The sequence below is a fragment of the Crocodylus siamensis genome, chromosome 3 (assembly GCF_052110815.1).
Source record: "Crocodylus siamensis isolate JL-2025a chromosome 3, ASM5211081v1, whole genome shotgun sequence".
Classification (NCBI taxonomy): domain Eukaryota; kingdom Metazoa; phylum Chordata; order Crocodylia; family Crocodylidae; genus Crocodylus; species Crocodylus siamensis.
In genome coordinates, this window is record NC_143397.1 from 235865432 (window position 1) to 236009610 (window position 144179).

Below are 144179 nucleotides of genomic sequence, written 5' to 3' on the forward strand. Positions count from 1 at the left end.
AAGCGGTTACACTAGAGGATAGGATGTGGATCCAAGCGGACCTGGATGAGCTGGAGATTTGGGCAGAGCAGAACCAAACATAGCTCAATAAGGATAAAAAACACTTAATTTGGGAAGAAGTAACCAGCAACATGAATATAGGTTAGGAGATGTCCTGGTCAGCACAATGGCCAAAAGAGACCTCGGGGTTATGGCTGATCACAGGATGACCAAGAGCTGCCAGCTTGATGCTGTAGTCAACAGAGCTAATAGCATACTGGGAGGATGCATTAGCCAATGCGTCGCGAGCAGGGCTAAGGAAGTGATACTTCCTCTTCACTCGGCATTGGGGAGACCCCAGCTGGAGTACTTTGTCCAGTTCTGGGCACCATACTTCAAAAAAGTTATGAAGAATCTTTAAAAGGTCCGGAGAGGGACCACAAGAATAATTAAGGGCCTGGAGAACAAACCTTATGAGAAAAGACTAAGGGATCTGGGACTGCTCAGCCCAGGGAAGAGAAGTCTGAGGGGGGACTTGGTGGCTGTTTACAAGGATTTAAGGGGTGACTATCAGGAGCTGGAAGAGAAACTGCTGACTAGGGCACCTTTGGGGGAGGACACGAAGCAGTGGCCATAAACTGTTAGTGGATGTTTTCAGGTTGGATGTAAGGAAAAACTTTATGCTAAGGGTGACCAGAATCCGGAATGGACTTCCAAAGGAGGTGGTGCCATCCCCAACCTGGAAAGTCTTCAAGAGGAGACTGGACAGATATCTTGCTGGAATAATTTGATCTCAGCACTATTCCTGTCCAGAGCAGGGGGGTTGGACTTGATCTTTCAAGGTCCCTTCCAGCCCTTAATTTCTATGGCTCTTTGTTACCCTTCACATCCCTTGCTAGCTGCAACTCCAAACGCACTTTGGTCTTCCTGACTTCATCTCTGCATGCATGAACACTGCTCTTACATTCCACACTAGTTATTTGTCCAAGTTTCCACTTCTTATAAGCTTTTTTGTGATTTAGTTTACTGAAGAGTTCCCTGATAAGCCAAGCTGGTCTTCTGTCATAGTTGCTAGTCTTCCTGCACATAGGGATGGTTTGTTCCTGTACTCTCAGCAAGGCTTCTTTAGAGTACAGCCGGCTCTCCTGGACTCCTCTCCCCATCAGACTGGCTGCCAAGGGGATCCTGCCCTTGAGTTTCCTGGGCAAGTTGAAGTCTGCTTTTCTGAAGTCCTGGTTCCTTACTGCTCTCCATCCATCCTTTCCTCCAGAACCTGAACTCAATCGTCTTGTGGTCACTGCTGCCCAACTTGCCATCCACTACTACATCCCCACCAATTCATCCTTGTTTGTGAGCGGCAGGTCAAGAAAAGCATGGCCTCTAGTGAAACTCCTTCTCCTTTTCTTCCCTGCCTCTATTTTCTGAACAGTGCATACCCATCCATGACAGTGCTCCAGGCATGGAAGCTCCCACCAAATCTCTGTTATTCCAAACCCATTATAGTTCCTTGACTGTGTGAGGACTTCCAATTCTTCCTGCTTGTTTCCCAGGCTCTGTGCATTCATGTACAGACAAATGAGGTAACTAGTCGATTACCCCTATTCCTCAGGAAGTATGAGAACCCCTCCCCTGTAGACGTTTCCTGCTTGCTCTTCCGCCAGATTTCCTGCTTACCTCAGGGCTTTGGTCTCCATCCCCTGGTGAACCTAGTTTAAAGCCCTCATCACTAGGTTAGCCAACCTGACAGCAAAGATGCCCTTCCCTCTCTTCGTCAGGTGGATCCCATCTCTTCCCAGCAATTTTTCTTCTGAGCAATCACTGAGGAGCATGAGTAGCTGCTTTGGCAAGTCAAATATAATCTTCAAAACCTTACCTGAAATGGTGGTCTCCATTCACAGAATGAATAAGCAATAGAAAAAAGTTATTGCTTTCAGTAAAAATAAGGTACTCTGAGTGCCCCTGACATGCTGAAAGGGCTTAGTTTTCAGATAAGGAAGAAGGGCAGGTGTGGGGCGGGGCGGGGGGGAAGGTAATGCTTATCTAATTGATGAGAACCTGAAAGGACACACTCCATGGATAGGCAATGAGCTACCTTCACTGGCCTTATGAACAGAACTTACAGCAACAAAACTCGGCAACAAAGAATATTGAGTAGATGCTGCCTCAGTAACAAGTGGAGCACAAGTGAAAACAGATTGAAAGTGAAACTCCATGTGAGCTTGATATAGAACACAGCTGTCCAACTTCTAAGTGACCAGGGGCTGTACACATCATGAGCCACACTAACTGATGTGTAAAAGCCACACCAGCACAAGCCACTAGTCCTAAAGGCCTGGTAGTGGTTCCCTCCTACCACTGCACTGCATGCATCAGGGCCCCAGTCTCATCCTCAGCTTTAGCTGCAGGCTCCCCTGCTGTACTGCTGTGTGAGTGCCCCAGACCACCCTCTGTGGTGGGGGTAGAAAGTGGAAGACAAGAGAGGGAAGGGGAGCTTGGAGCCACAAGGATGGGGGAGCAGCAGCTGGATGGAAACCTTGGGGCTGCAAATTAACTTCTCAGGGACTACATGCAGCCCATAGGGCACCAACTGGATACCCTGATACAGCTGGGCAGCCCTGATATAAATTTCTCCTATACTGTTTCTTAGTTTTTTAGCATCCTTTAGATTGATAGATTTAATGAATCATTTGCAACCTCCTTCTGTTAGCCAACTGCTCACAAGACCAAAGAGTTTTTGGAATGAAGCAAATGCAACCCCTTTTTATTTCCCTTCTCAACCAAGGCCTCACTTACTTCCCGTATATGCAACTGACTCTCAGGTCTCTTTTCACAAATCTCAGACCTACCTCAATTTAATACTTGTGCATACCACGTACTATATACTGTCTCTACTGAAACTGGATATCCTTATAACCTCTTATAAATCCTTTTTATCTATACAATATTAGCTAAACTCATTACCTTCAATGTTCATTTCCATTTGCTTAGCATCAGCATGGGTGTCAGTTACACTACCGAGCCACTATGAGTCTAAATCTCCTTTATTTCCAGTCATATAGAACTTGCTTCTTACCACTTCACTTCTCCATCTTATTCCAGTGTTTTACTTCCTTTCTTCACCTATGCTTATTCTGCTTTTAGCCTTTTAGCCCTTAATATATGCAACTATTTAACTCTAGATTTTTGGATATAATTTATATAGGAGACTGTATTCAATCATGTGGTATTGTAACAGGATACTTCATCAGATCTTTGGTTTTAGATAACTATATTGCATGGACAGCTAATACAAAGTGCCCATACTTAGCAAGGCAAAAGCCTGGATTGGCAGTCTGCCAGCTGCTTGAGGGCTCCATACAATTTGCATATATATTTACATAATTATAGCAACTGCTAGAGTTAAGGGTGCACCTCCTCCCTCAAATTTCCATTCCAACCTCCATTTTTCACATGCTCATAACTTCCCAAAACATTTACCTTTGAGGCTGAAACTTTCCATGCTTGGTCTCTACCCAAAAGGTGATTGTTTTTTTTTTTTAAAAAAAGATTGAGCCAAATTCTTTCAGCTATTTTACTTTCCGCTAGCTGATCTGTTGGGACATTCAGAAGCAAAGTGGCATAAGTTCACTGCCATTTAAGATTAAGTAGATGTCTATGTAGGGAAGTTAGAGAGCTGTAATAACAGTTGTGAATTTTCAGCATCCTAGCTGTTCATCAACAACTCCTCTTAGATGATAGTCACTTTACATTTGGCTTGTTGTGTATTAAACCTTTAAGATTAAAGTGACCCTCACTCACTGTAGTTTATAGTTAAGGACTTAATATGTATTAAGCTTCACTACATCCAGGCAGTCTTAATCTGCTCTAAAATGTGTCCAGAGAGAAAGTGAGCACAGCACAGATAATGTGCTATAAAATCATGTTTGCATGTACTCTGTACAAGTTTTCCCCATGGGGCAAGCCCTCCATCTTACAGTACAGCAAAATAAGGCTTGCCTTGTTACTTAATGTGCATTCACGGGGCTTTAGTGCACATACATTTAGTACATACTTTAAATGTCACATATTTTAATTATTTCATCTTAAACTTCAAGTGCCCCCATACGGTGAAACTGGGTCTAATTCCACCTACTTTTCCCCATGTGAAAATATTCAGGCCGCATGCTGTATTCCTACTGGATTATCCTATTAATACTATTTCAAGTTGTACACCGCCTCTATCAATTTCCTACTGATGTGTGCTTGTCACAGAGCTAGTTGTACCTATGTTCTTCTTCTGGTATATGTGCACGTCCTCAGGAATCAGACCTATCCCAGAGTAGAATCCCACAATTCTCTCACTTAACTGAGTCCTGGGTTACAACTGAGACCTGTATCCCCCATTTTTACCAAAAAGGTTTAAGTTATGGTACTTGGGTTACTTCACTACAGAAGCCTGTCATCAGGCACATCCAGTGATAAGACAGTCTACTTAATCAAAATATTGTCTTGTAGCAGGATTGAAGTTTTCAGAGAAAAATGATTAAACCTAGCCTACATGTCTCTTTAAGGATTTTTTCTCTTCCTACAGTAGACTAAAAAGGTAACCTCTTCAGATAGATCGCTCCCTACACCCTGAAAAAGCTCAGAAACATTGTTCTCAAGCTGTATTCTTCTCCTCTTAAGAAAAACCCTTTTTGAATCACTACTGTCCATTACATTCCCATGCTTCAGCACTACTAGGCAAATCTAACTGTGTAGGTTGGCTGGAAGGAGGTAAATGTCTTCAAATGACCATTTAAAGATTGTCCCTTCATACCTTCACATGTTTGCTATGGGGTAATTCACCCAAATCATTCTTTTCTTTCCTACTTTGCCATACAACCCCTTAAGCTAAATCATTATAGTCATGCAGTAAATGTCCCAACAACAAGGTCAACACACAGCATTCATCCACTCATATAGAGGACATGGCATGTTTCTATGCAACTATTTGAATCAATCAGTGTGCTGTATTTAAACCTCAGTTATGTGAACCATTACAAAAAATGTCTATGTTAAGAGTCATGAAGCTTCTGAAATGTCTATGGTAAGAGTTATCCAAGCTAAATATCCCTTGCACCAAGAAATCCAAATAAATTAAATAATAAAGAAATTATACTTGTAAACTTGAGCAACTGAGTCAGGTTGTCTAAAGATGCCCTCTGCAAAGTTAAGTCAGCCATGTTGCGCACATGTAGAAAATGTTATTATTGGTTTCTAGGTTAAATGCAAGCTAAACAATATTATTGCTTGTTTTAACTAAACACAGGAAGACATGCAACATGAATAAACTGATGGTGCGAGGGCTAGAAAGCTTCAGTCTAAAAAATATAGAGACACAAAAAGTGTGTTCAAATTTACTTTTATTTTTCTTTAGAAGAGGGAGACAATTCTACACACGCCTTCATGAGACATTTTTTCCAGTGTGCCAACAATGCTTGAAAAGTTTCTTCAGCCATATAAAAAGTGTGAACCAGAACTCCTTCTGTTGGATATTGTACCAAATAATAGATTTTTCCTCTTTAGCTGTTGTACTCTTGGAGAGCTTGGGCCATGAAGAGTTTGCCCAAGTTCTGCGCAGTGAACTCCTTGATATTCTGGGCATAAGTATTAATTTGACCTGTCAACAGGAAAGTAAAAAAAAACCCATCATCAATTATGTGATCTGATCTGAAGAATGTCCTTTAACATGATTTAAGAATTCCCAAGCACTTACCATTATAAGCATACCACAACATACCACAAAGTAGAAACTTAAACAGCTTGACACTGGAAAGAATTTTTCAATACACAAATAGACTTGGAAAGAATAGTAGATCAAATCAGCACAGCAGATAAGTTGGTATGCATTTCAAAATTAAATATTTTATAATTTTAATTCAGCTGTAATATATGCAACTTCCAAATAAGTTGGCCAAGCAACATAAAAAGTATACACAATTTTTGGTGTAGTGTTGGAGGTTCAATCGCATCAATTACTTGTTCAAAATTAGCAGCCCTAAAAATACTGCAAGGCTCAATTTCAAGTGAATTCTTGTGTATTTACTGCTCTCATTAAAAATATTTATAATAAATACACTCTTGACTTGAAAATTATGTTGCTTTCCCATTTGACACCATTTGCCATTTTTTCCCCTAAATATTTCACGTTATTAGAAATTTCAAAAAACCACTGGGGTATGATGCCTTGTCAGTGCTATACAAATGAAACATCTCCATCAAACCATTTTTATACAAGTGCTGCTACAAATTATTTTTTGGGAATGTGAAACGATAAAGTCAGCTTAATCAAAATTAAGACTGTTTAGTAGACCAATAAACTTCAATTTAATGCTCTACTTAAAAAGTTTTTAAATGCTTCAGAGACAAAGCAGCTAAGTTTTATTCTTTATCCACAAATTTTAAGCCCTCTGAATTAAAGAAATGGATGTCTTCAGTTCTTCCCCTGACTATAACTGAAAGAACAAACGAGGTAAGTATTTTGGCTGAAGGCTGTTTTTTCTTTGATTATAAAGGTTTTCACTTTCCTTTCTTGTAGAAGACAGCACAACCATAATCTACCATCATAAAAAGTACATACGCTCCCTTCCTCTATTGTGCTTCATAAAAGTATTACGGTGCATTTTTAAACAGTTTTGTGCTCCTAGGATTTATTATAAAACACAAGCTGTACTAAGACAGCACTCTCAATTTTAAGCGACTCCAGAAAAGAGAGAGACTTGTTTTAAAACTATAAGGAAAAAATGTACTTGTTGAAACTTATTTATTGTATTGTATTGAAACTTAATTATTTTAAGTGACAAATCTTTTTTTTTTTTTATAGTTTTGTAATCAATTAGTCACCAATTCCTTTCCTTGAATCAGAATATGAACTTTGCAATTACCCCTGTTCATGTTATAAATAGCTCTCAAAATATTTTCTAATGGTGAAATAATTTGCTGTATATTCCCATAACCTTCAGCGTCTTCCAAAGGCTGATCCAGGTATAACCGCTTCCACTGAAAGAAACTCATATAAAATAATCCTAAAATTAAATATTTATTTACTCATCATGCCCCGCCCTGCTCAATATTCTGTGGGGAAACTAAGATCCTAAACCTCTCCTCTGCATCTGCCCCTACACTGCCTCTCTAGTGTCCACTCTGTGCACATTCCCAAGCCCAGGAAATAGCAGAAGAGCTGAATTCAAGGTCACAAGAGGAGGCCATGAAAAGGTGAACGTGTTGGAGAAAACTATGCTCTGAGGTGTTGCTCCTCATCCACAGCTCTATCTGGTCACATTAAATGGAACTATTCTTCCAATTAATCTGAAGATGACCCCAAAGTACACAGTTCCCCAAAATGTGCATCATATTCAAAGTTTTTGCTTTCCACTAGCTTTGTCACCATTTTGGTTCAGTGGTTGGCCATTACGTAAACTACCTTCTTGTTTCTTTTTTTTTTTATTGGCATCTGTAATACTTCTTAGGCATTTCCCTAATATGGCAACATCAATCCCCCTGGATCATGGTGTATGCATGAAAGCCACCCAGACCTTCGATGCATATGCCTTGGCAGGAATTTTTGGAGGCGTGGAGGCTGCCCAGACCTTCCATCCACCCTTTAGGCCATTAAGACAGAATCCAAAGACCAGACTGAGTCCAGATGTTTGATACCTGCATGGCTGTAGTTGTATAAGTGTCTGGGAATCAAACTCAGGTCTCCTGTGCAGTATGCAAAAATTCTACCACTGAACCACAGGGGACTGAGCACTGAGGCATCCTGTACCAATATGAAGTACACATAGAACAGACATTATTAAAAGGCAACAGCTCTATTTTTCTCCTGGCTAGATAGTATGTGAAGGAATGGCTTAAGAAATAATGATTCTGGAAAACTCTTTCACCTGCAATAAGCAATGAATCCATCCTGGCAGGAGGTTGCAGTGGCTTGAATATTTTGTTGATATCCTCCTCAGGAAGAGGTGGCTCTCCTCGACTCTGTCGCTGTAAATTCTCTTGCTGACGTCTCTGTTGGTACTAAAAACAAAGCAAAAAAAGGATAGGTTTAAAAAAAGAACAACTAGACACTACTGTAGCTAAGAGAGAAGCTTCTAAATGCAGCCTGAAAATAAATAAATAAAAAACTTATAATTACTAATACACGGATTTTATTTTACCAAACCAGGCTGCTGACAGACATGAAAAAACAAAACAGAACAAGACAAATAAACCAACAAGAATACCACACACTTTACCAGAAGCAGCAGCACAGTAGTTGATCCAGCTCTACAGCATCTGTGTAAATTAGGCGCTTTAGCAGGGCTTTTTGGTGTTTTATCTAAAGCCTATTCAATCAGCTATTGGATAAAAGCACCAAAAAATCCCAACTAAAGCACTTGATCTATACAGATGGTGGCCAAACCGGGTCCAACTAATGCAATACCTCTTCTGGCCATGTGTTGGCCTTGGCACAGGGGCATGCAGAATTTAAAGTAAAGCACCACTTTTCTTTTTTGGGTTGCTGGGGGTTTTTTGGGGGTTTTTTTTACGCCCGCAAGCAGCTCCAGTGTCTAAAAAATCTGAATCGGTAGTTCCCAACTTCACAATTACAACTCCACATATTATCATATTATTTTATATAATATCCACAAGCTCACAATGACATGATGTGGAGATTTATTGTACTTCATCTTTTCCATGGTAACGAGAGCTAAACAGGGCAGCTTATTTAGCTTTTTGTAAATGTCTTATTTTATTTCTGTATAACTGCCGCGCAGCACTCTCACATTTATGTGACCTTGTAGTTTTGGCTTCTAATCAAAATGAAAGCTTTATATTTTCCCACACTTGTATTAAGCTCACATGCGTATTTTCTAAGTTTCATTTCTTATCTGTAAGCATCATTCCTGCAGAAACGAAACTTATGTAGAAAATCTACCTAGTAACTATTATGTAAAAGAAAACTATCCTATCCCTGTATACGTAGCTTATATCATAGTTAGTGTCACAGAGGCAGTCCAACCAACATCTATAAAGAGGCATAGAGGCAAGAAGTAGCAGAGACGACGACTGAACGACCCTTCAGGCTTGATCACCCTGTAGCCAGTCCTCAGCCTCCCCGGCTGGGCGTATCCCAGCGAAAACCAAGGCCTCAAAAATCCGACAATCGACAGCAATTCACCACGTTACAGTTTTGTTATCTATCATCCTGTTCATGAGCTGTTGACCAGCCCTAGGACTAGCTAGTGAGTAGCCGCACCTATCCCGCAAGGGGTAGAAAGCAAGGGCTCGCTAGTAAACCCTGTGGGCCAACAGACCCCCTTTGTATCCGGCATACTGTAACTAAAGAAACATCGGAGACTCCACCTCTTAACTGCCTCTCTTCGTAGTTTAGACAGCATATCTATGCTTTCTATACTTATATTTACTGCAGCTTCATTCCAGCCGGTCTCCCCTCTTATTCGTAAGAGGGTACGGCCAGGTGAGTGAATAAAACAAATTTTTACTTTACCTTATATTTACTCCGTAATAACTTCTACCACTAACAACCTCTCTCAATGAGCTGTTGACCAGTTCTGGGACTTAAGGAGTTGGCAGACGCACGTCGCCCATCGGGTTAGAACGCAAGGGCTTACTCCGGAACCCCGTTAACCAACAGACATCCTACAAACTTATTATAAAAAACTAACAACTTACTCTAAGTCGTCTACTTGCGCCTACTCAGCGAACCTCGAAGGCGGTCATAAAGCTACCTCCAATCCCGCCCCACAAGCCGCGCGCTTGCCCGCTCCGTAAAGCCCGTGGCTCCCCAAGCGGTGCCAGAATCGCTAGCCCGGCATTCCGCAACACTTTTCATTTAGCTTATGCCTAAATTAAACAGCAAGCTTTCATTTAGCTTTCACCTGCCACAGAGCAGGAGCAAACGTACTGAATAACTATGGAAAAACAGTTAAGGTGTGGTAAGTCCCTATCTCCTATTAATTGTGGGCATAAAAATGGTTTGTGTACCCACTTTTTCCCTTGGTAAGTGAAAACTAACTGGGGCAATGTAGCCCTGTTTCAATCAGTGGTAAGCTGTTCTGGTTTAGCACTCACTGCAGGGGGAACTGAAGGCATAGGCACAGTTACTGCAAAATAACTAGGCTCAGTAAAACCTGACCACTTCAACCTAGGGCTCACAGAAAAAACTGGGAGTTTGGGGAAAAAAAAAAAATCAGGTGCTCTATAAGACTTGCACAAGCAATCTTTCACAGCACCTGTCTGTACTTGGCTGAGTACCGACAGGCCTCAGGCTGAATCAATTCAATCTAGGCAGCTTCCTTGAAGCTGTGTAGGTTGAACCAATAAGCAACTGAACTGACATTCAGTTTAATTGGGAAAGGCAGGGGAGCTTGCACTGACTCAGGACGGTAGGCGGGGGGCTTTGGGAGCACACCTCTCAGCCTGCTGGTCACTGCCAGCCCAGCCAAGTATCCCAGCCTCCTGCTGTGTCCCCACAGGGGGTTCAGGAACCCCCTGTCCAGGTGCTAGCCCACCTTGGGGGAGCCTCCCACTCAGGTTTTCCCCAGCCCAGGCAGCTGATGGCACCTTTCCCCCCACTTCCTAGCTGCTGACTGCTTCAGCTGCTGCCACAGGAGGGAGGGAGGGAGAAGTTGTCCTCCTGGCTGAGTGCCTGGCCCTGCAGCCCAGCATGGGGGTACTGGGGAGCCCCTGTGTTGGGGGGGGTGTTCCCCAGCCCCAGGGAGCTCAGGGGAATTCTCCCCAGCCCCAACGTCTCGCCTTAGCTGCTGCAAGCGTCAGGGGTAGCCTGGGAGCCGAGGGAAATGCCTTTGCTCCCCTACGTTAGTTCTGCCTCAGACTCAGAGTAGCCAAGGCAAAACTGGCTATGGAGGAGGAGAATTTCCTACCGCTCCCTGAAGCTGCCCAAGTCTCACAGGGGCTAAGGCAAGGTTCAGGAGGGGGGAAATTTCTGCCCTGGGCTGGGGTGGGGGGTAGCCCCCCAAAGCAGGGGCTTTCTGCTGCCCCCAGGCTGGGCTGCAGGGGCAGGCACCTGGTGGGGAGAACTCCTTTTCCCTCCCTTCTGTGGCAGCCACTGAAGCAGTGAGTAGATGGGGAAAGGGAGGGAGGAGAGAGGGCTGCCAGGGTCTGAGAAGTCCTCCCCACAAGGGCTTTCCCTCCCCCCACGTGCTGTGTAGACCCTGGCTAGGGGGCTGTTCCCCTACCCCCCCTCCTCCATCCCTATGGGCTGACAGACACAGGTAGGAAGTGGGTTAAGTTGAGGCAGCATAGCCCAGGGCTGCAAAGCATCCTGGGATGCTGGGAGACAGAGTTAACTTGAACCAGGAAGGGATCTGGGAAAGATGTGCCATAAACTGGTTTGACCTAAATCAGTTAAATCTGATACTATAACCAACCAGGCTTAGCTTAAACCGATTTCAGTCATTTTGAAAGCAGTTTATGAGCACTGAACTTCTGGTCTGTTACTGGTTTAAACCAGTTTCTGATCATTTAAACCAATTTATGTGCAACTTCTGTCCCAAGCCCTTGAGTTCACAGAAGCTTGTGCTCTATACCTACAGGCTGGAGAACTCCCTTCTTGTCAGTACAGAGGCAGAAAAGGATCTTGGAGTCATCACTGATGCCAAGATGAACATGGGCCGGCAGTGTGGGGATGCAGTCAGGAAGGCCACAGATGCATCTCAAGCAGGTCCAAGGAGGTGATCCTCTACCTCTATGTGGCACTGGTCAGGCCGCAGCTGGAGTACTGCCTCCAGTTCTGGCCGCCGCACTTCGAGAGGGATGTGGACAACATGGAGAGGGTCCAGAGGCGGGCCACTTGCATGATCGGGGGCAGCAGGGCAGGCCCTACGAGGAGAGGCTACGGGACCTGCAGTTCTGCTAAGGTCCCTTCCAACCCTACTAACTATGAAACTATATCTATCCTACTTAGCCTATAAGGTGCATCTCTACCCTGCCTTCTGCCTGGCTTCAGACTAACACAGCTAACTACTTCTCACTTGCAACAAGAGTTATAAAATGCTAGTTTGGGGGCCACTGGTCCAAGCCCAGATCAGCTCTATTACCTACTTAGCCATGCTCAGCTATCAAACAGGTGTGTGTGCGTGCGTGTGCATGTGGGTGCGTTAACACAAAACAAAAAAGGCAAGGTGGGGGAATTGTCTTTGCCTTGGAGTAGGGACTTTTACAAGAGGAAGGATATACTGCAATGTTATGCGGTATGAAGGAGTTTCTTTACTTTTCTTTTTGTTAACAGCTCATTTTTGCTGCAGCTTAGTCAGCAATATGTTTGATAGAAAGAACAGCATGGTTCATGACTCAACTTTCCCTGTCAAAAGCATGGCTAGAATTAATGTGTACAAGAGGCTTGCCTCAAGCAGTTTACAGCAAGTCAAAATTTCTAAATTTTTATCCAAGTATCAGGTGAACACAGTATTGCAACAACAGGATAGGGGTAAAAAAACCCCCCCAAAACAAAGCCCTCTTTTAAATGTTCTTTAATACAGAGAAGTGACTGGAAGAAGTTATCATAGATGAATATGTCCCAAAATAAGATGCTTGTGGGCTACCACTTGGATACCATCACTATATGGGCAACTAGAAGGATGAATTAAAATACAAGGTACCTTTTTGGGATTAATTTATTTTAAAAAAAACATTTAAAGCATGTTCTCAGTACTGCCCCTATCAATGTTGTTTTTCTAAAGTTTAAATATTATAACCCCAGACCATTTTTTCATTTTCTACCTGAACATTTGTTTTTACAAAAACAATGCTTAAATTAACCCATAACGAACAGTTATATTTTAAAATGATACACAGTTGTTCTAAAAAATTACTACATTTTGTACTGTACCTCACATGGAAAAAGTGTGAAGATTAGATGTGTGTGGAATGTAAAGATATAAACCTGAGGCTCTAGCTTGCCGATGTAAACTCTTTATAGAAAAAATACTTTTAAATCTGAAGGCCAAGAGTCACACAGGGTATTTTAAATCACTTCAGAGTATTGGTGCACAAGCGTATGAAAACATTTCATACTTGATAGCATACTGAAATGCAGTCAACAATCTTTCAGCAGCAGTGACAAGTGCAGCCTTCAGGCAGCATTAAAAAAAAAGTTAAACATCCATATCAGTTTGTGAACATTTAGGTGATTTTCTTTTTTCTTTGCATTACACCATCCACTTTGCAGCAGTTAGTCTATTGTTTCAATAAAAACTGCTTGCACTTGATCGCAATTGCTCCATTTTTAAATGAAGTTAAGAGTGCTAACTATGCTGCAATGAGCCACTAACAAAGTAATTATAGTTAGTAAAGAAATGAGGTGTGACACCCTGGAACTTACTTCACTCTGCTTTTCCAAATAAATGCAGAGAATCTCTGTGTTATTCATATAACCTTGACAGTGCAAAGTGAATGCAGTGTGCACTCTCTCTTTTGGGCAGGTAGATATACGTAGCAAAAAAGTTTGCAATAACACGTTTGATTTATAAAGAAATTCATATATTAATAATTAACTTTCAGAAAGTTACTGAAATTTATAAAGCCAGAGGGACTACTGTGATCATTTAATGCAGAATTTTTATCTCATCTGAACTACTTTAACATTAAAACTATGGAATTTGATCATGATAAAAGTAGCCAACACAGCTCTTGCTAAAATTTTAAAATGACCCTCAATTACCCACAATATTAAAACAAACAATCTACCTAACTTGTAGCCTGAATATATCTAGTTTTTTCTTCTAGCATTGGACCTTATGTTAACTTTGACAATTAGACTGATAGGTAGTAACAGACTATGATCACGTCACTTCTCAACCTTCTTCATTAAGCCACATAGGTTGAGTCTTATTGTACTATCATTGCCAATTCTTTAAATCATTCTTATGCATCATTTCTGAATGCTCTTATGAGCAAACTTTCAACTGTTGACACCCAAAATGGACACCGTATTCTTGCAACAGCTGCTCCCATGCCAAATACATTAGTCATATAACCTTCCCCTTCAACATTCTCCAGTCTAAACATCCCACACATTGCACTAGTAGCTCTAGTGCTGCATTACAAGCAAAGGTTCAGCTGAAATAAGCACAAATCTGGGTTTTCCGTTTCCTGAGAAAAAACGTGGACTTTCCTCCTTAAAGGAGAAAAGTGCAACTTTTCTTCTTTGAAGTGGGAAACCACAGGTTTTGCCTTGCAAGCTCCTAGAGTTCCAGCCTGCAAGGAAGTGCTAGGGGCTGCAGGGAGAGCGTGATCAGAGGCAGGGGAAAACACAGTCGTGACTGGCAATACAGCCTCGGCAGCTGGATACAGGTAACTATGGAACCGAGGGGTTGGAGCGAGGGCCACGTGTTGGGGATTGTCCATGGGACTGTGTAGGATGCGTGTACATGTGTGTGAGTGTGCGTGTGCACACACATGACAGTGTGGGTGCCTCCTGGTGCTGGAGTAAGGTGTCTGGGGGCCAGCGCTGCAGCAGAGGAAAGGGGTCTGAGGCAGGGCTTGGTTCAGCCCAGCTTTATGCTGTTTCCAGCAGGGCCTAGCCAGAGGTGCCTGCCCCTCCAGCAGGGGAAGGGGTCTGGAGGGTCCTTTGGGAGTGGAGGGGAGCTGTATGACTGGGCCAGTGCCCATGCTCTCAGGAGCATGGGTGGGGTGGGAGACAGTGCTCCAGGGGTTTTGCCGGGGGGCGGGGAGTGGGGGGCAGGAGGAAGGCGGGCCAGGCAACCCGGTGCGGTACAGGAACCCCAGCCTAGGGCAGGGCAATGCCACTAGCATCCTCTCTTCTTCCCTCCAGCCCACGCTGGAGTCAGACTCACTGCCACTGCCCGCATGAGCCACAGCTGCTGCAGGTGGGATGGAGACCACCTGGAGCCCCACAACATGTTTTTAAGAATCAGCAAAATGTAGTTTGGGTGTTGTAAATGTAACTTTGCATGTGTCATCTTCATTTGGTTGGGGAGGGAGGGGCAAAGGGATAACCCCCCACCCTGACCCAGCCTTTCCCTCTTACCAACCTGGTGTTTTTGCTGCTGCTGTTTGCTTACATTCCTCAGGTAGGTGTTGTATTTAACTATATCTTGGCTCATCTCATCCACTCTGTCCATGAGCAACTGAAGGCTCTTCCCCAGATGATTACTGAAAGACAGAAAGTTTCATGCTGGCAAAGCGTGACCACAAAAAACATAAACCACTTGAAATTTCAAATTAAATGGTGAACAAGTTACAATCAGGCCTAAATGGTGGTCAGGCAGTTAGCTAATTCTCCTCTAAATTCAGAATAACTTTGATTTATAGTACATTAAAACCATTTTTAAAAAGCAGTTCCTCTAGTGTCTTTGCCACTCTAGTGTCTTTTACCCATCCTCATTCAGCCTTTAAAAATAAAAAAAATAAAGAAGCTGAGAATGAACAATCACCACTAGTGAAAGTTGAGATGTGAGTGTCAGTCATCGTGCTTGTATCGCATCAGAATAGTATGTAAGCAAGCATCTCTGGTCAGAGCTTTCTGCTACACCTGTACTTAACACCTAACCCTCGGGGCTTTACCAGTTATGGAGGTGAACATCAGGTCCAACATGCAAGCACACAGAAGCGATGTTAACACTCCTCATCATTCTGCAAAAATCACCGAAGGTGAAATCACCTACATTATTTCAAAACATGGTCAAATGTAGCAATATATGAAACAATTGCACGGTTTTGTGAGGTGGACTCCTGAACAGCAGATACTCAGCTATGTTCATAACCTTGGTTTAGTCACTGTAGCTTTATGCAAGATTTCTGGCATTCTTGATGGACTACAGTACTTAAATATTCTTACAGGCTCTTTCCAGTTAGCCGACCTACCAAGCTGTACTCGGAAATTTTGGAGACAGCACTTGCTCTTAGTCACTGACAGAAGGCATTGCTTCCAGTGAAGCCAATTCAGCATGGCATACCAGAAGCAACACGGAAGCAGCAAGTGGGTGGGCCCAACACAAGTGATATAATCTGTAGGCTTGGCCAAACAAATGCAGTCTGCTAGAAATGATGGTAATGAAAATGGCTTAATCTATTCAGTGTTTTGCAGAAATACCAAATTTAAGGTACAGCTTTCGAACTGAACTTTTTCACAGAGAACTCCTTCAGCATGGTCCATACGGAGACAGGCGTTCATTCCTATATGATTTTCAGGAGTGTGCATGGGGAGCACTGCTTTATATTGGTGCTTCTGACTGATTAGGAGCAAGCACTGCTCAGTCTTACTTGGCTGAATGCCAAGTCAGGCAGTTGCACAGTTAAACTCCATTTTCATTTTTACTTGGTGACATCCGTTGCTCTTAGCTTTCAGGTACAAGATACCACGCCCCCCTCCTACTTTGTGTTCTTCCCTTGTACAATCTTGTGCCCTGCAGCCAGCACTCCTCTAAACTGTTTGTGAGCTTCCCCCTCAGTCTTTTACAAATTCATTCCCTCCACACATTTCATCATCCTAAAATTTTAAGTGGTGTGTGAAGTCCAGCTGGAAATCACCAGAAGACAGCATAAGTAGCATAAACCTTAAGGAGCAGTATATGATCTATCAACACACATTAAAAGGAGACCTTTTAAGTGTAAATTGCTCCCACAAAAGCCAGGACATTCATAGGTAGAAGTGAAAGCTGTTCGTACACCAAGCATAACACTGAGCAAGTCGAGAAAGTGACTGGGAAACGGGTGCTCTCTCTTGTTTGTGAGTATCGGGCCTGGCAGCTAAGCATTTGCTGAGCTGACTTACCTGCTCACCCAACTGAAAACGTGTACCATTTGTTTCAGAATTTGTTTTCTACCTAAATTTTATAATCTTAAATTGGGAGCTACATGAGAAAAGACTTCAACTATCCAGTAGCAAGAAAGGCACCAGTATTTTCAAACTTCCTGGGGCTTTCTTTTGTTGAATATTTTAACTGTATGATATTTAGATCTGAGGAATACTGCCATGGCCATGGGTATGTATATTTTCAGCTTTTCATAGAATTTATATTGCACAGAATTAGTGTTAGAATTGGATATCATCAGGAGTGCCTATATAGGTACACAATAATGGACATGTAGGGCACAAGGATATCAGGAATACATAATTATTTTACAGATAATATCTACATGAAATATGACTGGTTACAGAGAATGATTTTATGTGAATCTCCTGGACCAGCTCAGAGCAGCAGAACACAGGAACAGGGAGTTATTGTTAGAAGTTGCTGTAGTATGGTGTTTGCTTTCATTGCCAGGGAAACAAAAAGCTAAAAACAGATAACTTAAACAGATGTGAACCAAGACATGAAGAGATAAGTATGCTCCAAAGGCAGGACCAGTTTTTCCACAGTTCTCATGCATTTTGCCCTTTTCTGTTCCCATTTCCATTAAAAAAAATTAAGGATTAAAAGGAAGTGATTTGAGAGGGAAAGACAAAGTATCTGTAACATGTTTAAACAAGCAGGCTGCCTGCAGATGTTGGGGAAGAAGGGAGGATGGCACTTTAAACTGTGCACACCCTCACGCTGAGCCTAGCTTGTGCCCAGAAGAGGCATCACATTAGCTGGACACATTAGCTCACCCAACATCTGTACAGATTAGACACTTTAGTGGGGCTTTTTTGGTGCTTTTATCTAATAGCTGATTTAATCAGCTATTAGATTAAAGTGCCAAAAAGCCCCGCTGAAGTGCCCGATCAATACAGATGCTGCAGAACTGGGTCAAAGTGATGCATTGCTGCTTCCAGTAAAGCGTGTTATTTTTTTCCACGTCTGTTGGCACTCGTAGTTAAGAAAAGCCTTGCACAAAATGAGACAGAAATGCAAACACAAATAACTGCAAAAAAAAAAAAAAATCCCCCCAATAGTTCTACATATAAAAAAAAGTATTAAAGAAATCTTTGTCCTCTAGTATGAAAGCATCCTTTACACCATACTACAGAGGTTACAGTGCATTAGGTCCATGTAGGAAGTGAAGGAGAAGTTAGTATCCAACAATGAATTCATAAAGGTACAAAAAGCCAGGCAAAGGAGATACTTTATTTATGTCAAATATTTGCCAAAGATACCTGATCTTTGTGCACCCTTTGAAACATTTATGCAATGCTGGAATCTGCACATAGAAAAACTACTACTGAAAACATATGATTTGGAAGTTGCTTCTCTCTTCTATAGGACAAAGTACTGCAACAGTGCAACAGAATATTCAACTCTGCATAAAAGATATCATCTTAGTAAATGGATTGCCAAATTTCTTGGTTTTTCTTGCACTTTCAAAATTGCGTTGTCTTCACCCTTTTCATCAGTTTCACTGACCCAGTGACTGCTTCCATGTCCTCTTTTTAAGTGTATCCTACTTCCTGGGCTGATTTGCTTTGTCTGACCAAGAACATGGTGGCAGAAAAAAAAACAATCTACTTGGAAAAAAGGATACTGGGAAGAACACCCACTCACACGAGCAGAATGTTTTCCTGCTTGGCATTTCCAACAGATTTCTACAGCTGTGCCAGTATCAAAGGGCACAGAACTGGAGGTCAGGAGCCATGAACCATACTCTGCCACTGACTTGGATGCATTTCTTTGGGCAACACACTTACCTTTATAATAGCTCAGGTTTCCCCATTTGTGAAATACAAATTATCCTAATAATCTATAAATCACATTGAATCTCTGCATGGGAATCATTCTGTACAAAGATTAACATTGTTCCTGAAAATGCATTAGCCCTTATGTTATTATATAAAATATTTTAACTGCTTGAAAAATACCTTTAATATATAATGTTACTGAAAATGCGCAGCACATGCTCAATTCTGCTGCTGCTATTTGAAAAAAACTGCACAAGACAAACATATCATAAGAGTAACCAAGTATAAAGCTAGACCACAAGTAGTCTTTATTAAACTTGATCATCAAAAGAACAAAAAAGAAATGAAAAAGAATGGGAGAGTCACTTGTAATTATTGGTCTCAAGATCTGAATGCCACCTGACAGTATATTAACTCCCAATATTAAGTCTCAACTTGTTATCAAAAGGCTGGCAAAACTTCAGGCTCTACGACCCTTTCAGGTAGCAGAACAACAAGGCATCAGAGCCTTTGCCTGTTGTCACACATCACCCAGAGGTTAACTTTTTATTAGATTATTCCAATTAGATTTCCTGGGAGGCAAAACTCTCAAGAAATGAATTACGCTGCCTCTGTTCTGAGATACCGAATCTGATAGGATGAGCTGTGCTCACCTGCAACTGAAGTGAATACTATACTGGTCTGCACCCAAAACGAGAGCTGCTTGTACAACTAAACCTGATCACAAAGGAAGATGATCTAATCCAGTGCCGCCCAATACACAGACTTTGCAAAGCCATGTCACAGAGTGACTTGGCATAGTGTGACTGTTCTTACACAACCAGGTCTGGGGCAACTAGAAATACCTTACGGTACTGAACCTACTCACACAATTACATGGCACCCCAAAATGGTTAAAGCCACTCTACAGTATTTAAAACACAATAGCCTGATTATCTGTAATAAGTAACACTTAGGGGATAAACATTTTTCTTAAGATCCTCAACTCTCAGAACCATGCAACTCTGGAACTTAAACCCAAAACTGCTTTACCTGGAGAGACCAAGTTCCCTGGATACAGAGTCCCTTTGCCTAAGTCTCCAGAAACTGGAAATGTTTGTGATCACTGGAGTTGGGATGGGCAGTATCTAAAAGATGATGACTACTGCCAGGAATTTCATAAAAGGAGAGAGCATTTCATAAAAGGAGAGAGCAGATTCCAAGGTAATAAATGACAGGGATCATGCTGCTCTCCCCAACAAATGCAGTTCTTCATAAGCATACATCCCTGTGCATATATTAAGATTCAATAGATTCATAGGATTTAGTAAATTCATTTTCTCTAGAAGTATGCCATCACCAACAGGAATCCTTCCATGTTCTAATAATGAGGTAGGTCGCCAATACAAAAGGTCAAAGGTCTCTCGTGTCTCTCTAAAGACCAAATAGCAACATGCGGAATACAACTCATTATATAGTTCCATTGACACAAGGTTTCTGCTAGGCAGAACTCAAATTTCCTCACATTATCAATTCCTGATAGTGAAACCAGCAGAGTTCTTGGACCAAGATGGGGCTTGGTTATGTATAGCTCAGAAGTTTTCTGAAAAGCTTTCTGGGCAACATTTAGGATTCAGACCTTAGAAATGACTAGGAGTTACTGGGGTTTGGGTAGGAAGAAAAGGAGGTTCTGATCAGCTGATTATATGCAGGATCCTAATTAAAACAATTTTTTTTTTGCTTAGATTTAGAGGCCTTCATCCTCTATTGCTAACAAGGCCAAGGGCAATGTGCAAGGAGTCCTGGATTCCTTAGAAATGAGTCAGAGGCAAAGGGTGATGTACAAAGTGGCAATACCCTCTTAGGGGAGGACAGAAAGCAAAAAGAATTTAGTGTTTCCTCTATCTTCTTAACTGCCTGTACTCAAACCACTATCTGCTGCTTCTCAAAAAAATTCTCTCTGGTGCAAAAGCAACCGCCACAGCCATCTCTGCACAAAAAGAGAATTTGATGTCACCATTCCAGAAACCAAAATAACCATCATCCTCTTTTTTACCAGTTGAGTCAGGGACACACAGCTGTATGAAGTTCTTACCCAATTTTTCACCTACCAGCTGAAAACAGGATACAAGGAAATGGCAATGTTTGATAATGTGATTTAACTCAAACCTGCTGTCTTGGACAGCTTCTCGAAAAATGAATGAGATCTCTCACAAGCAGTCATGATGACATACGACTATCAGACCAGGAATTCTCCAGCTTCTGCAAATCCAAACAGATCTTAAATCTCCATTACCTGCAGCTTTTCCTCCTCCCCATAAGTGGCCAGGAATAGCATCTATTCTAGACTATGAATGTTTGGCTCAAAAAACAATTCAATTGTGCTGAAAACCCAAACTATTCCCCACACAGGGTAAGAGGATGCTTCAATGCTAGCCAGTCTTTTTTGCCAGGCAGGCCACAAATCAAGTCTGCGCCCTCCTCAAGTGCCACTCTGATCCCCTTCCTTCGCCTTCTGCTCAATCTGCCATATGTCACACAGAGACTGACCCTGCCACTTCAGGCACACGTGCCACAGCTTGGTCACCCTGGTCTACTTCATGACAACCTAGCCTAAAGTTAAAGGCTCAAGGCCATGGTGGGCAGGAGCACAGCTGCTGTAAAGATACTTTGCTGACCATGGTCCAGAGAGAGATCTCTGGGAGATTCATGCTAACAACTCATGCAACCACTAATACTGGATCTGACTTATACTTCATCGCATTAAAATTACCCTTAAAAGTTAAAAATGTGGACGAATCAGCTGACTTGGTAGTGGGGGACCCAACAGTGCAGCCAGCCAAATAATCTGAAAATTAAATAAACTGTGACAAGTAAATTCTAATTACAATCAGCCTCTGATTCTATCAATAACTATTCACTGCAGCTATTTTACCAAAAGTGGTATCTATGGCAGCTTATTTTACAAATTTTTAATTCATTTTTCTAATCTACAACAAAATTATTATAGATAGTACTATATTACCAATAAAAGCCTTACACTTCACTTGATAGGAAATCAAACAGTTTTTAAACATATTTAAAATCAGGACTTTAGACATTCTTTTAAAAAGGGATTCATCTTTCTAAATTGCACAACATTGGATGAGAAAAAAAAAACTTGTGCTTTACTTTAAGAAAATATTCATATATTAACAAAAACAATGCTAAAATACACTGCTATCTGAAGAGCTATTTGGGCAATTTTCTAGATGTTAACTATTACAGGGTTTGCAAAGTCATTTCTTTTTAAGGTGAGGAAATGCACCTTGTTACACAAGGTTTACATGGCTCAAACACCACAGGTATGTGTCAAGTATGTACAGTGTTTAGTTCTTGAATTTATACCATGTAGTGTTTGTCTGAGCAAAAACAGGACATGCGGGGTGAAATCTTAGCTCCATTAAAGTCAACGAGAAAACTAAAGCAGCTAGGATTTCACCCAAAGCGTTAAAGCATGTTTTGGGAACATAAGTAAAGAAGCAGCCATTGTTCCTACAGGTACTTACCTACTAGCCAGACTAAGCAATTCATGTCTATCTGTTACTGCAGATTTCTTTTCCAGCTCCCACAGCATCACATTGATCAGGTATGAGTTCTTAATTACAATTGGCACTTCTTCAAACATGTTCTCATAAGCAATGGTTGCTTTTTTCAACCTGTGAAGCAAATTTAAAAGTTGTTTTTTTAAAATAAAAAACTGGTAATTTTCCCCCCCTCAGAGTCTCAGTTTTTGTTAAAGCAACAGCAGGTAAGTCTGTACAGTCCTAAATTTCCAAAGGTCTACTAACAGACAACAGTCAGGCCTTTTTGGTACAGAGGCAGTTGCATGGCAAAACTGATATTTATAAATGCCAACAAAAACTGCCCAAAGGAAAATCCCTCAGAATTAAAGCAATTGCTTTGCTCACAAATGTGTTATAAGAATAAGCCCTCCAGCAAAACACAGCACTGGCAAGATTAACTCTGTCCTGTCCAGAATACTTCACCGCTTTCATTACCATCATGTTTTCTTACGAAACAGAAACTAATTATGACACTGCCATGGAACAGTTTTAATTTCATAACCACTGTATTATATGAAAGACATGAATATTTCTAAGGATAATGCTTTCCTTGGTAGTTGAATAGAACTTTAAATGATAATAGATATAGGAAAAAAAAAAGAGTAACAATGCTTAGGAAATAGTTACATTCTGCAAGCATATTAGAATAAAACTTTCCAATTTACTTTACATTTATTCCCTCCTGCTTTTATTACTGTTTTTAAATAAAGCAGACACCAATACCTTTTCATCAGACTACCAAACAAACATACAATTCACACAGTTTAGGAAAAAATATCTGTCCACACCCGCTTTTTATGTGTATTGAAGAAAACTAAAAAGCTTGCTTTCAGTTTTCAGAATTTAAACAGACAACTAGTTTGGTCATTGTGGAAATGTTATCTTTAGACACTGAGCAATGAAGTGATTCAGAATTTCTCAATGAAATCCTTGACAAGTATTGGTCTTTTGATGTCAAGCACTGAAATGATGAAGGGAAAAGATGTCACGCTAACAGCTGCAATGTAAGTGACAACCCTTTGGAAACACTAATTATTCTAGAACAAAAACATGTTTATTCCAGAACAGCATCCACATGGTGCAGTTGTCCTGGAACAACTTTACCAAAATGCCGATATCAGTTAATTCTACTTATACAGACAAGGGAGACCAATTACTTCCTTTTCTCCATCCCCATAAAGTATTAGTCTCCATGCCCCGTTAAAGCTGTCTTCACAACACTCGCCCCATGGCTGCAATGACAGAATACAGCACATCCTTTAAACATATGTTAATACTGTCCCATTCTAAGCTATCAGTAGGGAGGCAGTGTTTTCACCATTGCTCAGCTACTGCCCATGCATCACTGCAATCACATACCTAGTTTCCAGCAAAAGTAGAAAGCAGGGTAGATTTGCGCCTTATAAGCCCATTTTGGGGAAGGGCGACAACTCCTTCCCTTCCTTCACCTGCACAGAAGCAGGTACTTCGTAAGACAACATTCTTTTAAAATACTTACGCTTCAGGGGAAAAATCTTTCTCTTTGCAAACTTCCATCAGTTTGGGAGTCAGTCTGTATGCCTTTAGTGACAGCGACCCCTGAGCAGTCTTAATGGGATCTAAGAAAGAAAAAAAAAAAAAGAGGCACATAATTATAAAGATCATTTAACATAAGTTTGTTTACTAAAATATTTCTTTGCAGAGCACCTTAACAATTAAGCCATCCAGATTCATTAAGTCAAAAAAAATGGTTAGAACAGGATTAGTCCTTAAAATATAAGTGTTGTATTAAGATATGAAACACAGATGAGCTATATCTTATGCAGCTATTTAACTTACTTCTCTAATACAATGCAAAGGCCATAAATAACTAAATTTAAGCTGCTATTTTCTGACTAATAAGTAAACATTTCTGATTTCCTTTGCTTAGTTCCATATCTACTACCCAAAAAGCTCATATGTAATGGATGCCCCACTGAAACAAAGGTTGCCTCTCCCAAAAGGACAGCCCTACATATTATGCAACTCAGTTGAAAAATATTTATTAAACTACACACAGTACAAAAAGGGGATTGAGGATTAGTGACAGGCTAATTCATATTACAGTCTAATTGTTTCAGACAAAAAAGTGATACATTTAAAAAAAATGTCCTGACATACTGTACAGAGTTGAGGAAAAAAAATTTCTAAACAAACTGCTAAATTCCTAGGACAAGGAAGCTTAACACTTGCAGCATAACAGCAGCTACAGCATGCCAACATTAGAAAGAAACTGTTAACATTCATGTTGTCTGAACCTTAACACAGTAAAACTTTGAGCAATCGGTGATAAAATGAAAACCAAAATAGACTGAAACAAGTGGAAAATTCATCAAGGTCTGATGATGCAATGTTTCCAGCCAATATAAGTATACTTTAACAACTTGTTCTTTACTGTAATCCAATTGTTAACATACTGAAACAATTTTGGGGCAGCTCATAAGATTGATCGTATTCATTAGTATTTTTTCTGACAGATACTCAGGACGTTACATTTACTTCTCAGCTGGAAACTATATGCAAGTCTGCCAGATATGGCAAACTGCGAGTGTTTGGGGAGGGTGAGGCTATAAAGCTGTTAAATTGCCTACGGTTCTGATACAGCACAGAACATCTGGTCTGGAGAGCTTGAGGAAACACCATTAAACAGGCAGAAAAGAAAAAAATCTTTGTGCTAAGAAACAGTCCAGGTTTTGTATGCTTCTGTCAGAGGTATAAAAAAAAACTTGGCAAATCGTGTTATGATTGGTCAGTCACGTACAGAGCCAGACACTCTAGCAATCGGGGTTTGTTAGACATCTGGTCTAGTTCCACCAGCCCCTTCAACGAGGGAGGGGAGAAGGAGGAATAAAAATGAAGCAGCTACTCCAGCATTCCACAACGTACACATCAGGGCTCTGATAGCAAGAAAAATAAACAGAAAGAAGGAAACCCTGTCTAGACTTAGCTGCTGCTGAGGCTGCTGTAGACACAGGGTTGGTATTTACTTGAAAAGGCCTGCCAGGCTACTCTTACAGGCAAAAGACAGAATACAAAAATAGTAGTAATAATATTAAGAGGGGAAAAGAATAATAAAGGAAACCTCATACTAACCGTAAATGAGAACTACAGACTCCTCAATTGCGTGTTGGTAACTGAACTGGGAGTCCAGGAGGGCACGAGTGACAAAAGAGCCATAGTATGTAGACTGGTACCAGCCAACGTGAAGGTGATCAATGTTTACATGGCGAAGGCTTCGCATCATTTCCATTTGGTATTGAACTAGATAAAATGAAAATGTGCGTTAAAAAAGTAAACTTGCACATAATCCCAGCGATTGCTAAAGAGCACTTACGATTAAAACATAATCTTTTAAAACAAGCTACAATTTTTACTGCTTTAAAGTCAGATTTGTGCATTTCAGCCACTGTTTAGCATAAAGAACATTAACGTAAAAAACTGGAACTTGACGAAGTTGAAATAAAGCAAGTTTGATTCATAAGGAACCACTTTTCTCATGCAGTGTTTCTTGCTAAAAACTTACCAGTAAACTGCTACATATGGTTTATTGTAGTTGCTAACTTATATAAAAATGCTGGTATCTACAGATCATTGAAAAACAACATATTTCTGTTTAACAGAATATTATTGAACTATTTAATAGAATAGAATATAAATGCAAATCAAGTTCTAATGAAGTCAGGAATTAGAAAAACTTTAGACTAAAAACATAGCTTAATCTGAATACAAATACAAAGGGAATGCACTGATTATATATAGTCATACATTGGTAGGAATACACAAAGTAGCTTTGTCTCCTATTTGGAAGTCCCTACTTAACTGCCAGAGTTACTGTTCGATTCATCTTTAATTTTTCAATACTTTTTCTTTTGTATTGGTACAATACCTAAGGGAGAGACAGGGGAGATTAGGGAAGAGAAAACAACCTTTTGTCAGATTTATTACAATACCAGCCATATTTTCTTGTAATTAAAATGAGTAAATTCTTTTTTTATTACGTTCAATACAAACAGCCTGCTTTTTAGAAAAACAGTGCATAACAGCAATGCTTAATATGATGTAAACAGATCATTTAATCATTCCTCAGCCATTGTGAACAGACAAGAGGCAGTGACAACTTAAATCGGTAGCTATATTTTGAGACTATTACATGAACTGACCCAAATAGTTAATAAGAAATGATATCCAACAAGCAAATCTTTTAAAACAAAATTTACTATCCAACAGTTCCAAATGTACCACATTTACAAAATACCCCTTCATACATAAAAAACCCCACAGCTGTAAAGAAGAAAACTACAAGTTAGCTAGAGAAAAAAGATAAAATGTGCCTCTCATTTCTGAAACCTGAATTTCTGTCCATTCTAGAAGGAAAAGAAATCCGAGCATATTCTCTAAAGATATTAACAGACATTTCTCAGAAGCGAACAAATATTTCTGCAGCTTACTATACAGCAAGCACAAACTACATTCCAGAGACAGCTTTGGCCCGAAGGCCCAAAAACCAAATGGCTACACCTCATTACTTGTTGCAATGGTCAAAATTAACTTACTAATATAATTAATACCTCAATACTCTCTTTCAGAAAATAAAAGCTCTGAAGCTCTAACTGGTTGAGAACTTTACTTTTATACCCAACAGCACACACTGTGAGTTCTAAATAGGGATCCGGGTTTTCTGTTTTCCACAGAAAAATGGAAAAACACTATGGATTTCCCCTTCTACCTGAGATAAATGAGGATTTATTTTTTTATTTTAATGGAGAAACACAGATGTTGCAGTTTTGCAAAGTGCTCTCTGCATGCTGGGACAGTTCCAGCCTGCAAGGGGCTGGGTCAGGGAGGGTGGTCAGGCAGGGGACACCATGTGCATCTATATGCACATGGCCACCACGCAGCCACAGGTAAGTCTGGTGAGGGCGGGGAGGAGGGGGGATTGAGGCCACCATAGGGAAGGAGTTGGGGATGACTGGGGCAGGGGCTACTGCCCAGCCGGATGGTGCTCAGGGCTGGAACATGCAGCCCATAGGGCCCTGGTGGAGAGCAGGATGGGGCCGCGAGCAGCTCATCCGGGGTGGGGGTGCTCCCTGCCCTGCTCCCAGGGTTTCCGCAGCCCAGAGGGCAGGACCCAGCACGGCAGAGCAGAGCAGGGCTGGGTGGAGAAGCTCCTTGCTTCTGCGAGCCTCACATTGTCTCCATCCCACCTGGCAACAGAGACAGGCACAACCCCACACCACTGCTCTCCCTCCTGCCAGGAGTGCAGGAGACCCCTCATCAGGACAATGTGCCCACAGTGGCAAGGACCTTTCCCACCAGGCCTGCTCTCTGCCCTGCTGCACCTGGTCCCGCATGCTGCGCTGTGCAGGCCCCAGGGGAGGGCAGCCGGACAGGGAGCCCGAGCACACAGCAGGCAGCCTGCCCCTCGCCATGCACAGATCTCCCTTGGGAATGTGCAGTGATGAGGAGCCACTACATTCCCTCACCCCCAAGCAGACAGCCCACACCCACCCCTGCCACAGCCTCCGCTCTGGCCATGCCTCCCATGGGGGGTGGGGGGAAGCTGGGCAATGTGCTCCACTGCGCAGCAGCAGCCACCCCCTCCTACAAGTTGCAGCTGAGGCTCGGGCACTGTTGTGGGCAGGGGCAGGGGAGGGCAGAAAGCTGCAGACCTAGGTCCCTGGCCCTGTAGCCCTGGCAGCTGGAAGCCCCCTCCACCAGGGGTAGTAAGGTGGCTCAGGGGACCTGGACCTGTATTCTGTGAGCTAAGGGGGCAGGGGGAGTTCCGATTTTCCATGACAAAACCCAAAATCAAATACCAAAACGTATAGGTATCTAGAATTTATTTTACTATAGTTATTGAGGCACTGGTAGGCTTGCACATTGCTTTAAAACTGTAAATATATCAATAAAACATTGTTTTAAGTTGATACACACACACACACACACACGTATATAGCAGCGTTTCACTTTAATCATGGATTTGTGGGGGGTATCAAAAGATTTGCTATGTTTAAGCAGAGAAAACCAGGATCCCTGGTTATAAATAACACACAGTAAGTTACATTCCATTTCATAGTGGTGGTGCTTCAACTAACGTATGATCTGGGCACCCCCAGTATCCCCCAAGCCCCAATACAATGTTCCTAAAATTGGCATGGCAGGTTCTGGAGACCACCTCATGTCACCATCTGCAAATCCCCCATATTGATTCATAACATATGTAAAGTTCTGACCCTCGAGTGGTTTAAAAAATTAGTAAATACCACCACAGAGAACATGATGGCAAAGCAGTAAGTGCACACAGAGGGTAAGGAGGAATAGAAAAGGAAAATGAGAGCTATTCGCTACTCAAATATTGTGCAGTATTTCACTGCTTTTTAGTTTTTAAAGAAATGGCAAAAATGCCATATCTTTATGTTATCATACATGGCTTAATTTTCAGCCATTGCACTGAAGAAAATTGGAAGCATTTGCTCTTGCTTGTATAGTTTCTCTCACCAGAAGCATACCTGGACACTTTTGCACCCTGGGTGGTGGAGGGGAGCAGAGCACCGTCAGTGGTAGTAGCAGTGGCTAGGCATTAGTATGGAACAATACAATGATTACCCATCAAAAAAGGTCCCTATGAAAGATCTACACTCAAACCTTTCTATTTGGGCCCAGCATTAGAGGCAAGACCCAAGGAAAGCATTCCTCATTTTTCACAATCTCTTCAGTCCAAACCTGGAAGCTAATGAATGGTTAACTATATCGAGAAAGCAACGTTTTTCAAGGTTTTAAAAAGAAGATGGAAAGCAATGCTTCTCGAAAGACAGGGATGTAAGCAGTGTCCCCTAGAAGCATGGAAGGAAGGAAAAGTGAAAGTACCCATTGTCAGCTCCCCAGATATTCAAGTCACCAACTTCTTCCATCAGCATTTTTAACAGTTAAATGATAATGATGGCAACATACATGCCGGATGGAAAAGTCTTGATAAAGCATCCAAAGTTAGCACTTCTGCCTCTGGAAAATAACTAAAGCAATAAAACCGTGGTGAGGTCCACTTTGGAAAGAAACAGAAACTTTTTTTTTTGTTGCCAATCAGACAAAGTACTTCAGAAGACTTAGCAGCAGCTACAATTCCAACAAAGCCAACAGGTTTCTTAGCAAATAAACCCTGAACTGTCTGCACTGATATAAATCACCATTTTTTCACACTGCAGTCCTTACTGTAAAAGGTACAGCTTCCTTATATACAGACCATTTGCATTTATTCCCACATTTGTTAAAGCTTAGGGAAGTCACTCTGCTACGCTAATCAGGTATTCACGGTTTGGAACAAGGCAATTTGGGTGCGTGCATTCTCCTACTCCCCAAAGCAGAATGTAAATAATACCCTTTGCTCAAACCATGCTACTGACGTGAGTGTCCACAATTATTAGTGACTACTACAAATGACTTTTTAGGGATCAGCTGCAGACAACTGGAATAAGTTCTCCATTTCCTCAAAACATAACACATACATTGTTTATTTGAAAGTGCTTTGCCAAACTGAAGTAAATATTGTGACTCCTCCTCTGATATTTTGTTCACATATCGGTGAAGTGCTAAACTGCTGGATTAAGAATGCATGAGTGCTGTCTCCTGGGACTTTCACAAACATGAGATCTGTATCTCATGAGTCTGCGTGGAAGATTTTTAAATAGCAGAAAGGCCTAGCTTCTGTTCTTGCTGAATGATCAAGAACTAGAAAGTTCTCTCTTGTTCCTTTAACACTGCCAGCTTTCTAAAAGTTTGTAAAAAGCAAAATTTTGTAAGGCAATAAGAAAGGACTGGAAGCCTTTATTTGACTGAGGCAGACGAAACAATGAAGAATACTTACAGATCAGGAAAAGAAAGCGTAAAACCATACTGCAGGACGGCCTTGAATTTGACTAGTATTGTCATTGTGTACTACCAGGTGAATGAAGATTGATTCCCCAATTCCAGATTAACAACAGCTCAAACAACAGAAAGCATTTTGCAAGAAGTGCTTCTGCTGGATTAAACTATAATTCAACAATTTGGTTTTAAAAGATTTAAAGAAAACGGAACACTTTACATTAACAAAGTACTTTTCATTCAAGCAATGCTTTGTAACATTAGAGGCATCAAACAAACCATAACAGCCGTCAAGGATGAAGTCCATTTGTCAGATGGAGAAACAGAAGGTCAGTAATATGTCCAGAATGCTTGATAAAAACTAAGAATAGAGCCAAGTCTATTGAATAGAAACTTTCAACATCAGGCTGGGACAGTTTGACCACATTTCCTCTATTCAATTATTTCAAGCTTAAAATAAGTTAGGAGAGACCATTTGGACCTACGGGCCATTTTTTTTAAAGTTTAGATGGGATACTTCAAACGTCTATTTTAAAATGCCAGCAAATCGCCATTCTGATCTCTCCGAAAAAGAAGAAAAAGAGGACTATCAGTTCTTAAATACTTGGCAATTTGCATTTTTCCTGAAGGAGTAACATATTAGCAAAGTTATTTTGACACAAAATGTAACTACAGCATGATGCATGCTATTGCCCAAGATTTTTATTTTATATTAATATTTGTTTATAAATATTAAATGAAAATCCAAAGCTCAAAGTTTATATATGAATTATCTGTCTCAAAAACACTGACCCACACTAATTATCCTTACCACTAGGTAAGATGAGATGTATTTTGGCAATGTAAATCTGATTTCTGGTGGATATTTTGACCATAAATTGTGATGTGCAAATTCACAACCAAAGGTGGGTTAAAAAAAAACAACAAAAATTTATGCCACTTTAGACATAACAGGTCCCCACTTCCAGAATTATTTGAAAGTTTCAATTCGTAATTATTCAAGTTGACATTTATATATAAATATTAATCCCCCCCCCCCCCAATTTTTAACCGACAACAAAAAAAATCTTTTAAAACGAGTAAAATTGGGCATCCAGAATCCCAGGCTGTTTGAAGTGCAGTGTACTGTTTAAACTTTCATTCACTTCACTTACCAGTAAACAATATGTTTAAACAAATGCACTTCTAATGGAGCAGCAGGGACCCTCACTTTGATTCTGTACTATAAACCACTACTGTTTGAATAACCTTTATTTCCAAATTTCATAGTTATTTATGTGCCTTTAAGGACTGAGTAATTGTTCACGTTAACATTTGCTTTTAAACAAGAGCAATTTTAAAACACATCTTGAGGCAGATTACTAAATAGTATAATATCCTAGAGTAATTATGAGATATTTAACATATCCTTCTTGCACAAGGAATAAAGTGTTTGGGAAGATGCATCTTTTCAGACTTTATGATAATGCTACTTTGTTACAGAATTTCCATTCATTGATACTCCCGAAAAACGTTCACTGAAAGAGAACTTTATCTAGTGACGACGAGATGGACCGAAACTCAAATTTGAATTCCCTCCTTCCCCCCGCCCAAAAAGAATGGAGCTGTATTTGATGTCCAAAAACAAACAAATATTAACTATGTCAGGAAATTCAGGGGGTCAATTTTTAGGCTGACAAATGACTAATTTTACATAATTCTGACCGTTTTGTCAACCTGATAACGCTGTGTTGAAAAACAGCTATAATATTATTTCCCCAGCACTAGTGCTAAAGAGAATCACTCTTAAGGTAATAAATTTAGCCTCTTTTGAAGAATCAGCACATGGTCACTAAGTAGGTCAAGAAAGTACTATGAACTGCAAACCATTTGTCTCCATGATTATTATTTGGGGGGTGGGGCGGGGGGGAGGGAAGAGACTTTATCTGTTTTTTTCCTCAATATATTTGGGTGGAAGGGAGTGCAGGTTGGTCAAGCCACAAGTATTTCAGACAATGTTCAAGACCAAAACAGTTTAGCAGATGCTGGTTCAAGGAAGAAGCATATACATTTGAAAAATAATTTTAAATTGATTTATTTTTAATTACATACAGAGAATTTTGGAGACTACATTAATTTAAGTCTGTCCTCAACTACAATCTCCCATTCATTCAATATCAACAACTGCATCAGTTCTTCCTGCTGTATTAACAGTCTAAAAAGACCAGGAACCACAGAGATTGTGTCTATTGATAATTAACAGGTTGTGGAGAAATAAATACAATTACTGCCATACAGAACTTACAGCGGAAGCCAAAATAATTATGAACTGACATAAGTATTTAGGGAGATGGGAGGATGTAGACAATTCTAGGCAAGATGGTACACCACAAAAACACTCCTCTCAAATATAATTTTGGAGCTCTTTCATAGATACTGTTATCCTCAGCACTGCACCAAGGTACTAACTGAGAAATTGTTTCAAAGGCCAGTGAGATGGCTTCCTCCCCCGCCCCCAAAAAAATTCACATTCTCCCTGGAGTTCAAGACATGCTTACAAAATAATATTATATTTGTCTACAATAGATTAAAATTTCCTTGGAAGTGTTAACTAAAGAAATCCATTCTAATGGCCAAGTGACTTTCAATATGGAAAGCAACCATCACCTGATTTTCATTTTGAGAGGTTAAGGGGTTAGTTAAACTAACTTGCTGCAAAGTAGTCCTTGGTAGATGCATTACTTTATAAAATGACTAATGCTGCTCTTCTGGATGCCAATCTGCAGCTAGGCTGAATAATATATCAGTTATATTTTTATTTAGGGTACTCAAAAGAATAAAAAAAACCCCAACATTGCAACCAACTAGTCACATTACAAAAACAGCTTCACTTCTCCAGTCCCACAAAACCCTGAAGGGAAAAGTCCAAAGTGGCTATTAATTGCATATGCCCAGTTGAGCTCTCTCATTTTTAGTGGCGATTAAAATTTAGCATTAGATTTGCTACAGCATGCAGCAATTCAAAACAAGAGCTCTACACACAGAAAATAAGTTATCTAGAGGAGGGAATCACCATCACCAGTTAAATACTGAACAACAGAGGCAGTAACAAGAATGAAAAACAAGTTCAGAAACATAACCACTGGGGTGGAAAATGAACTAAATCATCATATTATTGGAATAGATTTACAGTTCAAATAAGCTTCAGAAATATCTGAACAAATGGTATGCGAGTGTTTTTGGGGCTTGATAAAGTCAACAGGGAACGTGCTACTACTTTAAAAAAGGAACAAGATAAAGATGTCAACCAACATCAAGATGATTTTAAGTCAATATTATACCAAATTGTTGATAAAAGCAAGTATAATTGCAGTTATCTTTAAAGTATACCTGAGTTGTTAGTTATTCTAACAAGTGCCATATCATTAGCCTACAAAAACACCATGTATTTGGTCCTTCTTTTAGTTGTTTTAAAACTTTAGGAGTCCAGAAGTACATTTTAAAGCTAGAATTCTCATCATACAAGTGCAAAATCCTTTTTCTTCATTACCAATGATATGAAAATAATTGGAAAACACAAAACAAAGACTTAAAAAATCTTTTGCTTTGATTTTTTTCTGCCAACTGATAGTTTGGTTTTGCATTTGCATGCATCTTTATATTACCGAGGCACTTTACAAAGATTAAACAATTAATCTTTAATCTCCTGTGAAGCAGGTGGGTATTCTCAATATCTAATGCTTGTTTAGCTTGCTCCATTATTTTTAGGTGGTTAAAAGAGGGTTTGACATACAATATTAAAAACCTCACTTATAAAATGTTCTCAATCACCACATGTTCATGGCAGCAATAAATTTCCTACTACTAAAAATGCCATTTGGGCAACTTAATTCAGGCTTTCCTTGTAAAAGAGCTAGAAGATGGTATCCCGTTTCCTAATAAAACAGAATGCCTAACGAAGACTCAAGGAAGTGTCAGACATGTTTTTCATTAGAAACACATTCCTCAACTCCAACACCCGGAGCCCCGACTTGCAAAATGAACAAAACCAGTGCACTTCAGTTTGTGCCATGATATATATGGCTGCATCCACAAGGATACAAAATGTGGGTTGATAGTATGAAAGGAATCAACGTAATCCTGAACCAAGCATGACTGTATGCTACAAGAGTCTTATACTCAACTCAGTTGTGTCCTCTTAAAAATCCCACAAGACAATCTACCATCTTTTCAGCTTTTCTATAGGGCATGGATTTTAGATTTGTTTACATGCATTTGGCATGATTTAGGTTCATGTCAGGAAAGCCACTTGTGCTTCTCCCTGCTTCCAAAAAGCGGATGTCTTCCTCTGTACCCACGATGCTCAACTTCCAGCCAGATCCAGCCAGCGAGCCCATGACATCTGGCCTGTGGGGCTCTCCACAAGTCCTAAAATTTGGGGGAAATGGTAGCTAGAATAATTACTGGTACCCTGCTGCCAAATTTCCAGACCTGTAGGAAACCCCACAGCTGGATAATGTGGCAACTGCATGCCAAACCTTGGCTTCACATGGGCTCAGGCTGGCAGACTGACTCTGTGCTGCACCCAACCCATGGATGGACCAGCCCCATCCCATGTCACTCATTCAGCCCACGAGGCTGGAAGGCTGAGCACCACTGTTTTACACTCTACTTTACAAAACAGTTCCATTAAGCATTTGATAAAATAAAAATGTGCATTAAAAGTCTCTATTTCTTTCCCACATGAATATCAAATCAGTGTAGGCATGGATATAATTAAATGCATTTCTATACAAATTTTAAATACACAAATACCCAAGAGGCTTATTAAATTATCTGGATTTCTACCCACCCCCCCACCAGAAATAGTTAAAGGCAACATTAATATATTAGGCGGACATTTTTCTCAGCACTTACTTATTTTAATACTTCTGCATTAACAATTTAAATTTAACAATTTAAAAGCACAGTCAGAACAGATGCACTGAAATAGAAATGACCTAACTACCTGCATGTTAAAATACCTGTGCCATGCATCATAGTCTGTCGCAACAGAATCAGCATCAGATTGTTAATCACTTTTACAAGTGAAAGCTGACAAATCTTGCAAATGAGAAATTACTTTTTGCAGAAAATAGGATTTTGCTAATTTATAAGACTGCATAGCTACACAGTTGCATAGCTATGGAGATTGTTCACCTAAAAGAGTAGGAGGAACTTTGTGTCTCTCTCCAAGATCCGCACTGTGAAAATTCTAGTTAGGGACATCATCAATGAATTCCTTTTTTTTTTTTAAATAACAAAAACATACATCTTAAGCATACCAAAAACTATGAGGTGCCTGTTCTTCTGCTGGCTTGATACATTAAGTCCACATGCACGCCTGTTTTGAAGACTCTCACATGTTGGCTTCAAGTTCATAAATGTGGTCAAAGTATTAAAACACATAATCCTCTTTCATACAAGATTTTTGTTTATAAAGTGCAGATTTACCAGGGATATTCCTTATTATAATTTATCATATAAATTAAGATGCATTAAACTGAGAATGTAATCTGCATAGAGGGCTTCTGGAGCTAAAAAGAAATCAAGAGTGCTATTTATTTTCTCTGACCTCCTTTCTTTCCATCAGCACACATTTCAAGGGATAACACTTTTGCACATATTTGGCAGGAAGCAGCCAAGAGTACTGATGCTTGGCAGTCCATGCATGTGGCAGCATACCACAACTGCCCAACCTTCTAGCTTGCAAACATTTTGATTGAACTTGGGGTAACAGTGAAACGCCTTCAGGTCTATGCTTAGAACTTCTTCCACCCAGCTCAGAGACCTGCTCTCTTACAGCAAGGTCAAAATACCTACCCCGTTAACTGCCAACAAGAACAGGACTTTTCATATGCAAGGAAACCGGTCTTCTTTATTTAAAAAAGAGACAAGTCATATGTCGTACAAAGCCTAACATTGGGATGTCAAACTTCACCTGTCTGACTGGCCAGTCTGCAGGCCAGATGGGACCCATGGACCCCATTCCCTTCTGCCTCACCCTTCCCCAGCATACCCAATCCAAAAGCTTCCCCAGCTGGATTGCACTGCACACACACCCACCTCAGCAGCTCTGAGACTGCACTGCATGAGGTACGTGTCCCAGAGCAGGTGCACCATGCAACACAGTCCAGCCAGGGCACCCGCCACATACAGCAGTGTCGTCTCCCCCAGCTGGATTGTGCATGATGCACCTGTTCCAGCCACTCCAGGATCCACAACACATGCAGACCAGGTCAACCTCCTGACAGCTGGGGTGGCTGCCTGTTGGGATATTACTGTGTATGGAGGTGGGCCTTCGTGTCCCACTGACATTCACTGGCTTTCCTCTTCCCCAAGGCTGGTGCCAGTCAACTCAATTGGGTTGGTCTTCCTCACTATTATCTCACTGCCACGACTTTGATGACTTAATTAACAGGGAAGGAGTGATGACACCCTGACCCAGGGCTGACCGTCACTTGTCCGGTGTCACACCAGATATATACAACAAAACAAACAAACAAAAAAAAGTCCTAGCAAATGAAATAAAACTACAGGCCACTTGCCATCTGTCCATTGGTGCTTCTCCCAGCTGCAGGGGACTCAGATGTAGCCTCTCACTCAGTGTCTTTAATCCATGAGTGCTTGACTGCCAGATCCGTGATCAAGCGCTTCCCTTTTTCTTCCTTCAGTAATTGACATCGTGCCGACTTAATTGACTGCACGCGGTGACCAATTAACGCAGACACGTTTTTCCCCTTAGGCGTGTGAGCTCCTCCGAGCTCTAAAGACCCTGCAGGTCTCTTGCCCTGTTCCTGGGGACTTCAGTTCTGGGCAGCAGATAGGCATTCACTCTATCTGCATGCCCTGTCCCTCTCTTCTACCATCCCTCTTTTTCCCATCTCCCAAGACTGGAAAGAACCCTGGGCTGCTTAATGAGCCCAATCTCCTTCACCCAGCGAGATGCTAAAACAGCATGGGGGCGGGGGGGAGTTGGGAGCTCCTGGTGGAGCATGGCCACACCACTGTGGTTGGGCAAGTTCCCCAGGCCAGGGGTCTGCTCCAGGTATGTAACCTTGACCATTTCACACTGCAACATCAGGTATTCTGGGATAGGGATAGGGAGAAGGAGAGGGGGAGGGGGTCCATGGGACGCATCTGGCCTGCAAACTGGCCCCATGCCATGGATGCACATTGTGCCCAGCATGGGTCTGGTGAGACCCAGAGGCAGCACTCAGGACCCAATGTGGGCTGTATGTTTGATTCCCCTGGCCTAACAATTTTGTGCAGTCTAAGTCCTGTTACACAGTGATCAAATATAGGATTTTATAATAACCCATCCCCACTCCCACAAGTCACAGACATACAACATAATTTAAGCAGTAAGTTATAGCTAGATGAACATGACATCATTGGGACTCTTCTAAAGACAACCTGGATGATATCACTTCAAGTCTATAATGTGTTTCTTCATTGCTGGTAAAATGTTACGCATTATGTTGGCATAAGGCGGTATGCCAAGATATCCTGCCACCACCAAGCCTCAAAGTTGCATGGACCTACCAAGCAAGAACCTCTATAATCCAATCTTAGTTCTTCTACTGAATGATCTTAAGTCAGGACTGTCCAACTGGCAGCCCATGAAAAACTAAGTTGTGGACCCCAGACTTACGCTCAGCCACCACTCCTCTCATGGCTGCAGCTGTAACAGTAGCTGGAGTCTCTGGTCTCCCCCTTTGCCTTCTGCTTTCTGAGGCCACCCTAGGGGGCAGAGCAGTGTGACGGGATGCAGCACGGGGAGCTGAAGGTGAGGGCTCAGGCCATTTGGGCACACAGTTCAGTGGGGAGGTTGTGGGGGGAGGGATTCTATACTGTGTGTAGCCATGGGGCCTCATAGTCATCCCTGCTGTACTACGCCTTGGGGCATGCATCTCCTAACCACTTATAAGTTGGTCAGCCTTGTCTTAAATGATGTGCATTATATAACTCCTATTAACCACGCCCTTATACCTTCCTTAGAAAAAATATAAACTCTTCCTTGTATGATCTGCATGTGAATGATGTGTCAAGCAGACCTGGAAAGACTAACCTTGCGCTTTTCCTCTCAAATAAAGTAGGCCAAGTAATCTCTTTTGTAATGCATGACAACAGTGGGGATATTTGCCCTTTCCCACTGTTTAGTGACTAGATTTGAGAAGTAACTTACCCATGGTAAAGGGAATAGTCACGTAGCTCAAGTATTAAAAACGTAGGCTTTTAAATTTAGCAAAATTATAAGTTCGGTCACATTACAAGACAAAGAGACTAAACTATGTTGTTACAACCACGCTGGTCTTGGGGGCAGTAAAAACATCCCGATTCCCAGAATTGTAATGCTGGTCCAAACTTTTTAATGATGTGTGGGTGGTCCCAAAAGAGGCAAGTGTCTGTCTCTCCCATAAATTCAGCACCAGGAAGACTAGCATCCACCGTGCGTTAACACAACTGCTGTTCACCCCCACAGTGCCAAGGGACAACTAATGGGGATCTTAACCCATAAATTCTTTAGCAGGATCACCAACAGTGGTGTTAGCTCCCTGAATAAGGCTGCTTGCTCTACTGATACAGCAGCTCTGGCACACACAAGGGTTAATGCCATCACCACTTGTCTTGCTCCAAAATTTTTGGCTGGACATATTTTAACCACTCACTGGCCACATGCAGCCTGTGCTCCAGAAAAGTACTAAGAGAGCTCCTATTAAGAGAGAGAAAAATAAGTGATCAGTAAAGGTGGCAAAAGTTTGCAAACAGCAGAATCTATGCAAGAACAAGAGCGGAAAATGAAATTCACAGGGCCTAAGAGAGCTATGCAGATGGAAAAATGGAAAATGAAATTCAGTGTTAATGAACAAAGCTTACAAGAATAATTTGCATTACTTGCATGTACTCTCTTCTAAATGGACTGTGGCAACCCTGAAAAGATGCTTGTTCATTGTTAATGGGTGTCAACAAAAACTTCTGCTTCATATGCAGCAACAACAATGTTTTAAAAAGCAAAACATTAGGCTATACAGAAGAAGTCAGAGCAAAAATCCTGATGTTGTTATACCTAGAAACAAGGTGTACCACAGACATTAAAAAAAATAACAAAAACTAGCGAGTTCACTTTAAATGCAGTGTTCAAGTTCTGGTCACCTTATCTCAAAGACGAGACAGAAATTATAGTCCAGTGATAGTAAGCATAGGCATGAAAAGATTTCCATTTAAAAAACAATTGAAAAGATTAGATCTCTTTAGTTAAGAGAGGAAACAAATAAGGGGACTAAGAGATTTATACAAAATAAGTGTGATAGAGAAAATAAAAATCAGGCGTTCCTATTTACCTTCCCCTATAAAAGGAAGAAAGATAAAATTACAAGAGATTTAAAAACTGATAGAGAAACTCTCAGCATAAGACATCATTGAAAACAAATGTTTAGTAGAAGCCACGATGCCTTTAGAGGGAGAAAGAAAAATATTCCCAACACACAGAATGCACACATATTCTCATGCTTCAGAAAATAACTAACTGGATTAGACAGAAGTTTTCTCTGCCGTGTGCAGAAGACTCATATGCTGCCTGCTGTTCGTAACTTCCTCTGGAAGATCCAACACCGACCACCGTGGAACCTGGGCACTGATCTGAGTTTTCCTCCAGCGTCTCCAGATTAGTAATTGTGGATTCCAGGGAAGGCAATGGGTAGGAGGTAGATCACTCTAGATCAATCTGGTTCAATGCTCTCCCTGTAGCACCTACTTCCATCACTGTCTAAGACAGGATACTGGGCTAGATGGACCTGGCATGTCTTACAGTCTTATATTTATACAGTTGTGTTTTATCCATTGAAACAGAGCTTAGACAAGGATCCCCTCTCACACTTTTGTACAACACCAACCACACGTTTAGTAAAAACAAAATGAAATATTTTAGTGGATTACAACTGCTCTCTCAGAGGGGCTAGGTGGTGCACTCCCAGAGAAAAAATAAATAAAATGATAAGGGAGAGGAATTGAGAGAGAAATTGAGAAAAAGCAAAAACTACCCTTGTTTCCCGATTTCCCCTTCTCCACACTGAGCTCTCGTTAAGGAGAACTGCTTTAAACATTCTGCAAATGAATACAGATTATAAAATGTCCGTGCATGAGAAATCTTCTTAACCCCAACTTCTATTAGCTTATCTTGAAATTTATGAAAGTGGGGATTAAAATCATTAACTATATCAGTATTAAGGATTTACATGAGTTAAATCAGATTTGAAGTCAATTCAAACTCATGCAACCTCTGTTAACATAGGCAAGTCCTAATATTTAGGAGAACTTCCCAGTAAATTCTTCTTCCCATTGAAAGGTAGATGGATCCACAACTCTTGAAGAAGTATACTCAGCATTAGGAATGAAGAGGAATAAAAAGTTACTACTTTGGCCTTTATGATAAATAAATGAATCCTTCAAGCCACCCCTCAAAAAGAGCACTTCAAATAAACGGGTGTTGGCTCTAGAACTGGCAAAAAAAAACATGGCCATTTAAGTCTTGGACTAACAGGTAAAAAACTGTTGAAAAAAGACTCTCTGAAGGGGATGACCTGAAGGCCACAGGATCAGGTTCTTGTTTCATATCTTGAAAGTTCGTGTCATTCTGGAGTTCTGTATGGTTCTTCACACTAAGAGTCCATGGCACAATTACAGTTTAAAAAAACCACTGTATACAATTGTAGAAAAATACCTGGTAGGATCATGCATTGTTGTAGAAGTAATCCACTTGCATGTGTGTAAGCTAGCTTCCTTCCTCAGATTTGTCAAATTAACCACTATAATAATGAAAGCTGTAATATGATCCGAAAGGGCATTCCAAACTAGTTAGCTGTATAGTCCAGCAGCTGTGATGAGAAAGCAAGATGTCAAAGCCAGAGTCGTCAACTGTGATTGGCAGCATCCAAATAATAATATGATCTACCCTTATAATCTGCATCGGTGTTAGCCAAGCCTGACATATCTGATTATGTCTATTAAAGCTAGTCTAATGAAGCAGAATCGTTTTGCTTCATTTGTCCACCTTCTCCCAATTTGGGAAGTATACTATATTATTTCCAGCAAATAGCTGGCCATTGGCACAGATGGCAACACTGCTATTATCTTCTTCTTTACACTACTGTTGCCAAAGACAGCTATTGATTAAGCAACTGAAGTGAGAAGATTAATTATTAGATTAAGGGCTATTAATTTCATATGTCTAAGTAATTTATGTGCTAACTTCTAAAGAGAGTGAATTAACCAAAACAGAGGTGCAGCAGAACTGCCGCAGTGACCTAAACGTAAGTTTTCTAACTTTTACTTTTAATCATATTTCGAACATACTTAAAAATCATGTTAGGATCATCCTTGCAAGTCACATCTCTCAATTTTTATTTATTTATTTATTTATTTTACAAACAATACAGATATAGCAAGGTTACTAATCCCAAATTAGTTGCCAAATACCACAAATTATATTCATAGATATTTAAATCAAGGATTAAACAAATAAGAAGTTTAGTTTCAAACTCCCCTAGATACCTTATTACCAAATCAACACTACAGTAAGTGTTGAAGGACTAGCTTTGGAATGCGCATCCTTAACCTTAAAATCAATTGTAAAATGCATCTGCCTACTACTAAGCTGAAGTTCAACAGTAATTAAAGGGCAATTTCAGATGTGCCTAGTCTATTACTGGTAACTACTGACACCATACATCGCAATAACTATATTCCACAAGATATCAAGGTTCTTCTATAGCACAAACAACCTTTAGATTTCACACTACTGCCCACACAAAATCCTGAGATTTAGCTTCCTTGGTTTAAATCTCCTAAATATTGCAAAAGAGCCTGTTTCCATGCATCTACTGTTCCATGTAACAGTATACAACCAACCTACTAAATAGTACTGGAAAATATAGAGGTTGTCAAGTCAAGGCTACAGTACACGATACCTTAATGCTAGCATAAATTCTTCAATCTTCTCAAAGATACTAGTGGATTCAGTGCTGCAAGGCTAACCAGTCAAGCTTCAATAAATCCCTTCTGTGAAGCAGCAAGACAACCAACAAAAATAGGAGTTACTACCTGATTTGAAGGAAGCAAGCAGTGTGTTTTTCATAAGCAATAGTGTGAATTTAACAATATTAGGTTCTGCTAACTGGTCAGCCACATTTGAAATGTACATCACATTGCATAGTGAAAAATACCTCCATATAAAAAAAGCCTTTTTTAACCCTCTTACAGACTGTAATAGTAAGAGCTTTGTTAATAGCAAAAGTTTTGCATGCTGATTCCATAGGGGGCCAGCAAAGCGGCACATAGCCTCCTGCTCTGTGAGCGTGACTGAGCCATGGACCTCGGTAGAAGAATGCTGTGATACACCGGAATGTGGTAAACACCAGGGTGTTGGATCATGACTCAGCCCCATTTTCCTAGCTTGTGATAACGTTGTTTACTTCAAACTATATAAACTGTATATTCTTAAATTACTATGGGTTCTTCAGCTCTTGCAAGAGTCCTGCCTTGCGCGGAGCCCCGGTGCAGGCTATCGCATCCCTGAGTTTGGGACGCTCCGAGGCCAGGTGAACCATGCGGGATGCTGCCTAGGTCTGATGTGAGGCGACTGTCCTCTCTGCTCTGTTCTATCGCCTGCCTCTGCAAGTATCCTTAAAAAAAGCTTTGTGAGGGCGAAACCAACCGTGAGTACGTCCTTTGTTCAAGCGCGGGGAATCTGCTAAACCCAGTAGTTCATTCTAAGACAGACATTTTAGATACGAAGCTACAGAAGACAGGATGACAGCAAATTTCTCCCTCTCTTAGGGTTTGCAACACCACACAGCAACTCTCAGTAAGCCAAAGCTAACAATTCACCAATATAACTTTTCAAACTTTTATAGCTAAATGGGCTCATTCTTTCAAATTAGCCAGGAACTGAATTCAAACCCTGTTTAAATAGGGAGACAGTGTCCTGTGCCAAGAAGAAATGCATACACTTGACTTAGGTCTGCACATGGAAATATCAAGTTGGGATGCAACAGGCAGACATGTTAATTTGCAGCATATTAAAGCCAGAACCACTGTTACCCAATGCTCTGCTAAAAAGACAGTATGGTCTAGTACAGGTGTGGGCAATTATCTGGGCCCACGGGCCACATAGGCCATTCTGGGGAACTGTAACAGACCAGTCAGCACCCCCTCCTCCTGCCCTCTCCTCCCCCTCCACCCCACAATAGGTCAGAGCCCACAAACCTTGTGGTTCCTCCTCGTCACTGCCACCAGCAATAGCCGAGCGCAGTCCCAGCCCTGGCCCTAGCCTGCTCCACATCCACTTTGGACTCGTTCTAGGTGGTGTGACCAGCCAGGACCCACGCACACAGGCCTACCCATGATAAGCAAAGGCAGCAGAGCAGAAGCTGCTGCTGAGCATGGGGGGGTGGGGAAGAGGCTGCCTCCCCCTTGCTGCTGCAGGGCCCTTCTTGCTGCAGCTGCCTGGAGCCCACAGCCAGGCGGCAGCTCGTCTCCACTGCCCCGGTAGGTGGCCCGAAGGCAGCAGTGATGGCAGTGGAGAGGAGCCACAGGGCATTCTGGGCATGGACTCTGGGCAACTGCAGCAAGGGCCTGGCAGCAGCAAGGGGGAGGCGGCTGCTTTTACCCTGCACCCAGCACAGCAGCTTCTGCCTGGCTGTCACCGCAACCAACACACTCACCATGGGCAGGTGGTCCGGAGCAGATGTGGGGTGTGCACAGGTCCTGTGTGGTCCGGAGCTGGTCCACTCCAGTTGATGTAGGCCAGGGCTGGGCCTGTGCATGCGAGTCCCTGCAGGTATCATGGGGCTGGGGCCAGTGACAACAGGAAGGAGACATTGCTGCCTGGGCTGCTTAGAAATGCAGTCCAGCTGTGGGGCCCTCCTAGTCCCACTGTGCACCCAGGAGTAGTGGGACGCACTATGGGCTGGTCAGTACCTGGGCCAGGTGGGACCAAGGGACTTGCCAGACTTGCTGTGGGTCGTATTTTGCCCACTCCTGGCCTAGTGGATGGGAATGGGAATTAGGAAACCTGGTTATAATTTAGAGCTTGGCCAATGACCTGCTGCGTGGTCATGGACAAATTGCTTTCACTTTCCATCAGCCTCTCCTCTCACCACTGCCATTGCTTTCAGGCACCATTTCTTAGTTAGTTTGCATAGAGGAAGCAGTCCACTTAAATCTATTTCTTCCCTGGATGTTTCATGCTAGGACTTCTTTTAAGCCTCTTCATGCTGTAACCATCTCTGTAAAACAGCTATGCAGAAGTGGGGTAGCAGCAAGACCACCAAAGCACAGGTAAGAAAAGGGCAGCAGGCCAAAACGTCATCTTACTAAACTGCAGCAGGAAGAGGACCTGAAAGAGTACACATTTAAAAAGCATTTTGTTCAGCAGGTGAGGGGGTACAGCAAGAAAGAAACCTGATTATGAAGGTAAGGAGATGGCTCAATACAATGCCCCAGCCTGTTGCATTAAGGATTGCAGTTGTATTAAGAAAAAGAGGAAGAGGGCTGTACCCATCACTACCAAAAAGACCAACGATAAGTCTCTTGACTAACAGTACTATTGCCAAAAAAAAGTTTGTCAATTCTATTGTTGTGCAAGATACTTTTTAGAAAGAGACCTACTTTCTCAAGAACTTGGCTGAGAATGGATGATTTAGAGATAACATAAATGTGCTCATTTCAGAAAGACTCTCAGCATAAAGATACTTTATAGGACAAATAGAAGCAAAATTGAAGGGAGTTCAAAGCTATAGGACAGTGATAATAACTTCAATTTTTGTTTAATATGAGTCATTACTTTAAGTCAGAGCTCTCAAATCAGTCTGTTTTTCTGAACTACAATCAAAGAGGATGGAGCACTAACAAGAAATCCTGCAGACTTTTGAAAAGATTTGTCCCCACTTCACAAGCAATTGATTGTTTATATCAGGGTTGTCCAGCTTCTGAGAGTGAGGGGCCCCAGGCTGCACCGGTCATGGGCCCCCCATTGCAAGCTGCAAGAGCCATGCATATTTTTTCAGGATTCCTGCCACATGGTCAGCAAAGCCCCTCCACTGCATGGGCAGCATGAGTCCCTTCTGTTAGTACTACCACACAAGCAGCATGGTACCACATGCCACAAGGACACTGCAAGTGCTGCCCTGCTTTAGAGACCCTGGCAAGTCTACAGCCCTAGTTTATAGTGATTCTCATCAGTATCAATTCCACATACTCACTTTTAAAAAAAACTGCACTTTGTGTATCTTAGTCTTCCTTCATATTTAAGTTAATACAGAATAAATTTAAGGAACTGCAGGAGAAGCCTCTAGCTGTATCTGGAGGAGAAAAGACAACAGAAACTATTTATTTAAGTGAAGAAATGTATGCATATGTGCACCCAAGAGTTCCTAACCACATATCACTGCTTTTGATGTAGTGTTTAATAGAACCACAAATGAAGATTAAAATTGAGAGATTGTAAATCCCTTTCATCCTAGTTTGATAAAGGTATAAAAAAAAAACAACAAAACCCCACCCTTCATGAACATCTAATTTACAACGGCCAATTCACAAATGCTTGATCCAGTTCATTTTTAAAAGAATCTCCTCCCTCTTCTAATTTCAAAGGATAATAGCAATAAAGAACTGTCCATTATCACATTTCATATGTATATATTACCCTCCATCTTTGTGAAAACAAGCAAAGTATGGCCTTTCACAATATATACAACTATTGCTCCCCAAACCAACCAACCTTAAATAAGGTCTGAAGAGCAGCAGTAAGTCAGTCAGGTTTAAATGGGAGCCAAAGCAAAAAACAATGTCTAGCTAAAACAGGTATGCATTTCAGAAATCTCTTTGGGTTTTTTTTGCTAACTCTGGTTCTAAGTTAACTTTCACAAATGTTCAACCTAGTGGCAAGATACAGGCAAGCAGAGAAAGATGTCAGAGGAAATGCACTGACATTCTAAGCTAAAATTAAGCTCTGCTGTCTCTCAGACTGGACTTCTAGCACAACTAGAGCACTACAGTTCTACTTTGGGTGAGAAAGTAAATTAAAATGGTTTTTTTGGCAATTACACCTAGTGATCCTTACTGGCTTACAGCCATAAAGCTGTTTGCCTGTTTCTGATTGAGGTTAGGGAGGATAATGAGAACCAAACTCAGGAATACTATAAAGCATCTTTTCCTTTCAGAATTACCAGTGCTGTTAAAAGTACAAAAACTGATCCATAGCAAAAGATCCTTTTCAGCCGTAGGTTAATGAAAAATATTCTTAGCAGGAAAACCCCCCCAACATTTTACTTCTTATTTATAATCTAGTATGTTGCGGTCGTTACAATTATCAGTTTTTTTCCAATTAAAGAAAGATTTAAAAAGTCACCAGTGTTACAGATGCAACATAGCCAACTGAACAAGTTCTTTGCTACAAACATTAGAGTGAAATATAATTTCTTTTTACAGATGCACTTATTATATTGTGTAGCAGACATAGCTGGAGTACAACTGGTTTTCCTTAATAACCTTGCTGCAAAATATTTTCTATAAAGTTTGTATTTCCAGTATCAATTATCATTTAAAAAAACAAACAAAACAAACAAACAAAAAAATCAAGCATCTCATTGAAAATACAGTTTAAAAGAAAAGGCCATAATACTTTTTAGGTTATGAAAGGGTTTGATTTTTCCTTTAAGTATTTACAACATGTTTAAAATACACGCTGAATTCTGATTTCTCATAGTGTTTGATATAAGAAATAAACCAGAAAGTTGCCCTACAGATAAATGAAACATCTGGTGAAACATAATAAGCTTCAGGCTTACATCTGCTACTGAAGTTAGTATTCCTGCACCACAGCTATGATCCTCATGCAAAGATCTAGAAGAGTAACTGAGAACAAGAATTATAAGGAACATATTCCTTAATCTAAACTGAAATTACCCGTTTCATCACAAAGTTGTACGTTCACATGTAAGTGCCCTAAAGTCCAGTCCAGACACTTAACTTTATATTCACATTTTGTTTTCAATTGCTCACCTGATTTAAGTGCATCATGTATTCTAACAAATAATTTAGGTAGTGTTCATGAGTCCATAAAACTGTACAGATACTTAAAGGGTCCTGAGTTTCAACCCTTTCAGAGAGTAGGTGTTAATACATACCTCCAGATTTGACAAACAGAACTGTAAAATGTAAGATTTAGATAGGAGAAAACATTACTAAAAAACACATTAATACTTCTGAACACTTACTAATGAATAAAAATATACATAATAAATATCTTGGGGGTGTGGAAGAAATACATCACTTCTTCCAGAGAAGTGTTCAATAGTCTCTCTCCACTCCATCCTAAACTTTCAATTTTCTGCCATAAACAACCGGCAAAATGTTTATGCTTAATGCCAACATAAATCGGTTTGCATTTCTGACATTTTTAAAAGGCCCTATTGTGCCATGAAAGGTTTAAAAACCAGGCAGATATCTGCACAGCAGGGGGAAAAACCACTTACATTTTGCAACAGCTGTGAAAGATCAGTCCTCTAGAGTAACTGAAATCAACAGCAAACTGAAAAGTGTTTAGGAAATAAAATGTTTCCATCACCTCATACTATCATTCACTTCCATTAGTACTGATGAAAGAGAGGCTGGGTTTTACACAGTGTTGTAAATGGTATGAACATTACTGACAGTGAAAACAGAGCATGGTCACTAAACAGCCCCTCTCACAAATTCAAGACAAAAGCAGAAGTAGAGAATAAATGCTCGATGGGGCAATTGGTTAGTCAGACTTACATGATCAAGAAATTATGCCCAGGAACAATATATTTCCCTTCCCTTACCCCCCCCAAGGATTCACATTTTGCAGTACAATTGTAAAGTGATTAAAATGTTTAATACTAACACAGGAACTCAAATTTTCTCAATGTGGACCACACATTAACATACTGCAGTACAGAGAGTTACCTGGTCACTGAAGACTCTTTGCCTCTCTTACTTGCAATAGAATAATCTCTCTCTCTAAAATCATGTGGTTGGTTTTACCTGCATTTAACATGACAGCAGGTGGAAACAGAGTAGAAGCCAACTCTGTGACCAACTATTGCAAATTGGAAATCCTATAATTTCATAAATGACTTAGTCAGCCCTAGAAGTGATTGAATACTTAAAAGATCCTGAAGTAGCATTTTTAAATAAGCTCCATGAATGTGTGAAGGAATACAACTACCTTTAGGCTGCATTTTATAACTTCAAAATCTTACAGACATTGGGGCTAATCTTAACTCCAGTCTATATAAATTACTGCCATTGAAATGAATGGAAAGTGCTTGATATAATTCACAGAACAAAATTTGCTCCACATCTGTATCAAAGTGAACGATAAGAAAGACATGCTCCATTTTGATTTTTAGCAATTTGTTTAAAATGTAAGGTTTCCTTTAATGCCTATGCACGAGATATTAAATTGTTGTGGGCTACCTCAGAAGCACCAAGCAAACAAGGAAGCTACTTTCCCAACAAACATTTGGTTCATGGACATGAACAGCAGCAGTCAATCCCACTTTACACGATTGTTACATACTAGGAAAAAGCTTTGGAGAAAAGCCTGATGCAAAAATTTGACAATTTATTTTAATCAATAAACGAGCAGAAAAGGAATAACCCATTATCATTAGCAGGACCTGACTGTTGAAACTGTTACTGCGATCTATGAGTCAATGTTCACTTACAGTGGTATGACCAATAGGCCATCAGGAAATTAAGACACCAAGCTTAAAATATGTACAATTTTAGGTTAGTGATACAGTATTTATTGCCAATGTTTACTTCTGATTTATGGTAACCGATATATTCAACTGACATTTAGCTACAAAAAAGCAAGTCATTTCAAGAATGGTTTTGATTAAGGTTCAAGATCATATTCTGATTAAAAAAACCCTCACAGCCTCATGCACATGAGCATAAAAGTCTATATAGTCAACATTTAGTCTATTCTATAATAAAGCAGGATACAAATAAAAGTTACTTTGTCTGTACCTCAAGTTTACTGTTTTAACATAGGTCAGTTCTAGGAACCCATCATCATTAAAACACTAATAGTAACATGGAAACCATTTTTCCTTTGAATTTTAGTTTTATAAAATTAATCTTGGTGAAAATACTCAACTGATTAATATATAACCCCTTCCAAACCGCAATAAAAATGCTTCTGTTGCTAATATATGCCTTGTCAGGGAATGGTCCGAGCGATAGATGTTTGAATTCCAAAACTTAAACAAGAGATTACTACAAGAACATACTTAATTTAAACACTACATACCAGAAAATGTCCCCATAACAACCTTTACTTGCTTCGGGAACCACTGCGGTGTGAAGTCTAAACACAGAAGATGGTCTGATCTCTTGGCAAGCTATACTATAGCAGTAGCTATAACTAATTAATTAAAAGGAACCTAAAAACATGGCAACACTGCTATCAGCGATACTACTGCCCCCCCTCAAAAAAACTTCCCCACTAACAGTCACTATACACACTCACAACACTCATAAATAAAACCATATGGAGGTGCAACTGTTTTTCAATCTTCCACAAAAGTAAAACAGTTGATAAACACAAAACAAAAGCAAAACAACAACAACCCCCCTCCCAAAGGTAACTAAAAATGTAGTCCACTGCAATTTAAAAAAATGGAAGAGGGGGCAATCAAAGTAACTTATATGATGATAATGAACTTTATGAACTATTGAGAAGGAGCATCCAAAAAGTCATGATGAGAAACACCTTCAGAATAAGCATAGGTTAACACTGCTGTTATCAGCTAGGGTTCTGCCTAGTCTTATCCTGCTCTGCCAACAGGAGGTCACTGTTAGGCTGCCACTATGGCTGTGTACATTCATTCAAATAAACTGGGAAAATTCTCCAATGTTTTTTCTCCTGGTAGGAAAAAAGAACCACTTAGCCAGAGCCACGTGTACAAACATTTGAATGCTGATACTGTAAAGAGTGGAAAGCTTGCAGTGCTGACACTGTTGTGGGAAGGCGGTGCTGTGCACACATCTCAGCATGTTTTGCAGACTCTCAGTCTCCCTGGCAACATATGGCAGCAGCGTGTAGAGCAGCCCTAACTGGCTGCCCCAGACTGCCCATGGACAGTATAGGTTGGCCACTTTTACTCTGGGAGAAAAAGCCCGAGCATCTATATACTCATGGTTTCTCATGGGAGAGCAGCAGTTCTCCCAGGAGAAACATGAATGTCTGTAAAAGGCCTGTGAATGCACACTCAGATGCCTCTGGCAGCTCCACTTATCAGCTCTGCCACCATAGCATCAGGCATACTCTAGGAAGGCACAAGAACCTATGGCAGGTGATTGAAGATATGAGAGCATCTACACAGCCTTCAGCCACCTGATGACGACCAGAGACTCCACTGGGCAAATATGGAACAAAGCTGGGAGAGGGGAGGGGTCTGCTATTGCAAATAACAAACATGTGCACGTACGCACATTTGGTCAGCAGAACTGGAGTTCCACCAGGGAAAAAAAAAACCAAAAAATCCTTTGTAGTATGGAAAAGGCCTAAAACTGGAATTTCTTTTGGTTACCTATATAAGCACAGATGCATTTAATGTAAAAAGTTTCTGATATAATCTCAAACGGAGTAACAGACTGGCAGCACTGCTTGTTTACTGGCTGGATCGAATCTTTTCAAGTTAGTACTTGTAAGAAAAAGTTAATTTCCAGTTATAATAAAATAATTTGTCCTTCATCTTAATTATATATCTAATCAGCGTTACATTACTTAAATGTATGCGTCAACATTTTAAACCTAACACTTTCTCCCAGTCCCTCTTATTAATTTTTCTTTTTTCTGCACTGTGCAGTTGCCACATGGTCAGATGCGATTAGACTGGGGTAGAGAAAATAATGATACATGCTGTATTGACTCATGAAACTAAGCACATGAAATCACTGAAATTCACAACATCGGAACTACCACAGAAAGCACAATAAACAGTACAGTGGGTTACCTAGTCCAGGATCCTGTCTAGTGGTGGCCAATAAAAATATTTCAAATGAAAGCAAAGTTGCCCCCTTGTCATTTGATCATCAGTACGGACACACTCTCTTGAGGAGAATTTGCATGCTGCACTAAAATTTTGCCGCCTCTGGATATCTCCAATCACTGAACGTTACAGCAGTCCATGCGAGACAGCCTGTATAGAAGACCTTTTCACAGAAATCCAGTTCAAATACAATCTGCAGTTCCTTCCACTTCCAAAGGATCCCATGCACACAAGAAAAACAAAGGGGCAGTGGGGTCACAGTATAGTCTACAAACTGCAGTCACAAATAACTTCTCCATTTGTCACTGTATCCATATCTTCATTCTCAGGGCACTGATAGACAGCAAAAACTTCTGAACAAGCTCGGCAGAGACAGCTCTCCCAAACTAAGCTTCAGCTCTTCCCACTAGATGATGACAGCAAAGCTTTGTATATTTTCTAATAGCATCACAAGTATATTTGCAAGCATTTTCTTACTAAAATAAACTCTCCTCCTCCAACTTAACTAAATCCCACACAAACAATACCAGCTACCTTTTCCTTGCACTTCAAGCTTTCTCCCTCTTCCTGCTTTTGCTTCTTTCTCTCCACCTAAAATTACATATATTTGTTCCAAGAAAAATTGATAAAGTGCAACATGACTCCCACCCCCCCGCAACCCTATTAGGAAAGGCTGAGCTAGGGTTATTTAGTCTGGAAAAAGTGAAGACTGAGGGAGAATTTGATAAGAGTCTTCAAATACCTGAAGGGTGGCTATAAGGGAGACTATTCTCTGTGGTGGCAGGGGCAAGACTAGGAACAATGGTATTCAATTGCAGTAAAGGGCATTTATCTTGGATATTAAGAAGACCTTTCTCGCTACAAGGATACTTAACCATTGGAATAAGCTATCCATACATAATGTGGAATCTCCATCCTTGGAAATTTTTAAGAGCAGATTAGACAGTAGGGCTGTGCGAAGCTTTGGTCCTCGATTCAATCTGGAGGAGATTTGGCCCAATACGGTGGCCAAATCTCCAAATCTGAATCAAATAAGAGGACCCTTGTATCTTTCCAAATTGAACTGGAACCCTCCAAATTGTCTGAATGTCCGAATCGTTCCGAATCAGAGACAGCTTTAAATGTTTTTTCTACATACCTCTAGGTACCAGGTTGCCCATGAGTGCTGCAATGCTGGGGCGCATGAAGCATCCCATAGAAGCATGGGGGGCTCCCCAGCACACTCAGCAACACACCCAGAAGAGAACCTGAAGCACTTCTGGTCCACCAAAGGGCACACTGGGGGACCCTCCCACACCACCCCAGCTCAGTGACTGGTGCCTCCTGAGTCTGGGAGGGTGGGGGGAAGGGCACCTGGGGTCACCCTGCAGCTGACTGCCAAGCCAGGGAGGCATGGGGGGACCCTGCCCACTCCCCGGCAGACCTGGAAATGGACCAGAAGCATTTCCGGTCCACTTTCGGGTTTGCCACCACCAAGCACATGGAGGGCCCCCCCGACACACACTCCTGTGCGACACTCTACACACCCTAGCACAGCAGCAATCACAAACCACACCTGCTACCTCAAGGTATATAGAAAAATCTTTTAAAGCTGTATCTATATCTGAATTGATCTTCAGATTCGGATTCAGTCAAATTGAATCAGAGACCGTGGTCTGAATCAACTAATCAAATCACTGTCCCCGATTTGGGCCAAATCTGAATCCAAATCAAATAAGGCCTGCTTTGCACACCCTTATTAGACAGGATTGGGCTGGGATGCTTTAGTCTCAGGGAGTAGGCCAGGGGGGTTGAAGTAAGTGCCCTCCTGAAGCCCTTTCCAGGCCTACTATTCTATGACCTTCTCCATCTGTTCTATTTTCTTTCCTTTCTTTCTTCCATTCCTAAAAATCTCTCCTCTTCCTCCCATCAAAAAATGGGTGCAGCAGTTCATGTGCTTTCCTTTCCTCTACATTCTCCATGTGCCCTAGAGATCCCAACCTATCTCTTCCTATCTGCCTTCTCTCTTTTACTGAAACAGCTCTGAACAGCCAAAATTAAAAGTAGTGCTCAGCCACTGTCCTCTTCGATTTGTTAGCTGTCCACTAACCACGTGTTGTTGAATCTTGTCCGCTACTGGCTTCACAGACCATCCTCTCCTGGTTCTCCAACTGCCTCTGCAGTCTACCCTTTGGAACAGGGGTTGGTAACATTTTCCAGCAGGCCAGAATTACCCAGTTCAGGTCAAAGGTAGCCAGCAATAGGATATGGCCACTGCTGCTTTCTTCTGCCACCCAACCATGGCATGGCATGGGCAAAGCACCCAGCTGCAGTGCAGAACAATGTGAGCAAAGCACCATACCCCCATCAGTTGCCACCAAAGCCCCCAATCTGTAATGCCAGATCCAAATGGCTCCTGCATTGAAGAATTTTCTCCGTCCTTCCTATTTAATGCTCACTTCTTTGTTGACAGCCCTCTTCGTTTCCCTCTTTACACGTTATTTCAGAAAAAAATGATAGTTCAGAAATAAGTTTATTGACCATCACTAGTGATTCCTAGATCAGCTTCTGTATTTCATATCCCTTTCTTACTGTTCAAATAAACATTTTTGTCAATCTCTGACAACTCTTCACAGATGTCAAACCACCATCAGCTCAGGTTCACACTGGCTAAGAGAGCTCTAAATAATCCATCCTTTCAAAAAAAATGTTTTCCACTATCTCTTTTCTTTACCAACAATATTTAGGTCCATAATTTGGGCATCTTCAATTCATGGACAGATGCTCCTTCTCCATATTATCATACTCAGGCTATCTGAAATTAGATTTTTCTCCATTATATCCAAGATACAGGCTTTTCTGTCTTCCCAACTAAAATGGTAACTTAAGCTGTTAGAATCCCATATCTTGATTTCTCCTACTTCCTTTTCTCTAGCTTGTAAAATAAATTTTTGGCTACCCACACGCTACTGCAAAGATCATTGTCCTAGCCCAGTTCTTTGAATATGTTACCCTCTGCTGGCTCTCCTTCCTATATCAAACATATGTAGCTGTCTTCATTTTCAGGGCCTATCAGAGCATTTCTTTACTCGACCTATAATCTTTCATGTAGTATCAGAAAAGTTAACCTCCATGTCTGATCCCACCCATGCCGTCTGCCTCCATTGCTTACTTGCAGAATTGTCAATCAGTTTTTCTTTCCCAAGGCTCTTCTTTTCATATGGGAAGAGCTTGCTAGTTGTCTGAGCATCTGCCTTAAAAGAATCTTCTTTGGTTTGATACTTCCAAAAAGCTTGAAAAGTAGGTAACTTGCACACTGATACCCATACCTATAATGCTCACTATTTCCTTTATTTCTCCCTCATTTATCAGTATCCAGCTTTTTTTTCTTCTTACTGTATTTCACAGTGTATAGGTCAGGGGCAGGCAATTATTTCAGGTGGAGGGCCACTTACCCAGTTTTGGCAGGCTGTTGAGGGCCACATGGGTAGCCTCGCCCCTTGACAGGTGCCCTGCCACCTGGTCACCTTCTTGGGATCAATGTCCCAACGTCTTTGGTCCCAAGACATTGGTCCCATGTCCCAGGGCCAGCACCAGTGGGGCTCAAAGTAGGGCACAGGCTGGCAGGGGTCTGTGGAGCCGGGCTGGGATGCACCAGCAGAGTAAGGGGAGAGCTACAATTTTCCATGATTCTATAGTATTACTACAAGAAACAGGTGTATAGAGTACTTACCCAATACTCGAACAGAGAGTTCATAAATGCGAATAGAAAATAGTATTGCAGAGGTGTGGATACCAGAATATTTGATGCTACATCTTTACAAGAAAGAACTTGGTTATAAAGATATAAGTTTTCCATACAGAACCATCAAATCTAGTTTTACCTATAGTTAGAAAGCCATCCCAAAACATGACCGACAAAACAGATCTAAACAAACTCATATCAATCAAAGCTAAAGGACACAAAGAAAATATCCTTAAAAGGTGAAATCCATAATTTTATATGGAACTTACACTACATGAGACATCTTTAATACAATAATACATATTCTCAAGCACCAATGCTTAATGCACAGGTAGCCAGCTCTCTCTCCAATACTACACTGCAGACCCACACGTCCTTCACAGCGGCTGCACCAGACTCGCTCTCTGCTCCCTCTACCATGCAACACTACCCTGCCCCTGCAGGTAGGGCAGAAAACAACAGCTATAAGACGAAGGGGGATCCTGGACATCCTGGCTGCTGTGGCCACTGAGGCAAAATGAGGAGTAGCAGCCAAGCAACTGCTCAAGGACCACAACTTCACCCTTTGCAGGTCACGTACAGCCCACGGGCTGCCAGTTGGGTAGCTCTCCCATAATCTATCAGTGGACGCCACACAGTAGGTACATGCAACTTCCAAACTGCTGTCCCAATTCCTGTTTATCAGTAGTCATGCAATATATCCTATCATTAATCTGTTTAACAGCTATTTCCCTAAATCATAACTTGCAGAAATTTGTTTCACAGGTTATGGCATTTATAAAAAACATTGCTTTTTATCCATTTAATGCATCTTGCTTTTAATTTCATTAATACTATGATCAGGGTAAAGGTAGTTTAATAAATTGTGTAATCAATGGGGTAAAGTGACAAAATTCAGATCAGAATGGGGGGAGGGATAAAGGAATACAATTATAGAAATAACCTATTGTATGGAAGACTCAACCCTGAGGAAAAAAAGAAGGTATTTAAACTTCTAATTGGCTCTAAGGCAGACATTTCAGTTTGAAAGTTGTATTATTTACATAAAAGAAAAAGTAATTTTCAACTTAGGCTAAAAAAGGAAATGAAACCCCAACCATTTCCCCCAAGATTCATTTTTGTGAGCTGCTAAGGTGCTTACTGAACATCACAAAAATGTGTGCAATAAAATATAACACCTATACCTCTGAACTTGACTGGAAGGTATAGTCTAGTAAGATTTAAAATAATCTCTGTCACTGAGTAGTAGGTAAGTTAATAGCAGGAGCTATTTGTTCTCAAGCATCAACACCTTCCAGGTGTACTAGGTCTGAATAGGAATTACAATTACTTAACTAGTCTATCAAATCACTCAAAATACCATTTTTCATTAGTTAGGTCAAGTATTTCCATTTCATAGAGTTATGAAGTTACATCTAAAAAAAGATAAAAACTGGGAAATGTTAAGATAAACAGAATCTTCCCAGAATGGATTTGATTTAAATCAAATTGATTTAAATCATTATTTAAGTCACAATTCAAATCACTGGTCAGGAAATCCCTATTCCATGATGATCTCTTTGAGCCTTAACGTGTTCTAAATTAAAGCTATCTTTATATAGGTTTGGGTTTTTTTAAAAAGCATCTTAAAAAATTTTCAAAATTATATGATTAAATAAAAAAGTCAGGTTTAAACTGAAAAATCTGATTTTTTAAAATCTTTTTTCTTAAATCACTGATTTTTATCCACCCTGGATCCTCCAATAGTAAGAAACCAATAATTTAGGTTTTTTCCCCACCTTTATTTCTATGACTAATTCTCTTCTAATGAGTTCAGCTATGACACACACAGGTAGAATCATAGGACGTTAGGGCTGGAAGGGACCTCGCATGCAGATAAATGCATTCTCTCAGCATGTAAGTGCAGCATTGATGCTCAATCCCACCTTCCACAGATCTGACCTCTCATTTCTGGTTGAATTTTTACTCCATTATCTCATCAATTCAGGACCATCCCAATATAGTTTCCATTGTGTGTCAATATGCCTCAAAGAACTCTTTGGCATCTTCCTCCCATCCTACTTTACCTTCCTACACTTCGGTCTATGCACCTGGAACAGACTCTAAATTAAATATTTACAAAAACTTTCTCCAAAAATATATTCATAAAACAACTTTTTTTCAATGTATATTTCTGGTAAACCCAACCCACCAGTCTATTTGTATATTTAAATTTCTTCCCACAGCTAATCTGTTTGAATCCTGAGGGGTAAATGTTTGTCATAAATCTTTATCAGCACATACATTTACAGTAGTACTAGTGGTTTATTCTGTTGTCAAGTAATTGCTATTTACTTTAAGCCTTCCTTGCATCTCAAGTACTTAATTTTACTAATGTTTATTATGAATATAAAAATAAGTACTATTAGTAAAAAATACAAACTGTAAGCTTTCACAATGCAATAATGCATCTCCCCAGTAAAATCCACATTTTTTATTATTAAAACATAAATTACTCATTTTAATCTTCATATCAAAATTAGAAAGTTTGCTGCCATCTTACTGTGTTTGGGAATAACATTTAATTAATTTGCATCAAAAGTAGCTAATTCAGTAAGGAAAATTCCTCTGGGGCTGAATCATTAAATACTCAAAGTTCATTCTGAGCCCAGTGTGAAGTAAAACAACAAAAACACTTTTCACATGCAGGCAATTGGGTATATACAGTTTTCTGTGAAGACAGGGTAAGTACATACTACAATTTACCCTTCCTGGTTTTCTTTATGGTGTACGTCTTCTGAAAACGTGGACACAGCAAATAAATTTGACCTTCAAATTAGTCCATAAGCCAGGCACACCATCATTTATCATTTTTTAAAATGTATCTTTTTTTAAAGCTTTTATACACTTATTTTTAAAATGTGCTGAAAGGCAGCAGGGAGCTGTAAATCCAGCTTCTATCCAGCCATGACACTGTTTGGGTAGGTATACTACTAATTTACAAGGCCACCACAATTATATGCTTTTGCCAGATCTGAAAAAAAGTGATGTCTAGGCCACAAACAAAGAACCAGTCTGCTCTCAGATAACAGTTTAATAAATCTGAGGCATCTGAAGCAGCAATATTTACTCAGCAGAGTATCCACAGGCCAGAAATTTAATAAAATGACCCCAATAAAAGTTAATCAGAAGTGCTTAAATGTATTGGCAATAAAACAAATTTTATGGCCAGCAGAGTCAGTTATCTTCTATGTGACAAATTAACTGAGCACTCAAAATGGGAGATGCATCAGTACCATTTCAACAATGAAAAATGAACGAGTCAATCAGCAGAGAGAACCCACGTGGAATAAACATGTAAATTGAAACAAAAGCCCCGCAGAGTTCATGGCTTGCATACAAGTAAAGGAATAAAATGCCTTTTTCTTTTCCTTTTTGCTCACAAAGGTGATGATTTCATGTCAAGATCCAGAAACAATGAGGATTACACCACAGCTGCAGACAGTAGAAGTTTGGAGACCTGGCACTCCTCTATATCGGCATTTTAGAAACACGGCGCTGGAAGGGATCACTTGCATTATGGAATCCAATCCTTTGCAATCGAAGGCAACCCTTTAAGTCCAAAAAAGGCAGCAGGAACATCTATTGTGGCCTGCCCCACACAGCAAAGAGCGCAGTTAACGCTATGCAACTGACTACGATCTTTTGAAAGAAAAAAACAAAGGTATCAAACAAGGACAGAAGTTACATATAAACCAGTTTAAGTTATCAGAAACTGGTTTAAACCTGTAACAGAACAGGCGTTCAGTGCACATAAACCAGTTTCAAAATGGCCAAAACCGATTTCATAGACTTTCACAGACATTTGGGCCTGAGGATCACCAAGTCCAGCCCCGTGCCCAGGGACAGGAAGTCAGCAGGGATCATAGGATCCCAGCAAGATAAACATCCAAAAGTATCTTGAAGACATTCAAAGTGGGTGCTTGAACCACCTCTGGTGGCAGTCTATTCCAAAACTTGGGAGCTCGGACAGTAAAGAAGTTCTTCCTTATGTCCAGCCTGAAACAGTCACAGAGGAGTTTGTGACCCTTTGATCTTGTCACCCTTGGGGATTCTGGTGAACAGACAGTCTCCCAGATCCTGGTGAACATCCCTAATAAACTTATAGGTGGTCACCAGATCGCCCCTATGCCTGCGCTTTTCCAGACTGAAGAGTCCCATGGCTCTCAGCCTCTCTTCGTAAGGTCTGTTATCCTGACCTCTGATCATGCACGTGGCTCTCTGCACCCTCTCAAGCTTCTTCACATCCTTTTTGAATTGTGGAGCCCAAAACTGGATGAAGTACTCCAGCTGCGGCCTCACCAAGGCTGAGTACAACGGGAGAATGACGTCCCAGGATTTGCTTGAGAAGCATCTATGGATGCAAGCCACTATTTTGCTTGCTTTACTAGCTGCATCACATTAAAGCTCATGTTCATCTTGTGGTCAATCATGACCCCCAAGTCCCTTTTATCTGTAGTGCTAACCAGCGTAGCGCTGCCAAGCTTATAAGCATGCTGCAGGTTTTTCCTCCTAAGGTGGAGAACCTTGCATTTTTCAGTGTTAAACGCCATCAGGTTCTCGTCCACCCATTTCTTGAGCCTGTCAAGATCTGCCTGGATCATCACCCTCCTGTCCTCAGGTGTGGATGCTTTACTCCAGAGTTTGGTGTCGCTGGCAAACTTGGCCAGTCCACTTCTGACACCAATGTCCACATTATTGAGGAAGATGTTAAAAAGTAAGGGTCCTAGGACAGAGCCCTGAGGGACCCCACTGGTCACAGGGCACCATGACAACTGACTTCTGTCAACCACCATCCCCTTGGTCCAACCACTGAGCCAATTCCTCAGCCAGCAGATCATGATGAGGTTGATGCAGCAGTTAGCCAGTTTTGCCAAAAGGTGACCATGGGATACCAGATTGAAGGCTTTTTTAAAGTCAAGATATATGACATCAATCTCTTCCTCCTTGTCCAAGTGATAGGTTACCTGGTGATAAAAGGAAATGAGATTGGTCAAGCAAGACCTACCTGCAACAAACCCATGCTGGGTATCCCTCAGGATATTGCCATCAGCTAGCCTGTATAGGATGGACTCCTTGATAATCTTTTCCCAGACCTTCCCCAGGATAGAGGTCAGGCTGATTCATCTGTAGTTTGCCAGATCCACTTTCCTCCCTTTTTTGAAGATAGGCACTACATTGGCCTTCTTTCAATCATCGGGCACTTCAACAGAACACCAGGTCTCGAAGATCCATGTCAGGGGCTGAGCTATGATGCCTGCCAGCTCTTTGAGTACCTTTGGGTGTAAACTGGCCAGGGCTGGCCAACTTGAAGGTATCCAGCCTGTCAAGGTGTTTCTTTACAAGGTCAGATTTGATGGAGGGTAAGGAATGGGCAGGGTTGTCCCACGGGACTGGTGAAAAACTAATGGAAAGTACCCATTTAGCACATCTGCTTTTTCCTGGGCATCAGTTGTCAATTGTCCCATCTGGTTTAGCAGGGGGCCAATGTTGCCCTTGCTTTTCCTCTGGCTCCCCACATCTAAAAAAGGACTTTTTATTGTCCTTGATATTTGTAGCGAGCTGGAGTTCCATCACAGCCTTAGCTTTCCTGGTTTGCTCTCTGCAGGTCCAAACCAGAGCAGAGTATTCCTCCTTGGTGGTGGGTTCCAGTCCTCCATCCTTTGCAGGTCATCCACACGAGAGAAAGCCTGGCACCTGTTCGGATTTGGCTGAGCGCCCCCCCATAAGATGTCTGGTTAGTTAAAGTCTCCCATGACAACCATACACCGGGACTGCGCGGCCTTAGCCAATTCCCTGGCAAACTTCTGGTTGTGCTTGATCTTGATCTCCCTGGGTAGGGAGTCTGTAGTAGATTCCCACCATACTATCCCCTGTCCCATGTTCCCCACAGATTTTAACTCAAAGAGTCTCAAGTCCACCACGGGTACTAATGTCGGCTTGCAGGGACGCGTAGCTTTTCTTGATGTAGAGAGCTATGCACCCACCCCTTTTGTCCACTCGATCCCTCCTGTACAGGATATAGCCATCTATAACTGTGGCCCAGTCATGGGTGGAGCCTCACCAGGTCTCCATTGTCCCTATGACATCATAGTTATTGGCGTTTAGCAGGAGGACAAGTTCATCCTGTTTGTTCCAAGTGCCTGGCATGTGTGTATAGGCAGGCAAGTGTCCCTTTGGGGGCCCTTGCCTTGCCTACAGTTCATTCCAGGGCTGGGGCACGGGGTGGGCTCCCTTAAAGTGCCTTGGTCTGCTGGCATTGCAAGAGTTGCTCAGCAGGCCAGCAGTAGTGGTAGTCCCCACCATCCCCCGGCAGGCTTAAAGCCCAGTGGAGCAGGTCAGCCAGTCTGGCTGAGAAGAACCTCCTCCCCAGTGGAGAGAGGTGGAGGCCATCTCTTCCCAGCAGCTCGCTGCCTCTCTCACCAAAAAGCAGGCTGTGGTCATGGAAGCCAAAGCCTTCCCAATGACACCAGCACTGCAGTCTTTGATCAACTACCTGGATCCTCCTCTCCCTCCTTAGCCCGTAGGCCGAGACTGGGAGGATCAAAGAAAACACCACCTGTGCCCCCAGACCCTTTAGCCCTGCACCCAAATCCCTGTAGTGCCTCGTAACCCAGCTGGAAGCACTCCGAGCCGTGTCACTGGTGCCCACATGGATGAGGCGCATGGGATAGTGGTCAGTGGACTGGAGGAGCATAGGGATCTTCTCCATAATGTCCCAGATACGGGCTTCCGGGAAGCAGCAAACTTCCCAGGCTAAGGGATCGGGGCGGCAAATTACCCCCTCAGTCCCCCTCAGGATGGAGTCTCCCACAACAAACACTTTGCGTTTTGTCTTGGGGAGAGTGGGGGTTGTCGCTTTAAGATAAACCTGGTTGAATGTAGTACGAGACTTAACTGATTGAGGTCAAACCGACTTATGAAACTTCTGTCCCAGACCCCTTCCTGGTTCAAGGTAAGTTAGAGTCCCCCAACATCTCAGGATGTTAGCTGTGATTTCTGCTTCTGAGAGCAGGGTTGGCCCTGTCCCTCTGCTCCCGAGCCAAGGGAGTGCGGGTGGGAAACCCATCTGGGGACCATAGCCAGGTCTGCTTCAAGTGGGGGGCAGCAACTGCAGGATATTTATTCCCTGCTTGATGCTTGAGTGGAGGGGGCAGGGGTCATGGGCCAGGGCTCAGGGTGGCAGGGAACAGCCCTTCCGTCTCTGCTCCTGGAAGGCATCTGCTGTACAGAGGCTTTCCTCTTGCTTCATTCAACTCAGGCTCTCTGGCACATAGCCGGTATAGGCTGTGTCCCCACTTCCTCTTCCTGCTGGCCCCAAGATCTCTAGGATTAGCAATCCAGACTCACAGCAGGACTTTGCAGGGTAGCTCGTCACTGCCTTTTCCCGCTTCCGGGTGCCTCATGGATTTGTACTCCATGGTCACAGCCAGCAGGACCCCACAAGGTTGTCCCCTTCTGTTACACACTCATACCACATTTCCAATGCACACAATGCACTACATTACACAAACACAAACAAGGCTCTCTCTTGTCTTTTTGGTCTTTCTCTTTTTGATTTATTACATTCCTTTTTAAGTTAGACTAAGTTGTGTGTGCTTTCACTGTGTTCTACTGGGCTGTATCTTAAGTTAAGTGAAGATTTTTGGTTGTTCTTTTTGTGCTTGAGGTTGCAAAAATTGCTGTGTTCAATGCATGATCGCTTCAGAGAAAGCACTGTTTTTGTTCAAGCTTTTATGAATTCAGTGCCGCTAACTGTTCCCCCACGCACGCCCTCCTCAGCCCGGCAGGCACTGACCTTCCCCTTCCCCCCACCTGGCAGACCCTAGCTAGCCCAGGGTTGGGGCCTGGCCATGCCCCCTCTGCTTAAGCAGGGAAGGGAGAAAAGCCTTTGAGCTTCAGCCCCTTCCCTCCAGCAGTGACTGGCAGCCTGTGAGGTGTGCTCTAGCGCCCTCCAGCTTCTGGCCTGAGCCACTGAAGGCATGTGGCTGCATTTCCAGAAACAAAAGTGAATGCCTGTTCACTTCCTTCTCAGTTTAATCAGTCCAGTTTAGACTAACCTGCAAAGACTGAATCGATTCAGCCTTGGGCTTTTTGACGGTCTGTACTTAGCCAAGAGAGGAGCATAAACATAGGCACCACCAATATCTTGGACCATTTAATGTCTTACCAATGTCTTATACGATGGTACTAGTACTTCCCTATCTCTACGAAACATACCTCAACTACTACGTGTTAGAACAGGGGTGGGCAAAATACAGCCTATGAGCTGGATCCAGCCCACCAACAGATTTGATCCAGCCCCTAGGTGGATAGCCACCAACTCACTGGATCTTGCTCGTGGGTGGCTGGTGACTCCAACTACAGCATGGTGCTGCACACATGGGCAGGACTGCTTCCACCCAGCACCATCAAGCATCAGCTGTGGACATGGGCAGGGCTTCTACCGCAGAGGGCAGGCAGCGGCATAAACTATGGACACTGCAGGCAGGTTCAGGAGCCAGTATTCAGAATTTGGCGGTGGCAACCACAGCTGACCCACCACCCTCCCAGCAAGATGGAAGCTTCCACCTAGAATCCCGGCCCAGAATTGGCCAGTGGTGTCAGCCCTGAACCCAGGCAGGAACTGCCGCTGCACCAGACAGGTAGCAGTGTCTCCGTCTCCCTCCTGCTCCTTCCCTCCCTCCAGAACTTAGACGAAGCAGTAGTTTGCCAAAAGCCCCAACACTTAGCAATGGACCCAGGCAGGAGCAGCTGCCATGACGGACAGGTGTCAGCTGTGACACTGCCAACAGGTTGTGGCAGCAGCTTCTGCCTGGGTCCACAGCCAAGTGTCAGGTCTTTTAGCAACCTGCAGATCTGGCCGGGTTCTGGACAGAGCCCAAAAACTCATTCAGTGGCCCTCCAGCTGAAATAATTACATATCTCAGTGTTAGAATCATAACAGCCTTTTTTACAACCATATGACAATGGCAGCATCTGCTCACTCTCACCTGATCCTCTCTTTTCCTCTCACCTCCACCTTAGGAGCCTACATTTTACAACACAAGTTCTTGGTATTACAGATATGTATACTGGCACCTTGATATGCAGGGTATGTCCCACTAAGCATTATGGAGGAGACAGGCTGGTATGAGATTTAGGGCAACCTTCAGTTACAAACAGTGTAAATTAAAATTACTGCCAGTGAAACAACTAATATGCTGCACTAGTGTAACAGAACAGAATTTGGCTCAAGTATTATTCCATGCTTAGCTAGTCAACTAAAATAAGATAGTTTTAAATATCCACACAGGTAATATTCAGCCAGCACCTCTAAAAAGGAGAACAGAACAAACGAGATGCATCTCACTTACACCCAGAGAACTATTTATATTTTTGTACTTGTAACTGGTAGATTTCCTCCCTAGGAAGAGAAAGATCACTCTTCCAATAATAATACTAATGCCTATACCATCTAGAAAACTTCTTAAATTTTGGCTCCATTAACAATGGCAAGCTTTTATAAGTCTTTGAAAAGACCTCCCTGTTGGGTTGGCTATTTAAGTTAAGATAAACAAGCTCTAGTTACTCTTATTTTAGGGAAGAAGTACTGGCTAATAGCTTACTAAATGAGATGGAGATCAAAAGAGTAGAACAATTAAACAGTAGGTCTGGGAAAAAAGTTGTTGTAATTTACACATACTTTCTTAATTTTGAATACTTCACCTGGTGATTTTGCTTTTGCAGTATAATCTGCCACATTGCCAATTAAGAAACACAAGGAGAACTCTTTTCTATGAGGCAGTAGCAGCTCAAATGAAAGATTAAAACAAATTACTAGTCTTGTCAAATCTATAGGTCTTTAAGGGAAAAGCCTGTTTACTTATTTTCATTAGCTTTTGTCAAGAAAAAGGTCAAACATAAGTTCTACCTATTGTTCGGATGCACGGCTCGCACTTTCTTTTGGCTTCCTGCGCTCTCCAGGTTCTTTAAAAAAAGAATAAGGACTGTCACATTCAATAAGGAAATCATATTTAAAGAGCTCCAGGCTTCACAATTTAAAACGCATAGCTCAAGCTAAAGCTAAATTCTGGTGTTTTCAAACATCTTTTAGAGAAGGGGTAGGCAACCCCTGGCACAGGTTTCAGAGTGTGGCACTCAAAGTCATTTTGTCTGGCATGCATGCCTTTGGGTGGATGGCAGGGAAGGGGTTGGGGCTACGTGGCCACAACAAGGATCAGGCCCTTCATGGCTCCCCCACCATCCACCACAGGCAAGCCAACATGTTACAAGTTGAAGTTGTGGATGTTTCTGGCACTCTGCCCATAAACATTGCTGACCCCTGCTTTAGAGGCATGTTGCTATCCTATGACTTACTATTCTTAAAAAACACCCCCCTTTCTACAGATAGCACTTTCAACATTCTCTAAAGGACATAGCATATAGCAAATAGCACTCTTCCCCCAAAAGATATTTAAATACTCATATTTCAGAATTTTGTTAGTTTGAATGTGTAATCTTCTGTTTGTTTTTTTAAACATGTAGTAACTTTTGCTTCCAAACAGAAGCATGTCACAGAATTTATGCCTAGCATATACATGGGACAATCTAAAATAAAAATGGCAAAACTAATGAAAAATGTATTATAAACGATTTATACCTATACATTTTTTTTATGCAGAGAATTAGGTCACCCCTTAGTAATCTGAACTAATTTAAGAGCCATTCACCTATTTACAACAACAGAATTTTCTTTTAGATTATACCTTCATTTCTAAAAGCAATAATTCTACATAGAGATAAAAACTCTATGCAAAATCCGAATGAGACAAGAAATAGGTATTTTCTCAGTGGGTCCAATATAGCAGCATTTCTCGACCAGTGGGTTACAAGCCAAAAGTCAGTCACAAGAATATACAAAAGGGTCGCAAACAAACTTTAAAAATGGATTCTCCTTTAAAAGGAGAAAAACGTGGAAAACTGTGGCTTTTTCCTTGCAGTCTGACAGAATAACAGCCTGAAAGGGGCTGCTTGGGCCTCCCCCCATGCCCCATGACACCCTCCTTCCCCCCTGTCCCCCACACTGCGGGGCTGGGGGTAGGGGACAGTGGGTCATGAGTGAGAGGCACTGGGTCAGGACTAGCCACTGATGTTTAAAAATGGGTCCTGAAGCAAAGAAGGTTGAGAACCACTGCAATATAGCCTTCCTGCCTTCCCCAAAAATCACATCATCCTTGAAGTGATCTAGTATGGTAAGGAATGCACTAAACCGCCCCAGAAAAACGTGGAGAAAAAAGTTTTGTAAACCCAAATGGCTTTCCAAATCAAAGGGGCCATATGCAATTATTTTAACATTCTAGAGGTGAAGCCAACATCTAAAATGCAGAAGAGTATCTGTAAAATAACATGCTCAGGATTCCCGGAGAAAAGTGCACTACACTGGGAGTACAGAGTCCTTCCCATGTGTATGCCACTTACAGGGATTCAGTCTAATGAACCAAGGGAACACCCTTATAGGGCCCAGGATGTCTTTCTCCCCCTGTACTCGGCCTTGGTGAGGCCGCAGCTGGAGTACTGCGTCCAGTTTTGGGCTCCACAATTCAAAAAGGATGTGGAGAAGCTTGAGAGAGTCCAGAGGAGAGCCACACGCATGATCAGAGGTCAGAAAAGCAGACCTTATGATGACAGGCTGAGAGCCATGGGGCTCTTTAGCCTGGAAAAGTGCAGGCTCAGGGGTGATCTGATGGCCACCTATAAGTTTACCACAGGTGACCACCAGTACCTGGGGGAACATTTGTTCACCAGAGCACCCCAATGGAAGAGCAAAAACAGACAGTCAAATATTGATTTCCAGCCTCTGCTTCAGAGAAATTAAGAAGTTGTCATCCAAGACACTTGAGCCAACATCAAAAGCAAATTGTGCACATTCCCAACATGCATCTGTGCTTATCCCACTAGGACTGCTAAATATCTCAAATAAATCACTTTATCCCTCTATGCATCAGTCTTCATCAGTAAAGCTATGATAACTTACCTCACGGAGAAATTGTGAGGACATTAACTGACAACAAAGCATGTCAAGTTCCTTAAATGAAAGGGGATATGGTTTAAGACATCTACAACCACAGGTGAACCTCTAGATATACAAAGTGCAAGATAAACAGCTATTCAAGTCCCAGGATATACCAGCATGGTACCTGGGGATAATTTCTCAGGTACCGTATTTCACAGTGTATAGGTCAACCCCCAGCTATCTGATCTGAAAGGTATCTTAATTGTAAGATAAAGAAGAAAGTGGGAATATGAGAGAAGAGTTAAGACTGTTAACTAATTTAACTATTTTCATGCTTTCCATGTATTCTTGTAATAGCAATTCCATGTGTTTTAAAATATATGAGTTTTAGGATGCATCAGCACCTTTTCAGACTAAGATTTTTTCCATTATTAATAAGTCCATATCAGGGCTGTCAATTAAGCGCTGTTAAACAGTTGCAATTAACATGCTCATTCGTTTTTTGCGTTAATTTTTAAACACGTTAATTTTTTTTAATGCATGTTAATCACTTCTGGTGCTGGGGAAAAAGCAGCCCTTCCTCCGTTGCTGCTGCCAGGCCCCCCAACACACACACAGCCAGCAGGCTGCCAGGCAGGGTCCTGAGAGCAGACTTGGCAGCTGGATGCAAGTAAGTGTATGCGGGGGGGGGGGCAGTGGGCGGAGGTGCTACCTGCACCCGGAAAAGCTATCTGGGCACTGGGGTTGCAGCAGGGGAGGGTGAGGTGCCTGCCCCTCCAACAGGGGAATGGGGCAGACGGGGGAGGGGAGGAGGGGCTTTTGAGGGCAGTGGGGAGCTCCATGGCCTGGCTGATGGCACAGGGACTGGTGCCCATGCTTGCGGGGGCCAGGCAGCCCCAAGAGACACTGCTTGGGGGAGCAAAGGGCTGCAGGTCAGGCGCAAGGGCCATCAGCAATTATAAATAAATAATAGGAATTAAATAACAGAATTGGGGTGCTATTATTGTTTAACTGCATGATTAAAATTGCGATTAATTGCATCTATTTTTTAAATCTTGCAATTAATTGCAATTCATTTCTTTTAATCATTCAACAGCCCCAGCCCATATATTAATTAAGCTTGTCCACAAGCTTAAATATTAGTCAATTTTGTACCCAGGATTCACCACCAATTCAGTGAAGGCAAAGGAGGAATTTTAGCAAAGAAGAAATCTGGTTGCCATTCACCATTATCTAACAGGTCTGCAGGACAATTTCCCCACAGACACAGCCAAAGCATTAAGTAGAAGCCACGGCAGAGCACAGGAAGTGAAAGATGCAAAAGCAGGACCACAGACAAGAGCAGATGGCTCTTATGTGTACACAGAGGACAACATCGCTAAGAAGAGTGACAGGTGAGGATTACTTTGACACCAATATTTCAGAAAAATTGAATGGGAGTCTGATTAGAAAGGAGATAGAAGGCTGGGCAAAGCAACACTTTAGAAACTAATTGGTTCAGAGAAACATAGGATACAGCCCACTTCCATAGATGCTATGAATGGACTTGCATAAAGCAGGGCTTTGAAAGGGAATTAAAATGCAAAGGATAGGGAGAGAGGCCACTGCTGAACTGCTTCTCAACAGTATCCTCAGTCCGTATTTTTTCCTCTTCATTTCCCTACCCATTGTATTTAAATTACTTTATTTCCTTCTAATCTAGTTAGAAACCCCTACTCTCTGGAAGTCCATTCAGAACATAAACCAAGTAGGATGCAACCTATGAAAGCTTTCTGAATTAGTCCTTAAAGTGCCACCCTGTCCTGCCTTCTGCTTCAGTGGACAAGTGTTTTGCTTCATGTAACTCTTACTGCTTGAAGAAAGTGGCTCAAGAAGTAGAGGCCAGGTCTCATTATCTTCCCCCAATTTATTTCTGAATATTTGCTTCTTCCACTGACCCACTGGATACAGGCAAACTGCATTACAAACATTTCTGGCATTCAAATTTAAGTATTGTGATCTTTCTTTTAAAAAAAACAAACAAAAAAAATACATGTACCTCTTCCCAAGCTCTTTGTAAATAAGGCAAAAGAGTTTACTGTAGTTGCAGTAAGTATATCTATCCATTTTGTAATGATGAAACACCAAGAATTACATTTTTCAAGTTACTTTTAGCCTATTTTTTCTACGTACTAATGTAGTCCTTTTCTCCAAAGACATGTTATCAAGTAGTATTGTAGTCTCCCAACCTCTCTTCCTAGGCATATCCTCTCTACCTATTTTCTTTGATTAATATCTTCCTCTGGATCATGCAGTACCCAAAACAAATGGATACACAAATTGCATTCTCTTAAGAAAAATACTACAGTAAATAAAAACTTTACAGCAAGAAACTGCACATGAATATACTTAATTGCTATGTTATTTGAGGAGCTTTTGCCCAAACCAATGTTTTTAGTGTCACTGGGAGACAATATTTTCAACAGAAGTTAAATTGTCATTGCATTAATTACAGTAATTGTTCATTACTGCATGAAGACCTATGAACTCTATACATGCATGTACACAATACAGTCACATCACAGGATTCTCCTAAAATATGCCGAATAGTTTTATATATATGTATATGCACAAATGAACAAAGCAGAAATGCAATCAAGCCAAAAATATATAATAGTTAACACCCATCAATTTCAGACTCTATTTGGAAACACAGTACCAACATTATAGTTTGCCTAGTTATCAAACAGAAGCTAATGCTCCTAGACTTTAAAAAAAGCACAACAAAACAAACAAACCCCCCCTTTCCATAAGTTTATTACTCTGTAAAAGATGAAAATGGTATAAGAAAACTAACATTGCTAAAAGCAAAGCAATTAGTTAATTCACACTTAAGCTGACATTAACCATTTTAAGGAATAAGCAGTTCCCATAGGCATGGTAATACCAGGCTTAAAACTTAAGTGGCAATCTAAACGCTACGACAGTCTGGAAAGCCTTTGCTATAAAGCAGTGGTGTTCAACCTGGGGTCCACAGACTATGTCTAAGGAGTCTGCAAAAGATGATTACGATCAAATTAGAAGAATGTAAAACACCCGCACTTACAGTTCTCACCTCCATTCAAAATTTCCAAAGGGGTCCAAAAATGCAAAAAGGTTGAAAACCACTGCTATAAAGGGACATGAGAATGTGGGACTGAAGCCAGCTAGAAAACAGGTGACAAGAACATGGACAGACATAAAATAACACTAAGAACAGTTTAAATGTGGTTCAAGTGTGACAAACTAGAAGGAGGTAGACATACAAGCTTACTGAACTATTCCAAGCAGATTTAAACTGGCTTAAGAGTGTCCCTGGAAAATTAAGTACCATTTTGAGTGAGTTCATTATAAACTGGTTCAGAATGATATGTGGACACCAAGTGTTCTGTGACATGTGTCTGATCATTCCTTCAAGCATCCCACACCACTTTGCTTCTCACCTCCCCTCTCTGCCCCCCAACCCCATACACACACTGCCGCAACAGGCCACCGTGGTTTGTAGGCAAAATCCTCCACCACCCCCCAAAATAAAAGAGTGAATTTTTTTTTTTCAAATCAGAGAACTTGTTCAACAAAAGCAGCCTTCCTAGCAACCAGCTCTATCCTCACTCCCTACTCAAGTGCAGCTTCTTATCATAACAAGCTTCCTTCTCTCCCTCCCCGCCACCCAACAACTCTCCCTGTCCCAGTCCCTGAGAACTAAAAAGCATGGGTCCAAACACTTCCCTCCTCTCCCAAAATCAGGCAAGCATTTTGCAGGCTTCAGTTATTCATAGGCTACTGAAGTTTATGAAACTCATGTTTAGGAAACACAGGAAAACAGAAAAGTAACACCTCCAGCTACACATCACTCACTCCGGGGACTCCCAAAGCACGAGTGCAAGCACCTCCTCTCCTATACCCACTGGAAGGCACACTGTCTAGGTGCTCACTCCCACCTCTTGGTATTAGAGCCACAATACTTCACAAATTGTGGACCAATTCCCAAATTGGTGCCATTTTGGAATAAGCAGTTCAACTGCTTTGTGTCCAGACTAGTTCAAAGAGGCATAAGCTTTCATAAGCGATAGCCAACTCTGTCCAATGCTAATTCGGTCAAGTCTGTGTGAACATAACCTTCCTGAGGTCAAGAATGAAGAGATAATTTTTTTGCTAACCAGTCATTTTTAAACTAATGTCAAACTATATTGATTTGTTATAAAACACAAGTCTGCTGTCATCAAAGCATCCAAGTATTCTTACTTTCATATTAGTTTGCTCTTTAAATACTTGATCAGAAAGCAAAAAGGAGCCAAATGCAGAAAGTTAAAAAACACCAAGTCAGCTGAACTGCATCAACTACTATACGTGCAAGCTAAAAGCTTGCATTTAACAGGTCTTCTTGTTTCAAGGTTAGCCTAAACTGTTGAACTTCCACCTCTTCAAAACTAAATTTCAGCTTGAGCTGGGTCTTCCTTTTTATAAGTCCTCTTTGAATTATATCAAATTAAAGTCTAAATCACAGAGATGACAAGGAATCTTAGCAATTTAAACAGACAATCTTGAAATAATATTGTGATCAAAGTATCAAGCAGCCTAATAAAACCCAGGTGGCTCTGGCTTATCATATATGGTACTCATTATTTCAATTGCTCCATTTAATAGATTTCCTGGTGTCAACAAAGGAGTTTTGTTATTTATTCTTCCAGTTATAGCTCTGCTTATATTTCTGATACTCTCTGATAAGTAGACTTTGTCCAAGAGAAAGTTTTAGGGGGGAAAAATCTATTTTAAAAAGTCAAGGCTTTGGCCACTACGGGCAAAACCACAGAAACCACTGTGGCTTTGTATTTTTCACTATCTACATACAGCTAAACTAATTAGTAGGGAGGTACCAGATGACTCATGACTGCCATAGTTTTCTGTGGACTAATATGTTTGTTCTTTTTACTTCTGTAGCTTTCTGAGACAAAAATTACATCACCCACAAAAGTGTAATGGAAGTTTGTTAAAAGTCCTTGCCTGCAAGTTCCTGTCATTTTTCATAAAAAGGTACCTTTATCAATATTCTCCAATACATTCCTGTTACTAATGCCTCAGTTTTAAATGGAGTTACTTATTATTATAACAATGGGTTTCAGATCCATTAGTGTTCTGCTTGAAGCAACACTAAAAAGAAAAGTGAGTTGGAGAGTTCAGTTACATAATATCACTGAGTAACACTGAGTAACAATGACCAGCTCTCAAAGCTAATGCTATTTTAAAAGTAAAACAGAGTTACACAAAGATACTTTTGTTTCTAACTGATTATACCATGGTTCTCTGGGGTAAAATGTATTTTTTCCATTCTAGCCATGTCATCCTTTCAACTGGCATTCTCTCTCTTCCCTCCTCTCCCCCGACCACACTGATTCTTCCCTCCCCAGCAATGTAATCTCTTTGCCCAGAATAAAAAGCGCCAGAAATGAAAATAAGACTTAGTCCAAGCCCCATTTTTTAAACAGCCATTGCATTTGGGCTTCCGAATTCCACTGAGCTAAATGCTTATCTTTAAGGCTCATTGCAAAAGTGCCTCATTTTCCAAGGAATTTTGGTAAGTATGTAGACAAGTTGCATCACATTTGAAAATTTAAACAAATATTTGTACAGCCCCTAGCCAAAGTGGGCTCTGCCTAGTGTAGCAGTTCTCAACCTTGGCACTGTGGGGTGCCACAAGATTGTTTTTAAGGTGCTATGGGATGTCTCAATATTAGCAATGATAGGTGTGCAAACACCTACATATAATTCACAAGATAAACTCACAGGAAACCATAATGTCAAGTGCATTCTGGAATCTGTAACAGTTTTTCTGAAACAGAAAAAACTGATCTATTATTTTTCCATTGTCAAAAGAAACAAATGGAAGCTAAAAGCTGGCATCCCCCGCATCCTTCAATCATCTCCCCTTGATAATCCTTGCCTTCTCCCATTCAGAACTTCAGGCCTACTATGACAATATGATAAAATTGCAGTTGCCCCGTCCTGCGAGCCAAATGACCCAAAGTTTTCCCTTCCAAATTTCTTTCCTTAAGCTAGTTTTCCTCCAACAATTATTTACCTATTTCCTGCTGCTTTGGCATCAACACCAAGCTACATGCAAAATATTGCGTAACAAAAGAAAAACTGCACGGAACGACAGCTTATAAGCCTTGCAAGAAACTCTTCCAAAAAGTAGATTTTCTTCCTATTATTTGCTTTCAATGAATATTTCTTTTCATTCCCAAAGAACCTCTTCATATTTTGTCTAGTTATGTAAAACCTTTGGAGGCAGTGACACTGACTTACTTGCACATCAATGGTGATAGATAGTAACAGAAGTTACAGAAGATACTTAGCCCTAAACTGAAAGTAAGAAATTAAAAATCACTAAATAATGCAAAACCTATTGACTTAATAGTCTACATTTCAACTACGTAAACCATGGAGTATAGACTCAAAGGATGAACACTTTCCAAATTTTACAAATAACAAGACCTCCATTTTTAAACAGGGACTGTTGTTTGGGCTGCAAAAGAAAATTCAGTAGTTACTCAAAGTGCTCCAGGAGTGGCACCCAGTGTCCAAATAGATTCCTTACAACAAATTCATTTCCCTTCTAAAGCTCTCTGCTCCCAGATTGCAGTCATGAGGTATTTTACAATGCACGGTTTAACCATACTGTGCCCTCTAAGTAGGACACTTTGCATTAATCTTCACATGCTGTGCTTTATCAACAGTGCAAGTCATATTTCCAACTATTTAGCATGGGGAACTGCTAGTGATTCTGGTAAAGCTTTGCATTGAAACCACTCAGCTATAGATTTTCCAGTTCTAAACAAATCCAGCATCTGTGTAAACTGTACTTTTGCAACTGTGTTCAATAACTTTGACAAAGCAGCCACCAACTGGTTCACTTCTGATCCACCATATCACTGTTCTGCAAGCCTACCCCATTCTTTTTCCCCGCATAAAATAGAATCAATAAAAACACCCTAAGGAATCAACAAGAAGTATTTTGGCATTAAGCAGCTAGCTGGAGTTTCAAAAAATCATCCTCGATTCTTACTTGAACAGCTGGCTGGCTGTGTCAACAACAAATCTAGCACAAACTTTTTTATAATTTTTCATGAAATTGATTAGAGGGATAGGATTTATGTTTAAATAAAATTCAGCAGCTGGAGCCAGCTAAGAAAAAAAACAGGGCTTGGGGTTTCCTTTTTAATTTTTTGGTTTGGTTTCTACATTCCTAGCTTTTACTAGCACAAATAGCAGGAATGGGCACAAATTGTGTTTTTAAAAAAGAAAATCTATTATGGGGAATTTCTAAGGCTTTAGACCAATTACTCTATTATGGTACTGAGCAAGAGGAAATTCTGGAGAATCATAATTCAGATAAGCAGTAATGGTAATGGAAGAACCTATTAGGAATGTATATTCCCTGCCACACAGAACCATAATAAAAATAAGGTACATATCTTACAATAATTTTAACATACATATGCCACAAAATCCTCCTTCAGTAGGGAATACCATCATCTAAAAAACTTACCAAAACCTATTTAACATTTTTTTCTTTTATGTGCAGGGTAGAGGAACAACTTATACAATCCTTCAAAAGTTGGATGTCTCAAATCTAAACAAAATTCTGTGTTCATAGGGGCACATGAGCTTAGTTTCAGTTATACTGCCATTTATTTCTGAACCAGATTTTATTAAAAAAAAATTAAAAAATAAAAAGCAAAACAAAGTTAGCAAAATAATGTAACACTGAAGTTGAATTATCAAGCCTTCAGAAATCAGAAAGTCCCGTGTCTGAGGGCTATGTCTGCAAATTTCACCCATCCATGCTATTAATTTATATCATCAAAGCTACCAGAGGCAATCTGATGAGTTTATATATAAATAGAGAATGTGTTAAAAAGGCAGATGCAATACTAACGAGAATTTTCATTACTACATTATTCATTTTTTAAATGAAAATAAAACAATACACAGACTTCACTTGCAAACCGTAAAAGACACTTGATTGCAACTTCAATAATGCTACAGATTTCCACCAAAAAGAACTGACTACTTTGCCATGCCTTTTATGAAACCATGAGGTGGTAGAGTAAGAAAATAACATTTAATAGAGACTGAACACCTGTGAATCACTAAGATGGCAACATTAGCCACAACATGAGGAATGAATGAGCCCTATATTACTGTAACAATACACCAACAATGGTTAAAAACTATCCTTCACAGATGTCTTTTGCGATGTTGCATAGACGTCTTTTTGTATTAAATATATATTTCAGTTTCTACTACAAGAATATGCACCATGGTTACTATATAACCATTATGTTTTCAAATTAATGCAACAAATTCAATTTTGCCAGAAAGCTGTTAGTTTAAGAATAAAATCTGATATACCTAAACATTAAAAAAAAAAAAACACATTTAATTTAAGACTAGGAAAATATTAAAAGGATTACACTGAGGACTTTATAGTTGATCTCAATCTGTATTTTCCTACTGCATGAACTCATGTCAAAACTCAAGCATATAATCCAGTAAAACAAAAGAAGTAGGCTATGCAAGTAGTGTTATTTCCATGCAAGCAATGAATGGACTGCCAAGTATTTTGCATACTGTAGTGAACCCTTAATATGAACAACTCTGCTGTTGTAAAATTAATAATTTGTCACTGTTACCTTAAATTAATTCCCACCCACCCAGCATGGTCTAAATTCATAAATACATTTAGTATTTCACATCACATACATATCCTGGCCCCCTCTTTACATACCATGAGAACTTCCCAATACTGTTTGAACAGGCCCTTCCAAAACTTGCTTGTTATTCAATGTATCACCTTAATAGACCACAATAGCCATCAGGTCTGCAAAGTTTGATTGGCTTGATATATATTTCCAATATCTCAGCATATTCTTTACTTTAGACTTAATGACATCCATCTAGCCATTTATTCAAAAAGATGTGCAGCTTGAAATAAGTAGACATAAATAAAATGGACTAGCAGACTACAACTCCTTCCAAGAGTCTATTATCTTTCTAAAATCATTTTCATTCAATAATATTGGGTATATTAAAAAAAAATACTCCTCCAATCTATCCTGTAGTCAAGTGGCCTCTTGGTAAGAACAGGGACCAGGGGACCAAGAAGTCCTAAATTCTATACCTAGTCCTACTGACTTTATCTGTAAATTGGGACCTCTGTAAAATAAGTATAAACACTGCTTATAGCATGGATGTAGCATGAATGTAGTATTTTCTATAGTGAGGATTTTAAAGTTGTACAAGTTAAAAGAAAAAGTATGATTCTGTAGATTAGCAATTTGCATAGAGGTGCAGTATAACTAGTGGAATGTTTCATAAATGTAAAGGAGAGCTTTCCCAATACAAGAAACTTCTTTATTCACACAGGAAAATATCCCAGTCAACTCTAATTTTAAAAACAATAAAGCAAAAATATTCTGATGATTACATTTAGTTATAAAAAGACTGGGTCCCTCAAATTCTGTAATACAGCCATCTATTGTACAATATATGCTAATCTTGACAACCTTAAAAATAAGATTAAAGTTTTATGTTCTCAGACACAGAAGATCAATTTCAAAAGTGTAAGCAATACAGTTTTTTTTAAAAAAAAAATAATGGAATTTGTTTAAATGAACTTACCTTGGTATAATTTTGAAAACAATCTCTTAAAAGTTATGACAGAACCTCTTTTTCCTCAATCCATCTATACCTCATGAACTTCAGCCCTCGACACAAAAATACAGCATCGTACTACTAAAGTGGCAGCCTGTACAACAATTCAACTCACTGACAGGAGATTTTGTGCCATCCATTTTTAAACAGGGTCAAGCGGAAAAAAAAGGGTCAACAACAAATTTAGGATTTAGTTCTTTCTTGGTATTAACTGCCCACTTTAATTTCCAAATCAGTCCTTTTTATTGTTACAAGGACACTATACTGTATTTTTGTGTAGTGTTGTTACTTCAGATTTTAGGATAAAAGTTTAGAATTAAATTTGACTGATGTTTTATTATTCAAACTAAAGACAAGGTTTGTGCTATGCAGAATTATGTCATCCAGATTTAGACTTCATCTACGGGACAAAGTTCTGCTGGCTCCTGGTTACACCAGGTAGGGAGGTCTCAAAACTTTAGTATGGATGCAGCTCTGAGGGATACCTTACTATAGATGTAGTTTAAGGGAGACAGCACTACTTTTGCAGCAGACAAACTTCTGCTGGTAGATCTGGGTTTACAGGAGGCCACTGGCTTCTCCACCATTACCATCATAGTTAAAGCAGCAGCAATGCCTTATTTATGCTTTTCAAGAGTTTCTACTGTCACATTATCGTTTACCAATTGTAAAGTTTGTAAGCAATATTCAGTACTCTCCCCATATAAATAAAACAGTGGAACAATATCCGGCATTGGTATCAAGTGATGTGCAAATCTTTTATTCTTGGAAAACATCACTGATGTGGACAATAGCCACTTTCTTAACATGTGCTGACAACCAAAAAAAAATCTATAGCTCAACAAATATTCTTCCCTGATTTATACACACATCTATTATGATGCTCAAGTAGTATGTAATTTTTTAAAAGCTTTAAAATGGTGTTTGATAGTAAAACAAAACCAACACTCCTGCATTTCTGTCAGACAAAAATCCTAAAAGAGGAAATCTTTCCTACCTAACCTGTTCCTTTTCATTTCATTCCACTGTTCACATTTACTTATTAAACCTAAATTTCTCCTTCAATATTTTTTATACACAGGCTTCTAAACTTCAGTTGTTTGCTCCTCATAAGAATCTTTCCAGAGGTTAGTTCACTTTGTTGCGAATCTGTGCTCCTTTAAATTTATTAACATTCTTCAGGGAAAGAAAGAGCCCCATAACTTAAATTAGTGAAAGATGTTATGAAGTTCACTCTGATTCTAATCATCAATCACTGCACCTGGACAGAGGCTGCCAAAAAGAATAAATGAACCAACCACCACAAAATTTGACCAAAAGTGCAGGAAAACACTGAGATCACAAGGAATCAGCCCCTGAAATGGGGTATGGCATAGAGAAAAAATGTGGCTAGAGTGATGCAGGCAATTAACCCTGGAGCGGAAGTAATTTCCTTTGCTGTAGAAAATTTATCTGCGACTAAGTAAGCCTAGAACAAAAATGGAGAAATTGGGAAACCTGTTGTACTCGCCAACAGCACCCTTTTAAAAGTCAAATGGAAGCATGTAGAGAAATACAAGTGTTCTTAAAAATACAGCTAACGTAAAAAGATTAGAACTGCCTCGTTCCGAATGAGAAAGTTTGAAAAAAAAAAAAAAGACTAGAAAGTAAACATTAAGCCCATTTTTAAAATATAGAAACATTTATCAGTTAATTCATGCCTTTAAATGGTATAGACTTTTAATTCAACATTACTTCATTTAGCTTGATACTTCAAAACAAATTTATAGAACCTACTAGTATTTGTCAGATACTAGATGAGATAAAGTTAGTGCATTTCAAAGTATAATATTTGAAATGAGGCTGACCAATTCCACAATTAGATCCTGAAAAGGCAAGAACTAAAACACTGAATTGTGAACCCGGTCTGCTCGACTGTGTCACTGAAGCATATTATGTCAAAGTGGGAACACTTGTATTTGGCCCTTTTTCCATATTGCAGCGTTCAAAATTTGGAAAAATTGGGAAAAGTAAAATTAGTTTCAGCTTTTATTAATTTCTGTAACAAGACAAATTTCACAAAGCACTGGTGGTACAGACAAAATAAAACAGTTTTTTTAAGATCCCCATTTTTAAATAGAAACAAGCATCAGACTTACAATCTTTGCTATATTTCCAGAACTTGCAGAAGTAAAATCAGTGAAAAATCTCAGTTTGATACTTCTTACTCCTGAATTTTTGCTTTCATATTTTTAATTTAAAAGGTTGTCTCTGCTGACCAAAATCTAAACATTCAACATGTTTGATTTTACAGTTTCATTTCTACACCCTTGGGTTCTTTTAACTGATCAGAATAGATTTGCATAATTTAAGTCTGGAATAATCTATAAGATTATTACCCTGAATGTTCAACAATAAAAATCAATGTGATAAACATTTACCATTTTCAAAACAGTGCCATGAATAAGACTACAGATACAATACCCAGAGGACTTGTGCTACAAATTCAGCGTATTGATTTGCTTCAGTTATGTTTCTAAAAATTGTTTTTAAAATTCACCAGTATGTTTTAACTTCTTCAAACAGGGGAAGTTTTCTCTTTCTTACATATATAATTCCAGACTTACATTATGCAAATCGTAAATTTTATTTATATTTATATACATATCAATATATGAAAGAAAAAGTTTCCTCTGTGTATGTATATATAATTACACACACACACCCCCAATTAGTGGGGCTCACTACCATATATGTAATTTTTCATCTAAACTGACAACAAGGAAAGATGATGGCATGTTAAATTATTATTGCTGACCGTCTAAAACAAAATATTTAAACAAGTTCATCCGCCTCCATAGAACTACACAATATAGAAAGTATCCAAAAAATAAACTAAATGATCACCTGTCATAATTATGACTAGAAAAAAACAAAAAACAAAAAATCACTTGAGGTGGAATAAAGGGACAATACCAGAGACCTGCTGGCTACAAGATCAGAAATTGCATGCTGCACTGGTTCAAAAGCAAAGGCTCAAACTGGAAATGGTAGACGTACCAGATTCTCTCTCACCCATTCCACTTTCCCCACCACCAGGGGCAGATTAACTTCAGCACATTTCTTACTGCTTTGCTAATTTAAAAATCTTCAAGGAACGAATCTCCCATACCTATTCTGAGGGCAAATCTAATTTTTAAAACATCAATTTGCATATATGAAGAACTGTTCACATGCAGGTGTAAAAACTACAGAATCCACTTTTAAATTAGCAGTTCTGAGAAGAATCATGTTAAGTACTATATGTCTACCCCTGTTACTAATAGACTGTCTTAAAAATATCTTGCAAAACAAGGAGTTGCTTCTAACAGAAATCTTTGAAGCAAAATACACTGATCTATACAGTTCCCCAGCACCTGCCGGGTAAAACTAATTTAGACTGCTGAGGAAAAAGGGCAAAAAAAAGGAGACAGCAAGTTATTGGATCTGTATTTAATTCAATGCACTTTATAACATATTTTAGGAATTCAGTTGTATAAAACAGTATCTGAACCTTATCAGATGAAAATAGGTTTTTTCCCCCTCTTTTTGCAAGCCCCAGATTTTATGGCTGAGAAAACAAACTAGTCCTCAGTCTTTGTAAACTGGGTAACAGTGCCCCCTAATGGGGATTTTAATGTGAAACTATCCACTGATCAACATTTTTTTAATTATATGCATTTAAATAGTTTAATAGCCTGGGTGATTTTTTTTTTTAAAGCATTACAGCTATATGAGTAAGTTTCATAAAAAATATACTGTCTGCAAGAAAATACTAATTCATCCATTTAAAAGGAAAACAGTCCTAAGTAACAATGTCTTGGGCTACAGTAAAGACACAATGATTTGGATCAGTCTTCATGAAAAAGCAAACTCTTGGGTTCTAGGAGAGTAAAAAAAAAATTAGGCCATGCCTTGGTACATTTTATTGAAGGAGTTTACAATCATCTGTCTAATGCTCCATGAAGGAAAAATAGCATTGCCCAATACAGTATAAGAAAATATATACACAACTTGGAAACACTATCCTGAACAGCTAACAAGCAGCACACAGACACTTTGGTGAATACACGCATGCTTATAACTGTGCAAGCAAAGGGAGGTCACCCTTTGTGGCAGGTGTGTCACCTGCTAAGACCCACATCTTCCATGAGTGTGGGTCAGATCCCCTTCCCCTGCCTCATCTGCAGCTCTGCACTATCTGCCACTTCGCTGCCTGCTCCCTCCCTAGTCGGCTGCATGCCACACACAAAGGCTGCCCATAGCTTTGGGGCACTCATGCCACAGGTCAGCCACCCCTGCTTTACAGGATCAGACAGGTTCTGAAAGGAACCAAATGTGAGCTTCAGTGTCTTCTGAACAGAGTATCCTGCATTTGTCCAAGGGGGTGGATTGGATTGCCCTTCCAACCCTATGATTCTATGAAGAATTCACACAGACTAACTGAGCAAAATACTCTACAACTGGGTGAGCAGGGGGAATTATATTAAAAACATGCAGGTGGTCTTTCCTCAAATATGAAATAACCGGTCATGGGCAGATCGAACAAATTCAGGCCTGGGACAGATGAAACAATTCAAAAGGGGAAGATATTGTATCAAATAGTATCGGTCGCAGATTAGATCAGCACTAAAAGGAAAATTAATGTGATCAGCTGTTAGTTTTTTTGAGCAAAGTAGCCAATAATGTCACCAATAAATGCTGTGTGCATGTGCTCAGCTGCACCATACACGTGGCCAGGAATACATCTGGACAGCTTGGAGAGCAGCGCCCTGCAGGTAAGACTGGTGGGGCGAGGCATTGGGGGACACAGATTGCGGGCCCCACAGTGAAGGAGGGAGTGGGGCAGGGGCTGCCCAGCCAGGGCAGTGAATGGGACCCCGGGGCACAGAACAGGACAGAGCAGTGGACAGCTGGTCCAGGGGGTGCAGGAGGGCGGGGAGCAGGGGGCCAGCTCCCTGCTGATGCACACACCCCGGGTGAGGCATGGGGGGCATGTGCCCCTCTGGATTTATGTGCGGGGCAGAGGCGGGCTGCCTGCTGTGGGCTCAGGGCCAGAGGCTGTGCCAGCCTCTTCCTGGCAGGGGGTAGGAAAGGTGTGTGGGGGGGGGGGGGTGAGCTGGCAGCTCAACTGTGCAATGCGGCTGGGAGGGGTGGCTACAGGCAAGCTAGGGAGAGTTTTGGCGTGGCCATAGTCCCCCAAATCCTCCCTATCACTCCCCCTGCTCAGGACTGTCCACTCTGCTGCCCTTCCCTCTGGAGCCCTGTGCCAGCCATGTATCCCCCACCCATTCCTCAGCCTGGGGCTCCCAAGGGAAAGACAGCAGCATGGGGATCCACTAAGCAGGGGTGGCATTGGGGGGAGGCTTGAGAGACTACAGCCACCTCAAAATTCCCCATAGCCTCCCACTCCCCACTCTGCCACTGCCACCTGCCTCGCACAACTGAGCCCACACCGGTCCCAGTCCTGGCTTAGCCCCGACACTGGGAAGAGGCTGACACAGCCCCCAGCTGCTGAGCCTACAATAGGCAGCCTGCCTCTGCCCCATGGACAAATCTAGGGGGCACATGCCTCCCCATACCTCCCCCAGGAGCAGGGAGCTGAACCCCTGCCCCACACCCACCTTGACTAGCTGCCTGCAACCCCATCCCAGAGTCCCATTCACAGCCCTGGCTGGGCAGAGCCTGCCCCAGCCCTACTCCCTCCCTCACCATGGGGGCCTCAACCTGCCCCAATTCACCTTCTCTCCTCCATGCCCCTTCCCCCCTCCACAGACTTACCGGCAAGGCACTACTCTCCAACCTGCTGGGCTGCATACCTGTAAGTCAGCTATTGGCTCAGTATCAGCTGATATGCTGGTTAATAATTGGTATCAGCCAAGAAAATCTTTCACTACACCCCTAGTTATAACCATTATATATCCACTCTGTCTTACAAAAATGGTAAGTAATTGCAGGTTAGCTTCCCACCTGCTTCATCTAAGCCTAAAGTTGATCAGTTTATCTTCTCTCACTGCAGGATAGGACCAGACACGTAGAATAGTGGATGCACATTCACAAGCAGCAATTTCCCCACCATTTTAAAATGGCATACCAAATGCCAGCCTTAGAGATCTACTACGTGGCAACCAGAAGGTACTTCTGTTAATCAGTAGACCAAGAAAAATGTGCAGAGGACTAGAGAGGGTCTCTACGTCATCTTTATTTAAAAAAGAAAAAAAAAGCTTTTCTGTCACAACCAATGAACAATTTGTGAAACTGAGCCCTGAACAAATCTACAAAAACTTCTGATAAACTAGCTACTTCAAGATCCAGAAAAGCCCACTTCTGCTTCAGAATTCTCTGAATGTGCAATGGAAGACCAAACCTTCACAACCATGCCCATAATCTACTCCTGAAGCCAAATTTGTGGTTTAAAGGAGCCAGAATCCAACTTTCACAAGCCCAAAGAAAGAGCCTCCTGAAAGGAAAAAGAAGTGGAGAGCAAGCTTCATATCAAGCAACCATATATGACCAATCATCAATAGCCAAATGTAATACAGAAGCATGAGGTGGTCCTTAAAATTGCCTTGTTAGCAGCAGCAGAAAAAATCCTCCCCATGACATTCATAAATAGCTGTTCACTAAATGCTACTAGCATAACCCAATTACATGAATGGAAAAAAAATTCGCCCCCCCCCCCCCCCCCCCCCCCCCCCCCCCCCCCAAAAGATAGCTATGTTTCATTGCAACTTCTCTCTCATCCACAGGAGCTCTGATGAGACCTCTTGAACCTTCCCCGAGTTCCAAATTGGAATAAGTGCGAGTATTCCCAAATCTTGTCAACTATGCCTTAAGAAAAAGCTGGGTCTTGAGACTTCACATAGAAAGACCAGAGACAACCCTAGAAAAGACGAGGCATAGAAGTCTAAGCTTTTATCTAGGATCAAACCATGCAGGGTTTTCACACAGCTTCATTTTCTACCGATTTCTCTGATCTGCCCAAAATGTTTGTTTTTAACTGCAATCCAAAGTTGCAGCTATTGCAATTTTTTTTTCTAGTGTCCTTTTTCAGTCTGTTATACCTGAAGATAGATAGATCTATATTTATTTATATAGATTATATAGATATCTATACCTATATACTATATAAAAATAAAATATTATACACCCACACACACTCCGCTGCTGGTTACAATTAAGCACTTTTGGTGTCAGTCTTAAAAAGAGGAGGAAATTTCCAAGGGCCCTTACCACCTCTGGATTCTTTACCAAGAGACGGTTATTCTGCAAACAGCAGGTTCTCAGTCTTTCTTTTCTTAGCAGAAGGCAAGCTACATACAAGAAAATTTATTTTTTGCTTGCCTTTTTTGTTGTTGTAAGGTCTGATTATGAGTGAGCCAAATGTAATATAATTCAGGTGGTTACGGAATGATTTTTAAAATTTACACTGTCCAAGGCCCTCGATTTCTGCCAGTGACCTCAATTTACTACGAATTTGTATGATCACAGTCTTTTCTGGCTACATCTTTATGATCTATATACAATTAGATAAAATCTTTATGATCAATATACAATTAGATAAATCTAAAATTAACATGAAAACACAGGCATGAGTCAGGGTGCTATAGGATATGGCAAGGCAACAGTTTATTTCTCCCCTTTCCTGCACCACATCATTCCTATATCTGGGGAATTTATTCTCACATTCTCCACAGCAAGACTCCTGTGCTGAGAAGCAAGCCTTCTGTCTCTATGAGGATCTCTAGAATATTATATTTCCCTCTTTTTTCCTCCCAGGGAAGCATTTTTTTTGTTTTGACACTGAACTATTCAGTCTTGTCGTACTTCACTCTGTTTAATAAGTAAACGATGGTGGAAAAAAAGGCAGTTACATTTTTTAAAAGGCTTATTAATGAGGTGTTATTGGTAACCAAGTAAGCAAGCTGTTTAACAAATTATCTTTGTGACCTAAATATCTCAACACTTCTGAAATTCAAAAAACGGCAAGAGGCTCAGCTCAATTCCTGGCCCCAACCTCTCGATTCCTCAGCCAGAGGATTTCATGCCCAGAGATGTGAAGTTTGTACCACAACAAGACAGGATCTGACCATGGTTCTACCAGAATCATCCTCAAGCATCAGCACTCCAGGCCATTTTGGATATGCGAGTTCAAACTGTTTTACAGAAAGCTGAGTAACATTCTCATGCTGATCACCTCAAGTTTCCTCTACTTTGATTTCATCTTTGTCTAAGTAAAATGTCATTTTCCTAACATGACTCCTCTGGCTCAGGCATCATGCACCATGGTAAGCTGGAAGGAATTTTACTTTCTACAATGGCTAATGAATAATTGATGCTAACTTTGGAACTTCTATCATCCACTGTTATTCTTTGTGAACACGTTAGATTTCGATCAGAAAGTCTCCAAGAGCCTCTGCTTATTTATTCAGTGAAGTGATGTAAAGAAGCAAGCTTCTCTGAGCTGCCCAACTCTCCCCATAAAACATAGGCTTTCAGACATTTCTAGAGGTCTACAGGTAAATCTTCATCTGACTGCCTACCCTTCTCTGTTCTCTCTCTCTTTGGGAAAGGAAGTCTGGCTTCTGCTTATGTCAACAAAAAGCAAAAGGGTCCTGTTAGAAACCTACAGTCCTATGCACATACAAGAGCAAGCTTGAACAGTGCTCCCATCAGGTTCTGCAGCCTCTCACAGAAATCGGGAGCTGGGGGGGGAGCGTTTCAGACCTACTAGGAGAGAGAAAGGGTTAAACATCTCATTTTGGGTAGGGGTGCATTGATAAAGATTTTTTGGGCGGATACCAATGGCCAATTATTAACAAGCCATATTGGCCCATACTGATCTTACCACCGATAGGCAGCCTGGCAGCTTGGAGAACAGTGTCCAGCTGGTAACTCTGTTGGGAAGGGAAGGGGAGCGGCAGGGCAGATCAAGGCCCCCATGGTGAGGGAGGGAGAGGGGCTGGGGCAAGGGCTGCCCAGTCGGGGTGGAGCACAAAACAGAGCTGCAAGTGGCTTGCCGGGGGGGGGAGCACAGATCCCACCACTACGTGTACCCCAGGGGATCCATGGGGGGGCATGTGCCCCCTGGATCTGTATGTGGGGCAAGGGTGGGTAGCAGGCTCTGCAGGTTGGGGCCAGAGGTGGTGGCAGGCTCTTCCTGGTGCAGGGGCTGGACCAAAGCTGTGCTCAGGGCAGGCAGGATGGGCAGCAGTGGCACTGGGAGGAAAGGGGCTAGAGGGGGTGCCCCATAGTCTCACTTCCCAGTGTCGCCACCACCACCTGCCCCAAGCACAGCCCCGGCCCAGCCCCCACACCACGACGAGCCCAGCACCACCCCCAGCCTGCAGCAGCAGCCCACCCTAGTCCTGCACATAGATTTGGGAAGCATGCGCCCCCCCATGGCTCCCCTGGGGTATGCGCAGCAGTGGGATCTGCCCCACCCCTCTCTCCCCATGTCCCCCAGATGGATCACTCACAGCTCTGTCTCCTGCCCCAACCCAGATGGGCAGCACCTGCCCCAGACCCACTCCCTCCCTCACTGTGGGGGCCTCAATCTGCACCTCCCCCCACCATGTCCCTTCCCTCCCACTGCCCCTTCCCACCGCCTCTCCCCCCATTATACTGGTGTTTCTGTTTCTAGTGGGGAAGTGCTTGGTATCTCTGTGCTTCAAACTAATTGCAAATTAATACAATATTATATGCACAGGAAGAGCCATCTAAACTGTAAGGGTAGTTAAGCACTGGCACCAATTATCTAAAGTAACTGTGGAATCTCCCTCACTGGAAGTTTAAGGGCAGATTAGTCTGGGAGACCCTAAGCAGGATTCATGTCTCTTGAGCTGGGGAGGGGAGGAAAGGTGGTGAAGGTAGACTAAGTCGGTGGTCAGCAACAACTGGCCAGAACAACCCAGCTCAGGTCAGAGGCTGGTAAAGCTAAAACATGGCTGCTGCTGCCACTTCTCCCAGCCACAGCGTGGCTAAAACCTCCTGCTGCCATAAGCCAGAAGGCAAATGAAGCCCCCTCAGCTCCACGGACTGGATTCAGACCCTTGGTTGCCACCCCCTGGACTAGATGACCCCTGATGGTGCTTCTCTGTTTTTCTATGATTGTGTAATTTTTAATCTATTTCATCTTGTTTCAAGAGTGCTGGTAAGGAAGCAAAAGAGGCTTCTTTACTGGGACACTTATGTCTGGAAAAAGGACGCTGTTATGTTCGGGTCCCTTTCCTACTCAGTAATCACTAACCTAACCAGTAAAAAGGATCTGACATTCTGGTGTATTTGCACACTGGCAGGAGAGTGGGCACTAGAGGGGAGTGGTACTGAAAAGGCACCTGAACTGAGCAGGCTACTTTGGCTGGCTCTCCTTATAAGTGAAGTAAGTCGCTTTGAAGTCAAGCTAGCCTGCAGGTGCCAAGATGAGAAAAGGAGGCCTTGAATCACAGGAGACTTCCCAGTAATGAATTTGCTTCCAAGCAAGGACAGCTGTTCCATTCACCTGGCAAGAGTTGAATGTTGCAAACAAGTCTTATGGGATCTGGCACAACATGCAGTGCCACAGAGGTAACTAGATTATGCCTAGGTACTCTCTCTCAACTTGCCAGTCAGTTAGCTGGAAACTTCTGCCATGTTCTAGGGACTGAAACAACCAAAATGTGAATTACAGCTGGAATGTTATATTTAGTCCTGATGTTATGCAGAGATTTAGCTTGTTTCCATCAGTCAGTTGGGAGGAATTGTAAACCAAGCCCTGGGAAGAATATGGAAAAAGAAAAAAAATATAAATAAATAAAATCAGTTTACAGGTGTCCTAAGGAAAATCTGATTTTGGCTGAAGTGCTAAAGTAGAGCGAGTGCAATAATGTAACCCTGTCTTCTGCTCAGAGGGCTTTCATATCATGCTGAATTATTTGAGCCCACAATAAAAGTAACAAGCAAACGCATTTTCTAAACAAGTCTCTACGTGACTAATCTGACTGCTATGTTTTAAGGATGTAGAGTAGTTGGCATAAACACCACAGGATTGAAGAGATATGTTTAAACTAACCTGATTTGAGGTGGCAGGCAAAAGAAAAAAAATACCTAGTTATTTTAAAACGGTTAAAATTGCTCTTGTAGATTCAATTGCTGAAATTAGGTAGAAGCATCATTTTTATTAGTTATATTACATGAATGGGCACTTTGAAAATACTGCTTTGTTAGAAATAATTCAACATGTTAGAAATACAGTAAGGGACACATTGGCTTAATAAAGCTTTAAAAGTAAGTGTTGAAAGTGTTGTTTCAGCTAGGATTTTCAGGGTTTTTTTCTTCTTCTAAAATCATATTCTTCTTTGTTTATTTTATGTATTTAACTTTTTTTGTTTCAAGTCATTTATACCATCTCATGTAGATTGTAGGAAATACGGCTTTGGTTAGCATACACAAACACCCGAAATTACTTTTAATGGTCTTTAGACGGACAAGATTTAGAGTTGACGGTGACCTTAAAAACATGCAAATCTCTGCATTTCAGCTACATGTAGAAATGTGAAGGCACAACACTGTACTGTACAGGAACTGAACTAAACTATACTTCAACAGTTATGTTATTCAGGAATAAAAGTTGTCCATACACAGTGTTATAACAATAGAACAACATGCCTTTCCTATCATCTTCAAGGGCAGTTTCTAACTTTGGCTTTTAGCTTTTGAGATAAAAGACCGTAAATCACAATTTACATGAATTCCATATTACCTTCATCAAAGTCTGCATCATCCTCCGTGTGCTGAGGGAATGGGAAGCAGTTGGTAATTTCAAGCCTATCATCCACGACCAGCCCGAGCAGCACTCCTTGGACCACCTCATTCCCCTGACCTTCCTCTTGGTAATGTTTGATGATCTTCAATACAACCTAGGGAAGGAAATAAAAACAACAAAAACATGAAGATATCTTCTGCAATACTGTGTGGACTCGTAATGAATCATTTAAATAATAGGCATTCTGAACTGGAGCTGAAGATGTCCAGCATGGCCAGAAATTTTTTTTAAAAAAGCTAGAAGAAAAAAAAAATTAAGCTCCAGTAACCCTGAAGTTAGCTTTTAATAGCCATTAGAAAATACATATCGAAATAGGATTTTTATGTTGCAAATGTCCTTGGAAAATATTTAGCATTAAAGCCAGAAAAAAAAATCAAGAGCAAAAACAGAAAGTTTAAAAATCACCGTGTTGGTTTTTATATGATTCTCACTTTTCCCTCCAAACCTGAAAAATACAACTATCACTATGTAATGGAGATTATTCAGTAAATTACAAGATTACATTTTCCTCCACTAATTTGAGACTCGCTCAAAGAAACAAACCATAGAGTCAAGTTACGTTAACAATTAATTACACTTAAATGAGATATAGGTTTAGTCCCAAGAAATAGCATTAAATAGGAAACAATAGCCACGGGCACAGACCTGAATGCACAGACAATAAAGGACATGCTAAGTCAAGCACAAGTGGACCTTATTTCACCAAAGTCTAATCTGTCCAAGCAACCCAAGATAGAAATGTTTGATGACCCGCTTGTTAACAAAGCACTATTGATTTTTGTGTCTGTAGGCACACCAACTACCATAATGGATGTCAGCTCAACCACTGAGAGAAAACAAATTTTGCATAAATACTGCACTTAGCAAACCTTCTACATGGACAGAATTAAAAGCCATATTTATGTGTCAGAACATATATTTTCCTGCATACTAAATAATGAAGAAAAAGGTCAAGTTCATGATAACAATTTGAAAACAAATGCAATGATTTACAATACCTACAATGCCTACAATGTGGTGTTAATGAAAAAATACACCAAGGAGAAAAATATTTTGCATGTACACCGTACATACAATTTACCCTTATTGGGGAAAATACGAAAAATGTTAAAGCTGTATATGTATAGGGACTTTCTTTTATTTGAGGTAAGGGAAGAAATTGGGGTGAAGTGAATGGGGGGGTGATATGTCTTCACCAATTGTCATAATAAATATTAAACAGGATGAAACAAGCCACACAGCATACTGTAAGAGACTGCATGACTCGGAGGTTAGCAATGAGATATGGAACTTTTTATTTCTTACACCTCTTGCTATGTCTAGCTCCTTAGTTTGTACAAAATTATGGGAGTATGTAGAAAAAGCAAAATGAAGCTACTTTTAAAGTTTGGTCCAAAAGACCAAAAAAAGCAGTGATATAAAGAAAGTACCAAAAAAAACCCAAAAAAGCCCACTACTGAAGAGTGAAGTAGTTAAGTATAACAACATAATTTTGCTGAAAACAAACTAAAAAGGTTTAGTTCAAATATGTGCTCTATGTACCACTAATTAACAGCAATTTTCCACCTTCATTTTGCATAAGGATGCAATCTTTAATGTTTTGCTGTGAGGAAAAAACACAAAATTTGCAGTGGAAATCTCTCTCTTGCATTGTCAGCAAACCTGCTAAGTCAAGAAACTAGAAAGAATACAAGGTGTAAAATGCTTTTTTACTGCAAGACTAAATTCAGCATCTGCAGTGTTGTAAGCTTTGCATTTGCAATATATTCCCCTGATTTGCTCCTCAATGATCCATGTACTCCTGCAACCCAATTGCCTTCTTTGTTACTTATCACAAAAAGGTATAGCAAAATTTCATTGCACAATTCTGGTTAGGAAACAAACTACTTAGTTTCTTCTAGTGACCTACATCAATCTAGAAAAGGACCTTCACAATGAACAGTGCGCAAGGCAATCCACTAACCGTTTGACTGAATGACCAAAGACAAAAAAGTTAAGAGACTGGGAATTCTTTAAATGGTAATTATATAACTCAAAAGCTGCTGAAGGCACAGCACACCTTCAACTGCCCATACACAATTGTGATAAAACAACACTGCTTCACACAAGGCTGTTCTGAACTCTTACTTTCATTAGCAAACTAAAAGTATCAAGGGCCTTTCCAGCGCAGTTGTAAGCCTTAGTTATGGACTATATTTATCATGACAGGGCAGGAGGAGGAAAGAGTGCAAGAATGATAGTTACATCCTAATATACCTTATTGTCTAAATACGCAGCACCTTCTGAAATTAAGTAAGGCATAGCCGGAGTTTACAGTTGGGCTCCAAGGTTTGCTACAAAACTGAGAAGGCAGCATCTCAGCATGCAATATCATCATACCTAAACGAATCTTTCAAATACAGAAGTAACCAAAACTAAAGGCCAGTGTCAAATACAAGTATTTGGGGGTGAGGGATATGGGAGGTGACGGAAGACAAGAAGAGGGAGAAGGTCAAATGGCAACGTTCTGTGCTATGTAGTCTGACATTTCTAGGTTCATTAAGCAAATGCAATCTTTTGCTGAGGGATCTCAAAATGAAATACTTCAGTTGTTCTATTTACCATGAAGTACAACAAAACAGTCTTAATTTACAGACAAAAAACAAATAAATGCTAAAGCAATCCAATAATTCAAAATTTGACAAAAGTTTAGGGTTCTCAGTGAACTTTAAGAAGTAGTTTGAAATAAATCTGATTGAGCCCAAGTCTGATCATGCTCATGCCATACACTGGTTTTCTTGCAATGGTTATAATGAAAGAAATATAACCTGCGATTGTATTACACATCATTTTCTAGTGAGTACAAAGAGGAAGGTAGAGCCTCCCCTGTGGAAATCTCTTGCATTACCATCATTACACATTTACTACACCACACTTACAGAAGCACTGTTGGATTGAACTAATGTAGGACATCTCAAATAAAGCAATTTACTTGCCCGCCTGCTTAAGAAGTTCAGAACTTTAGTGGCAACTTCTGTAACAAGTGGGGCATTATCCACTATGTACTTTGTTTTTTTCTACACTTCCCAGGAAGATTTCTAAATTGTGGCACCCTGTGACCAGTCGATCAGTTTAATAATTCCAAAAGGGTGCGCCTACACATTGCCCTACAGCGACGTAGTGATGTGCTACATCAACGCAGCAATAATATGGGTCTGCACACAATCGTCACTTACATTGCCATAGCAGCACGCTCTCCCAGTATAGCTACGTTGCCATAGCGGCAAAATCTAACCGTGCTGTGTTTATGGCACCATAGCAACATCACTGTACAGCAACATGCAGATGTGCCCAAAGTCTGGTATCCACAATTAACTGTAAAGTAAAACGGTATCTATGAAGATTACTAAGTATTTTGCTACTTATGCTACCTCAAAGTACTTGTGAATGAGATTTACATTCAGTTGTGACACTACTAATTTAACATGTGCATCAATCCTATTTTTCTGGATTTTATTAAGTCCACATAGTAATACAAATCTGGAAGCTTGTGTAGAAATTATGTATGTCTAGCAACTGCTAAAATAAAAGTCCAGACTCCTCCAGCTTTAGAAATTTGTACACTCAGGTTTTTAATATGCCAAAACAATTTGGGGGGGGGGGGAAATCACTAAGACTAGTCACTTGCCAGAATGTAATAGTTATTAACCCTCGGTTAAACAAATACTTAGTTAAGCAGTGCTTCTCATCTTCAAAACACTTTTCAAAACATAAAAAATTAAGTCACACTAGATGAGGGAAAGAGTTCCTGAAACTATTAAAATGATCAAAAGCAGTTTTCTTAAGTGCTGAAAAGCAAATTTGCTAAGAGTTGAATGCCAAATTTCAACCTGCAGTAAATGTAATGGTGCAGTTATAAAAAGCTGAAATAAACTACAAAAATAGCAACAACCTAAACCTGCAGCCAGCTAGCTTCTTTCATGGTCTACAAGACATTCAGCAATACCAAAACATGGGATCTTACAAATATAAAAGGCCCACCTCTGAATTCCTTTGAAAAGCATATGGACACATCCAAGTCCAAGATCATTATGTCAAAGCACTGACTGAGTTAATGCACATGTTCCAGCAAGCTGAAAATTAGCACAATGAAATCGATTTTGTTATGCCCACCTGTGCAGCAGTTTTTTCTTCCAAGATGCAAATGCTGTAAAAAGAGCATACAATGGTAACAAGTTCCATATTTTGAAACCAAGAATTATTGTTACACTCCTATAAATTAGGGATGTGATAGGTTAAATGAAGTACATTTATACCAGTAACAAGCTACAGTTAATGTTTAGTGTGGGGTACAGTTCAGTGGGGAAGGGAAACAACACAGTGCCCCAGGAAGGTGGCCAAGCAGGCCACACAGCTGCCCTGTCTGCCTGCTGCAGCGCAGTTCCTTCTGCCACTCACCTGGGAGGGAGGAAGGGGAGATGAGAGGGGGTCCAGTACTCATCAGTTGTGTTATCAGTTAAACATCTAACAGATACCATTAGAGGAGTTTAAACGGGTAATTATTTAAACAATATTTACATCCCTACTGTAAACGGATAAGAGTTTCATCTTACACATGAATATTATAATTTATACCAGCGTAACCCTTGTGGATAATTTTATTCAGGTACCAGAGACTTATTCAACATAGACTTAGTTTGTAAATTGGAAGGGGTTTAAACTAAGACAAACCCATTCACATGTTAATAAGGATGTCCAGGGGGAGTGCCTATATTAATATCAAAATTCACAATTTGCCTTAAACTGGGATAACTTTTCCTGTAGGGACATGCACTAAGTTTACAAGCAGTAAAGTCTTTTGGACCTTTCTAGGTTTACAACTTGTGCTATTAATCTTGTGAAGGCGGCACTGAAATAGCTTTATTGATTTTTTCAGTGTCATAGAAGAGAGACCTCCTGTAATATTAGAAATAAGCACCTAAGCCATTAACATTTATGAGTACTACATATGCCATCATTTTTGGCTTAATACTTACTGGTCAACAATCTTTCAAGGCCCTATACATAAAGTTGAAGAGGCACCATTACTTTCCTTTTAAAAGGTTAGTTACCGGTAGTGAAGGTGTTACATTTGAATTATAAAAACAGCAGGGAGAATTTTATGAAGTGTCCCTATTACTAACACCAGATTGGATCCACCAGGATTATTAATAGTATGGGTATAACAGGCATATTGTCAGGAGCTATAAGCATGCTTTTTGTTTTGTTTTGTTCTGTTTCTTAATCCCACATTATAGAAACCTACTGAGAACAGATCTAATTTGACGTGTTAAATATGTCAGCTGCTGGTCAACACAAACACTCCAGATGTTAATGCTAGTATGTTTATACCAGTTTTAACCACAGTAAAATAGTTTCAGAAAAATCTCTCTAATGTTTACAAGACCCATTGTTTTGTGATAGTTAAAATACAAGCTAAAACAGTTTTGACTCCTATACCAAGGATGGCACCACTAGTGCATTTTTAAATTCTCCAGGATAGACAGGGTCTTGGAGAGGACAAAGCCATTACTGTAATCATATGGGCATATGTGCATTTGCAGAAACATGACTGATAACTAGCCAAAAAAATCTGGATTTTGTAGGACAGTCATTGACTTGACAGTATGAATAAAGCCCATTTAGAAATCTAAAATAAGATGATGTCCTTTTAACGTTGGATATAAACCTCAATGGAAAGTCTAAACACTGAAACCCAATCCCCTGCCTCATCTCAGCTATTTATTAAAATTAAACATTCTCTCTTTATAGACTGTCACCACCACGGTTTTCCATTTTAACCACAAAGGTGATGGGAGTACTAGTCCCCCCCCTTCACTTCCGCACCCCTTCTCTTCCCTCTTCCGTGCTCCTTCCTCCATCCCTCCTGCCTGTTCTGCCACCTGCTCATTCCTACTGGGGCACCACGCAGCTTCCCTCCCCCCACTTCCCTGCTGGACTGCACCCTGCCCCATATTAAACAATACCTGGTAAACTAACCGGTTATCACTGGGTTTATCTGTCAAACGATTCATCATTTAGCCTTTCACATCCCTAATACACTGCCAAGTATGAAACTGTAATGCTTTTGCAAGTAACTCGCACTGAATTTCCCAGCTAGAAGTAAAGGAAGTATTGCAATAAGTTACATACATTTCCTTCTACTTCACTAAATAAATAAATAAAGCAAGCTGCAGGCCCTATACAGTGGAATGCCTCTTACAGCAGAGAGAGGGAAACAATGGTCGCCACTATTACACCTGTCTTTCATCTGGTTACTGAATGAGCACTGTGCACAGCTTCCTTTCCAATGGCAGGAGGTAAATAAGCTTCACTTCTATGTTATACAAGATCCCTCAGGATGGGATGCTTCCATGGCACTTAACTGACACCGGCGTCAGGGAACAAATAAAGACAGCAGTTCTCAACTTTTAGTCTCGAGGCATCCCTTACAAAAACGTCAGCTCTTCAAATCTAGACAGTTTCTGAAATATACCTATTTAGGCATCTAGTGACAGAAGCCTTAGTAAAGTTTTTTTTTTTCTTTTAATAATTTATGATGGATATTCTAGACCAGAGAGATTTTTTAAATTGGACATGCAGGCAAGATTGGTATTTAAACGTCTCCTGACATTAAAAGCATGTCAGACAGTTTACCAAATATTCTCCAGGTGACTGAAAAAGTGTAAAAAATAAAATTTCTTTTAATATGGTTTATTACCAGAAAAATACATAATTCCTAGCACAACTTTGCCTCCAGGAGAGATGCAACAAGCTTGTTACCTGTTAAGACCCTACCATTGGAAAAAAAAAAAAAGGTCTTTGCCAAAGTGGTTGCAACTTTGATAACAACACTTAAAGCCAGAAACTTTAAATGCACACCTGCCAGGAGATCAAAGGGAGGCTTGGTCACAAGATTTAGCATGAGATTTAAGCCTCAAGGGGGAGATTTCCTGAGAGAAGCAAAGTTGAAAAGCAAGACAGCTCTAAGATTTCTTATGCCTGAACAATACAGCAGTCCTGTATTCACTTACAGCAAGTCAGAAATGGCTACTGCTTGGATTAGAGCAGAGATTCTTGACCAGGGCACCATGGCACCCTGTGGTGCCTAGAGATCCTTTCAAAGGTACTGCAGGCTGCCACACCATACTAGCACTGTTTGGTGCACAAACTTTATTCATAAGATAAACCCAGAAATTTCAAATAGGAACCAAGGGCATTAACAATATCCTGACCTTTTGTGGGCTGAGTTCTTTCCAGCAGAAGAATTGCTTTATTATTTTTCATAATCAAAAGAAGTGAAAACCAACTCAGAAATGGCAAAAAAAAATTATCTTTTTCCTGCAAGCCTTTGGGCATATCCCAACCTTCCTCAGGCTCAGGGAAAAATCAGAGATGGTAAAAAGTCCCCACAGTTAGAAAATAAATCCCCATAGGTATAAAACAGATCCCATTTCTAACTATGGGGACTTTTTACCATCTTTAATTTTCCCCAAGCCTGAGGAAGGGTGGGGTATGCCCAAAAGATTGCAGAAAAAAAATAACTTTTTTGCGATGTCATAGTTGGTCTAATAAAAGGCATCAGCTCTGAACCAAGACCTCTACAGTTTTGCAAAACTAAAAGTTGGCATTTTCCAAGGGATGCCTCAAGTCTAATATTGTTGAGAACCACTGGATTAACTTGATGGTTAGGCCCATAGTAATGTTCCTATAAGCATTTCATAAATATGGCTGTGCCCATTAGCCTGAGTCACCACAAGTTATGTGGGAAGTTGATACAACCCCTCTGCATAGGTCTTCTGCAGCAGAACTGAAAAGAAATTAAAAAAAAAAAAATACTCTTGCAAATTTCTCCTAAGGTGGAATTCAGGGAGCCCGTCCTGAACTCTCCCTGCCAGAGGAAACTGTTCCAGAACAGCAGACAACGTATGCCGGTCTTCCGAACATTTGAGCACCAAGAGGAGGAGAGAATAAAGCTTTCTGTTCCCTGGAAGATATATATTCCAGTATGAGCATGTGACAATAACACCATCTTTAAACCCCAGTGTCTCAACCAAGCTTGGGCAACAATACTGCTTCCACTAGGCTTGCAAACACACATGATCTCACTCTTGATTCAACACCATCTACAGTATTTAAAATTTCTGTAGCGTCATGACCCCAAATGGGACTGCAACTCCTAGTTGGGAAGTAATGCCTTCCAGGCCCTCCCTCTAATTTAGATTAGAGGGACAGTGGCCTCCGTGTCCCTGAGATGTTGTCATGAAGAACGTAAGAAATGCCATACTGAATGGACTCCAGGTCCAAGAAGTGCTACTCAGAGTTCTCTGCCCTTGGCACCCTAGTTATTAACTTATAAACTCCACTCACATCCCTGTTTTATCTTGATTAGTCTTATTAAATTAGTTGTACATTTAGTGGCCTCCCTCTAGCCACTGAGAGGGACTTATAGTCCCTGGAAGCCCTAGACCCGTCATCATCATACAACAAGGCCCGTCTCAGAACAGCAGACTGAATACTAAGGGAAAAAGTACTGAACTAGAGAAAATTCACACTGCTCTATCCCCAGCACTTAACCCCTCCTTCCCCCACCCTACAGATCCCAGCATGAAGAAGCCTAGTACTTCCAATGTTGAGGATGCAGTCCTGTCATGTTTAACACCTACAAATTGACACTAGTTAGTTTGTTATAGAAATAAGTCATACCTAGAAGCTTCACTTAAATTATTCTTAAGTTCCTGAAACATTATAAAAGCTCCTTGCAAGGCTTGAAAGAGCTCTTGTGCAACCATTTTTGTCACTGTGGAATCTCCAGCCCTGGAAGTTTTCAAGTGCAAGTTAGACAGATACTTGGCTGGAATGCTTTAGCCAGGGGTGATCCTGCCTTGGGCAGGCCCTGGACTAGATGATCTTGTGTGGTCCCCCCTGCCCTACTTTCCTATGATTGTATGACTCAGCTGGTTAGAAAGAGCAAGAAAAGTTGTCTGAAATAAGTGATGGTCTAAGAGGCCCTTTGCTTAGTCTGGTTTGCCAAAGCTGATTGTTTGGATAAATGAAAGAAAATGGTGGATATCAGGGATGAACCCAAGGGCCATGGGGTGGAGTGGTTGCACCCCCCCCCACTTGCAGCTGAGAATGCTGGACTCATGCTGTCGGGTTCAGCAAGCTTTCCAATGCAGCCATACCCACCTTTTCAACACCCTGGGTCAGTGTTTCCCAACCCGAGGGTCGCAAGAACATATAAAGGTTCATGAACAAACTTTAAAAATGGATCAACAAAATGGATTTGCCTTTAAAGGAGAAAAATGCGGGAAACCATGGCTTTTCCCTTCCCTATCGGAGTTCCAGCCTCCAAGGGGCTGCTGGGGCCCTCCATGACTTACAGCCCCTCTCCCCCACACACTGGGGTGGCTGGGGCCAGTGGATCAGGAGCAAGGGGTACTAGCTGATGTTTACAAATGGGTCTTTGTACAAAAAAGGCTGAGAACCACTGGTGGGCATGGTTGAGGTACAGAGTGAGAAGGGTCCAGTTTGCCCGGTATGTCCAAATAAATCTTTTTCTCCTATATTGAACACTACTCCTTTAGCTACCTGCCACAGAGACCTGCCTGGACATGCTATGCAGTAGAAGTTTCCACTATAACCAGCTACTCCAGGAACCTGGTTGCTGCAGAGCCCCCACAGTTAAACAGCCCAGACACCACATAAAAATCTCTTCATAGTTGCTTTGTTTTCATACTGTTTTCAGCACAAATTCTGAGAAAGTGACAACAGCTTCTGGAGAAAAACTGAACTAGGATCTTCAAATCAGAAGTAAATGGATCTGATTTGTTTTGTAGGCTTGGCCTACAAAACAAAAATTCAGTTTACATGCAACTTAAAAAAATAGAACAGTCTGAATAGCGTGCCAATGTGGAGGGTGCTTTATGCAGAACGGCATGTTTGTTTCCCCTGAGTCCAGAACCATTAACTAGTTTACAAGTCTTGAATCACTTATTTCACATTTAGTTATAATAAACTGGCAAAGTATGCCACATTTTATCCCATCTTCCCAGAACCTATATTTTTCCCATCCCTTTACAGGTGTTCTACAAGAGGAAAAAGTTGTCATTTCTTCCACTTTGATTTATAAAAGAAACTTCTTAGAAAGAGAAAAAACAAGAGAGAAAGATGAGGTTTGGCTTTAGGGTTAACCTCTGAAATAGCAAGAACATGAAGTCTGTTTCTGGAGAAAAACAGAATTGGAGTGGGAGTTCCTAGTCCTTTGTTGAAGGAGCCAGGGATGTTAATCTTTCATAGACAGTGTTTTTCCTCAACACTGTCAGGAGTCTGAGTTAATCAGCTAGTGTCTTGTAGGTGCCATGGAACATCTGTTTAAGTCATCTACTTATTTATTTCATTTATTTCTCCCCTGTAAGTAGCTGTGTGCTCATGTAGAAGGAAGGAGCTGAATGGGAATTGCTGTGCAGTAGGTAAAAACAGTGGTGGGAAGTGAAGTGTTTTGAAATTAAAGATAGAAATCAAATTTTAACTAAGATGTGTGTTTTAATTATCACCCTGATCACTTTGTTTGGATGTGGTGCCCCCTTCATCTTCATTTATCTTTTTAGACTGCTCACTCTTCAGGGGAGCATCTGTCTCCTCTGTCTGTAAAGCAGTTAGCATATTTTGGGTGCTATTTCAAAAACAAAAACACACCATTACGTTTGTATACTTTAATTTTCCATTTTCCTGTTCACACTATATATCAATGTTTCCCTGCTAAAGAAAGTTTCATAGCATAAATTTCACAGTACATGGATTCATGTTCATTTCTATGAAAACCATCAAGACCACAGGCACTGCAGAATGACTCCCTTGTAGGAACGTTTCTGTAATACAGCCCCAGGATTTCAATTGTTCAAGCAGCAGGGCATTAGATATCATTACCGCACCGTCAGGAAGCAATGATGGGGCTGTAATAAGATTAAGGACCCACAATCCTTCTAGTTGCAACTGGGACTGAGCATTACACTAGTACTTTTTGGCAGATTATTTTTCCTATCTTCACAAATAGATTAGAGGATTTCAATCTTTCACAAGCATTTACTATTTAAAACCATTTTATGATGATATTTGTTTAATAGAAATCAATACTTTACCACCACTGGAGAGTGAAACCCGTGTGCTAGATGAGTACACTCATCTTACCTGCATTTTAAGATTACATACAGGAATATTTTCAACTAAATATTTTCTGCTTGGTACAGAAATAATAAGCCTTACGCATTTAGCTGTCAGCTGTATGTTGAAATGTGTTCTGCCATATTAGTAAACTACCAGCATTCAAATATTTGCAGTACTTACTGAGCTAGTAGTGCCATCTGTGAATAAAAGGATTACTTTTCAGGCTTCAGCTTCTAGCACTTGCATATGAAAAGGTTTAAAAATGACAGCCAAGAGCAGCAGCAGTGAACATCATTCAACAACCCATTTTTCACTTGGATTGTACTGAATTTTTACCATCATGTTGAAGCTGAGGAAAGCCTGCAGAGACAGTTATCCACACTTACTAGCCTTCAGAAATGAATGGAACAAGACAGAGCAGATGAAACAAAATAAACTCGCTTTGTCTGTTTACAGTGCTATAAAATACTGCCTGGGTTAGAGGCTCTTAATCCTATTTTGGGATCCTCACCTCACCATCAGGATTGAAAACTCATACTGCATTTAAGAACACGAATTATAGAAGAACAGTCGTGAAAGCAACATGCTGGCCGTGACCAGCATGTCAGTTTGAATCATTTATCGCTCAACTTGTGAAACAAATTTGTCACAAGGCACTTGTCCTCACTGAACAGTATATGAGAATACTTTTGCCTCTCTGCCAGTTAGACAAAAGAAAGACCAAGGAAGCAGAATGGGAGGCCGTGTAGACCAGCGGAGAAAAGACTAAACTAGTCCTCAGGAGAAACGGGTTCCATCGCCAGTCAGGTCTTTGGCATGAAGTGGAAAATGTGGAGGGAGGGAGAAGGGAAGGCAGCCCTCATCTCCCAGTGCCTTGGTTTCCCTGGCTTTAAAATGGAGATCACGATACCAGCCTCCTTTGCAAAGCACTCTGGAGATGCACAGATGAAGAATGCTATTAAGAGGGCCAGGAATTATTACTGGTATTTTGGGCTGAGCTAATTTCAGTTCTCTTTACTGTGGCATTATACCATTATTAGTATCCTAACAATCTTACCACTGAGGAAGTAAAACATACAGATGGCCAACACAGTAGAAACGTTTGATTTTCTTAAGACATCATAATTTGTGGCATAAAAATAGTTCAAATTTAAATGCACCAAACTGCTTGGATCATTTGCAAGCAATTATGTATTCCCTAACTTCAGTGGCTGCCTTCTGGCAACCAAAAAAACCTTTTAAAGAATTTTATCTTCACAGTACTTAATACTCTCAAAACCTGATGCCACCTTACCGAAGTATTTGTCTGAGAATTTACTTGTTTTTAAAACGTGACTGAAAAACAAGAAGGTTTGAGAGCAGAAATTTCACAGGGCAGCCTTGCTAATGCCCTGGGGACATGCTTTATACATGGCGCCACTTGACCAGATGAAGTCCATCAACTGCCCGCAAACCAACAGATTTCTAGAGACTTGCCAAAACCCACAACTTTAGGCAGACACTAGGGTTGTGTGAAAGTTCAGTCACAGATTCGGCTCGATTCAGTGGCCAAACCTCCAAATCCAAATTGAATCAGGAGACCCTTTATTCTCTCCAAATCAAATCGGAACCCTCCAAATTGATTCAGAGAGATTCAACAATTTGGACATAGACACAGCTTTAAATGTTTTTTTTCTACATACCTCAAGGTACCACGTGGCTTGTGAATGCTGATGCTGGGGCGGACAGAGCATCCCACAGGTCTGTAAACTTTTAATTAAAAGGTAAAAAATACACCTTTGGGCATAAAAACTGTATGACTGTACCACAGACCCTCACATAAGACCTTTCCATACCCAACTTAAGCAACATTTAGAGGTCTATCTTGTATTGGCACTGATCAAAGGAAAATTGATATTATCAGCAAACATCTTTTTTTGCCTGATGCACGCAACATTTATCAGTGACATTATTGGCTACATGTGTGCAGCCACAGCATGCATGCAGCAGCCAGAAATACAGCCCAGCAGCTTGAAGAGCAGCATCCAGCCAGTAAGTCTCGGGGTAAGGGGGGCATATCGAGGTCCCCACAACGAGGCAGGGAGTGGGGGCTGGGGCAGTTGAATTAGCTGCCTAGATTCCAAGCCTGATTGTTGTCAGATCCCTCTGTTGTATTAGGCAAGTTACTCAAACTCACTGCTGCAATTTCCTCATCTATAGAATGGAGTTAGTGCTCTCGACAGTGATGTACGGATTAATTATTGTTTGCAGTACTCTGAAGATTAAAAGCACTACATAAACAGTGAAATACTTTTAAAAAAAATCAAAAGAAAATGCACATTCTTTATCTTGCTAGTAAAAAACAACAGCCAACAAAACAGGCACCATGAGAGCATAATCCATCAGACTGTTCAGCAGCTATGCATACATAATTACAATGCAGGAGACCAGTTTGATATACACATCACAAGTGCAGAAAAGCCCAATTGCTAACCACAGCAGTATACAGAAAAGGAGAGAGCCAACTCCCCTTCCAAACAGGAAAAACTACTGTCAATTGATATTTTGCCTTTGAGCCTTGAAAAGTAACACTGTTCATCACACTCAGACCAAACATTAACTCTTTTTGTCAGAGCATTAGTGTCATTGTGCCAAATGATACCAGATGTTTTTGTTTTATTAAACACATGCTTACCAATGATAGCATCTCATAAAAGGTTGCATTTCCCTCCTTGCACTTCTACAACTTGCTTATAAGGTGGAACTTTTTCAGCATGTAGTCTGCTTTACCTTTAAAGAGCATCTCATAGACGGAAATTATTGGAACAACAAAATGCAGGTATTTTTCAGACGCAGATGCTGAAGAGGATGACTTCTACATACCCAGAGGAAATCTGAGCTGCATTCAGAACCCTACTAAATTCGGAAATCCACAATGAGGGCATGGAATACAAGCACCTCCCTGACACGGTACTGTAGTCCAACTGAGCCTGATAAGTACTAAGACAACAATCTTTATTAGCTAAAAGGCACAACGATGCATCTCAAACTTTTGTAGATTCAGGGCACACCTCCACAATGGTTTTTTCTGGCTGAGAATCACTGTGGTTGTGACTTAGCTTACCTTAGTGTTTCACAACTGGGGTCCTATCACTGCCACCACAGGCACTGCCACCACCAGGTAAATGTTCCTCTCTTGAGCACAGCCAGACTGGGAAGGGCTGTGACATGCATGTATTCACTCCTAGTTAAGGTTATCTGGTAAGCCTAACGCAGACAGGAGTGCTCACTCTTGCTGCAGACCTTCCCTGTCTGCCCTTGCACAGCATTTCCTGGGGCAGGTGGAACTCTCCCATGGACACCTGTTTCTTGGAAGAACCAGAAGAAGCAGGGGCTGAGGCTAAAGGGGTCACTCATGAGAGCTTTAGGCTTATCATATAACCTTAATAGAGGCAGGAGTGAACATATATGCCCCAGCCTTACCCAGTCTGGCTGTTCACTGGGCATGGCTGGCACTTTTTCCTGGTTGCAGCAGCAGTGTCCATGCCACGCTGCCTCAGAAAAGGGTCTCACAGCACGCTGGGTGATAAACGCTCACACAGAACATTTAGAATTCTTGAGAACCAGACTGGGAACAAGAGTGCAATTCTAACTCAATTCTAGTAGTACACAGGAAACTGTCTGCAGTTTCCTAAGGCTTTAAAAAAAAAAATCACGATCAAGAGTCCCATGTATGGGTTCTTTTAACAGAAAGGAAAGTTTAAGTGTAAGAGCTTTATCAGTACTATCAGAGTTACATTCCCACTATGTTATAAGAGTTAAGACTACTAAACTAAAGACACAAAAACTTATCAGATCCCAGAATTAAGGGCACTAGCCAACTTCAATTTCATGCAAGTATGCATTACACTAGTCTCAGTCACCCAATGCGTATTGGAGAACATGTTTGCACCCCCTTGGATCTGAAATGTTATAGAAAAGCTATCATAATTCTGAACATAACTACAATGCAATTTCAGATGGCTGGGCCAACCAGAGACATACATAAACAGGAGACGTACTGATACTTGCAATTAACACAGCAAATTCAGACCTCACTTTTAAAACTTTTATTGCTTCCAGGAAGTCTAGCAGTCACTGTATATTTCATCTTTATATAAGCTTGCCTATAAGCTACTGTAACCACAGAATCTGAGCACTGCAGGGAAAAGTTAACCCTTTGTACAAATGTGGAAAACAGATTGTGTACGTGTCCAAGCTTATTCAGGAAGCCTGTGGTAAAGCCAGAAATAGACCCTAGCTCTCTTACGTCCCAGTTAAATGCATTAGCCATATGACCTTCGTTACTCCAATGTTTTCAAGCAAAGCTGTTCCAACCAAATTCTTCCACTGCAGACAGTTTGACTGGAGAGACTTTGATGGAGACTCTCATTACATCTATTGCTCCATAGCTGGAAATTAAAACAACAAAACCCTAAAATAGTTCTATTGAAGACCTTCTGTTATAAATGCTCAGTTTTTATTTTTAGCTATCTGAAAGAATAAGAATTAGGAGGTGCACCGATGCATTGTTCTGATATTGGATCGGCACTGATATAAAGAAGATTTTCTGTATTGGAAATCAGCCCAATGCGGCCAATATTTTGTCCAATAAATGCCCGTGTGTGCGCACAGCCGCAGCTCAGCACGTAGGCAGTGAAGAGCAGAGCTGGCAGCATGGAGTGCTGCATGCAGTTGGTAAGTCAGGTGTGGTGGAAGGAGAAGGAGGGAGGGGCAGGGGGGGCAGATCAAGGCCCCCACGGCAAGGGTGGGTGTAGAGCTGCCCAGCTGGGGCGAGCAGCTCCCACTGCTGATCACAGCTCATCCCATGCTCATCTGGCACCTCCTGCCGCTTGTCCGGGAGGGCGTGGGGGGTGAAAGGGGCCTGTGCCCCCAGATCTGCACACGGCGGGGTGGAGCCAGGCTCATCCCAGTCAGACAGATCCGGGGGCATGCACCTCATCCCCCCCTGTACTCTCCCGGACACGCAGCGGAAGCTGTCAGATGAACACCAGACGAGCTGTGCGCACTGTCAGGAGCCTCCCCCCTTCCTTTCCCACACCCCCCCCTCAACAAGCCATGCCCCCATCCCATGCCCACCCTGCCCCGTGCAGATCTGGTAAACATGCACACACCCTCCGCCTGCATGAGCCACCTGTGATTCTGTCCTGTGCCCCTCCGGCCTGGCTGGTCAGCGCCTGCCCCAGCCCCTTTCCCTCCCTCACTGCAGGGGCCTTGATCTGCCTCCCAACACCTCTTCCCTCTCCTTCCACCACACTAGACTTAGAAGCTGAAGAGCTGCGTATGAGAAATCAGATCAGTATCAGCCAATACCGACAGCAGATTTTAAGGAGGCATATCAGCCCCAAAAATCTCTATCAGTGCACCCCTGATAAGAACGCAATGTACAGCTATTTAGAGTCTTGACTCTTCCAAAAGGAAGACTCAAAATTGGGGGCGGAGAGAAAGGATATTTCTTCAATAGACCACAACCAGGTTTATACTCATAAATTTTGTCAATACAGCTACCTTGGCGACAGATACAATTTTTCTGTGACATTTATGAACCAGGAAGAGGCCTAAATATACAGTCTAACAAATAACCTGGTTTGTTTGCTGAACACAAGTATTAAAAGTGAAAAGTGAATTTGCTAAAAATCACTTTTATGCCAGCCTAGACTGCAGACATATTAAAGTTTTGGGCAGTATAGAAAGGTGGGGGGAAATCATACCTCTTTAGTAATGCCACCAAACATTTTCCTCTATAAATCATATCTAATGCATTAGATGAGAAACGTGTAGAAGAAAAAGGTCTGGTCTGCAAAACGTCAATGACAACAAGATTAGCCAGCTTCTACTCGATCATACTACAAAAACTATATACAGATGACTGTGGGGTGGTAAAAGCACCAGTAAAAGATTTTGTTTTTACCTACAACATATCCAAAGAGTAACACCATAGACAGACTTCAACTTTCACTGTCTAACCAGTCAGCCAGGATCATCCACAATCATTTTTAGTTTGCAGGTATGGAAATACACACTTAAATTAGATTAAGCAACTTGGCTAAGTGGGACTTCTCTCAAGGACGCTGCATTATATATCAGGGCACAAGCAAAAGCCAAGTTTCAGCAGCGATTTACATATGCACAGCTGCATGTATAGGTCTGGTTTTTTTCTCTCAAGCTTTTCTTTAGTATCAGGCATTCTGACCAATACTAAAGGTATAAAGACAAAATGAGCAACCCTAATTGAATGAATACTCTAACTTTAGCAGAAATGCATACAAAAGTTATATAATTAGAAATAGAACAGCTATTTAGAGTCAATTCCTTGGAGTTCAGCATAACTTATAAATGTTGTGTTAAGTCAGTAGCATACTCTAGCCACTAGAGAGCTATGCTGTGCAAGCTTAGCTATAAAAGCACATTTGCACACACATCCAGTACCTGGTTCTCCTCAGAGGTCACAACTTAAAGTCCCCCAAATATCCACAAGAGGCTGAAACAACAGTTGAATTTTCAATTTTCTCCTCTACTGTCCCTTGGATGTATTTTTAAAACTATTAAAGTGTTAAAGTATTATTTTATACAATCATTTAAGAAAGTTTATCCATTCATCAGATGCCTTAAATCATCATTCCTCAGGAGCTTGTAAGGTTTTTCTCAAAAACAAAAAGCAACAGAAATATTTCTGTTACAAAATACTTAAAGACTGGCAGTAGAGGGCATCCCTATCTGATTAGCAGCTTTTCACCAGTAGCCCTTCCTGCTCCCTATCAATATAGGAATTTTAGTATAAAAGTTAGACCTGAAAGCAACAATAATCAGATCCAACTTAAATTAAAATCAGCCAGGTGTCAGAAGAAATACAACCCAAGTCAGATAATTTAAAAACAGATAAGATGTTTGCATCAAAGCAAAGATCACTGCAGAAGTTAGTTATTAGCATACCACTGATCCATTCCTCATACTATTAAAGCTTTTCTTCTCGTCTTCCTTTTCACTTCCTTAGTTTCTTATTAAGAAGCTTTTTAACTTTATTAGTGCATTCAGATTGCAAATGATGACGTTAAAAAAAAAACAAAAAAAACACACAACCAAAAAGAAGATCCATTATGTCCCCCGAAGCCACCAATATGAGAAGTTCCTTTCCAGGTACCTTTTGATACTTCAAGACTGCAACAATTAAAACTGTTTTCATGTATTATTTATTTTATAAAAGAAGCAATTGCCACAAGCACTTGTATAAGTTACCTGAAATCACAACCCACACCCTAAACATTTATCAGCTAGATACTCTCAAAATTACCATTTTATAAACTGATTCACATACATTGAGCATAAAATATACATTCCACCAAACATCGTAGGACTAGAAGATCTGTGATGCTGAAAGGTTATCAGGGGCTTGCATTTTTACATTTAAAGGAACAAAACCACTTTTTGGCATACACAGAATTATTTCCTCAAGCTCACCCTTTCCATACATTGATTACAACTGATTGCCTTAAAATTGTGAAACTGATCTAATTTTGAAGACACCAGTTCTCTCTCTCTACATGAATATATCTATGTAGCTATCTATATGTCTATGCATCTAGCTATCTAATCTGACTGATGTCTTCAAAATTAGATCGATCTTCTAAATGAACAGCGTTTTTATATTCAAGAATATACAGGCTAATAGTTATCTTCCCTACTGCCTCCACAACAGAAAGTGAAACCTGATCATGCTACAGAGTAATATTCAACAGTGCTCTCTCCAGAAAACTGAATAAAAGGACTTAGTCTTTTCATCAGAGTCCTGCTCTGGATGTCAGGTGCTTCTGGTTCTGTTTCACTGATTACCCATGTGAACAATAGGCAGGACTGTCAGTTTCTTGTTTTTCGTATTTATGAGAGGGATATAATCATTCATTATTTACACTGTGGCAAGGTGCCATTTTACCAAGCATTATACAAACAAGGAGAATAATGCTCATCTCAAATAGCTTGTGACTTAGTTTAACAATGTCAACAGACCTTTCAGACTTTATTCACCAATGAACCTGAAAATTTAAGATACCTGAATAAAGGCCTCCGTAACAGAGTATTATAATGCCATATAAAATAAACCAATGAACATTTAAGTACATAACATCACAGGCACTGCTTAGAAGTGCACAGATAAAGATTTTTTTGGCCAACACCGATGGCCATTTATTAACCAGCCAATATCAGCCAATACCAGGGTGATTGCCAATATGCAATCCAGCAGCCTGGAGAGCAGTTTCCAGCCCATATGTCTGGTGGGGGAGGGGGAAGGGGGGGAAGGGAAGGGGCGTGGAGGGGGAACAGACAGAGGCTCCCATGGGATGGGAGGGAGTGGGGCTGGGCAGCGGGTGGTACTGAGCTGTGGATGACCCGTACAGGGGAGCAGGAGGGCTCCCACCACTTGATGCACTCCCAGGAGAGATGTGGAGAGCATGTGCCTCCTAGAATTGTGCGTGGGTCAAGGGCAGGCTGCCCACTATAGGCTTGGGGGATGGGGGGAGGGGCTGGACAGCAGCAGTACCGGGAGGGAAGGCTACAGGGGCCCCCTCCCCAAATTCCCCATAGCCGCCCTCCCCAGCACTGCCACTGTCCACCCTGCCCGCCCCAAGCCCAGCCCCCCTGCCAAGAAGAGGCACATCCCCCAGCTCCAGCCCACAGCAGGCAGCCCCTCCTCACCCTGCACACAGATCCATGGGGCACATGCCCAGCATGCCTCCCCCAGGGGTGCACACAGTGGCAGGAGCTGCCCCCACATTCCCCATACGAGCCACCCACAGCTCCATCCCGTGCCCTGCCACAGCCGGACAGCATCTTCCCCTGCCCCAGCCCCACTCCCTCCCTCACCATGGGAGTCTCCATATGGACCAATACATCTGTGTACCTCTAGGACTGCTCAAACACCTCAAAATACATTAAACTAAAAGATATATTGAGGTAGAAACTGCAACAATACCAGACCTGATCTGTAACCATTTGAGTGTTGTATGTTGATCTGTATGTTCATAAGTTTGCTGCATGACTACGCTGGTTTAGGTTAATAACTGACTGTAAGGAAGAACTGAGCAGAAAGTAAAAGAATGGTTCAATGTAAGCCGATCTTCACAAACCCAATAACATTTGAGGACTGTTAAAGAATGGAACTGTTAGCTTTGAAGTTCTTTCTTCCCAGACAACTAGCAAAATTAGTTTGGTCCATCAAGGCAACCCTGGGAATGCAGAGAAACCAAGAACCAAGAGAGATATTTGCTAGTGGAAGGCAGCTATTCAGGCATGTTCAAGGGGATCAGGCTGGGGCATATGGAAGAAATAAAGAATTCTGTCTCTCAACAGGTAAAGTCACAAGATCAAAGACCACTGCTCCAGAAAGAACCACCCCCCGCAAAAAAAAAGATGCATGCAAAAGTTGTAGCAAGAACAACCACACCTTCATTGGATAAAACTGATCTGGAACTATGAATATGCAATATAAAATATGCTGCACCCACAGCCATGGCCCTCAGCCCTGCCATGCCCAGCCCAGACATGGAGGGCAGCCTGAGCCATAGCATGTGCACTGGCTCACCACGCAGTTGGCCTGAGGTAGCATAGCAGCCAGACCACACCTTCACTGGATAAAACTGATCCTGAACTATGTATACGGCATACTAACAGTGTTATCCATACTCCACTAATGTCCCACCATACGTTTGTCATTGCCCAGGTGGTCTGCTTAGCCTGTTTTTGGCACTGTACTAAACAGGAAACATTTACCAGGCAAATAATACTGCACACAACTGCACAAGTTACTCTGCAAGAATCATGTTCATCAACAATGACATATCATTTGTATTAGAAGCATGGAAAAGAATGGGCTTAGATTAGAGCAGAGCAAACATGTAGAGCATGGTGAGCAATGGGCACCAGGAGAAAACTCAAAATTCAGTAAAATTTGTTAATTCAGAACAGTCAAGTACAGGACCGTGCATCAGCTAAGTAGGTGGGTCAAAGAGGGTTGCAGAAGGGGTGGGTAAAATGCAGCCTATGGGCAGGATTAAGCCCACCAAATAAATCTATGTAGCCTGTGGCTGCACCTCTGAAGGAGAACTGTAGCTGGCCCATGGCTACCCTGGCTTTCGGTGCCCCCCTCCCATCTCCTTCCCCCATGCCCTAGCCAGCTGCAGCAGCAGCCAAGCAGCCTCTCTCCTCCCTGGCCTGCCCAGCCCCACATCCCAGGCCCCAGTGTATGCTCCAAGGCAGAGGGCACTAAGTTCCTGGTCAGGCTTCTACCTGGCAGCGCTACCTGCGCAGAGCTCTAACCCTGCAGCCATTTGCAGACCAGACATCCCAGCCACCGGAGACAGTCAAAAGCTCAGGCATGTTTCTCCCCGCTGATGGGGTAAAAGGGTGTAAGGAGGAAGAGGGCCAGGAACTGCAAGTTATCTAGGCGATGCTGGGCCAGACCAAGTTAGGGCCTGGTAGGGGCACAGGCGCCACTAACACAGGACCGTGCTGTTCCCATGCACCATTTCAGGCCACACTATATGGGCACAGCTGAAGTGAATCCTGCCCAACCCCAAATCCCCAGCAGGCAGCTGGTTTGGGCAGGAGCCACACCAGCTGCTCAAGCTACACCCACATGGCCCAAAGCAGCATATGGGAACACAGTGCAGTACCAGGCCAGACCAGTGCCACACTGTGTTCCCACATGCCACTTTGGGCCACATGGATGCAGCTGACAGCTCCTGCCCGAGCAGGCTACATGCCAGTGACTCAGGGCGAGGGAGGGGGAGCAGGGACAGCTGTGGGGAGCTCTTGCCTGTATGTGCATATGCCTGCGGCTCTCAGCAGCTAAAAACCTGTTACATGGTCCTCCAACCCAAATAACTGCCCACCCCTGGGTTACAGCCTAGTACAGGAGTGGGAAAAATTATGGCCTGCAGGCCAGATCCAGCCCAAGGGATTTTATCCAACCCACAGCATGGCCCTCAGCCCTGCCCAGCCCAGACATGGGAGGGCAACCAGAGCCATAGTGTGTGCACTGGTCTTGCTATGAAGTGGAGCTGGGGAAGCACAATGGCCAGACTCTGCTTCCTGGCAGTCCTGGTGGCAGAAGCTCCTTCCAGCTGCCACAGCTAGTGTCACCACTGCCAACACACCTGGCTCCACTCTTCAGATATCCTGGCCCCAGACCAATGCAGGCAGGGCACCCTCAGCCAGTACGGGGCACAGGCACGCCAGAAGCGACATCTGGGAACACAATGGATGGGGCTGGGATCCCGGGACAGTGACATGCGGGACCAAAGCTTGGAGTAGAACCACAATCCACACATACCCAAGATGGGTCCCAGTTGCACAGGCAGGGGCATGCCAGAAGTGGATCTGCCCTGGGCCCTGTCCCAGCTCTGTCACCACCCCAAGATCCCAGCCCCAGCTTCTCCTGCTCTCAGATGCCATTTCCCACCCACAGCTTTCTCCCAATCCACCCAAGCAAGCATGCACTCCTTGCAAGGGTCCCAGGCCAGTCTCCATGGAGACCCTGGGCCTGGGCCAGGGCCAGGATCACCAGGCTATGAAAGAGCAGGGCCAGGCCCCAGGGCAGTGCTGCTTAGGGAGTTGTGGTGAGCTTTGGTGAATGGAGGGAGCAGCAGTGCTAACTCAGCCAGGCAACAGCTCACCAAAACTCCCTAAGTGGCCCTGGCTCTCCAGCCCAAATAACTGCCAACCCCTGGTCTAGTGTAAGGTAGCAAGGCCCCAGAACAGATCTGTCAGAGGAGGGAAAACTCATCTTAAAGGCTAAATTGGTGGTACCCAAATCATCCAGGGCACACAGGGCAGATCTGTGGGTCCCCTCCCAAGGTCTGGAAATTTGGCAGTGGGGAAGTGATGACAGAATTACAGAGACCCAATCAGAACAGTGAAGGGAACATTTACAGTTAATTTCAAAAGTGTAAAAGTAGTGCATCAGCTTAGGAAAAGGGCATCAGCAAATATAGGCAGATCAATTAAAACCTCTTCTGCAAGTGCAACTGAACTCAAAAATAAAAACAAATGAGATGTTCAGATGCACAAGGAGTGGCAAGGGAAATATATAGTTGTTGGTTGTAGCCATGTTGGCCTAAGGCCACAGGGAGACAAGTTTCTTTGGGTAAATGTGGTACGTTTTATTAGACTGATTTAGCTGGTCTAATAAAAAATATCAATCACACTTACTTAAGGCGGCCTTGACGTCACCATGATCTGCTGGCTGGGGAACTGGCTCCACAGTAGGACCCAGAGGGTGGTGGTCGACAGGAGCCAATCGTCTTGGTGAGCTCTGACCAGCAGGGTCCCACAAGGCTCTATACTAGGGCCTATACTGTTTAACATCTTCATCAATGATGTGGGCATTGGTGTCAGAAGTGGACTGCCCAAATTCACCAACGACACCAAACTTTGGGGTAAAACTTCCACACCCGAGGACAGGACGGTGATCCAGGCAGATCTGGACAGACTCATGAAATGGGCGGGTGAGAACCTGATGGTGTTCAACACCAAAAAATGCAAGGTTCTCCACCTTGGGAGGAAAAACCTACAGCATGCTTATAGGCTCAGTAGTGCTACACTGGTTAGCACAACAGATGAAAGGGACTTGGGAGTCAAGGTTGACCACAAAATGAACATGAGCCTTCAGTGTGATGCTGCGGCTAGTAAAGTGAGCAAAACACTGGCTTGCATCCATAGATGCTTCTTAAGCAGATCCCAGGACGGCATTCTCCTGCTGTACTTGGCCTTGGTGAGGCCGCATCCAGTTTTGGGCTCCACAATTCAAAAAGGATGTGGAGAAGCTTGAGAAGGTGCAGAGAAGAGCCACACACATGATCAGAGGTCACGAAAACAGACCTCACGATGAGAGGCTGAGAGCAATGGGGCTATTCAGCCTGGAAAAGCGCAGGCTCAGGGGTGATCTGGTGGCCACCTATATGCTTATCAGGGGTGCTCATCAGGGTCTGGGGGAATGTCTGTTCACCAGAGCCCCCCAAGGGATGACAAGATCAGTCACAAACTCCAGTGTGACTGATTCAGGCTGGACATAAGAAACAACTTCTTCACTGTCCAAGCCCCCAAGGTTTGGAATAGACTGCCACCGGAGGCAGTTCAAGCACCCACTTTGAAAGCCTTCAAGATACATATGGATGCTTATCTTGCTGGGATCCTATGATCCCTGCTGACTTCCTGCCCCTGGGGCAGGGGGCTGGACTCAATAATTCTCCGGGGTCCCTTCCAGCCCAAATGTCTATGAAGGAGAATATAGAACACAAGATGTTTTATGTAAATCAAAAGGTACATCTGAGCTGAAGTACTACATGCAGTGTGTCAATGAATCCTATTTATCTGGGGAAATATAAAGAAGCGTGATAAAAACAACTACAAGTAAAAGGAAAAGCACTTCTGAGAAGATACATTCACTGCTTTAAGGAGTGAATAATATAATATTATATATTATAAATAATATTATAACCAATATTATAACCAATAATATTCTTCACTTCAGTGATAAGGTGAATTCAGCAGCCTAGAAAGGATAGCCATTACATTTAGTACTTCTTGGGAAAAATTTTGGAGTGCATGGGCTTAGGTATGCTAAAAACTGAAAGGGAGAGTGGGTGGACACAAAGAAGCCACAAGTAAGCACAGAGGGCAAATAAAGAAAAGATAGGACAGGACCAAAAGATATCAAGTTCAAAAGGCCCATGTTCAAAATGAGAAATCCAAGGGCAGGGGGGAACACCAAGCAGAGAAACCTAGACAGTGCAGACCGTTTCTGGAAGAAGGTCAAGTTGCTGACCGATAACCACCAGAGAAACCCTAGCATCAGACAACATGAACGAACAACAGAATGTAATTAGGCTGCTTGACACAGAGCAGTTCCACCACTCTAATCTATGGTCATCCTAAACAGTACCAAAAATAAATTGACAAGGTCTCCAGTCCACAAATGAGGTCACAGATAGGGTAGACAAATATGATAAAGGTGTAGGAAAAATGCAGTCAGAACCTCAACAAGTTTGGAAGAAGACAGGAGGAAATGGACACAGCCTGGTGCAGCACACATAAATACATGCCAGGACCTTCCACTCAGTACATCAGTCATTCTCAACCAAGGTGTTTTGACACCCTTCAGTTCCTTTCAAGGAAGCCATGCAGTGTCAGTACTGTTAAGTGTATAAACATGATTTACAAGATAACACTGTTCATTCCTGTTTGAAAACTCTAATTTTAAATATGTTCTGACCTATTATGATCTTTCTAAGTTCTTTGAAATGAAAAAAAATCTTCTATTATATCTCTGTAGTGATAAAAGAGCAAAAATTGAGAGACCCCTTGGAAAATGCCAGCTCTTAAGTCTAACAAGGTTGAGAATCACTGGTCCACATCAGTGATTTGCACTAGTAGCGTGTCTGTGCCCACAGCTCCATGCAAGAGGCATCACCTTATGTTTTCAGCACACTGTAGAACCAAGGTGAAGAGTGGTCCATGATCCAATTTGGCAAACCCCAGAAACATTGCTGGGCATCCCAAGAAAATACTCCTTTTCCAAAAGCAGCTTCAATACCTGCATCTGCCTCCCACATTTCTGATTCTGCTTGGCCAAGCTGAAGGCAATGCACTTAACTACTCAGTTTTCATTCTTTTGCAATTTGAGAAAGCAGTAGCCATGACACCAAGAAACATCTGTGGCCACAGGGAAAGAAAATGTTGATGGCACAAATCTCCCTTACTGAATGGGGGAGGCAACCTAGTGGCAGATAATACAGAAAAGACTGAAGTAGTCAATGCCTTTTTTACCTCAGTCTTCACAGGCAAGGTCAGCTCCCAGACTACTGTACCTGGCAGCACAATTTGGGGAGAATGTGAGCAGCAAACAGTGGAGAGAGAACAGGTTTGGGCAAGGATGGCCAAATATGGCCCACAAGGTGCATCCAACCAGCAATATGATTTTATCTGACCCCTCGGTCCCACCCAGTTCAAGGCTGGGAAGCAGCCCAGGTTATGGCATGTGCAGCCACGGGCATAGAGGTGCCACCTACCACAGAGCACAGCCTACCCTATATCCCCACACATGGCTGTCAAGCACACCAGGAGCTGTAACCCATGAGGTCAGATGGCACAGCAGCAGGATTAGGCTTCCTGGCAGCCCCCACAGTGGCAGCTCCCTCTGGCTGCCGCTGCTGGACCTGGCCCCGCTGGCCAGGCACCCTGGCCCATCTGCCTTACACCTACCACTGAGGGAAGATAAAGCAGAGAGGACATGCACACAGGACATGCTCAGCCAGGCAGATGGGATAGGGCCATGGGAGAACAGGGAGCAGCATTAGGGAGCAGAACAGGCAGGTAGCAGCAGGGCCAAGATTGCAATACGGCGACAGTGTGGGGCTGGGGCCAAGCTGTAATCCACTGTCCTTACGTCCATGCAGCGGGCACCAGGTCTGCAGGCAGGGGACAGCCACTGCCCACAGAACAGGCACCCATTGTAGGGACTGTGGCTCTGTCCCACACCCTGGCCTCACACTGTCACCACCCCATAATCCCAGCCCTCGCCCCTCTCACCTGTCCTGTTTCTCCATTCACCCGCAACCCCATCCCATCTGCCCAGCTAAGCACATCCCACCTATGGGGTCCCAGGCTAGTTTCCATGCCCACCCCACTCTGTCCAGCATCCCTGACTGTGGGTGCAGGGCCAACAGGCCTGGGGCCAGATAGAATCAGTTGTCATTTCCCCGCCCTCACCATGCTAGGTAGTGTGACAAGGTGTCAAGGCTAGGTCAGCCACCTCCCTCCCCACCCCCAGCAGGTCACCAAAAGTCTGGATCAGCACCTGCAGCTCTCACCCCCTTCCCAAAACAGCTGACCAAAAGTCCTTAAGTAATTGGCCACCCCTAAATTAGGGACTACACAGAAAAGCTGGACAAATGCAAAGAACAAGTGAAAAGTGCTGCTTGTAGGACCAAATAATCCCAAGCACCAGAACAGGCTGGGTGCTGACTGGCTGGGCAACAGAAAAGGACCTGGGGATCTACAGTGGACAACAAGCTGAATATGAGCCAGCAGTGGTGTCCTCATTGCAAAGCAGGCTAACGGCCTTCTGGGCTGCATTGGTAGGTGTCTTGCCAGTAGGTCAAGGGACATGATTCTTCCCCTATATTCAGCACTGGTGAGGCCACATCTGCTGTACTGTGTTCAGTTTTGGGGCCCCCACTACAGCAAGAATGTGAACAAATTAGAGAGAGTCCAGCAGAGGGCAACAAAAATGGTGAGTGAGCTGGGGGACATGACTTGAGGAGAGGCTGAAGGAACTGGTTTTATTTAGTCTGGAGAAGAGAAGACAGAGGGGATTTAGTAGCAGCCTCTAATTACCTGAAGGCTGGTTCCAAAAAGGATGGAGCTGGACTGTTTTCAGTGGTGGCAGATGACAGAAAAGGAGCAACGGTCTCAAGTTGCAGCAAGGGAAGTTTAGGTTAGATATTAAGAAAAACTCTCTCACTAGGCAGGCACTAAAACACTGGCACAGGTTACCCAAAGAGGTAGTAGACTCTCCATCCTCAGAGGCTTTCAAAACCCAGCTAGACAAAGCCTTGTCTGGGATGATCTAGTTGGAGATGATCCTGCTCTGAGCAGGGCGCTGGACCAGATGTGACCTCCTGACGTCCCTTCCCACCCTCACTTCCTACAATTTTTTTCCCATATCTGTTTTTTCCCCGCTGTACCACTAAAGGCCACGCTACGTCCAACCTGCAGCCCAGCGACTGGCTCCTACAGGGCACGAGTGCCGGGTCCTGGGACAGCACTACGAGCTTGATGCAGCCAAACGGCATCAGAAGCTTCAAAAAGGGCCATGCTTCTCGCCCCGCGCACACGCCTCCCCCTCGTGGCGCGGGGACGGGGCAGGGCACGCGCGGGGATGCACGCGGGGCCCCCTCGCAAAGCCCAGCCATGGGGGCAGCGTCCCGCCCGGCCGCAGGGCCTGGGAGGCTGCAGTGCGCGCGGAGCTGCCCACGAGGCGCCCACGCGGCCGCCACCGGCAGCAGCCCGCCCTGGCCCCACGCACGCACCAGCCCGTCGATCTGCACTTGCTTGACGGCCGCGTCCCCCGGCGCTGCCTTGCCCTTGGCTTTGGCGACCGCAGAGCCGGTACCAGCCGCTTCTTTACGAGACGCCATCCTCCTGAGCCGGCCGGAAAGAGAAAAGGGAAGCACCGGAAGCGAGGAGGGACGGCCGGATGTGACGCCGCCAAATGCGCTCCGGGCGGAAACCTGCGAGCGAGGACAAACAGTGCATGCGTACGGAGGCTTCGTTCTTGTGTGAGTGCCGGCAGCGCATGCGTCGGAGTGACTAATTCCTTCTAGCCCGCAGCACGTGGAGGGGGGCTGTGCTGCTGCCCCGTGTAGCGGAGAAGGGCTCCGCTGGGCGGGGTGCGCGCGCAGCCAAAGTCAGTTCCTCCAAACTTAGGGGTGTGCTAGGAAGTGACCCACGCATCTAGGCATCTGCTCACGTCATAGCGCCTGGCCTTCCAATGTCTGTCTAGCTTCATCCCAACTACATGATATGGCCCTAAGACAACTTTGGCTTTCATCACCCTCATTATATTATCATTTCTGCTGTATCCAGCCTGCTGCGTCTAGAAAGGCACAGAGGATCTTAACAGTAACTGACAAGCAACAGTAGATGCCCCAGAAGATGCTCCGCATCTAGGGAACGCCACTCCATGACACCTGCTCCTGCTTCCCTGCCCCTGCCCCTCTGGAAAATCCCAGCCGCATCCCATTCGCATTTAGGTATAAGTAAGGTGATTATATGTCCCAGTTTGGCAGGGACAGTCCTAGATTTCAGAGGCCAAACCTGGCCAGCTGAACATCTTGGGTGCAGAGCACAAGCTGGAGCAGTAGAAGCTGTGAAATGGGGCAATTTTGCTGTCTACTAGGGCTTCCCAATGCAGGGGTTCTCTAACGGGGTTGCAACTTCAAAGGGGGTTGGTTGCAAACTTCTCAGGGGTACACGCAGCAGTGCAGGGAAATGGTGCACGCTGGCGGTGCAGAGTGCTGGATGGCGGCGGCAGCTGCTGCACGCAAGCTCCCCATCTGCTTCCGCCACCATCTGGCACTCAGTGTCCTGGTCTGGCAAAGTTTGAGAACCCCTGCCCTAATAGGTTAGCTGGATTAGTGAAATGACCATTAAAAAAGGTGGGTGTAACACCTGTGAAGAAAACAGTGGAACATTAATGGGTCATTGACTCCTTCGCTGTCTGAATACTAATACCAGTGGTGCCCTGCCCCTGACTCTGCCTGCAGCAGCAGAGAGGTGGAGGGTAGGGGGGCTTTGTCCCGGATTTCCCACTGTCCCAGATTTCACGCTGCCCCATGTGGTCACCCTAGGTATAAGAAATCTTCTTCCACTCCAGACCCTCCCAAGCCCATCCATTCCCATTCCCATTCCCCTGCCTCACACCAAGAGATCTCTCCCTCTCCGTACCCAAGACGTCTCTCCCAAGACTGCACCCCCTCTTCTGCACAGGGTCTGGCCATTCCAAAAATGTGTATGTTCTCTCCCTTCACCCAGCAAATACAGTGTTCAAAAGAGCAACAGAAAGATCCTCCATCCTGGCTTTGGTCCTTGCTAAAAGGCAATGCCAAAGGGCACCTAATTGCAACATAAGGAGATGAAAACTTTGCCATTTTGTTTAACATAATGTATACAGTTATTCAACATGATTTAACTTTTAGGTGTTTTTAAATGTTGTGCAGTTTGCAGTCAAAGGTGTTCTTAATCTGGAATCAAGCATATAAATGCCCACAGAGTAACGACTTCAGAGAAACAATCTCAAGCCAGAAATGCAAGTAGGAAGATACAGTTAGCACTACTCACTGATGGATCCACTGACTGGTGACATCACATTTTTGTGGGACAGTTATCTCGTTCTCTGCTTGATGTTATGTTAGGCATATATGGGTGTAAGTCATAGAAAAATGGGCTGTAAGGATTTCCTGCCTTATAATCATAGAAAATTGGGTTGGAAGGGACCTCAGGCCCTCAAAGCAGGACCATCCCTAACTATATTCGGCGGGCTTTAAACTAGGCTCGTCGGGGGAGGGGGAAGATGAGGGCGGAGGAGACGATGAGATACCAGGCCCAGCAACAGCCAGCGAGCCCAGACCAATGGTCAAAAGGGAGAAACAGGTAAGCGATGGGGGACGGGGCATTGCTGAGACTAGGGGGTCAGTGGGCACAACCGCTGAAGGCCTCAAATGCCTCTACACGAATGCTCGAAGTATGGGGAAGAAGCAGGAGGAACTCGCCCTCCTCCTAGCTGTCACCAGCCCTGACATAGTAGGGATCACAGAAACGTGGTGGGACTCATCGCATGACTGGGCGGTGAGTGTCAAGGGCTATAGGCTATACAGGAAGGACAGGATAGGAAGGAAAGGTGGAGGAGTAGCACTCTACATCAAGGAGGAATATACTTCCTCGTTAATTAGCATGGGGGTAGAGGGGGGGCACTCTGAGGTGCTCTGGGTTAGAGTAAAAGGCAGTCCAGGGGAGAGAGACTTAACGGTGGGAGTCTACTATAGACCTCCCAACCAGGGAGAAGAGCTCGACCTGGAATTCTTAGGTCAGCTTACAGAGGCAGTGAGGGCTAAGGATGTGGTCATCATGGGGGACCTGAACTTCCCAGACATCTGCTGGGAGGAGCAGTCAGCCAAGTCTGATCGCTCACGTCGGTTCTTAGCCAGACTGCAGGACCTCCATCTAACCCAGGAGGTGCACAGTCCCACCAGGGGAGACGCCTTGTTGGACCTAGTGCTGGCCACGGGTGATGACCTGGTGAGGGGGCTGCGGGTGATGGGCCACCTGGGAGACAGTGATCATCGCTTGCTGGAATTCACCATCCAGCGTAAGGTGGCAAAGGGCTGCAGCAAGGCAACAGCCCTAGACTTTAGGAGGGCTGACTTCAACAAGCTAAGGAGGATAGTTGGGGAAGCGCTGAGGACCCAGAGGGGAAGGGAATCAGATGTCGAAGGTGAGTGGTTGCTCCTTAAGGAGACGATCCTCCATGCCCAAAGGGAGGTAATCCCAACAAGGGTCAAAGGGAGCAGGAGGGCACATAAACCCCCATGGCTCACTAAGAGCATCCGGGAATGTCTCCTTGCTAAAAGGGAGGCATATACCCAATGGAGAGATGGGGTCATCGCCAAGAAGGACTATGTTATAGTCGCCCGAGGATGTAGGGGGGCAGTCAGGAGGGCCAAGGCAGAGTTGGAGATAGGACTAGCTTCCCGGATTAAGGACAATAAGAAGTCCTTCTTCAAATACATAGGGGGTAAAAAGAGGGTCCCGGGTAATGTGGGGCCCCTGCAGGACACGATGGGCAACTTAGTCATCACGCCAGATGACAAAGCTAACATATTTAACGATTTCTTTGCCTCTGTCTTCCTAAGTAGGGACCAGTTCAGCCACCTCCCTGCTGGGCCCCCCTCGGGCCCCGAGAGTGACACGCCTGGGCCAAGGGTTAGCGAGGAGTTAGTTAGGGTAATTCTGGAGAGGCTGGACGTGTTCAAGTCCGCTGGTCCGGACGATCTTCACCCTAGGGTTCTACAGGAACTGGCTGAGGTCATTGCGGGACCCCTGGCACGGCTCTATGAGCACTCGTGGTGCTCTGGCGAGGTGCCGGAGGACTGGAAGAGGGCCAATGTGGTCCCTATCTTCAAAAAGGGAAAAAAAGAGGACCTGGGAAATTACAGGCCAGTTAGTCTGACCTCAATCCCGGGTAAGCTCTTTGAAAAAATTATCCTGGCACACATCCAGGAGGGCCTTGCGGGGGAATGCATGCTCAGGGGCAACCAACATGGGTTTATCAGTGGCAGGTCTTGTCAGACCAACCTGGTGGCCTTTTACGATCAGGTCACCAAATCATTAGACGCAGGGGTTGCTGTGGATGTAGTCTTTTTGGACTTCCGGAAGGCTTTCGACACTGTCTCTCACCCTGTCCTCATCAAAAAGCTGGGAGACTGTGGTGTCGATGCCCACACGGTCAAATGGGTCGCCAACTGGTTGGAGGGCCGCACCCAGAGGGTGGTAGTGGATGGGTTCTTCTCGGCCTGGAGGGATGTGGGCAGTGGGGTTCCGCAGGGCTCGGTCCTCGGGCCCGCACTGTTCAACATCTTCATCAGTGACTTGGATGAGGGGGTAGAAAGCACCCTGTTCAAGTTTGCTGATGATACTAAGATGTGGGGGGATGTGGGTGCACTAGAAGGGTGCAATAGGCTACAAGCTGACCTTGACAGGTTGCAACGGTGGGCGGATGAGAATAGGATGGGGTTTAACACTGATAAGTGCAAGGTGTTGCACATGGGGAGGAAGAACCGGCACCACACTTACAGGTTGGGGAACTCCCCTCTTGCCAGCACGGAGACGGAAAAGGATCTTGGAGTCGTCATTGACTCCACGATGAACATGGGCCGGCAGTGTGGGGAGGCAGTCAAGAAGGCCAATCGTACCCTGTCATGCATCCACAGATGCATCTCGAGCAGGTCCAGGGAGGTGATCCTCCCCCTCTATGCGGCACTGGTCAGGCCGCAGCTGGAGTACTGCGTCCAGTTCTGGGCGCCACACTTCAAGAGGGACGTGGACAATATGGAAAGAGTCCAGAGGAGGGCCACTCGTATGATCAGGGGTCAGCAGGGCAGGCCTTATGAGGATAGGCTACGGGACCTGAACCTGTTTAGCCTCCACAAGAGAAGGCTAAGGGGGGACCTTGTGGCCTGCTACAAACTGGTCAGGGGGGATCAGCAGGTATTGGGGGAGTCCCTGTTCCCCCGTGCGCTGCCAGGAGTGACCAGGAATAACGGTCACAAACTGGCGGAGGGTAAGTTTAGATTAGATATTAGGAGGCGCTACTTCACAGTCAGGGTGGCTAGGGCCTGGAACCAGCTTCCAGGGGAAGTGGTGCAGGCTCCTAGCCTGGGGATTTTTAAAAGGAAGTTAGATGAGCACCTTGCCGGGGTCATCTGACCCCGGGGCTCTTTCCTGCTAAGGCAGGGGGTCGGACTAGATGATCTACCTAGGTCCCTTCCGACTCTAGCTACTATGAAACTATGAAACTATATCATTTCAGGCAAGGCTTTGTCTAACTGAGTCTCAAAGACCCATGCAGGTGGCAGATCAAGGCCCCTGCAGTGAGGGATGGAGTGGGGCTGGGGCTGCGACAGGGCCAAGCATTGCATAACCAAGGTGGGCTGCAGGATGGAGCTGCAGGTCATCTGTGGGGGAGGGAGAGAGCTGTTTCTGCTGCTGCACATGCCCCCGGAGAACATGGGGGACATATGCCTCCCTGAATCTGCGCAGGATGAGGGTGAGCTGCCACTGTGGGCTGGAGCTGGGGGCGGCACTGGCCCCATGTGGGGGCTAGGCCAGGCTCTGCTTGGGGTGAGTGGCGGTGGCATGGGAGGGGAGCTACAGTGAATTCTGGGGTGACTGTAGCCCACTGTAGCCCCCCTTCCAGCACCACCACCGCCCACTCCAAGCGCAACCCCAGCCCAGCCTCCCCAGCCAGGAAGAGCCCGGCAAAGCCTGCAGCCCCAGCCCACAGCGGCAGCTTGCCCTTGCCCTGTGCACAGATCCAGGGGGCACGTCCCCCATGCCCTCCTGGGGTACATGCAGCAGTAGGAGCCACACACTCCCCAGCTCCATCCCATGCCTTGGTCCATCCTGGCTGGGCAGCGCCTACCCCAGCCCCACTCCCTCACCACAGAGGCCTTGGTCTGCCCCCCACCACACCCTTTTCTCCCACCATGCCCCTTCCCCCACAAAAGACTTAGCAGCTGGATGCTGCTCTCCAAACTGCTGGGCTACGTGTGGCTGTGCACATGCATGCAGCATTTACTGGCATCATTATCATCCACATCAGCCAAAAAAAGTTGATTGCTGATAATGCCAATTTTCCTTTTATCGGGGCCGCTACCATATGAGACCAATATATCGGTGGACCTCTAGTGGGGGCCAACCTTTCTGGCAGGCACACTGCAAATTAGCCTCACACCCTCCCTGAGGGCCACTCTGATCCCTTCCTCTGCCTGATTTGCTTCTCTGTTTTCTAGTCTCTGTTCTCTGTCTAATTTGCTGTACTGTCTTCTACTTCCTCCCCCAGCAACTGTTGTGCTGCCTGTCCTCATCTCCCCCCAGTCTGCCATGCACCACACACACAAGCTGTCAGTGCCGCTCGTGGCACTTATTCTGCAAGTTGGCCACCCCACCCCTGTTCTAGATTATTACAAATCAGTTGTTTGATAATACGTTCCAGTATCTTTCCAGGTATCAACATGAGACTGACTAGTTGCTAATTTTGTGGGTCATCCTTTTTCCCTTTTGTATGAGCTTCATACATGCACTTTTTCGTCTCCTCTGCAATTACATCAGCCAATTTCTTGAGTAGTCTAGGATGAATCTCATCAGGCCCTGCTAATTGAAAACATCTCACTTATGTAAATAATCTATAATTTATTCTCTCCCACACTAGGCTGAGTACCTATTCCACTGTTTTAGATGCTGTGTTTGTCATTGGATAGTTGACCTTTTTTGTGAAGACTGAAGTTAAAAAGGCATTAAACACTTCAGCCTTCTCCATATCATCCATTATTAGCTTCTCCTTCCCATTCAGTAAGAGAAACTCACTTTTCTTGATCTCCTTCCTACTTATAATGCATTTAAGGAATGCTTTTTTTTTTTTTTTTTTTAATTCTACATCCCTTGCTAGTTTGGCATTTCGGATTTTGTCCCTACATGTTCAGACTCTTATATTCATCCTGTTAGCATGGCCAAAGTTCTCTTTTGTATAAGGCTTCTTTGAAAGCCTCAGCTTTTGTTGAAGAACTGACAGTTTGGCAAAGCAGGTTTATTGCTACGCTTCCTGTCCTTCCTGTAAATAGGGAGAGCATGCTTCTTCATTCTCTTAATATTGTCTCTTTAAGGAACAATCAAGTTTCCTGCACTCTTTTTCTCTTAGACGCAGCACCCCTGATCTTGCCAATCAGTTCTCTGGATTTAGTTGGAAGTTTCTTGCTTTTATTCTGATTGTTCTTTTTTCCTCCTCCTCCTTTACAGTCACAGATTTGACCATTTCCTAATCAGTGGTTGTATCTACGTGAGATGCTGACTACGCAGGAGCCCCTGACTACAGTGCAGTAGCATTGTGTCACACAACACTGCTGTGCAGTAGTTTCAGGGTACTGCTCAGTCAGCATCATGAAAAAGCTGTTCATACAAGTACTAAATGGGTGCACAGTAACAACTGTGCAGTCAGTGTCTCATGTAGATGCGGCCCCTGTCACCTAAATTGCCTTCCATCTTCAGAATCGTAACCAATTCCTTTCTAGTAGTAAGCAGCAAATTGAGAAGAGCATTCCCTAATGGGGTTAGCAAATTGAGAAGAGCATTCCCTAATGGGGTTGGCAACCTACAGCCCACAGGCTGGATCCAGTTCAAGGAGCCATTAGATCCAGCCCACAATTTCATAGATTTCATAGACATTTGAGTTGGAAGGGACCCTGGAGGATCATTGAGTCCAGCCCCCTGACCCAGGGGCAGGAAGCCAGCAGGGATCTTAGGATCCCAGCAAGATAAGCATCCAAATGTGTCTTGAAGACATGCAAAGTGGGTGCTTGAACCGCTTCTGGCAGCAGTCTATCCCAAACCTTGGGGGCTCAGACAGTGAAGAAGTTCTTCCTTATGTCCAGCCTGAATCTGTCACAGTGGAGTTTGTTGTGAAGCTTTAGTGCCATTCAGTGGCAAAAAGCTTTGGCACACTTGCTTTTCCTGTGTCACCACAGGGAAAAGCAGCAGTGGGAGGGTTAGATCTATGTGCTCACATTTCTAGTTGTCTCAGCCCCAAGCTGGGTTATTCCTTCAACCTAAAAGTTTGTCAACCACTGCTCTAGTGGATTTCTCAACCATCTGTATCAACAAGTTATTTCCATCACAATCTAAGAACTTCCTGGGTTGTCTGTGCCCTGTTGAGTTAGCCTCCCAGCAAAAGACAAGGTAATAAAAGTTCCTCCTAGCCTCCAGTCTCCATGATTTGGATGCTTCAATTAGTTGTTTTAAAAAATCATGACTATTTTGTTCTCATTTGGTGGTCTATAGTTGACAAGGACCATGGCATTGCCCTTCCTGTTTCTTCTTTTTATCTTATCCTAATGTCCTTCCTGTTTAACCATGACTTCCAACAGACAAGGCAATGGAGAACCATGCCTTCTGCCTTTACTTATTTGTACAGCATCTCATTTTTGTCTGACTAATGAATTATAATATCCAAATAAACTGTACTGAAATTTTACTTAAATATTCCTACTACTCTTTTCCATATAGAGTGCAAAAGTACAAAATCAATTTTAATCAGTAATAACATTCCATTGACTGACTTTAGGTATTAGCGCCAACACAGTACAGATATTGGAACTTATATGAATATAATTTTGAATCTTAGAGACATTGGTGCCTATGCTGGATTCCATTCCTCCCAAAATTTCTTCCACTTTCCTTGAAGAGCATCAAAGTGATTAAATTATTTTTACTGGATTTTTTTCTTAGAAATGAGAAAAGAAAAATACTAAGGTGCATTAGTGAGAAAACAATTGCTAAGGTGGGAGCTGCACCAACACAAGAATGCCCTAGAGGCAAATATCAAATGCAATAAAGAAGCTACAGGACCAGAATGTAAGCTTTAAAATACAATTTATCTTTTGAAATAGTACAGGGGTTTCAGAGGCCAAGCCTGCTTTCAGATACGTTTTTGATCTGACAGCTTTTTAACATTTGACTAAATATGAAAGTGGCACAGTAAAAAATAATAGAGTGTTTAATGGTGTAGCATAATAAAGTATTTGTGCACATGAGGAAAATGCTTTAATAAAACAGGTTTTTTCTTCACTGGGAAAAAAACCAGATTGCTTTCACTGCTCAACTCTATTCTTTCTCTCCAACTTTCAATAACTGTTTTCTTCAATCATCTTCTATCCTTGTCTACTTTTTAAATTCAAGGCATTCAAGTTATATTTTTCACGTTAATGGTTCATTTTGTCTGACAACACAAATTCTGCAGTGTGCAATCCAGGGATTGAAACTAAAGGTACAAGTATTAGCAGCAAAATCACCTGGTCCAGAATGTAGTTGATGGGAAAGAATTACTTTTAAACTATTAATTTTGCTTGTAAAATGAATGGGAGAGATATTTGCACAAATCCACTGTAGGAGGCTTCATGGATCTTACTGCATTGTCTGACAAGTTACAGAGTTATTCCAGGCACGGTGCAGTAATGATTAGAATAGATTAGAGATAAAATTCACCACTCCAATCTACGGAGCAGTGGGGAATTCATTACTCTGATCCTACTAAACATGTAGATTTCTCACTAAAAGTCAATGAGAGTGTAATAGGGCTTCTTTACTCCCCAGGATAAGGAAGAGGAACCGCCCTTTAAGAAGAATATGCCTTGGAAGGATATAAGGGAAGGTCCCCAGCAGTAGAGGACAGAGCTCCTGGGAGACAGTAACATAGGAAAGTAGTCAGAAGGACTTTGCAGCTGTAAGGGACCTTGCAGCAGGGGATCCTGAGGGTTCACAGCTGTGAGAGGTGCTACAGCCTACCAGTCAGGCCTCTTGCCCCCAAAGACCTCACACTGACAGAAAAACAAGGTGTAGCAAGTGTGTAAAGTGGGGAATCTGTGAGTGAGAGGGTGGACCTGCTTGCTATGGGGACCCCAAGGCCTGCAGTGCTTCTGGAGAAGGGAGAAGTCGAGTGCAGTCACAGGGAGCATGAAAAGGGCAGAGAAACATAACTGAGGCCCGCAACAGGTCAGAGTGTTTTTGGCATATCTATCAATTCTAACATTGTGCAGCACCCTTAAAATCATCTTGCAGCACCCAAGGGCTCTATAGCACTCTGGTTGTGAATCACTGGCATAGCATCTCCAAACAAGATAACTGCCCATTCTACAAGACACAAGACAAACGCAAACCATGAGACAGTCCTAGCACAGAAAAAGCCTCCACATTATCAGTTAATAGAACAAAAGGCTGAGAAGGGAAACAGGAAGATACATGAAGTAACTTGCTGAATCTAAATCAGATGCATGCAGTCAGCAGTATAGTCAGAAACTGGGTGTCCTGCATACCAGTCTGAAATCCTTTCTACTAAATCAGTCTTCTCCAACAGTAATCATTTTACCAAAGATTATAAATCACTGAGAAGACAATGCATTACATTTAGCCTGTTCTTAAAGTGCTTTTCTGGACTGTGACTTGGGTGATAGGTTCATGCATTCATCAGATTTTTATTTGTATTTGAACTGTAGAATATTCTCTTTCTCAATTTTGACTATGTCTAGAATCATAGGAATTGTTTTTCAGACCAAACTAGTCTCCCATAAAAATGCTACCTATGCATCTCTGCTTCCTATGCATGGAAAACTTTTGCCAAGTCCATTAACAAATCCACTCCTCTTAACACCTTCAGCTTGCTTGTTAAGATTGACTTCTATCATGATACCCATGGAAAGCTGCCTAATTATAATGTCTAAGCAGGTGGCCAGTTAGTGTTTCATTAAAATCTATTAAAAAAAGCAAAACACCATGAAGCATCCCCTTGGTGCACACTGCCAGTCTACAGATTTCTCAATTTAAAAAAGTTAAAATAAATAAGAAAGAAACTTTTCCCTTAACCCTCTGCCAATATTTGTGATTTTACAATTATATTGTCCTATCCTATGTTATTATTATTACCGTTATTTTCTGCTATGTGAAATCTGTTTGGGAACAGTTGAAAGAACTAACTCATCACATTTAAAAGAAAAACAGTGAATCTGATTACAAAGTACTGCCAGCGACACAAAATAACCAAACTGTGAAAAAAGAAAGATTTTATTTTCTCCAATTTCTATTAGTATGATGTTAGTTTTAATAACAGCAGATAAAAAATTGAGGCAGAAGTGTAGTTGCAGAATTGACAGCATCCTTTTAACTGAAGATTACTAAATAATTTATGTTGTTGTTCTCTGAAATGAAAATAGCAGCTATGATAAGCAAAGCCTTTGTCAGTTCCAGACTTGTCTTCTCAATATGCTGCACTCCTACTTATCATAAAAACTGCAGAAATGCTGCAGTTGCTTTGTGAGTTTGCTGCTTAACACCTAATAGAGCTAAACTCAAAGAGCACTGTCTTCCCACACTGGCTTCAGTTCAGGTTCAATTTAACATGATGGTGCTGATGCTGCCTGGATCAAATTCTCTCATTTTCATACCCTCTCTCCCCCCTGCTTCCTAACTACTGTAATTATTGAGGACTCTGCTTATTAGCTGATGGTTCCCAGGATGAGATCTGCAGGATTAAAGGGCTGAGTATTCTTGATAGGGAATACTGCCTATCCTGGCTATATTTTGGAGGGAAGTACGCATTTTGAGAAAAAGAAGCTTTTATTTGGTTAGGGTTGTTACTCTTTTTAAATGATAGAATATGAAATTGGTCACTGGTCTAGGCTGTCGGATAACAACAGCAGGTGAGGAACTGCACCCTGCATGCAGTACCTCGGTTGGGTGTAAAATTTATTATCTGGCTGTCACTAGTACAGTAAAACTTGATACTTTGTAAGGTTAGGTTCCTAATCCCCCCAGAAGGATGAGGGTCTGTAATTTATCTGGGGATATGCAGAACCATGGTTCAGAGCAGCTTGAAGTGCTCCAGATGTTTGCTGCAGCTTTTATTTCAAAAGGCATTGTGGTTCCAGTTATCCATGATGGAGACAGATTTCCTACTACCTCCGCAGTCAGAGCTATGTGTCCCTGATTATCCTTCAGCCAGCAGAAAGACCACCCTTTGAGTTGCCTACCATTTATACAGATGCCCAGTTATGTTGCTAAATAGCTGCTGTGCACTGGTGTCCACCAAGAGATTCCTTGAGTGTCATCTTCCTAACCTTTCTTAGTAAGGGCTGTGTCCCACTATGAGCCTGAAACAAAATCAGTGACATTGCAAAAGAAGATGCACAAGAACTTGGATTATAAAACAAGCTTTTCTTATTGATTTGACTGAAATTAATGCATGTCATATTGAAGGGACACCTGTATGCTATTCCAGCCAGTCCGCTGGCCTTGTCCATGTTGTTGTCTGCTGGTGGGTGCTCGCCGGTGTAAAAAACGAAAAACACCACTTTATTTTTAATTCAGCACATTCCCATATCATGCCCCATACATGCCCAGAAGAGGCAGCATCTTACTTCCGCCCAGCTCTGCAGCATCTGTATAGCTGTAGTGGGGCCTTTTTGGCACATTTATCTAACATCTGATTGACTGAGCTTTAGTTAAAAGCACCAAAAAGCCCAGCTGAAGCTCTAGATCTTTACAGACACTGCAGAGTCAAGCTGAAATAATGAACTGCTTCTGCTGATGAAGTGTTTTTCAGGCTTGTTTTTTTAACATCCACAAGAGTGGCTCTGGGGGTGCTGAGTACCCACTTTTTTTTTTTTGGTGGAGCACCTATAGAGTTGATACCTATGAACTGGGCCTATCTCAATGGAAGGGTAAGAAAAAAATCCACCCCTCCCTGAGGATAGAAAACAGGTTCGGCCACATGGGCAAGGGCACGTGGTCAGATCGGCTCCTCGCAAAGGGATGTAGGGAAGGGTCTGTGCTGGGCCCTTGCACTGATTTGGGGTGCATTGTCACCTCTAGGATAGGAGTGGTAGATGCCTAGGCAGCTCCTGCTCTGCATGGTGTTACTGAGTGTGACGGGGGAAAGGGCGGAGCGAAGTTTGGCACCACTTCAGCCCTCAGTGGGGATGCCCACTTGGTCCTCATTAGCCTGACAGCTATTATGCAATTAAGCATTCAGTATTATTCACAATGATTGTGATGGGTGCAGTAAACCTAGGCTGCATTAAGCCACCATCATGCTATAAAAGTGACTGCCCAGCTACAAAAAAAGAGCTGACCAGCTGTAATTAGTGCTTGAACACGTGCAATAACTGCGCCACTGGTCCCTGCCCAGCGAGCAGGGGCAAAGGCAGGGTGCGCCACGCCCCCCGCGCGATTGGCTGTCAGAGGGAGTGCACTGTGACGCAGAACCCGCAACGCTGTCGGGCGCATGACGGAGACCGCGCTTCGACGCCTGCCCTCAGCGCATGCGCGCCAGCGGACAGGCCCCGCCCCCGACTCAAGCCCCGCCCTTTCGCCGAGCCGGCGCTGTTGCGCACGCGGGAGGACGCCAGGGGCCGGGTTCTCCTTCCGGGCGAGCGGGGCTTTCGCTTCCGGGTGAGGCCGGCCCTGCGCCGCCGCCATGAAGATCACGCGGCAGAAGCACGCCAAGAAGCACATGAGCTTCTACAAGTACAACTTCCAGGTCCGGGAACCCTTCCAGTTGCTGCTGGACGGCACCTTCTGCCAGGCCGCGCTGCGCAACAAGATCCAGATCCGCGAGCAGCTGCCCGGCTACCTGGGGGGCGCCGCGCAGCTCTGCACCACGCGGTGAGCGCGGGGCGGGGCGGGGCGGGGCGCTCCCACCAACGTCATCCCCGCCCTGTCTGCAGGGGGCGGGGCGGCTTGCCCCACGTGTGCTCTGGCGTCGATGTCCCAACTCACCCCCCCACCCCCCCGTCCTGCTGGTGCCTCTCCCCACCGGCCCTGCCGCAGCCTCGGCACCCGGCCACCTTCCCCCGCCCTCCTCCCACCCCAGCAGCCCCCAAGCCCCGGCCCTCCAACCCCCACTCCCCATACACCTACCTTCATCCAGCTGCCGGGCTGTTCCCACGACCCTGCCTGCTGACTGCCCTGAGCAGCCCCTCGCAGGCTGAAACGCTGCCAACCTGCACAGGGAAACCTGCGCTTTTCTGGCACTTGCTCACGACCCTTTCAGATATTCTTGCGACCCACTTTTGGGGCACAACCCACAGGTTGAGAAACACTGATGTGGAGGGTCAGGCAGAGCGAGGTCAGGATGTTTGCTGGATCTGGGATCTGAGGACTCCATCAGTCAGTAGCAGCACAAGCCAAGGGTGCAGCAGCCTGGGTGCAAGGTTGAGCCTTGTTACTTGGATACTTTTTCCAGGTCAGGGATGTAAGTAGGAAAGGGTAGCCAGTGAGGGGTCTGCTGAGTGGGCAGGTGGCTGGGCCTAGCTGGGGGGTGCTGGGCCTAGCTGGGGGGTTCTGGCCCCTTGTGTCCACCTCAGTGTTCTGCTAAGGAGGTGGCAGACTGGGTTGAGGGGCTGTGCCACGCAGGCTGAAGCCCCAGGTTCAAGGTCACAGCCTAACACTGATGTGCCATCCTGCAATAGCCGAAGCTCTGAAGACCAAATCTACTCCAAACATCATTTCTTTCTAAGCAAGTTATGATGGTTCAGGCTGGTGACTACCCATTGTTCACAGTTTCTTGGGGTGAAACACTTAGTCACGTGTTTCATATTTTGGGCCTGACTTCTGGCCCTTCTCATTCATGGCAACAGCAAATGGAAAATACTGACTGGCTGGCGTGCAGAGACACTGCTGCTGTCAGGAGCCATCTAGGTAAATAGCTGTAGTGCCATGAGGCACTTAGTGCTCTACCAGAAAAAACAGCACAGATCTGCAGAAAGTGTAGAAGGGTGGATCCATTTGTACTCCAGTCAAATGTATGATGGGCCTGGTTACAGCAGCACCCCCCTGATGTTGAAAGCACAGCTGAAATCTGACTAGGCTTCCCAGATGTTCTAAGTCACGGGTGTTAAACATGCAGTGCCCAGTTCAGCCTGCCTGCCACAGGCAGTGCACGCTTTGTGCAGCACCCCACTGACCAGCCCTGCAAGGTGGCTCTGGGTTTGGCATAGTGCTTCATGGAGTGCATGTCCTGTGCTAGTCCTCTGTACTGCATGCAGCACACATGGTGAGTCAAGCCTTGTGCAGCGTGTGCCAGCCTTGGAGCTTGGTGCATGTGTAGGACCTGAACTGGCACTGCACTCAGAACAGGGGGTCCAGGCTGCAGGGGCCAGCCCATGCACCATGTGCTGTACGCAGAGCTGGGTCAGCATGTGGGGTCAAGCCAGAGCCCTGCGGTCCAGATCAAACAGCTCCATAGGCTGGATCTGACCCACGGGCTGTATGTTTGACGCTCCTGTTCTAAATTCTGAGTTCATAAGCTTGTTCCTTTTGAGTCCTTGAGGAAAATATTGCTATCTTGCTTTGAAAAATAAAACTCTGAATTGTAGCAGAGGATTCATGTTGTAAACATATTTCCCCATCATGTTCAATCTTGGTCTTCCTGATTATTTTATAGGTGCTTCCAAAGCAGAGTCTCTTGAAATTTGTCCAGCGAAGGGACAGATATTACTGTGACATTATAAAGAGCTCAAGCTCCATTGCTTTTACTTCTCTGCAAGATGTGGAGCTGAGGTGTAAGTGCAGGAACTTGGGTGATTTTAAAAAAACAAATAGAGCTACTTTGTGGAAGAAGAAAATATTGCACAAAGGGAGGCTCCATTTCGATTGTTGCTGCCTTTCCTAACCCATCTTTGGTTTCAATCTTGAGCAGCTGCTTCAAAAAATAATCCTTTACTTTGAGAGCAGATTGAACTGCAGACACAAAAAACTAATACCAATTCTGATGCATGTATGTGCTAACCTTTACATTTGCTTCACAGAAGAAAAATAGCAATGGGCACATCTGCATGAGAAGTTTACTGCAGAGCTGCCTAATTGCTCCACAGTAAACATCACACATCTACACATGTGGCCCTGGTAGGCCACAGGAAACTAATTAACTCTGCAGCAGGCTAGTACTTGTAAATGAAAGTACTATCCTACTGCAGAATTATTTACTACACAGCAAAGTATGTGTAAATGCTGACTCTGGCATAAATTGCACCTGGTCAGCCCAGCCAGCAGGGAGCCACATTACTGTCTAGCCACATGGCTCAGCAGCTACAAGAGTCTCGTGGCTCAGCCAGCTTCTTCACCATCCAACACAGCAGTCTGTTTCCAAAGCCGCCTCGCCCTGGGCCCTGCCAGCCTAGGGCTGCCCCCAGATTCCAGGCCACACTGCCACTGTCAGCTGGAGCCTGAGGCTGATCCTTGTACCTTCTGCCAGCCTGGGACTGGCACCTGGGCACCTATGGGTGGAGCCTGGATCTCCCTCTGACTGCTGCAGGGGGGCAGAGCATGGCATGAGCAGCCCTGGCCTCCACTGTTCCTCCCTGGCTCAGTTTACTGCAGCACAAATTGCTCCACAGTTTATTCAGTCATGTTAATTGCATGTGTAGATATGCCCAGTGAAAAGTCAAGTAGCGCAGGCCAGCCTCAGTCTTAGTAACATACCAGGTGTGTCTACATGTGCATTTGATCCAGGATCAGTTTACTCATGAGTAAACGCTTCCAAGCAAGCATCTACAGGTGCAGGGAAGTGAGAATAGATTTGCTGCTAATGGCAACAAATTGCTCCCACTTCCTGGGGCCCTGCAATGGGCTTCTGCTTCCACTAGGGGGAGCTCTGGGCTCCCCATGGGTGATAGTCCAGGGGCTGGCAGGGAGCACTGGGCCAGGAGACAGCTGTCTCCTGGCCAGTAGCTGGGACATTACACATTGCCCCAGGAGGGTGCTTGCTTCCAGGGTGGAGACAGTGTCCCCCTGCCACATCAGTAGGAAGCTCCTGGCACCAGCTCCCTGGATCAGAGCCTGGGGACTTGGGAAGAGCTGCAGAGGAGAGGCAGGTTTTAGCCCTCTGCCCCATCTGCTGGTAGGGCTTGCTGCTGGCTGCCCCACTGGCAGATCAGGGCAGGGGGCTGGGACCTATTCCATCCCTGCAGTTCTTTCTAAGGCCTGTGCCTTGATCAGGGCTTGGAGCTGGAACCTGCCCTTGACCAGGACAGTTCCCAGCCTGTGCTCCACATATGGGACTGAAGCTGGAGAACCTGTTCCCCACTCAGCGACATGAGTGCAGAACAGGCTGGGAGCTTGTTCCCCACTCAGTTCTGCAAGTATGTAGATGGGCGGGGAATAGGCTCCCCAGCCCCTGCCAGCAGGCAGCTCCCAGCGCCAGCACTGGGAGACCCTGATCTCCCAGCTATCCCATTGCAATGGCAGAGTGGGGGCTTGGAGCTCCCTGCTGCTGGGATAAGGGGACATAATCCCCACCCAGGCTTCAGTTGTGGAACCTGCCTCAGGGAGAAATCTCCTGCCCCCAGTGGACAGCTGGCCAGGAGCAGACTTGCTTCCGGTCAGGCATCTACACAAGTGCTACTGCACTGTTACTAATCTAAAATAAATTTGCTACTTGCATTTGCAGGTAGCAAATTTACTTGCAATTAGCAAGGTTTACTGTGTAGTAAGCATGTGCACATGTAGATGCACATCCTTACTGTGCAGTAAACTATACTACTGTGCAGTTAAGCGTCTTGTTTAGATGCACCCACTGGGTAGAAGGATTAGTCTTGAATATTTCATGCCTTCATCTGGATGTTTTTCATCATTCTTGGAAAAACGCTTCCTAATAAGTGATTTGGTATACATTTTTGATAGATTCTTTCGTCTAGTCTCACAAGTCTATAACATTGAAATCTACTGATTCTTCAACGTGGGTATTGCTTCTTTTATTAATCATATCCTCTGGGAAGATATTGCTCTTCAATTTTTTTTTTGACAAAAGTATTTTCTGTATGTTACGTACTGCTTCCTGTTTTGTAAATTAATATATTTTTTATTAACCTTTTTTTCCAATCTTGTTGCCTAATTTCTGAATTATTCCATCACATGACACAGTTGCAATCCTTTTTAATCTTCTGGTTGGGTAGTGAATTTTTAGGGTGCAAGATAGAACAAAAGGACTTGCACTTCCCTAATGGTATAATTGAGTGGGTCGTCACTGGAACATTGGTTTAAGAATGATTCAGGTGGCATTTTTCTTCAAAGAGGTTAATTAATCTCTTCATGTATATCCATGTCAATATGTGTGGTGTCTGAATGGGAAGACTCTAAACCTGTCCTAAATCCTGCTGGGTTATCCTGTTTTACAGTGCCATGAAATGTGTTCACCAAAAGACCCCTTTAGTATATAAATCTCTGAGAACTTCTATGTTTAGCACCTGCTATTTTAAATTTCACAGGCACTGTTGGGTACAACACTCTCTGAGACAGAACCACTAAAATGCAAATGAATTGCACATCAGCTGTTGTAGTTCCTGCTGTGTTTTTTTTTTTCACATAATTCAAATATGGAATCTCAGCATGTTAGTAGTCACATATATTCAGTCCTAAATTAACACTACATACAGGTATTATTATGCATTTACACCAGTTGCTTTATTCGTGGGGGAGGTTTATTTAATTGTGTAATCTTTTTAAAGCTAATCTGTGTGCTAGGTGAAGTCTATGAACTTTAGGAGTGGCATGGGGTTAGATCAAATGATCCTGGAGGTACCTACCAACCCTATGATTTTATATAGAAAACCTTTTACTCAAACAGGTTACAGCAGGGGTGGGCAGTTATTTTGGGCAGAGGGCCGCTTACTGAGTTTTGGCAAGCCATCAAGGGCCGCATGACAGGCAGCCCAGGGCAGATAAATACTACTTTTCTAAATTTTTTAAGGGCCCTGCAGGCCAGATAGAATGGCCTGGTGGGCCACATCCAGCCCCCAGGCCGCATTTTCCTACCCCTGGGTTACAGTGAAGAAGTTGGATTTTCTTCATAATAGCTGTAATTACATTTGCAAAGGTTTTTTTCACTTAATTACAAGTCTTACTGAAGTAGTCTCAAAGATTTGGGATTGCCATTGAATTGATCCAGGTTACTTAATATTTCAAATGTTGTTATTCGTCTCGTTTAGAAATTTTGTTGAAATGCTAAGAAAAGCTGTACTTTAACTCATATTTATGTGCCCTGTAAAATGGACATAGTCTGACCAGGTAGTGTTTATCTCTAATCAAACATGGTTAAAAATTCAATATTTGAAACCTCTTTGCAGTTTTATAGAGAGTTTAATATGAGGAATAAAATTAGGGATTTTTCCCTCTATAATTTTGTCTTATTTTTGCTTTTTTTAGATGTGTTCTAAAAGAATTAGAATCACTAGGGAAGGAACTATATGGAGCAAAATTAATTGCCCAACGATTTCAGGTTCGACACTGTTCTCACTTCAAAGATCCAGTAAGTGGTTCGGCATGTCTTCTATCCATGATTCAGGATGGCAATCCACATCACTATTTTATTGCTACACAGGTAAATACTCCTAGGAAACATAACTGAATTTTATTTTAAAATGGTTGGGTTTTTTTATTCCTAATAAACACAAGATCTGAGTGACTTGTTGGAATTAAGTGTATAAGATCTGCATGTATACAACATGTGACGACTATCAGATTACAAAGTGGGGAAATTTCAGTTTGAAACAGAATTGCAGCCTTAAAAGTATCACTGAATACGATTTCCTGCATGATGAATGGGAACAAAAATATTGTAAGTGCCCTCACTCTGAACATTCATCACAAGCTGCTTATATTTGTTTACCAGGCTGCAGTTTCGATTAAAATGCTACACTGGAAATTTAGAATAAACTTTTTAGTTAAACTTTTCAATCAGAAAGTGAATTCAGGGTTACTGCAATTTTTTTTTGTTGTACAGACTTCAATCTCTTGAATATTTTGCATTGCATAAAAAGTGTTTCACTATCATTTTTAAGGGCATCTTCCATGATGACATTTGACACTTTCATAGATTTAGTTTATTTCCCTCTCCTCTCCTTCCCCACATGTACAAAAAGAGGAAGTATATATTTCATTTGCCTGAGGGGTAATACAGAAGATGGGCATGCAGAAATTGGTTTATCATAGACAGGCCCCTATTCAGATTTACTAGCTACTAAGTTAATAGACATCTTTTATAAAATTCAGCTCTTTGAATAATATTTGCAATTGTAGTGCAATCATTTCTAAAAGAAAAGTTAATCACAAATTGTTGACTGTGCATTTTGATTTGACAGGACCAAGATTTGGCAAAAAAAGTGAAGAAAAAGCCTGGAGTTCCTCTGCTCTTTATTATTCAGAACACTATAGTACTTGACAAACCGTCTCCAAAATCTCTGGCATTTATTCAAGCAGTGCAAGCAAATCAGCTTGTTCCAGAGCACCAGAAACAAAGTCTTAAACAACTCAAAGAGAAAGAGGGACTAGGAAAGGAAGAAAAGGAAAAAAGAAAACGTAAGAGAGTGGGTGGTCCCAATCCCCTCAGCTGCCTGAAGAAGAAGAAAAAAGTGCAAGAGACTAAGCAGCCTCCTGCTGCAAAGAAGAAACGAAAAAGAAAACGAAGCTGGACTAAACTGCAGCCAGTGCAACAGTGTGCAGAAGCATAAAGCTGTCCTTATAAACCATGCAGGACTTCAGTGTTGCTTGAGTTTTTGTAAAGATTCGTTTTGCACAAAAATAATATGAAAATAACTATGTGTTTATACTGAACCATATTTTTATGAAAAAAAGTAATACCCATCCTTGGAAAACAAACACTGTGAGGACATGTGTTGTTTTTTGTACCTCTTAACTTGTTCATTCATGCCATGAGAAAAAAAGACAGTAATAATATGAAATCCAGTGCTCAAAGATTTTTCCCATGGTGAAGTATGAAGTCAGAGTTAAATTTCTTGCATTTATAAGTGCAGTTGTGTGTTTCAGAACAAGCTGGATCCAAGTTGACCCTACAGGTGTCTCCAGTTGGGCACTGTCATGTCTTGAAAGGGTTAAGTCTTCAGATATTGCTACTTATTGGCCATGTCCGCATGAGATGCTGACTGCACACTAGCCTGAGACTACTGCTCATTAGCATCACATGGCAGAAACCGCATGAAGGTACACTACTGAGCAGTAGTCTTGGGCTATTACAGTCAGCGTCACAAAGCCATTTGTTGGCGCTGCTGCACAGTAACTTGGGTTACTGCACAGTCATTTAGTACTTGTTTATACAAGTAATAAACTGCACAGTCAGCATGTTTTGTATATGCAGCCATTATATAGGAATCCCAGGTGCCTCCCAAAGACAATCTAGTAACTGTGCCTAGATGCTGAGCAGGGAGGCATGTTGAGTGAGCCCAGGGCTGTCCAACTGGCGGCCTCTGGGCTGTATATGGCCTTGTAACAGGGAACCCTAGCCTTGTTACTAGAAGATGGGTCTGCCCCTTTAAGGCCAGAACTTTTTGGGCATGGAATGCTGGTAAGGAGGGGATTAAGCTGACCGGAAGGGGCAGGCCAGAACTATAAAAACCCTGGGAAGAGCAGCAGTAAGGGCCAGGAGTGTAACCCAGAGCTCCATGAGAGGCTTGGTGAGCTGTCCAAAGGCTGGAAGAGGGAACTACAGAAGCTCTGAGAGACAGCAGTCATATTTCTTTTGGTTATTGAACACCCGGTGGTTTGGGGGAGGCTATTACGGGAAGGAGGTGGCCTCATTTTGGGGTACAGAACCTGGTGCCAGCGAGGGCGTGGCTTTTGGGGTACAGAACCTGGTGCCAGCAAGGGCGTGGCTTTTGGGGGTATGTAAACCCCAGTGCCAGCAAGGGTGTGGCTTTTGGAGGTACATAAACCCTGGTGTCAGTGGGGGTGTGGCATTTTGGGGGTGCACGGAACCTGGCACCTGAAGCCACAATCCTAAAAGGCCAGGGAAGTCTGGTGCACTTGTGGTACAATTTTATTTTGGGTTTTTTTGTGGGACTAAGCAAATCCCTCCCCTGGCCTTTGAACTTGCGCCATCACCCCGGCTATGGGGTTGGTGGCTAGACCTCTAGGCCAGGCTCCAGATTAGAGCAGGAAAGATGGCTAGAGCCTCCGTGTCGTACCTTGTTTGGTGGGTTTAGACAGGGAGGCTTAGATACAGAAAGACCGGGGTCAAGGCCTATGGAGGCAGAAGACCCCAACATATGAAATACAATAGGCAGTCTCCTGTTTTCAAGAACATCAATAATAATTTCCATCAAGACATGGCAGGCGAGTAAAGAACGGGACATAAGAAACCTTAAGGGGGACTTCAAGGGTGCCCCACATAGGGCACGGATAACACGGAAGATGGCACTGGGGAAAGCAACCTGTTACAAGCCTTCAAGCCCCTGGTAGAGGAGGACCTGGATATGGGTGGGCACAGGGTTGTCATAACTTGCCACCTTGGTGCTTTAGTTTCTATTACAGAGCAGCACATTAGGTGTTTTATCATTTTTAGACAAGCAGTCCTCAAAGTACCTGAGTTTGAGATGGAGCACAGCACCCCTTGTTCATTTTTGAACTTGGAAACTTTTGAACTCCCTTTGCTCCAATGCCTGATTATTACAGCACTAACTCAGGAAGTGGGAGGCCTGGGTTATAGTCCCTCCTTCCTGCCACCTCCCCCCACTCCCCAGCTCATGGGATCAGACCCATGTTTTATGCTCTTGTAGCTTGCCCTGAACATCAGTGTTCAGGGGAGGAGGGAGGAAGCAAAAAGCCTCTACCCTTCCGTTGACCTTGGCCCACTGGGGAAGCAAGTTTCATGGGACTAGAATGAGAGCAGGCAAGAGGAAGGGGGACTGAAGCCTGTTGGTTCTTGTACTCTCATGGGAGTAGTGAGTCCTGGGTTCCAGTCTCAGCTGCTAGGAGTCTTACTGATTTATTTTAACCCAATGGCTGTTCAATGTAAAATGCATAAGCACCCCTAGGAGCAAGTGAGAGGCAGCATGTGTCTGTACTCCAGTTGGGGATATTTCCATGGAAAGGAGTTTGTTTGCTCCCTGCTGCCATGGTTGTTAATGCATTTTACACTGGAAAGCCATAGGTTTAGCAAGACAAGTTTCTTCGGATAAATCTGATATCTTTTATTAGATCAACTCAGATAGTTGGAAAAATTCTTCTTTGCAAGCTTTCAGGTATAAATACCCTTTGTCAGGCTGAGGAAGCATCTGCACATGGTGTGTGCTCTTCCTGGATGGAATGAATAGTAAAGAAACCAGAGGCTGGTCTGCATGCAAGAAAACAAGGCAGTGAAGATGGAAATTGAGGAGTCAGTGAGTGAGAGACGCATTGGTGGGGTGGGTTGGGGAGGGGGCAGTGAATATAGCAGGTAAATAGTGGAGAGGTACCTGGGGAGTCAGATGTTAGGCAGGTTATAATGTGTCATAAATTCAATGTTTATAGTTCGTTTATATCTAGTCCATGATTTTTTGTACCCAGGAGGTTTAGCAAATGCACCAGAATCCAGGCCTTCCTGCTCCCAGATCAATGCTCTCTTTTCCAATGTTAGAGACCATCTCTACCATCTGAAGAAGGCACAATATTACAACTTCAAACAATGATGCACTCTGCCTTTGAAAGCAACTCCTGTTTGAGATGACCTTGAGCACCTGGTTTGCTCAACAAGCCAGACAGCTTGTCAGAGCATTTGCTGTTGCCATTTTCATGCCAAATTAGAATGGGAAAAAGCACTATCTTAAGAGATTTACACCCTGCCTCCAAGTAAAACAGCACAGGGGCCCAAGCACGTCACCATTTAATTTGAGTCAAATTGTTTGAAAGGAGGACTAGCAAACTGGTGGCCTGTGGGCTGCATGCTGCTAGGGGTTAATCTGCAGAGCCCAGGCTTCTCCTGGCTCCTGCTTCCCTGATTGCTCTGGCTCCAGGGTCTCTAGGATCCCTCTTCTCTGGCTTTCACTTCTTGCCCCTGTCCCAGGTGGTGACACAGGGCAGGGTGGAGTGGCTCAGCACAGCCTGTAGTGCCAGGGGAGCTGCAGCCAAGGAGATTGGGAGTAGGGGGTGCCAGCCTATACGGTGCAGCAGTGCAGGGAGGAGCTGCCCACCCGTGCCAGAGGAGCTTGCAGCCAGGGAAATGAGGGGAGGGCATGGCCCCCACAGTATGTGGTCCTTGCAGTTTACAGCCCCCAGCTGTTAAGTTGGACAGGCCTGTTTTAAAGCATTGATTGTCCAAGGCTATGACATGATGTCCCATCATGCGTATCACTATTGTAAAGGGTTTAGCAGACTTGGTCATGCTTTCAGGGTAGATAGGACCCTAATGGCAACTTTGAATAAAGATGATCATTCTGGGACACTCAGTGATTTTTATAAGAACAGAAAACCAAAGCAGTAAAACAAGAACTGCAGAGAAAAGTTTCTGAAGTTCCTGTTGTCTCAAAATAAATGTATAGATCCCTTTTTTCAGCAGGTACCTTGATAAATATTAAAGAACAAAAATGAGTAACTATACTTTTAGGCTACCATACATTATGTCTTGTACAAATTAGCAGGAGAATAAAACAGTAAGATAACAGCTACAGTCTACACAGTGTTAATACTGAATATGAGGGAAAGAATTCACATATCTAGGCAATGAAAGATATTTAGCCAATTCAACTGGCTGGATTTATATGTTGGTGTGATGTGATATTGTATGATAAATCATTCCCTGAGCAGCTGTTAACAACACTAAATAGATGAGTTAATTAGGAGAACTGGAACCTGTGATGTTTATGAATCATTAAAGTAAATATGAATATGGTATGACTTGAAAAATAAATACATTCTGGTTGTGTGTGTTTGGTAATACTTTCCCCAGCTATGTATTTTTTTGGGCCGGGGGGGGTCCATGAAAGAAAACAGGATTTCTAGAGCTCTGGCGCATTTGTTTTCTCTTCCCCAAGTCTACAAATGATTACTTGATCAACAGGGAGAGCTTTGTGAAGGTTCGTAAACATATCTTGTTGGATGCTAAGGGTGAAGAGCATAAGAACAATGTGAGTTATATTTATCTCACATCTCTCACAACTGATGAGAAGCTACTGTATATTTCATACCACTATGCAAGTGTGATATTTCACACAGCAGTTATAGATATGGGAGAATGAGCATATAATAGCCAATGGCAGGTTCTATATACTTTCAGAGGAAAAGAGTATATTTTATAGAGAGAAACTGCCAGAAAGTAATATTTTGGTATCTAGAGGAATAGGACGGATAGAGAGATGATGTACCTCTTGATTCAAGACAAGAATAACTGTTTTTTGCAGGATGGAGAGGGGATAAGCTATATGTTTGACAATTATATCTATGTACTGTGCCCAGAATACATCTCTATGGCAATCGGTTAAGGTTACACCATTTTTTACACTGTTACACTTTTAAAAATGCAGGCATCTGCATTTAAAAAACAGAGAAAAAGTCAAATGGAAAAATGTAGTAAGGATCCTGTGTGATAGCCAGGGATCTGGGTTTTCCATTTCCCACAGGAAAATGGAGAAAAATGCAGATTTCCCCCTTTACCCAATAAAAAAGTGGATATCTCATTTTAATGGAGAAATGCATGGATTTTGCACATCTGCAAAGAGCTCTCTGGTAAATAGTTCAGTAAAACATTGTGTTCAATTAATACTTATATATATACATAGTGGCATTTCATTTTAATTGTGGATTTGGGGGATTTTATCAGAGAATTTGTGATTTTTTTTTTATCAGAGAAACCCAGGTTCCCTAGTGATAGCAGAGGAAAGGATCAGATGACCAATAGGAGGTGAGACAGGAATGGCTTGACTTCCACTAAAAGCAAGGGATGGAACAGAAAACCAGAAGTGTCAGTTTTTCATGCTGCCTCCTTCAGTGGCTTTGAGAGAGTCACACAAGCCTTTCTACCTCAGTTTCTGCATCTTTAAAACAAAGAGGATAATTGGTAAGCTAGTCTCAGGTGGAGCATAGTGAAGGCCTGTAACAGGCACTTCTAGCGTAGCATCAAGCAGTTTCCTTACCAGGTAAGTTCATTAACACAGATAAATATATTTGTTGTGATCATAATTTTCCAAGAGAATACAACCTACAACACTGGTAGGTTCTTTGCCAAATCTCATAATATAACATGTCTCAGTGCCTTACATGCAGATATTACCTCCAGGAAAAATCATATGTGTGCTGTCATAGACAGGGGAGCATGTATGTAGTGGATTGCTCCAAAGATACTCAGGGCAGAAACAGAGCAACTATGATCTTTATAGTTCTTTCTGAACTTCAAATCTCTAATGATATGACTATTTTACTATTTAAGCCTCACTTTATTCCCAAAATTGATGACAGAACTTCCAACTTGTTGCAGTCTTTACTTCCATTTGTTCCAAGATCATCTGCCTTTTTTTGTCTTTCATTCCACTCCAGAGAACCTATTGCTTTAATTCCTTTAAGAACAATTATTTCCACACAGTAAAGTTCTGTTGGCAGAGGAGACTGAAGGTTTCAAAGGAATACTAGAGCAATTGCGCACCTCCTGAGCAGGGACCGCATCAAATGGATAAGCTGTTAGACTAATCCTCCCCCTCTGTCCTTCCTGCCATCTCCCCTTTTTCTGGATCCCAAGAAGCAACTAGCAATAGTAGGACAAATCTCATGTCTCTAAAGGCCAGTTTCAGAAGATAAGAGAATCCCTGATTTCTATTCAGTGTTCTCTGCAGTAGAAGATAAGGCGGGAAGGAAGGTCTGATGGTCAAAGTTACAGGCCTAAAACTATGGATTAAATATCTGGTTTTACCATAGAATCATAGAAGTCGGGTTGGAAGGGACCGTATAGATCTTCAAGTCCGACCCCCTGCCAGGGCAGGAAAAAAAAAACTGGGCTCAAATGATCCCAGCCAGGTAGGCATCAAGCCTCCTCTTAAAGACCCCCAGGGTAGGAGCCAGCACCACTTCCCTTGGAAGTTGGTTCCAGATCCTAGCCACCCTAACTGTGAAGTAGTTCTTACAGATGTCTAATCTAAACTTACTGTCCAACAACTTATGGCCGTTATTCCTTGTTATGCCAGGAGGTGCTAGGGGAAACAAGGTCTCTCCCAAACCCTTCTGGTCCCCCCTAGTGAGTTTATAGACTGTCACCAGGTCCCCCCTCAGCCTTCTCTTGTGAAGGCTGAATGGGTTTAGGTCCCGCAGTCTTTCACTGTAGGGTCTGCCCTGTAGTCCTCGGATCATGCAGGTGGCCCTCCTCTGGACCCTCTCAATGTTGTCCACATCCCCCCTGAAGTGGGGCACACAGAACTGGACACAGTACTCCAGCTGTGGCCTGACCAGTGTCATGTAGAGGATCACCTCCTTGGCCCTGCTAGAGATGCACTTGTGGATGCATGACAAGGTCTGGTTAGCCCTGCCAACCGTGACCTTGCATTGTCGGCCCATGTTCATCTTGGAGTCAGTAATGACTCCAAGATCCCTTTCTGCCTCCATGCTGTCAAGAAGGGAGTTTTGCCCAGGGCACCCTGTGTAACCTTGAACCAAGTCACTGAATAGCCCTCTACCTCTATTTCCCATTTTTGAAATGGTGATGCTAATATTTCTCTAACGTCCAGATGTAGTTCTGAGGATAAGACTATTTACATATGAGATGACTGGATATGACATTGATATGTGCCATTACAAGAACCTAAACTTTGACCAGTACTGGACATGTCTGAACAGAACGCTGTCAGCATTCAAGGCTTCTTTCTA

At 42.6% G+C, this 144179-nt stretch overlaps 2 protein-coding genes across 2 annotated transcripts; one reads left to right on the forward strand and one right to left on the reverse strand.

The window, feature by feature from the left end:
* Positions 1-5346: 5346 nt before the first annotated feature.
* On the reverse strand, positions 5347-116933 carry EIF3H (eukaryotic translation initiation factor 3 subunit H). Its single transcript, XM_090040536.1, has 8 exons — positions 116777-116933; positions 88407-88563; positions 25282-25449; positions 23669-23768; positions 22114-22263; positions 15021-15141; positions 7887-8019; positions 5347-5620 (listed from the first exon to the last, which is right to left on the reverse strand). The coding sequence occupies exons 1-8, from the start codon at positions 116882-116884 to the stop codon at positions 5523-5525; spliced, it is 1035 nt and encodes a 344-aa protein (XP_089896662.1). The 5' UTR covers positions 116885-116933; the 3' UTR covers positions 5347-5522.
* A 13042-nt stretch (positions 116934-129975) lies between these two features.
* Positions 129976-137219, forward strand: UTP23 (UTP23 small subunit processome component). The gene is made up of 3 exons (XM_090040537.1): positions 129976-130229; positions 135768-135942; positions 136703-137219. Exons 1-3 carry the CDS (start codon positions 130042-130044, stop codon positions 137069-137071), a joined length of 732 nt encoding a protein of 243 aa, XP_089896663.1. The 5' UTR covers positions 129976-130041; the 3' UTR covers positions 137072-137219.
* The last annotated feature ends 6960 nt before the right edge of the window (positions 137220-144179 follow it).

Coding starts and splice junctions, on each gene's coding strand:
- EIF3H (XM_090040536.1), bottom strand. CDS start 116,884: ATGGCGTCTCGTAAAGAAGCGGCTGGTACCGGCTCTGCGGTCGCCAAA. Junction 15,142..22,113: donor TTGCTTAGTCTGGCTAGTAG/GTAAGTACCTGT, acceptor TCTGTCTTTCAG/TAATCATCTGGGGAAGAGCC. Junction 5,621..7,886: donor GGATTCATTGCTTATTGCAG/GTGAAAGAGTTT, acceptor TCCTGTTGACAG/GTCAAATTAATACTTATGCC.
- UTP23 (XM_090040537.1), top strand. CDS start 130,042: ATGAAGATCACGCGGCAGAAGCACGCCAAGAAGCACATGAGCTTCTAC. Junction 130,230..135,767: donor GCGCAGCTCTGCACCACGCG/GTGAGCGCGGGG, acceptor TGCTTTTTTTAG/ATGTGTTCTAAAAGAATTAG. Junction 135,943..136,702: donor ACTATTTTATTGCTACACAG/GTAAATACTCCT, acceptor TTGATTTGACAG/GACCAAGATTTGGCAAAAAA.